Here is a 144,179-nt window from a genome sequence, read left to right as displayed (position 1 = left end):
AGATGTAAATATTGGGAACTGTCAATGGTCCTATCTCCTGCCACGTGGAGAGAAGATGTGGCCAGAAAGAATGAAGCTGACACCCGGTGAGAAGTTGAATTTCGGGGTAAGAGAATCTAGCCATTGTTCAAGTCCCCGGTTCTTCCATTGTTCAAGTCCCCAGTTCTACTTAACCCTTTGCCCAGCTTAACCCTTCCTACAACTTGGCTGTGTTGTCACTCACTTCCTAGAATTTTGACTGATACAGGGAGCAACTGTTATTCTTCAGATAATAGGCAAGGTGTCATGAGGAAAAGAGGGAGAGCTGAAAACAAATATTCTCCTCCCAATTTCATCTCTTACTTACTAATTTATGCCATCACTAATTCTCTGCTTTCGATCGTCCAACAGAAGTCCAAGAAAATCAAATACAATTGATAGTATTTTTTCCAAAAGATGATTTTTCCCACATATTTGGCTTTACCTTGTTGGGATTCTTCTTCAAAGAGTAAGTTTCATCCTGACTCAAGTTCTTATCTTCCCAGTGGAGCTTTTAAAGGAAGCTAATGGGTTTTGATATATGTCCAACTCAAGCTGCATAATATACTATTATATAGGCTGTTCCATCTGGGAAACACTTAGAGATAAAGGAAATAATCTGATTAGTGGCTTCATACAAATGGCTGCTCAGAAAATTAGTTTTTTAATGTAGAAAATAAGATCATATTTAATGCCTCTTTTCTGGCTTAGCCCTTTTTGATGTTCAAGGGACTCCTACTGAATATTGACATGTAACAAAACACTGAAGCGTATGTAATAAAAAATATTCAGACTATGCCAACAAGAATACATTTATTTTACTATCCTGCATCCAGAGTTATTCTTAAGGGTTGTTTTCAGGAACTTAAGAACCAAAAGAATCAGAGATAAGAATGAGGTGTCTTAGTACTGTCTGGGAAATGCTGAATTCATTCTATATCCATTTTATATACACTAGGTAGCACTGAACGGAGAAGGGCCAGATATACCTTCAACAGCAATGTTCTCAGTGACAGAATGTATGATGAACTAAACCACAATAAAACAAAACAAACAAAACAAAACAAAAAAAACGTAGCCTACATACAGAATCCCAAAAAGAACGACAAAAACAAAAACACAGATTTGTACCACCGTATACCCCGGTCATCCATAATAAAACACCCCTGGAATGAGAACCCTGCTGTCCTTGGTGTTACTTGGTTTTAAGAGCTTAAATTGTCTGGGCTTATACTTTTGGCTACCTTCAGAAAATATTTAAACAAAATGTTTCCCAACTTTCAGAAAACTTATTAAAATGTCAATTTGTTTCAGAATTAAAATAAAATCCCTAACACCAACCAAACTTGGCCTTTTTTAAAAAAGTCATTTCAAAAGTAGTTACTGCCATGATCCCTAGCCAGAAGAAATCAAGCAGATGCATCCATGAGTCATCTCAAAGCCCTCCACCCACCCAGAGGTCACTTGCATGTATCACCTCCCATGTATCACAATGGCTTCCTGCAGCGCCTCCTTATTTGAGGGGATCCTCTGACCACACAAGGGAGGAAAAGCACAGACTGGAGGTACCAGGAAGTGAATGCTCCAGAGCAACTCTTAACTAATGAGGGTGGGAGTTGGTGGATAATCTCAAATTCCTCATCACTCATGGTGACATTCGGAGGCTCATCCATCCTCAGGGTGAGACTGATCTTTTCTCCCGGCCGTGGCTCATTTCCCCCACTCCCTCCCCGTACCTTCCAGGGTCACCTCCCAAAGAAACTACTTGCACCCAAATCCTTGTCTCAGCATGTGCTTTGGAGAAAACCTAAACAAAGACCCCCTCCAAACAGGTCGTTTTTACCCTGCATGGCTTCCTTCCCTTGTTACCACCTCCTTCCTACTTCTAACCCCCAATTTATGTGAAGAGTTTATCTCCATAATTCACACACACACACACACACACACACACACACACACAAAGAAAACAGTTGATCTCTATTACATTGAGAAGAGAGAATCCGGAATGATGGACCATCCCCTTTGCTTTTAGCAGTGTACCCACACAAACACAGCCACATACACCTGGAAGTCAGGTAATAAAATAGCAAATAGGTGTAGGTTGTTCTCATAAATATAAAGACTGCCCAGGGCGCCTGGGTGGCTCAGTCGGTTAAGCGTCTGCCTTCGGCTCAGGTCATGATCCCGGGGTCCTGGGATGGAGCCCCGCATGGGCTCTCTGCTCACCTGGGAGTCTGCTTCTCCCTCTGCCTCTGCCCCTCCCTGCACCCCGCTCATGCTCATGCACGCTCTGGCTCGCTCTCTCTCGTAAAAATAAGTAAATAAAATCTTTAAAAAAAAAAACAAAAAGACTGTCCAGTTTTATCTATGAAGTTGAATTGCTGTTAAAGGCATTCCTAGACAGAGATGCTCAATTGCTCAATTAATTTATTCATGGATGAAAACACAGGAGGATGAATGGCTACCTTCCAGTTGCAGAACTGAGTACACAGGTCATGAAAGCAAGATAAATATTGGAAAGACCATTGTACTGAATGTGAGGATCCAAGAAGAGCCGAGCTCCAGCTCTGTCCCTGACACTGTACCGCACACAGCCTCCATCACACTACCTCCGTGCTCCCGCCTGAATCTAGAATGTCAGGCATGCCAGCATGAAGAGCTTTGGCCCACAAGCCAGGACAGCTGGACTGGAATCCAACTCACCAGGAGTTGACATTTGACATTTGGCAAATCACAGTGTCTACTGGAATAAATGCTGGGGTGATACTTGTGCTTTACAGATTATTATTAGAATGAAATGGAAACTTGGCCATGAAAATGTAGTTAATTAAGTTCTTTGCTCAGTGTAATTACCTCAGGGCTTTCAGCTATATTTGTTTTTCTTACAGGAAGAAAATAATCCAAATTCCTGGTCTGGGAACTTTTGAGTTTTTTTGACAGTAGAAACTTTTATTCAAAATGCATTCTTAGGTAGAAACCTAATTTATATTTCTTCATGTATTCCATCAACAAATATTTATTGTGTACCAGGCATGGTTTGAATTATTGGAGATACAGTAGTGAACACAATAGACATAAAACCTCAGACCTCATGGAACTTATAACTTAGAAGAAGTGCTCTGGGTCAAGGGTATGTAGGAGCTGGGAGAGGCAAGGAGGAACAGTCCCCAGGGTTCTTCACTGTGCTTAAGAATTATCTGAGACACTTGTATAACTGCAGGTCCCACGCCTCCGTTCCTCCAACAGCTGATTCTGTAAGTCTCAAGAAGGTAAATCAGAATTGTCAACAAGTACTGCAAAGTATTTGATATGCATGTGATATGGACAACACTGCAAAACACTGCCCCAGAGTTTCCTAGAGCACAGTCTACGAACCACATGCCTAAATGATTTCTCTAAGCCTTTCTCTCCTGATTCCCAGATGGTTGTCAAGAAACACATCTGAGGGGGTGCCTGGGTGGCGTCCAGCTCTTGATTTCAGCTCAGGTCATGCCCTCAGGGTTGCAAGATCGAGCCCCACACCAGGTTCCACACTTAGTGGGGAGTCTGCTTGAGATTCTCCCTCTCCCTCTGCCCCTCCCCCTGCTCGCACTTTCTCTCTCTAAATTAATTATTTAATTTAATCGTAAAAAAAAAACAAAAAACAAAAACCATATTTGATGGATGCCCCCATTGAACTAGAACCTGGGAAATTTATGAAGCTTAATTAGAAATATGCTTTGTGCCAAAGACACAGCTAAATAAAAACAAAGTACTAAACCTCATAACTTAGACCCTAAACATATTCATAACAGTAAACTGGACAAATGAATACTTTTTAATTGCTTCTACACCACGTTCCCAGAGCGCTTGGCACAGACTTCCACACACCCACCTACCCAAAGTCTCCTAAATATCTATTTCTGCCAGTGTTTCCTTCTTTGGAACCATTCCGCAAAGATGAGAACAGTGATTTATGTCGGTCTTTGTGTCCATGGTGCCACCACAGTGCTTGTCATATGGTAGACAATAAATATTTGTAAACCCTTGAATAAATGGGACAATGAATTGATGAACAAATGAAGTAACAAGTAAATAAGCCAGCTTCTCTTGCTTTAGTTTTCTCACCTGGCAGATGATCTCCTTCTACATAATGTCCAATTTCCCTTCCAAATCTCTAAATCTTAATATTGAAAGAAGAAAAAGCAGAAACAAAGAAAACCAGCCAAATATTAACTGCTGCTTCCAAAAATTTGCCCCACAAAATTACAGGTTGCTCTTTACTACATGGCTTCTAGGTCCTAGATTTGGCTACATTTCAAATCAAATCTGCAACAATGTATCCATCAAAAAGAAAACTTGGTGTCATGAAGTTGATAAGAGTCTGCTGGTCCTCCAATACCACAGTTATATGAACTTTCTACAGCACATCTTTCCACCGCAAAAACTTTTAACCTTTAAAGTAACTCCAAGAATTTGGTAATGATGATGACAATGATGGATGAAATGGCAAGTGCCCAACTGTTTACTTAGGTATCACTGCCCTCTGCTGGATAGAATTAGAAGTTTCCATGTGAACAGACAATTTTCCAGATTCTCTGGGTAGGAAGAAACTTTTCAAGTTACTTTTATTTGTTCAAACCCAGGGCTTAGACTAAGGTTCATTATTTGATTTTTCCTTTTGCCTAAAGCTTCACTATGGCTCCACACAGTATTATTACTGATCTCTGATCCTTTCTTTATTCAAAATTGTGATGTTTTGTTCACCATGAACTATTATGCATTAATTTTTATTTTTAAAATATTGCATTAAAATATTATCTTGATTATTGAGTCTTCTGTGTCCCCTTAAGTTTTGCATCTGAAATGAATGCCTCTCTCACCTCACCTCCGTCCCAACCCTGATCAAACTACCCCCTAACCACTTTCCCTGTGTTGGTTCTGTGGTTGAACATTTCAGGGATACCTTCCTTCACTAAACCAGGCTGCTTGACTCAGGTTCCAAAGGGGACATGTACCTACCCTTGCATAACTGCTGGATAAATATCACTTCCCAACCTGGACTCTGAGCTCTATGAAGGCAAGAATCATACCTGGCATTTGTTCTAAGCATGGGATTTTTCAGCCCCTAGCCCAGATCTGGCACATCATAAGCTTCCATAAACATAAGTTGAATGAAAGAATAAGCAACTAACCCCAAGGAAAGAAGGAAGAATTGTATAGCAGATTTTTCCATCCTTGGACAGATCTTCCCCTATTAGGAAGATCTTACTATGGAGCAAGGTAATAAGAAGAAGAGCATTCATTTACTGATGGCTTCCTGCATAGACTAGACTTTGGGCTACGTAATGTAGGATCTCACTTAATCCACACAACAACCTTATGAGGCATGTATCATCACCACCCCATTCCAGTAGAGGAGGCATCTAAAGCTTAGAGAAATAAGAAAGCCAGAAACATTGCTTCCAGTGGCTTTCACCTTGGTTCTAAAATTTTTCATCAATCACACTTTCACATATCACATAAAAATAATTCCAACCCCCACCAAAAAAGGGTTATGTATCTGTTACGTGGCACGCAGTACAGTAAGATCTTACATAGATAAAAAGGAAAAATAGAACACATTTCTTTCTAAACACATTTCTTAGTCTAAAAAAAATGAAGAGGATTGAAAAATAAGAGTAGGCAAATGATAATTTAAAAATATAAGACTCAGTAGGGTCAAAGTCATATGAGGACTAAACAGAAATTCAAATAAGAGAACGATTATAATCCAGTTGGCGGGATCAAGAATCCCTTCATAAGAGGTGGCAGCATGTCAAATATGCCTTGAAGGAAGGATAAAATATTAACAAGCAGAATCAAGGGGGAGGAGAGAGGGAGAAAAATTCAGAAAGAGGCAACTGTCCAAATGCAGTCACAGAAGCAAGAGCCTGTGTGTGTGTGTGTGTGTGTGTGTGCGCGCGCGCGTGCGTGTGTGTGTAAAAATGTACAAAGGAGTGTTCCAGTTTGCCTGCAATACAGGTCACATTTAGAAAACAAAATGATATAGAGCAGTGAGACAGAATGGAACATTCTATAGAGGGCTCCCTAGGCCAGCTCAAGGGATCCATATTTAAGTATTTCCTACTAGAAAGAAAGAAGGTTCTTTAGCAGAAACTTCCTCCACTACTGAAAGCTTGAATCCCCATCCTGCCCTAGAAGCCATCCATTCAGACAGCTGGTAGTTCTTCAGGCCAACAGCGATACTTCACCCACCCAAGTCATTCCTATGTTTAGGTTTGTTACCTGCTGCGGCCACAAAGGCAAGTGAAAGGGTCTGATGAGGTGCCTGGGTGGCTCAGGTGGTTAAGAGTCTGACTTCAGCTCAAGTCGTGATCTCAGGGTCCTGGGATTGAATCCCACATCAGGCTCCCAGCTCAGTGCTTCTCCCTCTCCCTCTGCTACTCTCCACCCCGCACCCCCCCCCCACCCGCTTGTGTGCTCTCTCGCTCTCTCTCTCAAATAAATAAATAAAATCTTAAAAAAAAAAAAAGAGTCTGGAAGCATTGAAGAGTCAGGGAGGGGTGGCCCTAGGTGGTCACTCAGCTGACCAAGGCAGTGGTAAAAGCAGCAAGATCCCCTTCCTCCCCAAGGCTCCACATGGGCCTGAGCTGGGACACCAGCTTAAGTGGTGGGCATGTACCTTGTTGGTGGCCTTGAGGGTGGGACCAGCCCAAGGGCTCTCCAAGGCCCACCATGTGGGAAGTGCTGGGAGCTGGGTGTATACCCGACCTAGGCTCTTCCGGCTGCAACAGAATGAATGAAAAAGTCCTCGAAAGGCCTTGATGTAGTTCCCTGTGTTAAATCATAGCTCAGAGAGAAACATGAATTACTCAGGGACAACCGAAAAGTATTTTTTTCCTAAAATCAACAAATACTTCAGAAATTATTAAAATAACTAGATAAATGATTTACACTAGAATTTATAGCTCTTGTTTTATGATATAAATTTTAGTTTAGGCAGAGAATAAGAAATATATTTCTCATATTCTTATTCATTTATTTATATATATAAGCATTGTAATTGTTAGCTGTTTTGAATATCATTCAGGTTTGCGGCCATTCATTTCCATGGAGACTGGGAGCTGTCAGGGAAGACCCAGGAGTGGTGAGAGAGGAGCCGAAGGTAGCAACCAAGGCCCAATTCACAAAGGGCCTTGCGAGCAGGATTCAGAGATCGGGGCTTTTGCACGAGAGTAACAGAGGGGTAGAGAAACCAAGTAAGAGAAGAGTGATATGATCAGATTTGCACCCTAGCAGCAGCGTAGAACCTAGAGGACACAGGGGTAGACAGGAAGCTGGGAGAGGAGTAAGGACTCCTGCTGTGGTAAATGGGGTGAGAGGTAATGGTGTTCAGAATTAAACTCATGACGGTAGGAGGTAGAAGAAGCAGGTGTTTCAAACACGATTTATTAGCAAGAATTGAAAGACCTTGATGATAGATGTGTCACAGACCAAATGTTTGTGTCCCCCTCAAAATTCCTATATTGAAAGACCTAACCTCCACTGCAGCTGGGTTTGGAGATGGAGCCTCTAAGTAATTAAGGCCAAATGAGGTGATAAGGATGGGGTCCTGATCTGATGGGATTAGTATCTTTATAAGAAGAGACTCCAGAGCACTCTCTCTCTCTCTCTCTCTCTCTCTCTCTCTCCACCATGTGAGGACACAGCGAGAAGGCAGATGTCTGCAAGCCAGGAGGAGAGTCTTCACCAGAAATGAAATTTGCCAACACCATGATCTTGGACTTCCCGCCCTAAAGAAATGTGAGGAAAAAAATTCCTATTGTTTTAAGTGGCACAGACAATGGTATTTGGTTGTAGCAGCCCAAGCAGGCTAACACAGATGGGGATCCAGGGAAGGGAAGGAATCCAACGTAACATCCAGGGCTCTCCTGGAGTACCAGTCCCTGGTAGAGAAGCACAGGAGAAACAGGCTTGTGGGGGAGGGTGCATTTGTTTCTAGGCATATGGAGTTTGAGAGACGATGGAGATCCTTGTGAAGATGTCCAGTAAGCAATCAGATACACGCATCTACAGCTCAGGAGAAAAAGCTATGTCAGAGATTATGTTTGGGAATCATCACCATATAAATGATCATTAAAGTCTTGAAAATAAATGATATTTCTTAGGAAAAGTATGAGAACACATGAAAAAAAAAAAAAGACTGAAGATGTAAGTCAGAAGAGGCCAATATTTAAAGAATGGGAAAAGGAAAAAGAAGAGCTCTTAAGAAAGATTAACAGCAATAAGGAAAAAAAATCCACGAAAGCATGGTAGACAAAGCAGAGGGGGTGGAATATCAAGAAGGAGGGCATGATGGGGCGCCTGGGTGGCTCAGCCGGTTAAGCGTCCAACCCTTGGTTTTGGCTCAGGTCATGATCTCATGGTTGTGGGATCAAGCTCCTCATTGGGCTCTGTGTTCAGTGCAGAGTCGGCTTCAGATTCCCTCTCCCTCTCATTCACTTTCTCTCTCTCAAATAAATAAAGAAAATCTAGGAGAAGGAGAAGAAAAAGGGCATGAGCCATAATGTCAGATGTCAGTGGGAGATTGAGTTACAAAAGGACCGAGCTGGAATTCACGGGTGAAGCAGCCAGGAGGATGCTGATGACCCAGAAAGGAGGACTTCCCATGGTAGAGTGGAGGGGGCGAGAGCCGGGGAGAAGAGAGTTAAAGGCTGCAGTAGCAGAACGAACTGGGAAAGAAGTGGAGGCAGAACAACACAAGAAATAAGGTCAATGCGTATTTGCAAATTTTTTACCCTGGAGTTGTAATTCTTTTAAATAGATGTAAATAGTAAGAATTCATTACGAAAAGGCATAAAGAGATACTTTATTTGTGCAATGCTATTTTTTAAATTAAGCTATTTGGCAGGTTAGAAATGAAGTCACATTTCAACCTCATGTGAAACTAGATTGGTATATTTTGTTCAGATTAGGTTTTAATAGAAACAAAGCCTTGTGAGCCTCTGAGCTTTCAAAATTGTTACTTTTATTTGTAAAATGGCTTGAGAGCAACTACAAACACATTCTGAAACCAGGCAAATTCCAGGAAAGTTATCTTTGTTTATTGCAATGTTGGTTGCCATTATTGCTATTTGAAGATAACATTCTGTACATTACTATAATCAAATGTTCAGTATTGACCCAGAACTTTACTAATCCATTGTTGAGATTAAAATCTCTGGATTATTGTAAGAGTCTAGGATGAAACTAGGCCTGTCCCTTTCCCTCATCTTCTCTCTCTTTCTGTCCCTCAATAATCACCCAAATGGGAAAAGCTCTAAATCAACAACTCACAAGAGCATAGCTAGTGTTATTTTAAGATGTCCCTGTTTACCTGTGAGGTTTTTTTTCACTGACTATAAATTGATTTCATTCATTTTTTTATTATGTTATGTTAATCACCATACATTACATCATTAGTTTGTGTTGTAGTGTTCCATGATTCACTGTTTGTGCATAACACCCAGTGCTCCATGCAGAACGTGCCCTCCTTAATACCCATCACCAGGCTAACCCATCCCCCCAACCCCCTCCCCTCTAGAACCCTCAGTTTGTTTCTCAGAGTCCATAGTATCTCATGGTTCGTCTCCCCCTCTGATTTCCGCCCCCTTCATTCTTCCCCTTCTGCTATCGTCTTCTCTTTTTTTTAACATATAATGTATTATTTGCTTCAGAGGCACAGATCTGTGATTCAACAGTCTTGCACACTTCACAGCACTCACCATAGCACATACCCTCCCCAATGTCTATCACCCAGCCACCCCATCCCTCCCACCACTCCAGCAACCCTTAGTTTGTTTCCTGAGATTAAGAATTCCTCATATCAGTGAGGTCGTATGATACATGTCTTACTCTGATTGACTTATTTAGCTCAGCATAATACCCTCCAGTTCCATCCACATCATTGAAAATGGCAAGATTTCATTCTTTTTGATGGCTGCATAATATTCCATTGTGTGTGTGTGTGTATGTGTGTGTGTGTGTGTGTGTGCGCGCGCGCGTGTATCACAACTTCTTTATCCATTCATCTGTCGATGGACATCTTGGCTCTTTCCACAGTTTGGCTATTGTGGACATTGCTGCTATAAACATCGGGGTGCACGTGCCCCTTCGGATCCCTACATTTGTATCTTTGGGGTAAATACCCAGGAGTGCAATTGCTGGATCGTATGGTAGCTTTATTTTCAACTGTTTGAGGAACCTCCATACTGTTTTCCAGAGTGGTTTTACCAGCTTGCATTCCCACCAACAGTATAGGAGGCTTCCCCTTTCTCTGCATCCCCGCCAACATCCGTTGTTTCCTGACTTGTTAATTTTAGCCATTCTGATTGGTGTGAGGTGATACCTCATTGAGGTTTTGATTTGGATTTCCCTGATGCCAAGCGATGTGGAGCACTTTTTCATGTGTCTGTTGGCCATTTGGATGTCTTCTTTGGAAAAATGTCTGTTCATGTCTTCTGCCCATTTCTTGATTGGATCATTTGTTCTTTGGGTATTGAGTTTAAGGAGTTCTTTATAGATTTTGGATACTAGCCCTTTATCTGATATGTCATTTGCAAATATCTTCTCCCATTCTGTTGGTTGTCTTTTGGTTTTGTGGACTGTTTCTTTTGCTGTGCAAAAGTTTTTTATCTTGATGAGGTCCCAATAGTTCATTTTTGCCCCTGCTTCCCTTACCTTTGGCGATGTTTCTAGAAAGAAGTTGCTGTGGTTGAGGTCAAAGAGGTTACTGCCTGTGTTCTCCTTTAGGATGTTGATGGACTCCTGTCTCACGTTTAGGTCTTTCAACCATTTGGAGTCTATTTTTGGGTGTGGTGTAAGGAAATGGTCCAGTTTCATTCTTCTGCATGTGGCTGTCCAATTTTCCCAACACTATTTGTTGAAGAGACTGTCTTTTTTCCAATGGACATTCTTTCCTGCTTTGTCAAAGATGAGTTGACCATGGAGTTGAGGGTCCATTTCTGGGCTCTCTATTCTGTTCCATTGATCTATGTGTTTGTTTCTGTGCCAGTACCATACTGTCTTGATGATGACAGCTTTGTAATAGAGCTGGAAGTCCGGAATTGTGATGCCGCCAGCTTTGCTTTTCTTTTTCAACATTCCTCTGGCTATTTGGGGTCTCTTCTGGTTCCATACAAATTTTAGGATTATTTGTTCCATTTCTTTGAAAAAAGTGGATGGTATTTTGATGGGGATTGCATTGAATGTGTAGATTGCTCTAGGTAGCATTGACATCTTCACAATATTTGTTCTTCCAGTCCATGAGCATGGAACATTTTTCCATTTCTTTGTGTCTTCCTCAATTTCTTTCATGAGTATTTTATAGTTTCCTGAGTACAGATCCTTTGCCTCTTTGGTTAGATTTATTCCTAGGTATCTTATGGTTTTGGGTGTGATTGTAAATGGGATCGACTCCTTAATTTCTCTTTCTTCTGTCTTATTGTTGGTGTATAGGAATGCCACTGATTTGTGTGCATTGATTTTATAGCCTGCCACTTGACTGAATTCCTGTATGAGTTCTAGCAGTTTTGGGGTGGAGTCTTTTGGGTTTTCCACATAAAGTGTCATATCATCTGCAAACAGTGAGAGTTTGACTTCCTCTTTGCTGATTCGGATGCCGTTGATTTCTTTTTGTTGTCTGATTGCTGTGGCTAGGACTTCTAGTACTATGTTGAATAGCAGTGGTGAGAGTGGACATCCCTGCTGCATTCCTGACCTTAGGGTGAAAGCTCTCACTTTTTCCCCATTGAGAATGATATTCGCTGTGGGTTTTTCATAGATGGCTTTTATGATATTGAGGTATGTACCCTCTATCCCTATGCTCTGAAGAGTTTTGATCAAGAAAGGATGCTGTACTTTGTCAAATGCTTTTTCTGCATCTATTGAGAGGATCATATGGTTCTTGTTCTTTCTTTTATTAATGTATTGTATCATATTGATTGATTTGTGGATGTTGAACCAACCTTGCAGCCCAGGGATAAATCCCACTTGGTCGTGGTGAATTACCTGTGAGTTTTAATTCCTCTGCAAGGTCCTTCCTGCTCTTAAACCCCCAAATGTATTGGAGGATCCTACCACTCTCCTCCCTCCAGATTCTAGAACTTGGCCCATCAAGGACCCATTACCTTCATGTTTTCCCTGATTGTCTTCTGCCCCACCAAAGTCAAGGCATACATTGACTTTCTGCAGCAGAAACTGGCTCTAACTGCTCATATAGTCTTCTAAACCGTGTGTTTTTGCTGGGTCTTAACTTCAAAAATACAAAAGTTAAAAATGGACTGCATGTCAGCCCATCCCCATGGCATGAAGGTAGGTCTCATAATGCATTGGAGGAATAAAATCTACAGGCAGTGGTAGGGGGCAGGGGGGCAGGGTGGGTAGTTTATATCTCAAAATGTTATCTTGCCACTTAAGCAAATAAAAGAAGACAGAAGGAAACAGGTACAAACCAGTTGGATAGAATAAGAAAAATTAAAGCACCCATAACCAATACCACAATCACTGGGAACAATTTTGGTATATATCTTGTCAACTAATTATCCATTTATGTGTGCATGTATATATTTATATGTGTATGTATATATTCCTACTATGTCTATGTTGGGCTACCTATAGGTTGCAACCCGCTTTGTTTAATTTAATCATTCACCTATCCCTTGTGTACATTATTTAGTTCTGGAGAACCTTGCTAAGTGAGAAAAACAGTAATTTTTAAATTTTCATTGACTTCAGTGGGAAAAATTATGATACATTTCATCCCAACCTATAATACCCAAACAATTTTCATTCACATTGCTAACTGAAAAATGAAAATAAGTTATATATATGCAACTAATGAATCATTGAACACTACATCAAAAACCAATGATGTACTATACCGTGGTTAACTGAACATAATAAAAAAATTAGTTATATAAGCAACGCAACAATATTTGAAGGGATATGAATATGGTTTGTACATTGATTAAAATATAATAAATATTTATTATTCTCACAAAATGAGGAAGAAAGGTGTTGATAGTGGGTGTCAGTGAGGGATAGTTGGGAAGGAGTCACTCTTTTAGAAGATAAATTCTCCAAGAACCATTTTCTTTACCAACTTTTTAAATTTGGGGGGGATTCGTGGTTATTATTTTGCACTGAAATTGGACTTAGAAATAAGTTATAATACTGAAAGCCACTTTTAGGGCAAAATAAAGGCTAAAGCTACTAGTCCTTAGTAATATATGGAAAGAGCATACAGAGATGCTATATCTTTTTTTTTATTAACACATAATGTATTATTTGTTTCAGGGGTACAGGTCTGTGATTCATCAGTCTTACGCAATTCACAGTGCTCACCATAGCACATCCCCTCCCCAGTGTCCATCACCCAGCCACCCCATCCCTCCCACCCCCCTCCATTCCAGCAACCCTCAGTTTGTTTCCTGAGATTAAGAGTCTCTTATGGTTTGTCTCCTTCTCTGGTTTCGTCTTGTTTCATTTTCCCTCCCTTCCCCTATGATCCTCTATCTTGGTTCCCAAATTCCTCATATCAGTGAGATCATATGATAATTGCAGAGACGCTGTATCTTTATCCCACTTGACTAGTGAACACACACAAAGCAATCACTTTGGAATCAACAAATATGGTGCCCACTTCACTGTTTCATATGGTATTATTTGATTAGAAACTCCTGTGTTGAGAAAATTGGTGAGTGCTCATTGGCCTAAAACCATAATGTTTAGTATGGCATATTTAGTATTGCTTGGATGAAAAATAATTACTTTCTTAAAAAGAATTTTCTGGAAAGTTTGGCATTTGGCAAAAAAAAAAATCATTCAATGAACAGTCATTACATGAAGTAACTCTACATATGAAAACATCATCTCATGGTAGTATATATGATTCTACAGCAATATTTTAAATGCCTGAATAAATTCCATTATGTAAATATACCAAACTTTATTGAAACAATTCCCAGTTATTGGAAATTTAATGATTTTTTCCAAATTCCATTATTATAAGCAATACTGTGGATGAACATTTCTGTGGGTAAGTCTCCTAGAAAGCTATTCATGTGCAAGAATTAGCTTTGATCTGGAGCTAGATTCCTAATTCTCATTCCCAAGTAATATATTTTTCTCTATGCCAAATTGGGGAAACTCAGATCTCAGCTAGAGATAGATTCTGCACAGACACAGAAATGAACACATAAAGATCCTCATAAACACACACAGAAAAGTTTACGTTGATTGCCCAATTTGAGTGAATACAAGTCTCACTCCAGAGTAATTGACTGACAGCTTGTTAAATAATATGCCTTTCAAGACACAGAGTCAAGAAAAAAAAAATGTAGTTCTTGTTCACTTACATTGTCCTAATGGCTTGGAATGGGAATCCCTTCCAAATAACCTAATTCTTGTAGACCAGAGCCTTTGTAAATTTTCCAACTTTCCTTACTGAGCCAATTTAGGGGAAAACTGTGTTGTGTTCAAAAACAAAACAAAAACAAACAAACAAACAAAAAAACCATGAGGCTTGGCTCTAATTCTTTGGTCTTTATCTTTGCCTTTTATTGATGTGTAAAGTAATTAATGTGGAAAAACTCCAGTGAACCCCATGGGCACAGTGCTCAGCACTAACCATGTTACATCGTTCACACACACACACACACACACACACACACACACACACATGCACGCACGCTCCCTGGGTAACAGAAGGAGAAATGAACCTGGTGACGAATGTAATTGAAGCCAGACTCCATGGTTTTTGAAAGGTATAACCTAGTATGGATAGAAAAGTAAAACGAATATGTTTTCATACACAGGGAAATAAATAGCCTCAAATCCATATTTCCAATTCAGATGTGACATTTTCCTGCTGAAGCACGGGTCTTGGCCAAGCAAAATATTGTGTCATAAACAAGTTTTCTGTAGATGCTACCGATCTATTTCAAATCCAACAAGTTCCCTTAGCTTTTCTCTCCAGTAGTTCATGTAAAAAAACACAGTATATAAATGTAATTTATCATCCTATTCAAGAATGGTAGAGTGAAGTTTATATAAATTCTGTCAACACAGTCCAGAATTGGTGAGGTGAACTGATTTTCCATCTACTCTCTCTGGAGCTGACTTCCTTGAAAAAAAGTTGTGTTTGGATATAAACTTCATAAGCAGCAAATCAATGAGCCTTTCACTTTTCCTTTATTCTCTTTACAAGATGACAGCCTAGGGCAGCAGAAGGCTCCCCAGACAAAGTGGAAATGCCAAAGAAGGGGCTACTGCTGCTTTACTGGACCATTGGTGTGCAATGACCACAAACCCAAAACCCTCACAGCAATCACCAGCAGCCCCCAGCAGTTGTTACTGTGGAAGCCAGAGGCAGAAAGTATACCTTTTCTGCCCACTTCTGAACTCTCATAAATGCCTCTTAATGACAGCACCTAAGAGGGAGCCAGTTGACAAAGGAAACTGGGAAATGTAGTTTGTGGACTCCTAGAAGCAGCAGTATGAACTAAGTATGGAAGAGCATGTGTTCAGCCACGAGGCAAGAGATAAATAACTGGCACGCTTCTAAAATGAAAGACAGAAGCAGAAAAACAAAACAGAATTAAGGAATTCAGAGGAAACACTGATAATACAGGGAACGTTAACCAAAACAACTTTTTAAGTAATAATTAACAGCTTCGAAAAAATAAGAGAAAGTATAACATTCATACAACAGAACAAGATGGTTTTAAAATAAGAGAACTTTAAAAAAAGGGAGAGTTCTTGAAAATTAAAATTGTCATAACCAAAAGAAAAAATAAAAGTTCAAAAGAAGACTGGGAATATTACATCAACAAACCTCCCATTAAGTGTTCCCCCAAAATACTGACAGAAAGTAGAGAAAAGACAAATAAATTAGAGCATCTATTGAGAAGTTTTGTCATCTAAGTAATAGAAATTCCAGGAAATGAGAACAAACAAACAAAAACTAGTGGAGGAGAAACTATTAAAAATATAATACAATTTCTTAGAACTGCAGAGAATAAAACTCTAATGTGAAAGGCCCACAAAGTACCTAAAAGGACCAAGGCATGTAGTTATAAAATTTTACTGTACCGGGGGGGAAAAAAGAAGAAGACACATGAAAGATTCAAGAATGTCGCCAGACATCTAAAGAGCAAAAATAAGAGTAGAGGGGGAGGGGAAGGGGATAGAAAATGTCATTAAAATTCTGAGGAAATAATCATTTCCAACTTAAAAGTTTTTCCCACCCACATTATCAAACAAAAGACACAATAAAGACATTTTTAGAATACAAGCTACTTCCCAATGTCTGTCCCAAGCATTGTTTCCCAGAAAGCTATTACGGTATAAATTCGAGGAAAAGGAGGAAGCAAGCCAAGATGTCACAAGATCTCAGAAACAAGGAGTTCAACACTGGAGAGGGGTGAGGGCAATTTGGAAGAGTGGTCCCTGGATGGTCCCTGGATGGCCACAGCCCGGAAATGAACCAGCCCAGATTGGAGCGGTAGGATGAAAAGCTCTTAGAAAGTTGTTTCCAGGTGGGGAGAAAAGTTAATAGCGTATCTGATAAGTGTGGCTGTACAGAAAGGACATTCACCATTCTGTCAGAAGGTTTGAGGAAGAAGTAATGACAGGCACACAGAAAATGAATTACATGAAAAAAATCAGAGCAATTATAAACTGAGGGGGACAAAAATTATAAAAGAAAGAAACTGTAATTATATTATATTACATTATGTGATAATGCTGTGAACAATAGTTATATAAGCAAAACAATGTAAATCGTCAATATTGATTTCAGAAAAATATGTGCTATCAGGAGGGTAGGAGCAGAAGCTTGGATAGGATCGGTGGGGACACTGGTGTTGAGGGCGTCCAAGAGAGATAAGACTTCAACTTCTCTAGGAGAAAATCAATAGAACGTGCTTAAAACTAAAACGCTAAGGAATATCATTAAAGCATGAGGAGCCACTTTACGTATAATAAAACAAATAACTTAAACTGTAACTTGCCTCAGGTTATACATACAGTACCGATGGTGCTAGGATTCCAATTCAGATCTGCCATGCAAAATCTGTGATTTAACTCCTTCTGCCTTGCTGGAAATGTCTTTTTTATGTCTCGGGTGCTTAAGCCATAAATCCTATTCCACAAAATGTGCATTTCTAACACCACAGAGTCCCACGCAGCATCATGTCAGAGGTATCACCCAGAACTTATGGCAGAGAAGAATTGTACCAAACCATTTGTCTCTACCATATGTTAACAACAAATAGCAGCACATCCTTTGACCTGGATCCTCTGAGAATGAACAATACCAAGATCTTTTTACAATTTTAGGAAATCATTTTTAAAATAGATTATTCTCATTCCTGACTTCTTAGAAATAAAGGAATAACCATTGCCAACTTTTTATTAATGATTCAGTGCCACTGCTTTTATGGTCTCACAGAAATGCCCTTTTTCGTATCACAGGCTACTTTGGAGAATTTTTTAAGGTAAATCGCAGGTCTGAAGTAGTTCTTTGTCAGCTATAAATTAGAATCACCGGGGGGGAGCATTTAAATGTCCCGATCCCTAGGTCCCTCTACAGACCAATTAAAAATCAGAATATCTGGGTATTTTGAAAGCATCCCAAGTGAATTTGTAACGTAAAGCCAGTGTTGAAAACCATAGGTTGAGAACCGCGATTCTCCAAAGTGTTGTTCCCAGACCAGGAGCACCACCATCCCCTGAGAACTTGTCAGAAATGCAAAATCTCGGCCCCAGCTCAGACCTACTGAATCCGATACTCTGTAAGCCGGCAGCCAGGAGCTGGCTGGGCTTTGACAAGCCCTCCAGGTGAGTGTGAGGCACACTTGAATTCGTTTCTAGGGCTGTCCTAGCGGATTATCAGAAACCAGGTGGCTTATTAAAAAAACAAAACAAAACAAAAACGGAAAATTCATTTCTCACCGTTCCGGAGGTGTGGGCAGGACGGTATTCCCTTAGAAAGCTCCTTTTCTTCCTCACCTTTTCCAGTTTCTGGCAGTTGCCGCATTCCTCATGGCTGCCCCTCTCCAGTCTCCACCCTTATCTTCACAATGTGTGTCTGTGTATGTGCCTCTGTTTCTCCTAAGGTCGCTTGTCCCTGGATATAGCGTCCACCTGGAGACCCTAACTAATGTTATTACACCTGCAAAAACAGCCTTTCAGCTCACATTCACAGGTTCTGGAGACAGCTCCTTGTGGGGGAAGGGAGGGCACCCTTCAACCCATTACGACACTCAAGTTTAGAAACACTGGTCGAGGGCACCTGGGTGGCTCAGTTGGTTAAGCCACTGCCTTTGGCTCAGGTCATGATCCCAGGGTCCTGGGATCGAGTCCTGCATCGGGGTCCCTGCTCGGTGGGGAGCCTGCTTCTCTCTCTGCCTCTGCCTGCCACTCCCCCCTGCTTGTGCTCTTTCTCTCTGTCAAATAAAGAAGAAAATCTTAAAAAACAAAACAAAACAAAACACTGGTCGAGGACAAATGAATGAGGAAATTCCACATCAAAAGATGCACTTTGGGGGGCGTCTGACTCTTGATTTCAGCGCAGGTGATGATCTCAGTGTCCTAAGGTCGAGCCCTGCGTGGGGCTCCGCACTGAGTGTGGACACTAAGATTCTCTCTTTCCCTCTCCCTCCTTCTCTCAAATAAATAAATAAAATTTTTTTAAAAGATGCACTTTTTTTATTTTCTCCTCTTCATAGTTGTGTTCTTTTGATTGTTATGTTTTTCTACTCCTTTTCCACTATCTAAACTTTTTCTCTCTGTCTGCATTCCCTGAGGGAGAATCTTTCCATTATTCCCTGACCCTTCTCCTTAGCCTTATTCACACTAGAAACTGCAATTCTGTTAGCAGAAAATTCAAGGTAGTCCTCAAATAAAGCTGCCTTCCCCAGATGAAATATCAGAAGTCATACTGCACATAAACTCATTTTAGAATTAATACTACAGATAACAAATGCTGCATATAAATTTTTAGGAATTCTGATTTTTTATCATTGCAACTAGTGCTGTCTGGTGGCCAATGTAGGAACTGATAGTAAAAAAAAAAACGAATCCTTTTTCTTGCTCACTGATTAAATAAAACATATTGAGTATCTAATGTGTGTCAGACACTGTAGATGTCTAAACGAGATACCTAGACTAGTAAACTGCACACCCTGTTCTGCAGTTGCTCAACTTCTCTCCACATTATTTCAGAAATGCTAGAATAACATACGAAGGAAATATTTATTTCACTACAGAGTCTACAAAAACTATTTCAAGTTCATCAGGGTAACTGTGCAGATTTCCTAGGGAAGCAAGATTTATCTTTCTGAAAGGATAAATCCAGAAATTTCATAATGCATGAAAATGAATGAAATTTACAACTGTAACTTAAATCAGAAACCCTGGGTATGATGTTGTGAATCGTACATATTAATATGGAAATTGTACTTTGAAATTCCTTCACTTATAATGGAATCATTATATATCTTTTTGCCTTTGAAAACTAGCAGTTAGTTCAAGATAACTAACCAAGTGTACACATTTCCCCCGTCTTCCTTCCCAAATCCCATTAAAATAATTAAAGAAATATAAACAGGAGAATAAAGCTGTAGAGAGTTGACTAGTGGAAAAGGTGGTGTCACCAGACCAAAAGAGTTCAATTTTGACAAAATGTAGTGAGTATGTGTGTAGAGAATGCATGTCAAGCATGCAAACTTGTGCTTAGTATTGGGCTTTCTAAAAGTCATGCTGGTCCTCAGGGAAGAAGAGGTCATAGCTGGAAAGGAATGAGGGGGATTCGGAAGCAGCAGGAAATTAGAGCAGACTGTGACCTGAAGAAATATAAGTTTCTAGAGATCTCTGGAGATACTGGGGAGAACACTGGATTTCCAACAGCATATGGGATGAAATGTTGGAGCAATTCTACTAGTTATTAAAGGATCAGGCAATCTCCAAAGTCTGGAGGACGTGAGGACCAATAACTTGCTGGGTTTCAAATAGCTAAAGTTTGCAAATTCTTTGTTTCTGTGTTAAATGAAGTACAGTGTTCTCGGTATCCCATAATAGCACCTCCATTTATTTGCCTTTAATACCCTTCATTTGGCTGAGAAAAGGGCAATTAAAGGTAGCCTGAGGGTGATAGGAACTGACCGCAGGGTGTGTTGGACTTGGAAATATTATTCCTCATTTGTATCTCACTGGGAGAAAAAAATCTGGATGCTGCATTTCACAGAATTTCCTCAGGGAACCTGTCCATGATTCATCGAATGTGTTGTTTACAATCTCAAGCTGAAGGAGGTTCAACCAAGGTCTAGCCCACACTCACCTGAATGATGAGAGTAGCACATCAAGGAGAGAAGACCACTCCAGTACCCTGCATCCCAAGCCGGATTACCTACCTGAAATAGACCCCAAACATCTATATTCCTTATTATGGGTTGAAATGCATCTTCCACAGATCAACCTGTTGAAGCCCCACCACCTCAGAATATGACGTATTTGGAGACAGAGCCTTTCAAGAGGTGATTAAGTTAAAACGGGGCCATTGGGGTGAGCCCTCAACCCCAACGGACTGGTCTCCTTATAAGAAGAGGAACTCCGGACACACAAAGAGACGCCTAGATGCACACACACCGCCCATGAGGGTACAGTAAGAAGATAGCTGTCTACAAGCCCAGGAGAAGTCAAGCCAGCTGACAACTTGACCTTGGGCCTCCAGCCTCCAGAACTATAAGGAAATGAGTTGCTGTTGCTTAAGCCGCCCAGTCTGTGGTGCTCTCTTAGGGCCGCCCTAGCAAGCTAATACATTCCTCGAGGTATAATGTCTGATTTTCCAGTTTCTGTTACCTGAGCTAGGATTCCTTGTATCTTTTCTTCTGCTACGTAAGTCCACCCACCAAAGATCACCAAAATACACCTGGGGGTGGGGGGGTGGAAATGTTCGGTTTCTTTGCTTTCTGTAGCAAGGGGAAACACGTGGCTTGAGAATTGTGATGTATCTCAAACGAGGACAGTTAAGGAAAGATATTTACAGGGTTTGGGGGTGGGGGACAGGGGTTCTTCATCAAGTGGTTTAAGACAGAAGAAAATGAGCAAGTCTGCACAGGGATGCGTCAGAATTTGTAAACTAGGTGAGTTCCTGGAACGACCAGTGGTTTTTATCTCTAGAAGATCCAAGTCCTTATACAGCTACTATTAGATCAAGTTGATGACTTCACTTGAACCCTGGGGTCTGAATGGGCTGGGGTTGAAGGATCCGCACTTAAATAGTTTGTGCATCGTGCTTTGGTACAGTTTGTTTCTTTTGCAAGTTAATGGTGTCGTTTTGCAAGGTGTGGTTTCTGTTTCATTTCTCACTGGTCAGAACCTCTTTGTGTTTACCTCAGTGATCTCAAGGTATGATCCAGAGAATTGATATGGTTAAGTGAGCACTTTATCAGTGAAAAGCGACTGCCTACTTTCTGGGTGACTCCAGAAGTCCTTATCTGTTTAGGAACAACCATGATCCTAATATGAAAAAGAAGCAACTTGTGTCTGAAAAACTAAAATTTCCACACACTCAATTAACACAAATTTACTTTTTCATGCTGAGATCCAAACAGTGAAATTATACTAACAATCTGGCTCAAACATTTAAAGTGGGTCTGTGGGGCCAAACAGTCCTCGATTCCATTCCTGTCTCCCCACCTTGTTAGTTGTAGGTTCTCAGGCAAATTATTTAACACCTCGGAGTCAATTTCATCACGAGTAAAATAGCATAAATAAAAGTACTTCCCTCAAAGGGTAAATGTGAGAATAAAATAAGTTAATACATGCAAGTCTGGTTATCTAGTGCTACATTAAAAAAAAAAAAAAAACAGCTCAAACTTAGTGGCTTAAAACGGCAATTTTATTTTGTGGGTCAGGAATTTGGTCAGGGTTTGGCCGGGCATTCATCTCCACAGGCATCAGCTGAGGTGCTTCCACTGAGGCTGGAAGATGCACTTCCAAGATGGCTGTCAGGTGGGAAGATCACCTAGGGCTGTTGGCCAAAAGTCTCGGTTCCTCTCCAGTGGGCCTCTCCACAGGGCTCCTTGGGCTCTCTGACAGTCTGGCTACTAGGTTCCAAGAGCTCATGTTCCAAGAGGCCTGAACAGAAGCTGGAAACCTTTTTTTTTAACCTAGTCTCAAATCCCAGAGTATCACTTCTATTTCATTCTACTGGTGAAGCATGTCGCAAAAATCAGCATTGATTTGAGGGGACGAGAATTAAACCCTCCCTACCTATCACTGGGTGGAGTGGTAAAGAATTTGTGGTCATCTTGAACCTACCACACACAAAGGGTTTTATACAGTAACCACCACATTCTGTGAACTACTGCAATCTTTAGAGTCATTACTGGACACAACACAGGGTACAAGATAGCTTTAGGATCCTAAAACCAGCACAGAAACACAAAGTAAATTTATATGTTGATTTTCTGATACAAATGTGGTCATTTTTATTAACCCTATATTGCTTCAGAGAATGTTTTCCCAGCCTTCTTCAATAATCACAGCCACTATAGGGTCGCTGGAGGGGAAGTGGCTGGGGGATGGGGTAACTGGGGGATGGGCATGAAGGAGGTCACGTGATGTGATGAGCACTGGGTGTTATAGGCAACTGATGAATCTCTAAATTCTACCCCTGAAACTAATAATACAGTATATGTTAACTGCATTGCTTTAAATAAAAATTTTTAAAAAATAATCATAGCCACTATAGATGCTCATCATAGTTTTTCAGAGATGTTGAACCGTTTTTCAAATAATCGTCTGTCTCCAGATTTCTCAAGAGGTGTGTTATAAGGCATTCTCTATCCCAGCTGTCTCTTGCAGTGGGGTCAGGTAGAAGGCAGGGAAGAGCTTCCCCAAATATTAAGTTAAAGACTTTCCTCTCATCCCAGGCCCTACCTGGCATACTCTCCTTCCACGGGATAAAGATACATAGCTGCTGATCTGAGGGCCTGAGAGGAGGGATAACCTACCAAATTACTTTCCAGTTCCATTTTTTGAAAGGGGAGAAGAGAAGATTCAGGGTGACAATAAAAATTGTCTTCAAATATCTGAAGGGCTGTTCTATAAGAAAAGCAAACTTAATCCTGAAGTAAAAGAGGTTTTTTTTTTTTTCATTTTTAAACTTGAGTCACAGTATGTGGAAGTCATAGGGCAGTAGACCTTGGTTTAATAAAAACAAACATTTTCTTTTCTGTTAGAATTGTCAACCAACGGAACAGGATGCCTCTGGAAGTAGCAGCCTTCCACTCCCTGGAGGACTGGTAGCAGGGTCTGGATGCCTATTTGGTGGGGATGTTACAGAGAGAATTCCTGCCACCGTTAGCTGTAAATAGCTTGTTCATATGCTATCAAGTACCCTCTAACTCTGGGATTATGTAAAGTCTGAAAAAATTCAGTGCCTGTTTTTCTGACTTCTTTTATACTCTACAGTTCTACAATCTGCATGCAAGAACCATATTCATATATAATCTAGTAACCATTCCTTCCCAGGTGGTCAACAGTTTGTCAGTTCAACAGACCCATCCAGCAGAAATTGGGAGAGAAGTAACTCTTGCAGCGTGTGCTACTGAGGAGTAATTAGTGAAAGAACCATCCCACAGAACCTCCATGTTTGTACCAAGGTGAAAAGTCTAAAGGTACCATACAAAGAAATGCAAAGGCAGATAAATAACAATTGGACACCAAAAAATGAGACATCTGTTGGTTTGGGGTCATAGGAAAGTTAATGCTCAAGCTACAATATTTTAAAGCAGAAAAACAAAGTAAATGAGTGGTAGGAACCTTGAACTTAGTAGCATTTATGCCATTCCTACAAAACTCTGCGTTGGGTGAGGCAGGATGAGGTAAGATATTGGCATGTGGATGGGAGTGCTTGGGCCATCAGGCTGGGAAAGAACTTTGGTAGCTAAGGGAAAGGTTACCACAAGAAAAAAGGTCACCATCTCCACACAGATCATTCTTACAGGAAGTGTCTTATCTTCACAAGAAAAATATTTAGAATCGTAGCTACAAGGTCACCAATTACCTCTCTGTAGTCAAAGCCAGTCGCCACCCTCTGTCCTAATTTTAATGTACCTTTCAGCAGCTTTTCACACAATTAACCATTCTTCTCACTTTCTTTAAACACTTTTCTCATGTGTGTGTTTAATGACTCCACATTCTTCCGGTTTCCTCCTCTCTCTCTACTCCTTCCAAGTTAGTTTCCTTTTCTGGCCCTTTTCCTTGACATCACGTCTAAAGGTTGCAGGTCCCCAAGCTCCAGTAATGGCAACCACTTTCTTTCCATATCATTAAATACCATCTATACCACCTATAGCCTTACACCACCAAATGTATGTCTTGTGACAAGAACCTCTCCTCAGAGTACCATCATATATCTATCCAATTGCCTACTCGACACCTCTACTTGTGTACTTCATATATCTTAACTTCAGCATGTGCTGAATGCAGTATTTGATTCTACCGCCGTCAGCACTGCTCCTTGTGCACCGTTGTCCCACCCCCAGAGTCTCCCCTACCTTATTAAATGATGAATCACCATATAACCAGTTATTCAGGCAGACACATAAGAATCATTCTCAACTCCTACTTCTCCATCATTCCATCATATCCAATCTTTATCAACAAGTTCTGTTGTTGAGTGCACACACAAAATACATCTAGAACCCATCCACGATCTACCTCTTCACTGCCAGAACCCTAAGGCAAACTACACTGGACATTGCAATGGTCTTCCTAACCATTCTCCCCACCGTCACTTTGGTAATTCTCAACCCACTCTCTACACAGCAACCACTGTAGCTCTTTAGGAAAATAATTTGCTTTTCTTATACCTGTATTTCCATTTTTCCTCCCCCAAAGAAGAAAAAGACTTAGAGAATTTTTATGCAACTATAACGACAGCTTGGGTTTCAATCCTTATTACTTCTAAGAGGTGATCTTTCCATTCTCATTAATCTTCTTTCCTACTGTTCTTTTCCCTTTCAGAAGTCGTTGAAATGCCTAAGGAATATATCTGTCATCTGCCAAGGGAGTCCACTTTTTGACATGTGTGCTAGACAAACTAGCTCCATTGTGGTCACAGTTCATGTGACTCTTCTGCTTAAAATTTTTCAATGACTTCCCTCTGGAGCGAAAAGAAAATCTAACTCTTTAGTGGAGTTTTTATAAGGCCCCCACATACTCTCCAAACCATCCATGATAAAGAGTCAGTTTTCTTTTTCTTTCTTTTTTTTTTTTTTTCATTTCCAATTCCTTGCTGGTGGATACTTTTATAAGATATAATAAAAATGAATTACTAGAAAAGATAAAACCAGGAAAAGAAAACATCAAAATAGAAGTCCAATTTTTTTTATTAGATTGAATAGATATAAAACCACTCTTTCAGTCGTTGGAAAGGTTTACAGGCTTAGTTTCAATTTCTATATTTATCCCATCATGGACCACTTGAAGGACTTGGTGCTGACCTACATGATCTGGCTCCTGCCTTGCTCTCCCAGCCCGACTTTCTGTATCTTAAACAGAACAAGCTCTTTCCAGCTTCAAGGCACATCCCTTTCCCTGGATCTGGAAGCTTCACCATCTGCCCTCCTCTGCCTGGAGTTCCTTCTCCTCCAGTCTCCTTTTAACTCCATCTTCTCAAATGGCTCTTTCAATCTACATAAGTGGTCCTGTTTTTCTCTAACAGGGCACCTCATCCATTCCTGCATACCACCTACCACTTACCGTAATTCACACTCTTTGTTTATTTGTTTACTGTTTGTCTCCTAAGTTAGGCCTCAGTTCAATAAAGGCAAGAACCACGTCACCTTTATTCACCACCAATACCTGGAGTACACTAGGCGCTCTATAAATACTTGTTGAGTGGTTGAAGGATTGAATAAATAAATGAGGGAGCTTTCTGATGGAGTCCACTAATAGCCATGCTCTGTATCCTTGAATATTCAGCATTTGGGCCAGGCCAACACAGTCAAAATGCAATACAAAAGTATATCATTACTCTACGGCTGTATTCTACTATTTATTTAAATTCAAAATTCCCTGAAGGGTAGTACTAAATCCAAAATTATACAATGACGGAATTGCCCATTATTAACTGATCTTAATGGTGCTTTGAGCAAAAGAAAAATCATTTGGAGTCTCTCTAATCCTTGTAAATAACTTCACAAATATTCTCTTACTCAGTGTAAACGTGTGGCATTTACACTCCATTTAGATAGTACCATCAACCCACAGGAGTCAACATTTTTTTTTAAGATTTTATTTATTTATTTATTTGTCAGAGAGAGAGAGCACAAACAGGGGGAGCGGCAGGCAGAGAGAGAAGCAGGCTGAGGAGGACCCTGGGATCATGACCTGAGCTGAAGGCAGATGCTTAACGGACACTTAACTGACTGAGCCAGCCAGGCGTCCCAGGGCTCAACATTTTAAAGTTAAGATTTAAATCAGCACAACTAGGGGAAGAGGGAAGACTGGCACTATGTTTTTTATTGTTGTTTCATGGCAGTTTTGTTTTATGACTTTATTTTGTCCTTTATTTGTAGGTTGTTGTACAATAATCTGAATGTGAAAGACAAGTCAATCAAAAACAAAATTCTCTAAGCATATAAGACTCCTCAAAACCTTTGTTGAAAAAAAGGCTTGACAAGCAGGTGGTGCCCTAGCCAACTACTCTGAAAAAAATGAAATGTAATTTAATTTCTCTACTGTTATCTTAAAGAAATCCAATTAATCGTTATGCATGCAGAGACTATTTTTTAAGATATAGCAATCCACATGAAATATTAAATAAGAGGGCACCTGGCTGGCTCAGTCATTAAGCGTCTGCCTTTGGCTCAGGTCATGATCTCAGGGTCCTGGGATCGAGCCCCTTGGTGGGAAGCCTGCTTCTCCCTCTCCCGTTCCCCCTGCTTGTGTTCCCTCTCTCGCTGTCTCTCTCTTTTTGTCAAATAAATAAAATCTTTAAAAATTAATTAATTAAGTAATTAATTTTAAAAAGAAATATTAAATAAGAGATTAGGAGATCCTTAATTTAGAGGGTAGGGGTTAGAGAGGAAGTGTGGAGATAAATTACATAAGCATCAAAGCCAAAGCTCAACATTGGGTGTGAGCCAAGAATCAGATTTCAGAATTTCCAACCAAATAACAAAGGATCTGGAGAACTAAGAGAAGGTCCCTCTTCAATACTTCCTTGAATGTCTAAATATCCTTCTCCCCGGCCAATGACTCCAGGCAGGAATGAGAGAGAGGAGAGGAGTGACCTCTAGATTCATCCACAGAGCCTAGTCTCAGACTTCCATTATCTAAGAGGCCACCACAAAAAAAGAAACTCCGTCCCCAAAACAAACACTAACCAACCTGTTGCTTTGCTTCAGGATGTATTGTGTCTTCCCTCCTTTAGGTTGTAAGCTCCTTTAGAAAAGAGACTTTGTGTCTCAGATTCACACTTATAACTCAGCTAGAACATTGCCTCAAATATAAGAGGAGGTCAATGAACATTGTTGAGTGAATGAATAAACCACTTAATGCTTGAGTGTTCAGCAAGTGATGGATACCGCTCTGTTCGTGTGGAACATGCACTGAATCCAATTTCATACCCAACTGTATACTAACTGCTAAGGAGATAACTATAAAAATTAACCACTAATCTAAGCAACAAAGACAACAAAACTACCTGAAGCAGGCAAGTGGGGCTAGGGGAATTGGATGAAGTGATCTAGAAGGTACAAACTTCCAACCAGAAGATAAAATAAGGGGTGGAAATGTAATATACAATATGATGACTAGAGTTAACCCTGTTGTATGGCATATTTACCATTTCTTTCCTGTTTTTAATATCTACATGAGATGACAGATATTAACTAAATTGATTGTGGTAATCATTAAACAATATAGGTGAGTCATGTCATTATGCTGTACCCTTTAAACTTACCCAGGGCTGTGTGTCAATTATATCTCAATAAAACTGGGGGCAGAAAGATTAACCACAGCTCCTACCATCTAGGAACATACAGTCAAACTAAAGAGTCAATCATTTGTGGCATCAGTAAAATAGTAGAGTTGGCAGCTCCAAGTTTTCATTTACCATAGAAACACTGAAAAGTAAGCAGAAACTATTAGAACCACCTTTGTCAGAACTTTGCCAACATATACTGAATCATGAAAAAAAAGACACTTCGAAACTTTAAGTAAATTTTGTGGTAATTTTACTTGCCCTTGCTTCATCTCCTCCCTGACATGGCTGCCATTTTGGTCCTGAAGCAGTGGCTGCCTGTGCCCACACCCTTTTCTCTAGTTCAGGAGGGAGCAGTGCAGACCTTATTCACGAATTGTGTATATCTGTTCTAAGCAGTCTGGGAACTACCTGACGGACTGATACCAGGCAATCGTCTGTTTTGCTTAATGAAGGAATGAAGCCAGAAAAGTGGTATTCATTGCTCAAAAACACTGCAAGCCAAACTAACAACTTTCCGACACCTGGGACAAAAGATTACAGTCTAAATATATAGCAGGCTGCTTAAAGCAAAATTTAGGGAAAGTTTTGGGGGGTAATTAGGACATTCAAAAGCAGCCATGCACACTGGAATTTAGAAAGCCACATGCGTGCCCAGGACAAGACACATGCAGAGAAAAAACCTGAGAAGACTGTAAACCTTCACCTTGGGCTGGGCCCTAAGTTAGGAGCCAACCTGGCCAAAGTGTTGAAGGAGGGCCCCAGCACAAAGCACCTTATCTCTCTTTCTCTCCCTCCCCCTCCCTCTGCCCTCCCCCCAACTCTTCTGCTCTCTCTCTCTCTCTCAAATAAATAAATCTTTAAAAAAAAAAACAAAGAAGGACATTATATATTAATAAAGGACTAATTCATCAAGAAAATATAACTATAAACATATACACAACAGACAACAGAAACCCAAGTATGCAAAGCAAACATTTATAGAACTGAAGGGAAAAAGGACAGTTCTACAATAACAGTTGGAGACTTCAATATACTTTCAATGGTGGATAGAACGTGTGGACAGAAGATCAGTAAGGCAATAAAGGACATGAACGATTCTATAAATCAACTAGATCTAACTGACATATATACGACTACCCAACAACAGCAGAATGAGTTCACATGGAACAGTGCACATGGAACAGTCTCCACAATAGAGTACACGTAAAGCCACAAAATGTCTCAGTGGATTTTAAAAGACAGAAATCATACAAAGTATCTTTCCTGATCATGGTATGGGGACGAAACTACACTAAGAAAGAATAACTGAAAATTTCACAAATATGTAGGACTTAAACAGCACATCCCGGGGGATTTTTTTAAAGATTTTATTTATTTATTTGAGAAAGAGAGTGAGCATGAAGTGGGGGGCAGAGGGAGAGGGAGAAGCAGGTTTGATCCCAGGACCTCAGAATCATGACCTGAGTCAAAGGCAGATGCTTAAACGACTGGGCCATCCAGTCGCCCCTAAACAGCACATTCTTAAACTATCAATGGACTAAAGAAGAAATCACAAAGGAAATTATAAGAAAATGCTTATAAACAAATGAAAACACAACATCCCAAAACTTATGGATGCAGTGAAGGCAATGCTCAGAGGGAAATTTATAGTTGTAACCAATTACATTAGAAGAGAAAAAATATCTCAAGTCAATAACCTAATTTTTGCCTTGAAGAACTAGAAACAGAAGAACATACTAAACCCAAAGCTAGCAGATGGAAGGACATAATAAAGATCTGAGTGGAGGAAAATAAAATAGAGAACAGAAAGATAACAGAATAAACAAAACCAAAAGTTAGTTCTCTGAAATAATCAACCAAATTCACAAAATTTTAGTTAGACTGACAAAGAAAAAAGATAAAGCCCAAATAACTAAAATTGCAATGAATGTGGGAACATTACTAATCAAAAACATTCAGAAAACTAGGAATAGAAGAAAACCGCTCTAACATCATGAAAAAGATTTATGGAAAACCCATAGCTAACTAACATCACACTGGATGATGCCAGACTGAAAGCTTTCATCCTAAGATAAGGAAAACAATAAAAGCATACTCACATCCATCACTGCTACTCAATATCATACTGCAAGTTCTAGAAAGAGCAATTAGAAAAGAAAAAGAGGGCGCCTGGGTGGCTCAGATGGTTAAGCATCTGCTTTCAGCTCAGGTTATGATCCCGGGGTCCTGGGATCGAGTCCCACATCGGGCTCCCTGCTCGGCGGGGAGCCTGCTTCTCTCTGCCTCTGCATCTCTCTCTCTCTCTCTCCCTCTCATGAATAAATAAATAAATCTTTAAAAAAAAAAGAAAAAGAAATAAAAGTAATCTAAATTAGAAAGAAATAAAACTCTCCCTACTCACAGATGACATGATCCTAATTACAGAGAATTTCAATCCGTAAGAAAGTTGCTAAAGCTAATAAATTCAGCAAAATTGCAGGATACAAGATCAACATAAAAAAAATCAGTTGTGTTTCTACACATTTGCAATGAACAGTCCAAAAAAGAAATTAAGCAAGCAATTCCATTTACAATAGCATCGAAAAGACTAAAATACTCAGGGGTTGAAATAAATTTAAGCAAGGAGGTGAAAGGCTTGTACACGAAAAATTACAAAACATTGTTGAAAAAAATTAAAGACCTTAAATAAATGGGAAGACATCCCAGGTTCATGGGTAGGGAGACTTAAAATTGAGATATCAATACTATCCAAAGCAAACTACAGATTAATGTAATCCCTACCAGAAACCCTGTGGCCTTTTTTGCAGAAGTGGAAAAGCCAATCTTTAAATTCATATGGAATTTCAAATAGCCAAAACCATCTTGAAAAAGAATAACAAGGTCAGAGAACTCACATGTCCCAATTTCAAAACTTACTACAGAGGTATAGTAATCAAAACAGGGTGGTACTTACAAAAAGGTAGACTACAGAACAATGGAGTAACATTGAGAGTCCAGAAATAAACTCAAGGATGTATGGCCAATTCATTTCTCACAAGGGTGTCAAGTTCATTCAATGGGGAAAGCAGGCTCTTCAACAAATGGTGCTGGGACAACTGGTTTCCCACATGCAAAAGAACCAAGTACATCACACCATATACAAAATGTTAACTTAATATGGATCGATGATCTAAACAGAAGAGCAAACATTATAAAATTCTTAAAAGAAAATATAAGGGTAAATCTTCATGACCTTGGATTTAGCGATAGAGCCTTAGACATGACACAAGCAACATAGGAAAAATAGATAAATTTGACTTCATCAGTATTAAGAACTTTTTTGCATCAAAGGACATTATCCAGAAAGTGAAAAGACAACCTACAGAATGGGAGAAAGTGTTTGTAAATCACATAAATGTAAGGCTTAAATAACCAGAATATATAAAGAATTCCTAGAACTCAATTTTAAAAAGACAAGCAACCCAATTTTTAAATGGGAAAATACTTAAATAGACCTTTCTACAACAAAGATATACAAATGGCCAAGAAGCACGTGAAAATATGTTCAATATCCTTCATCACTAGAGAAATGCAAATGAAAACTACAATGTGATAACACTTCAAACATACTAGAATATCTACAAAAAATGGAAAATGACAAGTCTTGGCAAGGATGTGGAGAAATTGGAACCCTTATACTCTACTGATGGGAATGTGAAATGGTACAGCTACCGTAGAAAACAGTTTGGTGGTTCCTTAACAAAACAGAATTACCATATGATCCAGCAATTCTGCTCTTAGGTATAATACCAAAAAGAATTTATAAGAGGGACTCAAATCCATGTATGACAACATTCATTGCAGCACTATTCACAACAGTGAAAAGGTGGCAATAACTCAAGTGTCCATCCATCAACAGATGAATGGAAAAACAAAATATGGTATGTACATCCATCTAATGGAGTATTATTCATCCATAAAATGAATGAAGGTCTTGTACATGCTACAACATGGATGGATCTTTTTTTTTTTAAGACTTTATGTATTTATTTGACAGAGAGAGACACAGTGAGAGAGGGAACACAAGCAGGGGGAGTGGGAGAGGGAGAACCCGGCTTCCCGCGGAGCAGGGAGCCCGATGCGGGGCTCGGTCCCAGGACCCTGAGACGATGACCCCAGCCGAAGGCAGACGCTTAACGACTGAGCCACCCAGGCGCCCCAACATGGATGGATCTTGAAAACAGTATGCTAAGAGAAAAGCCAGACAGAGGATAACGATTATATGATTTCACTTATGTGAAATATTAGATTAGTCAAATTCATAGAGATAGAAAGTAGGTTAGAGGTTACCAACAGCTAGGAGAAGAGGGAAATACGGGGTTATTGTCTGATGGTTACAGAGTTTCTATTTGAGGTAATGAAAATGTTTTGGGAACAGATAGTGATGATGGTTGCACAACAGTGTAAATGTAATTAATACCACTGAGTTGTACATGAAAAAACAGTTAAAATAGTAAATTCTGTGTTCGTATATTTTACCACAGTAAGAAACCCATATATAAATAAATAAAAACACGTGTACACCAACAAAAGAATGTGACCAGACATATATCCTGGGAAGATTTACCTTTTAGTAGGGGACTATATTCATTTAACTAACATTTCTTGGTTACAGACTCCGTGCTAATAATTTGGTCAACAAACATTATGACGAGGTCCTTGATCCCAAGGAATTTGCAATCCCCTGGAAGAGGCAGACACGCCCAATGCCCACTCTGATGAATTTCAGTGATGGATGTACACTTGGGGAGCTAGACAGTGCACAAAAGGAGCCGCTAACCCAGATCGGGATGAGTAAAGAAATCAGACTAAAAGGGGTCAGAGTATTCTGGCAAGAACAGCAGCTTTTGCAAAGCCAGCTGGTGAGACAGACATGGGGCCTTAGGGAGGAACAATTCGTAGTTGAGCAAGGTAGAGGTGGAGTTGGGGATGCAGTGGTGGACACTAAGGGGTAGCAAAGGATGAGGTTAAAGAGATAAGCAAAATCAGACTTAACCATGCGGAGAAATCCTCATCTTATGTTATGGAAAAGCCACTGAAAGATTTTAAGCAAGGTAGTAATACAATTATGGGCAGCTCCATGAAGAATGATTTATGGGTGATAAAACTAAACAGAAGAATTCAGGCACTCCTATGAACTTGAAAGAAAAACTTTCACAAGACACCAAACCTATCAAGAATGTCCTAAAATCAGAAAATGTTTGATAAATCCTTTGTTGATAAGGCTTTGGGTAAACAGGCATTCTCAGATGTTGCTGATGTAGAGTGATCAAAGTATCAGGGTAATTTGACAATATTTATGAAAATGCATATACATACTCAGCAGTTCGTCTGGGAATTCATCCTAGAGACAGACACGTGTAAAATGGCACACATTGAAAGTTTATTTACTGTTTATAATCATAAAAGATTTGAAGTAATTTAAATATCCATCAGTTGCAATCTGATCAAATAGGTTATGGTGCAGCCACACACTGAAATACTATTTGACAATAAAAAATATGGGATAGCTGTCAGGTACATACAGAGAATAATTACCAAGATAAAATTTTTAAAAGATTTTATCTATTTATTTGAGAGAGAGAGAGCGCGCAAGAGAGCAGAGCACAAGCAGTGGAGAGGGAGAAGCAAGCTGCCCATCGAGCAGGGAGCCCAGTGCAGGGCTCGATCTCAGGATGCTTGGGATCATGACCTGAGCTGAAGGCAGATGCTTAACTGACTGAGCCACCCAGGCGCCCCGATGATGTCTTTTTAGATACAACACCGAAGACCTGACCCATGAAAGAAAGAAATCCTAAACTGAATTTCATTAAAATTAAAAACTTCTGCTCTGTGAAAGACAATGGCAAGAGAATAAGACAACCATAGACTGGGAGAAAATATTTGCAAAAATCATTATCTGATAAATAAATGTTACCCAAAATACACAAAGAACTCTTAAGTCAATAAGAAAACAAATAACTGGATTTTAAAATGGACAAAAGATCATGACAGACACCTCACCAAAGAAGATACATAGATGTCAAAGAAGCATGAGAAAAGATGCTCCCCATCAGATGTCATCAGGGAAATGCAAATTACAACAAGATACCACTACACACCTATTTGGAATGGCCAAATCCAACACATGGACAACAAATGCAGTGGAAATACTCTGTATGATACTCTAATGAGGGGGTACCTGGCACTATACATTTGTCCAAACCCATAGAAAGTACACACCACCAGTGAACCCTACTGTGAACTATGGACTTCGGGTGATTGTGATGTGTCAATATAGGTCCATCGGCTGTAACAAATGTACCCCCTGGTGGGAGATGTTGATGATGAGGGAGGATGTGGGGATAAGTAGTTTATAAGAAACCTCTGAACCTTCTTATTTTGGTGTGAATCTAAATCTGCTCTAAAAAAAATTAAGTCTTTAAAAAAAAAAGTGGACTTCGGACTGAAAATTCTATAGAGCACTTGGGAATCTTTGAGTTCAAGGTAAAACATTTAATGTCATTATTCCTTATTTATCACAAAGTTATATTCCTTAATTTGGAAGCCTGGATCTCTGTGACTAGCCTTTCTCCCCAAAAGCCCCAAAGTAACTTCAGATAGAAAAAACTTCCTAATCATGAAAATTTGGGACTAAGACCAGATGATTTATAAAATTTTTCCAGCTCTAGACTTTTCTCCCCCCCGTGATTGGGTGAATTACGAATAGGTACATCTTCTGGGCACACAAATTTCTAGATCACCAAGTAAAATATTATGTCCTACATCCTCTTTTATACTTCAGTTTGACCCATACCAGATAGTTGAAAATCAAATTTTAAAGATAACATGTTAAAGCTCAGAGAAGAAGGCAGGAACTTAACATTTACTGAATGAATAATATGACAAGCATTTTCTGCACGTTATCTCTTAAAATCTGCACAATCATCCTGTGTGGTAATCAAAAGTACTCTCATTTCAGAGATGAGGAAACAGACACTCAGAGAAGTTGGGTGACTCTCCTGAAGTGATTCAGCAAGTTTGTAGCTAATCTGTGACTCAAATTCAGCTTTCCCTGAAAGTGAATGCACCTTCCCTTTGCCATACTTTGTTTTGTTTTGTTTTTTTAAGATTTTATTTATTTATTTGAGAGAGAGAGAATGAGAGATAGCGCAAGAGGGAAGAGGGTCAGAGGGAGAAGCAGACTCCCTGCTGAGCAGGGAGCCCGATGCGGAACTCGATCCCGGGACTCCAGGATCATGACCTGAGCCGAAGGCAGTCGCCCAACCAACCGAGCCACCCAGGCGCCCAACTTTGTAAAACATACTGTCTTCTGTTAGTAAAGGGGGAAGTCAGAATATTTTGCACTGTTTTTACTTTTTCTGAGAACGTCTTGCTCTATTTGAAATTACCAAGAATGTTGACAGTGTAAGTTCTTTAAAAATCTATATTTAAAGTTTGGTATTTCTGAATCACTGGGAATGATTCAGTCAATGATATGAACTGATATTTTGGACTTCTCGCAAGCATTTAAAAAATAGTAAATTCTATATAAATCACAAAATAAATCTTTATGCAAGTTCATGTGTTTCCTTGATTCATAGTGTCAAGCATCTGTCTGGGAAGCACTTATTTCAGAATTCAAACAGTATTGATTGATTATACTTCAGTGACACCCACAGCTAATCCTACCTTTTCCTGAAATCTGAAAGAACATGTCTATTCTAGAATTACTCATCCTGTATAATAAACATATATAATTTGTATATATATTCTTCATGTATATACAGAACATATAGTACTCAGTAAGAAATATACATATAGTCTTCCTCTTTTCCTGGCACATCGTTCCTAAAATCCTTGGACTCTCCTAAGTGGTAAGTGTCTTTTTGTATACTAATGCTATGACTAATCACTGTGGGCTTCTGGAGAGCCTCAGGATGAAGGCTGGTTGACAGAAGAAACAACCATGTGATTCAGAGAGGGTTGGAACTTTCAGCCCCACCCACTACCTACAGGGAAGGGACAGACTGGAGGTTGAATTAATCACCTATGGCCAATGATTTAATCAATCATGCCTGTGTAATGAAGCCTCCGTAAAAACCCTCACCAAAGGGGTTTGGAGAATTTCTGGGTCGGTGATACCAACCCAGAAGGTGCTGGGAGGGTGGTGCACTCATGGCATCAAGCTCCACACCCTTACCCTGATACCTTGCCCTATGTGTCTCTTCCATCTGGTGGTAAAACGAGTAAACTTATTCCTGAGTTCTGTGAGCCATTCTCACACCTTATCAAACTTGAACAGGGGTTCATAGGCACATCCGATTTATAAACAGCCAGTGAGAAGCACAGGTGACAACCTGGCCTTGTGACTGGCCTCTGAAGGGGGGTGGGGAGACAACAGTCTTGAAGGACTGAGCCTTTAATCTGTGGGGTCTGGCACTAACCGCAGGTAGACTGTGTCAGAATTGAATTGAATGGAAATACAGGACACCCAGCTGGTGTCCAGAGACATGGTGAAGGCTTTTTGTGAAAACTCCACACATCGCTGTCAGATGCGTGGACAGTAGAGAAAGAAAGTTTTTTTAAGCCTCTAATGAGGCCTATCACAAGTTCTGCTCATCTATAAGACCAAGTGGTTGAACCTATACCGATCATGTATTCACCAGCTTATGCAAAAAGCACTTGGGAGGGTGGCTGGGCATGAAGAAGGAAGCCGACGGCCAGGAGACTGGCCATTGGAAATGTTGCAGCAACAGGGGTGCTCGCTGCTGCTGAGGCAGGGAGGCGCGGCGGCCGAGCCTGCGACACCGATCGTGGGGCCACAGTGTCTTCCCGGTGATGAAGAAACAGCTGCCGGGTGAAGGGTTCGTGCTGCATTTGGTGGAGCGAGACCTCTTTGACCAAGTCTCTATCGGCTCAGCGGGAGGGCGAGGGCGGGTCCCCCAGGTGGTTCCTGCCCCCAGCGGTGCTTCGCGCCCGTGGGCGTTCCCCTCCCGGTGCCTGCCAAGCGGTGGCCCTCGCTCCGCCCGCTGTCCGACTGCAGAAAATCACGGATTTACAATTACAGCTCGGTTATCATCCAGGCTGCAGCAGAGATCCCGTGCACCTGGGTCCTAGCTGTGTTCCTAGAAATGCAGCTTCTACAGTAAATGCCCAGGGAAGGAAAAACAAACATAGACACCTGAAAGACAGGCAGGGAGGTCCTGGGCAAAGGGAAAGGTCCACGCAGAGGTGGGAGGTTAGAATCCAGGCGCCTACACCTTCCCTGCCGCCTCACCCCCGGGGCAAAAACAGAAATGAAGGGAAATCTGATTTGCTGTTAGAAAAAAAAAAAAAGTAATTTAAAAATGGACTTACTAAACCTGTACATAAATGTTTATCGCTTTTCATAATTGCCTAAAACTGGAAACAACCCAAATGCTCAGCAACAATCTGTGTTCCATTCATAGCATGCAGTATTAGCAACAAACCTGGATAATCTCAAAGGCACCAGGCTGAGTGAAAGAAGTATGTCCCAAAACATCCCATGCTTTATGATTCCATTTATATGAAATTCTGGAAAAGACAAAACTAGAGGGATGAAGAACAGATCAACAGTTGGATAGCACAATTATTTGGGGTGCCAGACCTGCTCTGTATCCTGATTAGAGTGACGGTTATAAAACTCTACACATGTGCTAAAATATAGAACTTTACATAGAAGAGGGGGGTCCATTTTATGCATAACTTTTTTTTTAAGCACTATCCCAGCATCCTGGGATCATGACCTGAGCCAAAGGCATTATGCTCTCTGAAGCAAAAGCAATGGTGGACCGTTATCATCAAAGAGCCCAACGTGGTAAGGAGGCATGGATAGAAGCCCAAAGTATGGCACAAAAATATTTGCTATATGATAAGTGAAAAATAAAAACAGCAAACGTTATAAGCAATGAAAGGGGTAAGAAATCTCCAGCTTAACTTGGAGGGGAGAGGAGGCTGGGGCAACTGGGGGATGGGCATTAAGGAGGGCATGTGAAGGAAGGAGCACTGGGTGTTCTAGGCAACTGATGAATCACTGACCTCTACCTCTGAAACTAATATACTATATGTTAATTAATTTAATGTAAATTAAGTTAAATTTTTTAAAAAGTGCTTCTGATCAGAGATGGCACTGGATCTGTTTCAAGAGGAAAGCAGCTGGTCATTCAGAGATATCATCATGTCAGCAGTGTGCAGGAGGAATGGAACAGAAGTGCCTGAGAACAGAAAGTGTGTCTTGCTAGAAGATAAGGAATCTGGGGAGAGCCTTAGTTGGGGTGCTGGCCGTCTAGTACAGCAAGCCTTTGCAGGCAGTGGGACCCACCCCTGCAGTTTGCCCTGGAGACCATGTGGAAGATTAGCCTGGTCCACTTCTTCATTTTATTCCCACCAATTAAGTTTTTGGGCCTCGTTTACAAATATGGGATGTTAAGTTCATCTTTGTTGCTACAACTTTGGCTCTTCCTCATTGTAATTATGCTGTTTATCTGCAGTTTATGCTGAAATCTGTAGGGACGTCCCTTCTTGGCTTATGTTATTTTCCAGCAACCTCTGCATAGATGGTGCCCCCCAAAAAGGGAACACAAATGCCCACCTTGAGAATCCAGGCAGTCGTAGCAAAAATGGAAGGGAAAGCACAGTTTGGAGAGACATGGTTTTGGAGTTAGGATTAATTAATAAGACTGGGTTGCAAATTGGATAGAAGGGATGAAGGAGCTGGGAAGAAAAAACAGACTTGGAAGCAAAGTTCTCAAGGAAATGTAAGTTTGTTGATTGCTTTATTCTTGTCCAACAACTGAATTTAAAAAAAAAAAAAACTTCACTTACTTATTTGAGAGAGAGAGAGAGCATGAGCAGGGAGAGGGAGAAGCAGGCTCCCCACTGAACAGGGAGCCCGATGTGGGACTCGATCCCAGCATCCTGGGATCATGACCTGAGCCAAAGGCAGACGCTTAACCAACTGAGCCACTCAGGCGCCCCTAACAACTGCATTTAAATATTAGTTTGCTTTAATAAATATTTGTAAATGAAACCAATTTTCTTTATTTAAGAAATACATGCAGGGCAATTAAATAATATTTGAGAATAGGCCATTCTAACTTCAAATAAAAACTTAAAGGTATTTCAAGCCACAGCATGATGTAATCCAATTTTTGACAGATGAAATAATAGACAATCTCTCAAATCACAATTAAGAACTCCTTACTGGGGGGCACCTGGGTGGCTCAGTTGGTTAAGCGTCTGCTTTGCACTCAGGTCATGATCCCGGGGTCCTGGGATTGAGTCCCACGTAAGGCTCAGGCTCCCTGCTCAGCAGGGAGTCTGCTTCTCCCTCTCCCTCTGCCTACTTGTGCACTCGCTCTCTCTCTCTGTCAAATAAATAAATGAAATCTTTCAAAAGAAAAAACTCCTTACTGGTATGGAGATGAGGAAAGAATTATCATGGATTTTACAAAATAAGAGAATGAGAAAACAATTTATGATTGAAGAATTCTTTAAAAATGAGAATCGGTGGTTTTTCTCACAGTAAAAAAATTATGCTGAAAGAGATAAAAATGACATACAGAGAATAAAGTTTGCTCTACAGCTTGTAGTAAAAAGGAAAATCTGATAGTACTAAATGTATAATATTGCTATAGTTTTAGTATTAAACGACAACTGTATGCAACAGAAATGACCCACTGATTTAAACACAAGGAGATTTTTCCTCTTGGTATGAATATATGCGAAATCATTATTAACACTGCAATAAAAAATATATGCAAACCATTCCAATAAGCAAGGCACATCAATGAAAACTGAGGATACCAGCCTTGTATTTTTATTCATTTGAAGTTATTACCAAGTTTACAGGGCTCTCTGTTCAAAGGAAAACACAATGACCACAAGCCTTGACTGAAACACTGTCTACTTACCATGGTTTCATTTCTTAGGATTCATCTGTGGGTCAAAATGACGAGGCTGTTAGACAAGTACTTAGTCAAAGCATTCAACATATTTAGTTATTATTCTTCAGTTCAAAGAGAAAGCACCTTCAGCATAAAAAAATGTTAACAGGTATTTGCTAAATATCCAGCAATAGTCCTTGCTGACAGAGGCGCCTGGGTGGCTCAGTCTGTTGAGCGTCTGTCTTCGGCTCAGGTCATGATCCCAGGGTTTTGGGGTCCAGCCCTGCATCCAGCTCCCAGCTCAGCGGGGAGCCTGCTTCTCCCTCTTCCTCTGCCACTCCCCCTGCTTGTGCTCTCTCTCCAATTCATAAATAAAATCTTAAAAAAAAAAAAATAGTCCTTGCTGACAGATGAGACAGAAAGCAGAGTGAACATGGACAGCCTGTGACTACACATACTCCACAAAATGGAGTCATTTTATTATTGTAGTGACTCAGACACCATAAAAATTAGGACACAAGAATTTCAACTCCTTTTCATCTAGGACGGCCAATAGAGGCCAGCCACAAAACAGGGATAATAAATTCAATCATTTCAAATTCAATTTTGGCTAGCATTTCAACTTTTCCCATTAACCTTTTAGCGGGAGATAAAAGTGTAAGAAAAAAAAATTAGTTGATGCAATCAGACCCTTCCCATTTCCTCTGTTGTGTAGCTAAAATGCAGTTGAAGGGGGGAAAAAAAAGGAAGGGTGGCGAGAGAGAGGTGAATATAGAGGAAAATCCACTAAAGAAAGCATGTCTACAGTGGGAAAACAATCTCTCACAAAACAACACAATCTAGAAAGAAAAGACCCATGGCAATGATCTCAAATCCTATGTGTTTCATTTCCCATCACTGATGAGTTCTGCTTTTACTTTGCTATGTTTCTCATAGAAAGTCAACAGGGAAAGGGGCGCCTGGGTGGCTCAGTTGGTTAAGTGTCTGACTTTGGTTCAGGTCATGATCCCAGGGTCCTGGGATCGAGCCCCACTTTGGCCCCACTCAGTGGGGAGCCTGCTTGTCCCTCTCCCTCTGACCCTCCCCCGCCCACTCGTGCTTGTGCGTGTGCACACTCTCTCTCAAATAAATAAAATCTTAAAAAAAAAAAAAAGGAAGAAAGCAAGCCACTTCTGGACCTTGGGCTCTATCTATTTAAAAAGGAGACAGGCCAGACACTGGACTGAATTAAGTCACATCTAAGGACTGTTCAAGGACAAAATTTAAGAACAATTCTTTTTTTTTTTTAAAGATTTTATTTATTTATTTGACAGATATTTATTTGACAGAGAGAGACACAGCAAGAGAGGGAACACAAGCAGGGGGAATGGGAGAGGGAGAAGCAGACCCCCCACCGATGTGGGGCTCGATCCCAGGACCCTGGGATCATGACCTGAGCCGAAGGCAGGCGCTTAACGACCAAGCCACCCAGGCGCCCCAAGAACAATTCTTATATTAGCAGTCGCAGTGTTCTTGCTGAAATGTCCTAGTGGGGAATAAATGCTCAATAGTTAGAGGTAGTAGCAGAGCTAGTAGCAGCAGGAGTAATTAATGAATTCACATAACAGTTCAGAAAAAAATACATTGCTAACTAAGGAAAAATGGAGCAAGAGAGAGATAAAGCACAATTTCCAATTTTAAGAGAAGAATGGCATTCACAAGTTTCATACAGTTATCTGTAAGTGATGACCCAAAGGTTAAAAACATAATGAAAAGCGTCTGACTCATAGAAGGGCAATACCCACGGCTCTGACAGAGGCAAATGTGAAGATACAGTGAAAACCTCCCACTGTTACCACATCCCGCTCACAAACTCTGCGGGGGCAAAGTGGAGGAACCCCAAGTATTCTTTCCTAGGGAGGTCTGCTCTCAACCCCAGGTCTGAGATTAAGGGCGGGGTTCTTCACGCGTCCTGCTGCAGACAGGGGGTATCACGTGCTCAAAAGCTGACACGGCAACCACAGTGGCTTATGCTGTAAACTGAGGTCCTCAGAAAAGGTGCCCCTGATCGAGGTCCTCTTAAAAATGGATGCAGCAGGGCGCCTGAGCGTTTGCCTTCTGTTCAGGTCATGATCCCGGCATCCTGGGATCGAGTCCATATCGGGGTCCCTGCTCCTCAGGGAGGCTGCTTCTCCCTCTGCCTCTCTCTCTCATGAATAAACTTAAAAAACAAAAAAATCTTTAAAAAAAAGAAGTCTTAAAAAAAATGGATGCAGCAAGGACACTTTGAATTCACACAAGCCAACATCATCTGATCCTCATGACTGGTGCATCAGGGGGACAAAGTGCCCTGACCAGTCACAGGGCTCAGAAATGGCAGGGTAACGGCTGCAGGATGGGTCTTCCCTGAGCCACGATGTCACGGTGATGCAAGCCCTCTACCTAAGAGCTCTTCAGAGCTGTGGATTTCTCTGAAGCTATTTCTCGTCAATGAATGACCTTCACACCGACCTGTGTCCAAACAGGCCTCACGTCCACATCTTACACTTAGTCTTCACTTATAAGAAGGCATTTTCATGGGGCCCCAAGAGTTCCCCTTCTGGAATGGGAAATGAAATATCCAATCTAGTTCTTCCTCTATAGCCTTCTTGGTCAAAGTGAGGGAGAACTGTATGACACTTCCAATGTCTTAGATTCTTGTCAGTGTCATTAACACTGTCATTAAAGTCATTAACAGTGTCATTAAAGCTTAGACCTTGTTGGGGAAATGTATGAAGTTACAAAGCTGATCCATTTGAAAAGATGGATTGTTTCTATTTTGAAGGCATGTCAGGGCAATTTGAAATCTTTCCAATTTGCAATCATCACATACCAAGTATTAGACCCGTGGTCTTTAGGGCCCATCAGACCTTTCCAGAGCAACAACATAAAACTGAAACGGTGGCCAACATTCTCCCCACTTGACCTGTGAATTATTTTAATAATAGTAATAACAACAACGTCTTTTTCAGTTATATACCTCTTCCCTGTAACTCTCGATAAGTAAATTTATTTTTTTAATTTTTTAAAAAGGTTTTATTTATTTGACAGAGAGGGAACACAAGCAGGGGGAGTGGGAGAGGGAGAAGCACCCTCCCCGCTGAGCAGGGAGCCCGATGTGGGACTCGATCCCAGGACCCGGGGATCATGACCCGAGCCCAAAGCAGACCCTTAACCTACTGAGCCACCCAGGCGCCCCAATAAGTGAATTTATATTGAAAAATGCTCTACCACATGCAAACATACCTAAATGACTGGAAGGAAGTATCATTGTCCTCTATTCATTTTTAATGCATTTTAGGAAATCTCACAATGATGGCTATGTCTTTGAAAAAACATGTTTGACCCATCCTTCATACACACACATTTATTTAATGAAAACGTCCTCCTTCAGGCTTATGGGTATAGGCAACGCTTAAGAAGCAATCACTTTGGGCGCCTGGGTGGCTCAGTTGGTTAAGCGACTGCCTTCGGCTCAGGTCATGATCCTGGAGTCCCGGGATCGAGTCCCACATCGGGCTCCCTGCTCGGCAGGGAGTCTGCTTCTCCCTCTGACCCTCTTCCCTCTCATGCTCTCTATCTCTCGTTCTCTCTCTCTCAAATAGATAAATAAAATCTTTAAAAAAAAAAAAAAAAAAAGAGGCAATCACTTTGCCAGGCACTATCTTAAGTCATGTACGGAGATCACTTAATTTAATCCTCTTAACTTCAACCAACAGATACTATTACTCACCCATGTTACAGCTTATGAATCTGAATGTTTTAGGTTATCTGTCCAAGGTCACTCAGCAATAAGCAGCAAAGCCAGACCAATCCAGAGAGTTCCGCCCCAAAGCCTGCACTCTTAGCCACTTCTTGAAGCATTAGGCTTTTATATCAGGACCATGTGTAACTAAGAGAGGATCACCATTTCTCCTTTGCTGCTCGCCCTCTTTCCTCTTTGGCTCTTCTCCCACTTTCCTTCCTGCTCCTTCTCAGGCTTTTGAACTTGTACTTCTGGATTTCTTCCGTTTTTCCTTTTCAGCCACAGCCAGGAACCTGACCTCACCCCAGCCCCTAGCTGGCAAGAGTAGAGTGTAGGTGGAAGGCTGAGCCTGATGGGAGCCCCAAGCAGATGGCCACGGGCAGGAGACAACAGTAGAGCTCCCTGGGGAGTGGGAGGTAACCGACACATCCATGCGAGCTCCCAGACTTCGGTAAGACAATATTCTCTGACCCTTGCCAGGCACACAGTTCTTTTTATGATTACATGGAACTATGTCAGGAGCTCTTGGACCATCTGAGGGAAATGCTGAAGTTAGCAGTACAAACTCTGAACAAGGTGATTGGCTGCTAGTTGAGCTTTCCTTCTTTTGCACTTATTTATAGTTATTGCATAGATAGGAAAATTTGGAAACTTGTTCATTAAATCGTATTTCTTCAGGGTTACCAGGAACCAAAAAGTTTTACCAAAATTTTTCAGGGGGGCAGGGATGTGGAGGGAGAAATCCTTTATTTAAAAAAGGAAAGAAAAAAGCTCTTAGGGTTGGTTTACATAATACATTTAAGTAAATTAGCAGATATGCTGACTTTATTAGATGCTACACCCAGGGCTTGAGTTGGAAAGGAGCTGGTTTGTTTCTGCATATTTTTCTGGCTGAACATGAATGGCATCGTCTGCCAGATGCGGTAGGCTGCAGGTGCATTAGCTCAGGAGTTGGCCAGACCTGCACTTCCATCTTTAAGCAGTGTCACCTTGAGCTAGTTACTTAACTTCTTCAAACCTCAGCCTTTCTGTAAAAAGATAGGGGCATTAATGTTCACCGCCCAGGGTTGCTGTAAAGATCAAATGACATCACGTCTATGAAACTGCCTGGCATAGGAACTGGCAGGGTAGGCATTTAAAAAATGGTAGTTTTATTTAATTTTATGTCATTTTAAGGGACGGGCAGATGTAAAGGCTTGTTATTAAGAAATAAGGGGAAAGCAACCATAAATTTGTGGTCTGCAATTTTTCTTGCACTTGAGAAAACTTCACCAAAGCTGTATTTGTTAAATAGTTAAAATAGGGAGAATAGAATCTTTTGCAATACTTCTCCCCCACCCCATACCCCCTCGCAAAACCTCAACTTTCAGTAGAGACTTCAAAGTTTGGCTATACAATGTATGGCTGTCTGTGCATTCCTGCTACAAACATATTTACAACATAAAATTCGGGAGAACAAGCAAAAAATCAAACCAACAGGGAAATGCTGATTTGTTAGGCTCCATACAACTGATCAGAGAAGAAATCATCCTTTACAGAGATGAGAAGCACAGGGCTCACACTAAGAAGAAATACCAGTAAATCAGAAATTCTACACAATAAAGAACGCTTATGAAGGAAGCTTACATGGAAAAACTGGATTTTCCTCTACCTAAAATTATCTGAGATTTCGTTTTGAGCATTATTTCCAATTTGGTTTTTTAAGATTAAGAAAAAAGAGGGTCACTACCGCTTTGTTCAACACTTCCCTTTGGGTGACAACATGGCCACGCTATTGAAAAAAATAAAACAATTGGGGGGGGCTCACCAGAGAAATACAGAAATTGACAAATGGAATGCACAGCAGCTCAAATAATTTGCCACAGACCAGTCCCAGAAAGGAAACTAAAATGGGAAACTGATAAAAGCTGGTCTTTGCATGAGGCTACTGGGGCCTAAAGCTGGTCTATCTCACCACCCCATGGGCTCAGAGCCATTTTCTATCTAACGCACACAATGGACCGGGAAGGAGTTCAGGCCACAGGGACTGTCCGAAAGCTCAGGTTACAGCAAAACCTCCGAAGCCATTTCCAGAACATAATCAAAGCTCTCCTCTGCACAGAATCAAGAGGGGTGACACGTTCTTAGAACTGATTTTTGTTGCTGAGTTCAGCATTCAACGTCTCTGAAAAAGATCATATCGGCCACCAAATTTTGTTTCACCAGCAACTCATGCATATACCTAAGTCCACCCTCCACTCCCAAAACTTCTGGTTGGCCAACTTTCTAGAATCTTCACAAGCTCAATAATGTTAAAAGCAATGTCGGGGAAGCCACTCACTCTTCTTTTCCTCAAGGACATAAATAAAATGCCCACATCGAGCACAAGGCATTTTCATAAAAATTATCTGTATTCATGCAAACTGTATTATCTCTGCCCATGTGAAAAAGTTAAAAGTGTTTTGTTGGCACCTATTCTAATCACCCCAGGCCCAAAGTACGCAAGAACAAAAGGCAGAGATTTCCAAAAGCTTTTTGTTAAGGCACAAACCCCATATTTTATTTTATTTTATCATTTCATTTTAAAGATTTTATTTTTAAGCAATCTTGACACCCAATGTGGGGCTCAAACTTACAACCCCAAGTACAAGAGTCACACTTTTCCAACTGAGCCAGCCAGGAACCCCACACAAACCCCATTTTAAAAAATGAATCCTCCGGGCGCCTGTGTGGCTCAGTCAGTTGGGCATCCAACTCTTGATTTCAACTCAGGTTATGATCTCAGGGTCATGAGATCGAGCCCTGTGTGGGGCTCTGCGCTGAGCGTGGAGCCTGCTTAAGATTCTCTCTCTACCTGTGCTCCTCCCTGCCCACAGCTCATGCTCTCCCCCTCTAAAAAAAAAATTAGGGGCGCCTGGGTGGCTCAGTCATTAAGCATCTGCCTTTGGCTCAGGTCATGATCCCGGGGTCCTGGGATTGAGCCCCGCATCAGGCTCCCTGCTCCGCGGGAAGCCTGCTTCTCCCTCTCCCACGCCCCCGGCTTGTGTTCCCTCTCTCGCTGTGTCTCTCTGTCAAATAAATAAATAAAATCTTTAAAATAAAATAAATTAAAAAATAAAGAATGAATCCTTAAAGGTTCTGTGGTTCGAACAGATACAGTTTCAACAAGGATTTCATATCTTCAAGGTTATGCTTATGAAGAAATACAAATGCTTAACTCAAGTTTCATAAACGTATTTATTTTGAGGATATAGATTTCAGATTTTGTGCTCATCCTCTGCTGTCGCTACTTATACAGACTTCTTTCTATTAAAATTCGGTTGGGGTAGCAGAAAGCCCTCGAACAGGCTTCTCAGGATCCCCTTCCTCAAGGCACCCACAGAGGAAAAAAAAGCAGTCACAGACAGAAAACTCTTACAGTGGCAGTTATTCATTTCCTGAGCTAACCCACTTCCTTCTTCAAACATTTCCTTCTCTGCACCAGTGTGTTTTTTGAAATTAGCATCGAAGTCTCCTTACAAAATATGGTTCTGAGCCGAGGGCCTGGAATCTGGGCAAATGCCAACAGCAATGACAAAATTAGAACTGGAATCTCGAATCATGGGTCACTTCAGTATTACAGAAGGCTCCCTGCAATATTAACTGATGTTTTAGCAAAAGAATTTGAATTGTTACAAGCTACAGCTATGCTCTAGGAAAACAAATGCTATCAAAGTGAAAAGCTGAACACAAAAAAAATTTCATGGCTCCTGGCTACTCCACTATAGAAAACGATGACATCTTCCATGATAAGGAAATCGTTTTTTTAAATCTTTCAGACCACAAGCAGACTGGAATGGGTTGCTGGATTTCTTCACACTATGTATAACCTTAGAGATAAAACTGAAAGTCTAATGATTACTGAAGTTATATATTTCATTATAAATGCATCTTCTCAATGATTATTGTCTTGACTTTAATCAAAGCAAATATATAAAGTTGGATAGAAATGTGGCTATTACGATTCCTTTGTGCTAAGAAGTATGAAATACAACTTAAAAAAATAAAAAAAATAAAAAAAATAAAATCAGCCTTTACCTAAATATAAATATAAAGAGCCTTATCTACCAGCAAATAGTGATACCAAAGAAACAGACAAAAGGAACACAGTCTCTTAAAATGTTTATTTTTGTCAGAATAGCTGACGATTTTCTGTTAAGTCTTTTGGTTCATTATTGTAACAAGCATTTCCCCCTTGAAAAATCCATTCAAAATATTTCAATCCTTGAGGTAAAGAACGAAACAAAACAAAAAAAAAATTGATTTTTTTTAAGGAAAAAAACTTTTTTAATTCCTTTAACTTGATAAATAGAAATAATCTCTTCTTGTTCTACTCTAGTGAACAAAAATGTACTTTATACAGCAAAGTATCCAGTCACTTATCGGCAAACTGAAGGTGAAAACCTACCCATTTACACATTCTACTCAAACACAGTGCAATACTCCCATGTTCATAAAGACTTAAAAAAAAAGACAAAAACCAGTTACCAACACTCTTCTGGCAAAGACAAAGGTTTTGGAATGGCAAAAACAACAGACGTTTTAGATCTCGAAGCTCCAGAAGGGAATTAATCGGAGTCTTCATCATCAAGATACTCCTCAGCATTGCTTAATGTTCGAACAGCATCTAAACGGAAGGAGGGGGGAGAGGGAGAGCAAAAGAGAGAAATTACAAATTGCTCAGATTTTGTCTTCACTTTCAGAGCTCCTGATAGCTCAACAAACTGTAATCTTTCCTCAGACCCTGGGATGGTACTTCCCCCAAGGATCTTTTTCAACTTTTGCTTTCCTGCCTCACTGCTCAATATTTGTTGCCATAGAGGCTGACAAATACAGCTGTCTGCACGTTCTCTAGACATGCAAAAAAAATAATAAAATAAACTAAAGCACGTGGTGCTAAGGTACCATTAATCTATCTTGCACAAAATGCAACCAGCCCCATGCACCATGACCAGCATGGAACACACGGGAAGCCCCTCCACTCTGAGCACTGTACTTCCAATCTCCTCTCCCAGTGTCAAATACATGCATGTGGCTTTGGTCAGTCGACAGCCTGCATGGCCTTACCTGAAGGCAATGAAATAAAGTGTGAAACAGAAGGAACCGAACCCCACCATATGTTAAATCAGGCTTGAACAGGGTTCAAAAAGAAGGCATCTGATCTTTACCTGTGCACCTATTCAACTGTCTAGTTAAATGCCTATAAGCAACAGGTTACGTGAAGCATCATTTTAGGAGGGAAACTGAAATCCAAGTTATAAGCACAGTTAGAGCTCAATAAATGTATATTACCATGGTCTCTAAATACTATATCCCCGTGCTCACTGGAGATATGACTGATTCCAAGTCCGGGGCAGAAAATGTAAAAGATGTACCTGGAACCGCTTGTCATACCATAAAACAAGGATGCTATCAGAGAGAGCGTCATTTTAGAAAGATTCACGATCCAATCTGAAGAGGCCTCCACTAGCCAAAGAGGGACTATGAATAAGGATGCTAGGGGCGCCTGGGTGGCTCAGTCTGTTAAGCGTCTGCCTTCGGCTCAGGTCATGATCTCAGGGTCCTGGGATCAAGCCCTGGGTCAGGCTCCCTGCTCAGTGGGGAGCCTGCTTCTCCCTCTCCCTCTGCAGCTTCCCATGCTTGTGTTCATGCTCTCTCTCTCTCTCTCTCTGTCAAATAAATAAATAAAATATTTTTTAAAAAAATCGTACTAAATATAATGGATTGAAACACAGCACATATTTCAACACACACCAAAGAGAATTCACCAGTCTTCTTTGGAGAATAATAGGGAACCTGTACCTTATTCTGAAAACTCATTAACAAAGGACAAAAATCAAGCCTTTATTCTGCCCCTACCACACAAACTATTACCTCTGAGTAATCAAACCACGGATGAAAGGAATTTTTTTGTTTTTTACAGAATGTTCCTAGCTAATAACTGAGAAAGGAGTGACAGAATTCAAATATCACCATTTTGCAACTGTTCGTGAAATAGTGGATCTAGACAATGATTATCAATGAATGCTAAAGTCACAGGACAAGTGACAAACAGATATTCTGTGCCTCTGATGAAACAACACAACTTTCTTCATGAAGTATTTTTCCCTCTACCCCTCAGACAGACAGATAAAATGTAAAATCTAATCAAAGCTCTAGATCTAACACCAACTGACAAAAATACAGAGGAAAGAGGAACATGACAAACAGCACCATGGGGATGCACATATGCAATGTCTAGACTGGGAAATTCAGGAAAACTGACCCAGCTTCTTTAATAAGTAAATCGCCAGGCTAGCAAGAGAGAGGGAGAGGAAGCAATGATTTAAGAGACATATCTAGCAACCAGAGCCTGACCTTATTCAGACCCTGACTTAAACTATCAACAAATAAGTAAACAGATAAATAGGTAAACAAAGCATAAAGAAACATGTATGAGAAAAAAGGGCATTTGGACAATGACAAGATTTATTTGATGATATGAAGGCATTATTAATTTTACGTATGCTGATGATACTACAGTTTTTTCAGTCATTATCTTTACAAATTTAGAATTATTGAGAAAAAGGAAGGGGCAGGGAGAGTCGGTACAAGGGAGATAGAAATGGATTTATCTTCTACAAGAAGGAAAGATGAAAGAACAAGTGGATATGAGCAGAACAGAGGCAAACTTCCATGACTTCACAGCAGCTTCCAAACTCCTAGGAGTCTCCAGGTTGTATTTGTGTCCAGCCTCCCTATGAGAAGTTCCGGAGGCCTGGGCGGAATATATTTTGTCCTATCCCACACACACCCGTGAACTTCAGGACTGGCTGTAAACTTAGGAAAAGCAGCTTTTTGAGCTAAAGACAAAAAGACAATAGCAAAGCTCTTTCCTACTCTACTCTGTTACTACCATCCTATGTTTTGCCATTTGAGATATTCTTTGTCCTTCCATGGCTACTTCTGCCCCTCATTTCAACCTCGTTTCTCCTGTTAGCAGAAGATGACTCGCTACGGTGCAACCTTTGCTGAAAGGAAATCAAGAGACAGGAATGAGCCAGGCAAACAAATCCCTTCTCCTTTCTTCCTTTCAGGAATGCTCCCAGGCCCAGTTTCTCTGGAAACTTCTCACATGGCCAAGTGCTGAGGTGCTATAGCTCTTCACAGCTCATCCTGGGCCGTGGCCATTATAATAATGTATCTCCTAGCGGTGCATCCCCTTCTCCCCTACCTCACTTCCACTTCTCCTCAGTGTCACTGACCTGGATTTGCACATTCAAATCAACCACCAGCACTTCAGACAAACAATAAATAAATGGTAGAAAGACAGACACAGTAATCTGGATACATCTCACAGAGTATTAAGTGAAAAGAAGTTAGACACAAAAAAGTACATACTGTTTGATTCCATTTATATCAAGTTCAAGCACAGGCAAAACCAGCCTATGGTGAGAGCAGGGGAGGATATGGAGGGGGCTTCTGGGGTATGGAAAATGTTTTCTACCTTGATCTGGGTTGTGGCAGGTGGGAGCACAGTTAAAAAACACACACACACACACATCAAGATGTAAACTTAGGATTTATATGTATAATTAATATAAATTATACCCCAATTTGTAAAAACTGGAAAAAGAATTTAAAGGGTGGAACCCTTGGAGGGGGGGGCTGAACCCTGGCCCTAAACTCATATCCCAAAGTTATCCTTCAAGGTAACTACAAAATGTGACTTGTTTTTTCCTCTATAAAAAATCCAAGATGTGCTTTTAAAAGTGGGCAACAACATCAGAATATACTTTTTCCAGGGCAGAATTTGTGCTGATAATTAGCTATATGGCCCAATATTCAACTGATTCCAACTAGGATCACAATACAAACTGAAATATTACTGGACGACTGCAGAATGAAGCAAGAAAAAAGAGAGGAAAAAGGTAACATGAAAACCGAAATATGAAAATTCATTTCTTGCCTCTGTGTGCCAAGCCCCCAGGTAATTAATGATTACCTCATTAACGAGTCCATTACCTAATCAATACAAATTTAGGAAAGTAGACTAAAGACACTGAGCATGAAAAGAGGAAAAGAGACCTACCTCCCAGCTCTATTCTACAAAGACTGTAGAAAGGTGAGGGGAAAAAGAACAGTTTGCCACCTGCCTCCCCCAGCTCCCACTGCTCATGTGGAGGCTTCTGGGTACAGCTCTCTGGGGTCTGAGGCAAGTGTGCTATTTTCCTTGTCTACCATGATCAAGCTTATAGTATACATGAGTCTCTGATAACCTTCAGCTCATAAGAAGTCTTACTCCACGGTGAGGACATTCGAAGGGATCCATACAGCAACAGGAAGTGAGTGGCAGAAAAAGGAAGTTAGGCCATAGTCCGACTTCCGGAACCAACCAAGGCAGCAGGAAGGTGGAGATACATGCCAAGTAAAAGTATCTCTCCCTCACAGCTACATATATGGCTTCTCAATCAAAATGTAGGATTGCTAGGGAGCACCACTCAGCTGGTAAATATTTTCTCATGCACTCAGCAGACCCTCAATCCATCTATGCACGAGTAATTACTTGGGAGAAACACCAGCCTGCCAGGGAGCATTCATGGCTTAAATAATTAAGGAACCCAAGGTGCTTAATGGTTTAATGGTTTACACTGTATCTGAACTGAAGTTAAAAGAAATAAAAATCTGGAACAAAGACCTATCTGGAGTAAAGAATAAAAGGAACAGCAGATTCGTGAGGAGGGCTGTGATGGACAAAGAGGATAATTGTGGGCGGCTCCCTTGGTGAGTCATAACGAGAGAGGGACTGTTTGCTATCTTTGATTGACAAAAGTAGGAAACCAGGGGACTGACTTTATTTTGTTGCTTCTGCTGGAACTGGGCTACAGGACAAAATAACATTGCCTCTTCTCATAAAACAAAAGGTACTTAGCTAAAGAAGAGAAAAGCTTTCCAAGGGTTCAAAAATTAATGGGAATGGGAGTCAAATGATGAAAACAGTAATCAGTACCTTATTACACAAGCTCACAACTCTGAGAGTGATATTAACCTCAGCTTAAAATGGAAACAAATGCACTCAGCCTCAATACTGGAAATGTCTCAAAAAGTTGTTTTGGTGATTCTCCACCAGCATGGATCAGTCTAAACTTTAGACTCTAAAGCAATACTAAGAAGGGTTGGAATGATGAGCAGCAATGCTAAATAAAGACTTGTGGAAAGTGAGCTCTCCGTTATACTAGTTTCCATTCTAGAAAATGGTGGAAAAGATGTATCAATCATTGGCTTCTCCTTCAAAGTGGCATTAGAGTGCCAAACATAAGGTAACAATAGAATAAGCTTTGGGGGGAGAGGGGAGATTGACTGTGCCCTCCAACCAAATCATCTCCTACCTCTCTTTTTTCTACCTCTGGGTTCCTCGTGGGCCCGGAGGCTGATGGCGGATGAAGGAGAGAGAAAGGACAGGGGAATGGGAAGGGTTAAAGCACACCCTCCCAGCATTTCTTTCAAAGGAAATCACTCATTCAGGTTATGCACTGAGAGGTCCAACAAACAGCCAGTCTCTGAATAGTACTCATGAAGGATGCAAATGCGTTTAACACCTTTTCTTCGACACCTTTTCAAAACAACCACACAAACTTTTCATTTTTTTCTTTCAAACCTATTCTCCCACACCAACAGATATTTTTATCTTTAAGGATGTATACCTAAACTTTACCTTTAAAAACCACCCCAGAGTCTAAGTGAACATCAAATTGTTTACCAAGGCTAGAATAATTCTGATTATAGTTTACTGATACTCTCATTTAAAATAGAAATAAAATATAACCCTGGAGCTCTTGAGTGCTTAATTGAAAAATATATTTAGAGAGAACCACTGGTAAACACCTATCTGAAACGAGGATACGGAGACCATGGCTCTCTGATAAAGGGCTCTACTGGAAAGCAAAGTGATTACGACTTAATTGTAAGGAACAAAGGAAACATACAATAAATACTAAAAGCTCAATGTCTCTTCGACTTGTTTGCGTAAAGGTATTTCTTCTATGGCGAACGTTCCAAAGTAGACCAAGGAAATAAAATATAACTTCAGAACCACCACATGAAGAGTTTTCCCAGTCCTAAGATGATAAACCTTGGTCAAGATGGTGCCAGAGGAGAAAGAAGAATTAAAGCCAAATACCTGTGCCCTGTTTCTTTTTCAGGAGAGATGCGCAGGCGGCATTCGTAGCCATGTCCAGGGCCAGCTTCTTCTCATTGTTTCTTAAGTCTGTTCTCGCACCTTTCCCCCCAATACAAGAAAAGCACATCAGGTGTTTCTGAAGAATCTAGAGTAGCAGACAATCTTCCTTCCACCAAAACTCATCACTTTGGGCCAAACTAACTAGGGAATCACTCTGGCCCTGAAGTCAGCTTTTTCAGAGCAGTAAAAGCCCATTTGACATCTTTAATCAGGGAGCTTGCTGCTGTACCCCTAATAATTAGGCACCATTAAAATATAGCCTTTCGGGCGCCTGGGTGGCTCAGTTGGTTAAGCGACTGCCTTCGGCTCAGGTCATGATCCTGGAGTCCCGGGATCAAGTCCCGCATCGGGCTCCCTGCTCAGCAGGGAGTCTGCTTCTCCCTCTGACTCTCTTCCCTCTCGTGCTCTCTCTCTATCTCATTCTCTCTCTCAAATAAATAAATAAAATCTATAAAAAAAAATTTTTTAAATAAAAAAAATTAAAAAAATAAATAAATAAAATATAGCCTTTCCTTTCAAGTCCTCAGAATACTGCATGTGAGTTTTCAGTGGGGAGTTGACTCTCCCGGAGGTGAATCCTGAGTGAGTTAGACTCCAATGTGTCTTGGCACAAGTGTTTGGAGATTCAATGTAATATACCCGTTGCTTCTTGAGAAAATACCACGTGGCTTCTGCCTGAGGGGATTAATATTCTCTATCTGTAAGTATACTCCTGTGCAAATTAGCAGAAGAGTAACACAATAAAACCTAGAGGCAATCCATTGTGCCCACAGCCTATCTTCAACTTGCTTTTTTTCCTTGTCTTCACGAGGTAAAAATTGTATCAGAATTCATGAGTCCATTTTCACTGTTAAAGATTCAAAACTATAGAAGTATGCTAAACAGAAGCATACGTCCCTTTTCATCCCCCAACTCACCCCTTCCCTTCCCCTTCCTCTAGCTTGTCCACAGGAAACCATTCCCAGCAAGTAGGCATCAATCCTCAGCTCCCTTAGGTGCATGAATGCATTCACAGACATATATGTATATATACACAAAATCATACCACATATATTGGTCTGTAAATTGATTTTTTTAACCTAACAATACATAATGGTATTCCTTAATACCATTCCTTATTAATACACTTCCTCATAACGCGACCTATTTAAACATTTGTAAGTATTCAATTTTGTGGACACTGCAAAATTTATTTAATCACCCCCCTATTGAAGGGCACTTAGGCTGTTCCTTCATCACAAACAATATTGCTGTAAACCTCCTCGAACATTTTTCTGATGTGTGGTTTTCTAGAAGTGACGCTGGAATGTGAGGATATGTCCATTTTTAATTCTGCTAGCTGTTGTCAGATTACTTTCCAAGAAGGCTTTACCAATTTACACTTTCTGCCACAGTATAGGAGAGTGCCATTTTCTTTGTAACCACATCCTCTTCCATAAACAAAAAATAAATGTAATGAAACGCAAAGGCACAAAAATATTTGAGTTAAGAAAGGTTGGCGGGTTTAATTAGGAATATGCCAATTGTGTATAAAAATCTCCCTCGTGAGCAGGTTTAGATCTACCCATAGCGAAGGGTCTATAGGAACCGCATTCTCTCCTTGAGCTACAGGTAAAAAAAGAGTCCTGAGGGTTAAGAGTTCTGTGACTAATCATATCTTACATTAAATTACACTTTAGAACTCATGTACATGATTTCTGTCAGGACAGGAAATGTCCAGGGCCAGCAATGCAAGAGAAGAAACAACCATTTCCTGTGTCCCTCTCCACCAGCGCTACCCAAGAGAAATACAATGGGAGCCATATATGTCATTTCAGATTTCCTAGTGGCCACGTTTTCAAAAAGAGGAATTCCTTTTCATAATACGTTTTCTTTAACCCAGTATATCCAAAATGTGACAGGTCTATCATAGAACCAACATAAGAATTGTTGTGATGCTTTACATCTTCTTCCACTAAGTCTTTGACGTTCGATGTGCATTTTACACTTGCAGGACATCTCAGTTCGGACTAGGCTCATTTCACCAGCTCACTGGCCCCTGCGGTACGGCGCAGTTCTCGGCATAACCTTTAGGGGGCACTACAGTGGTCCTCATGCTGTCTTTTTTATACCCGAGGTTTATGTCATCAACACACTTTAAATTAGTAACATTTCCCCTCATATATCCCACAACATTGCTCTGAGGATCCCTAATGACAGTGCATCCATATGACACCTTGGGACTCAAGCAACTTGTATTATAGCCTTTGGAGCAGGGTACAGTATGGGGGGATATGCCTGGCCTTCTGTAAGGCTTAATTAATATCTGCAGGACAAGTGGATGGATGGATGGTCAGTCCACAATTTCACTGTCCCCTCTGACTTGTACAGACACAGGGAATCGAGGTATCTTCTCTTTCTTCATACATCTAGCACCTGCTCAGCTCAAAGCAGGAGATTATACCTACAGCTTGCTTTCTTATCTATCAAGAATCTCCTGTGCGAAAAGGGGCTCAGCAACTTTACCCATACAGCTTTCTGAGATAGGATCTTCTCCGCACAGGCATGCGTGCGTGCGCACGCGCGCACACACACACACACACACACACACACACACACACGCACGCACGTACGCCTTTCTTCTAAGGCCCTTTAATCCTGCAGAAATACACAATAAACAAGTTCTAAAAGTAATAGATGTAATCTTAAAGCTTACCAAACTTTCAATTTAAAACTAACAACTTCACACAAATCACAATACTGTAATTTCAGCTTACTGTAACAACCCTGTGATACAGAGTGAAAGTTAAAATCCCACTTTCAAAACACAGAGCCTATTATTCTTCCTACTATTTCAAATAATGTAATTGAATGTAGCCTATTTTTCCAGGGTACGTGAAGGCTGGATAAACTGGGCACACACTTTACCTTTTTCCAGAAGCAACTGGACAATATCAGCATAACCCTTCCAGGCAGCAGCATGCAAAGCTGTGTCTCCCAACTTGTTCTACGGTGATTTAAAAAGAGAAAGCAGCATTTTAAAAATAGAGAGTGGACTGAAAATACACACGAATTCAGGTTTACTCTGGGTAACCTTACAATGAGGACAAGTCATGAAATCGTATAAAATTCCAAAGAGAGAAAGGAGACTCACGAGACGACAGAAGAGTCATCTGGGGCATGGGGATGGGACGCAGGAGCAGAGACCGACCTGGCAGAGCACCAGCAGAGCTGCAGATGCCTGCAGGAGACGCCAGGAGGAAGCAAACAGATCTGTGCCTGCAGAAACCTCACATGAATTAAGCAAATCGGAGATGCCTGGAGACACTGGAGTGGGCACGAGGCATGGGAGTGAAAACAAGAGGACTGGGTGAAAGTGTTTATGGAAGTAATTAGATCACCTTCCTCTCTCCTTGCTACCAGGTGACCCCATGCAGATGGCAGAATTACTCTGTCGAGAAATTAACCAGACCATTTCCAAGCTCGTGGAACTTAGAGGTACAAGGGAAGGTGGCAATGAGGCCAGGAGCTAAAAGCAGTGCGTGAGCTTGAAAACCAACAAGCTGAGAAGTAAGCTGCCTTTACCTACCCCACTGCCCCAGTGTGCACGGTCTAGCATCTACCCCCTGGGCAGGAGGCTGGAGGACAGTTCTCTGGTGAAGCTGAGCAGGCCCACATGTGGAGGAGGGAGAGGGTATTCACACTGACATCTGGATATCACCCAGCGAAACAGCTTAGGACCTTACTTCACCCTATGGAGAAGCCCCATAAGCATGCAGAACATCTATCACACTTCAACATGAATGGACAAAGATACTAAGTACTTGGAAATACTAGGTACTAGGAAAGCCTCCATTATTTGAGAAAGGATAAAAACAAAATTAATGGATCTCAGGGGGCGAAAGACACAGTACAGTTAATGGCAGAAAATGTTTTAAAAAGCTGTAATTAATAGATCTGAGATATAACATGAAAGAGCATAATGGAACAAGAGAAGATGCTACTTAAAAGTAATAATCAGAGTAAAAGTAAGAGCTTATAGTGGACAGAATTCTAAGATGGTGCCCAAGATTCCTGCCCCCTAGGATCAACCCCCTGAAGAATTCTTCCACCTTGAGTGTGGGTGAGACTAAGGAATATAATGGGATATCACTCCCATAATTAGGTTTCTAATCAGTTGATGTTGAGTTCATCAAAAGGGAGATTATACCAGGTGGGCCTGGCCTAATCAGGTGGGCCCTTTCCCAAAGGTACAGCTTCAGAGACACAATCTCCTACTGGCCTTAAAGAAAAAAGCAAACAGCCATGTTGGGAAATGTCTATGGAGAGGGGTGATCTCTGAAAGCTGCCGGCCAGAGTCCTATGGGTGCAAGAAACTCAATCCTCCTGGCAAACCTGAGTGAGCCTGGAACAGGATCCGAGCCCCAGATGAGAAGCCAGTCCAGCTAATCCCTTGATTCCAGCCCATGAGACTCAGCAGAGAACCCAGCTGTGCTGCACCCAGAATTCTGGTCTATCTACAGAAAGTATAGGACAAATGGTGTCATTTGAAGCCACCGCGTTTGTGGTTTTTTACTACACTGCAATAGAAAACTTACACAGGACATTAAGGAATTAAAAAGGTAACCAACATAAAGGTAAGAAAATCTCTGAGAAAAACTAAAATAACTGGAGCTTCAGTGTTAAGAGGTCCTACCTCACTATGAACGGGCATTCCAGAACCCAAGAACAAAGAGAATGGTCAGTAAAAACTGGAAAAGAAACAACAGACAACATTTTTCCAGGCTGAAAAGAGTCCGCCATCGTTACTGGGAAGAGACCCACTCTAAAGCACATTGTGGTGAAATTTCAGAACACCACGGTCAGCGTGACAATTCTGAGCGAGAGAAAAAGCAGATCACATGTAAAAGAACGGGAATCAAAATGGCACCAAACCTCTCAAAAGCAATCCTAAAAACTGAATACCCTAGAGTCCTGCCTGCAAAATTCTAAGGGAAATCATTTTCAGCCTCGAATTTTGTCAGCCACATCATCAATCCCTTGGTCCCCTTTCTTAGGAATCTGTTTGAAGATTCTCCCCTCAACAACAGGAGGGCAGACACAGGATGGAGACAAGTGCAGACGCACCACAGAAGGGAGGGGAAGGTAGGGCTTCCCAGGAAGAGAGCAAAGAGCAGCAGAGGTGAAGCTGCTCAGATCAGAGAATGAGGGTGAGGACTTCGGGAAGTACCAGTACCATTCTGGGGCGGGGGTGGGGGGAAGCACTTACCTTCTACATTTTGGAAAAGTACGTCAAGAGAACGTGAAACAGTGTGGAAGTCTCCAGCGAGATAAAAAACCAAAAGCTAGCGGGTGGCTCAGTTGGTTAAGTGACTGCCTTCGGCTCAGGTCATGACCCCGGAGTCCCGGGATCGAGTCCCGCATCGGGCTCCCTGCTCAGCGAGGAGTCTGCTTCTCCCTCTGACCCTACCCCCTCTCATGTACTCTCTCTCATTCTCGCTCTCTCAAACAAATCTTTAAAAAAAAAAAAAAAAAGCTAGCTAAATAAAAGTCAGTAAGTCCAGAAACAAAAATGACACAAACGGTGAGCAATATTTAAATAGCCATAATACTCGTAAGCATTGGAGAGTACCATAACCGGAAACTCTGATAGGCTACGTGGGGGAGGACCAGAGGAGCAAAGGTTCGGAGCTGGCAGATCAGAGTGGGGGCAGTAGTAAGCTGGAACCTTCAGAAAGGACACCGGAACATTTATGAAGATGATGACTTAGGATACAGCTCTGTAGGCATCTTCCTTAGTAACATGAAGGCGAAAGGAAAGAGCTAAGAGCCGAAAGGAGTGAGAAGGAAGGAGTATGGTAGGCATTTTGGGCTTTATGCAATTTGGATTTCAGTACAATAGAAATTTTTTAACTATTTGTAGTGTTTTGATTAAAAATTTTATGAAAGATACCAAATGGGAAAAGGTCAGTTCAAGGCACAAAGACAGGACTTTGCACACTGCACCTCGAGAACAAGACAGGTGTGTTATGACCACCAACTTCCACATAAACGATCTTACCTGTTGGTTCAGTTCAATGTTTGGTTGAGTAAACAGCATTTCCACTATGTCTGAAATTCAAAGAGGAAAGATATTTTTTTAAGAAAAAAAAGGAAACGGCTGACAAGGCTAGGCATAATAGTTTTAAAAGAGAGGGTTCTTTAGAAGAATCTTCAGGAACATCCTTATAACAAAATTTTTTAAATTTATGTAAGTACAAGACTTAAGAACCTAAAAAGTAGAATTATCTAGGGAAAAGTTGCTTTCAAATAATCTGGCTTTTGCATTTTGACACGGGGCAACCACTGTAGAACTCTCTACATTTGCTATGCCACTTTATATTCATTTAACTAATCTGTGTTTATGAGCTAATATAAGATCGGCTTCCTTTTGGGGAACGGCCAGAAACTTTCCTTTGGCTCTGCTATTTAATCTGCTGGGTGCTTTGTTTCTGATTGTGGTGTCTGTTTTGTGTGTATGTTGTAGGGAGAGGTAAATGGGTGTGGCTGATGTTTTGTCAGGCTGAAACTGCCCTAGAAATTCCACTTGTTGTATTATTGATTATAAGTGGATTATAACTGAGAAAGGTTACCAACGATTACTAACTTAAGCAAATGCCGTCTTTCTCCTACATTGAACAGCGTACATTCAACTTAAAATGTACCTCACGAAAGCGTATCTTGGGAAAAGCTAAGCTGGAGGAGTCACTCCTGCCCCTTTCTTCTGTAAGATTATATTGTGGGGTTTGTTTTTACATGACTATTGTTTTCCTGTCACCTTTCTGAGCCCAGGAGAAGAAAGGAAGTTTCCAGTCTTCAAAGTGAGAGAGGTCCATGAAGGGAGCATTCTGCCTACTGCTTCACAAGGCTTTTGGCCCATGTTCTAAAGGACTTGAAAAGAATCATCTGTTTTTTCATTTCTGTAAATCCATCACCTCTCTGTGGAGCACCGTTTCAGGAACATGGACTCTAAGGACAACACACAGAAGACAGTACCTTTATGCCCCCCGTGGCAGGCCCAGTAGAGGGCGGTGCTTCCAGCTTTGTCCAAACCATTAACACCGACTCGGTTGTCCAAACACTCTCTCAACCAGCTCAGGTTGCCTGAAAAAATTTCACATTTATAAAAACACGAGAAAAAGGGTTTGGTGTTTTGTTTTGTTTTGTTTTGTCTGCTTTGGAATCCACTGCATCCTCCATAAATTCCCATCTAGAATGGATTCGTCAGCAAGTCTGAAATGAAGACCTGCCCAGTAATGCATTCATTATGGTACATTTTCGCTTCCACTATATTAATGAAAAGTATTAACAACAACTTGGGGGTGGAGGAGGGTAGGAAAGGCTTAAACAGCACAAATTATTTGTCACCACTCTGGGAAGTCCAGAGTCAAGGTGCTGGCAGATTCGGTGTCCAGTAAGAGCCTGCTTCCTGGTTCATGGACACTGTCTTTCCACCCCTTGGACAGAAAGAGCAGGGGAGCTCCCCAGGGTCTCGACCAGTACTGGTTCCATTCACGAGGGCAGAGCCCACCAAAGGCCCTACCTCTAAACACCACTGCACTGGGGTTAGGTTTCAACATCTGAATCTTGAGGGATGCAAACATTCAGTCTATGGTACATACAGACTGGCCACACATACATGCTGATCAGTGTCGATGTAAGTGACAAAATACGAGTAAGCTCTGTGGGGCTGTACAACATCAACTTTTAATGTTCGGTTAATGGGAAGAGTTGCCTAAATGAGTCTACTTATGGTTGTCTGACTCCGTAAAAAATACATACATGTAATTTTTTCCTTTGTGAAATCCTAGAACTTGGGGGGCGAAACAGTCAAACCTAAGAACAAGGAGATACTATTCATTTTCATATTAAAATGTACTTTCAGTTCTGATAAGAAAATACGGAAATAAACACAAAATAACCTGCTCAGAGCTGCTGCTCTCATAGTAAATTTAACTATTAATTTAAAATCCTCTGGCGAATGCCCCAAATATCTAATTTGCAAATCACTTTGTTCTTTAGTTTCAGGTTTTTATTTAAATTCCAGTTATCAGGGCGCCTGGGTGGCTCGGTCATTAAGCGTCTGCCTTCGGCTCAGGTCATGATCCCAGGGTCCTGGGATCGAGCCCCACATTGGGCTCCCTGCTCCGCGGGAAGCCTGCTTCTCCCTCTCCCTCTCCCCCTGCTTGTGTTCCCTCTCTCGCTGTGTCTCTCTGTCAAATAAATAAATACAATCTTAAAATAAATAAATAAATTCCAGTTATCAAACATATAGTGTAATATTAGTCTCAGGTACTAATGATAAATGTCAGCTTAGTAGGTCTACCTATGCACCATTCTAAGCCAATATTTCCTTTTGGACATTCACATTTCAGAAAGATCTGGAATAGAATGAAAGAGAGCTCCTTGAGGCCTTATAAAAACTCCCCACGTCCACAGCAGGGCTTCTCAACAGTGGCCCTATCAACGGTGGGACTGGAGAATTCTTTGTTGTGGGGCTGACCTGTGCCCTGTAGCTATGTCCCCAGCATCTACTACCCAAAAGGTGTCAGGAGCATTCCCAAGTCCGCAGTCAGGCATTGCCAAATATCCCAGGGTTTGACGGGGACACTACTGATGTATGGGATAAAGTCCCAGGTCCGAGGTCCACCCCTGTTGCTCCTCCCTCCCTCCCCAGCTTCACCCTCACCCCACACACCTGCACTATAACAACACTCTCCCACATGTGAGGCCCACAAGAAGCCTCCACCCTCCTGCCCTCTAGTTACTCATCGTGGCCTCTATAACCTGTTTGACTTAAACATACTTCAATTGTTGATTTTCTGACACCACCTTGTAACAATGGTACACACATCTCTCCCCTTGCCAGACATCCAGCTCTGGGAGCCACAGAAATGCCTCTCCACCTGCCACTGGGCACAAGGTAAGTAAAGTACTCAAAAGTGTCTGGTGGCTGACATTTAAAAATGTAAAATCATAGGGGTGCCTGGCGGCTCAGTTGGTAGAGCATGCAATGCTTGATCTTGGGGCTGTGAGTTCGAACCCCACATTGGAGTACAGAGCTTACTTAAGGAAATAAAAAAAAAACATTTTAATCATATTTTCTCTCTCAAGGGTGATAGAAGGCATAACAGAGATTGCCTCTGGGGGAAGGTAGGGATTTAACTGGAACGGGAACTTTCTGGGATGACAGAAGTGTTCTAGATCTTGATCTGGACGTCGGTAACATAGGTGTATACACCTGTCAAAAGTCATCAAACTATATAATTAAGATGTGTGTTTTACTCCTGGGTATCTCAATCAAAAACAATCACACCTACCTCTCTTTGCGGCTTCATGCAATGGATTGTCAATGGATTCTGCCTGCTCGGCCACTAGATTGAAAATAAAAAGAGCAAAGCCAGTGTTGAGAGTGCCACCCCAGTGACTCACTGAAGCCACTTCGCAGTCCCCGGGCTTCCCGAGTGCCAGGGCCTTCCACCACACGGCAGCCCTTTTAGTGTGGATTTAAAAAATAAAAAAAATAAAAAACAGCAGAAAATCAAACTGATGCTTCCTGCTTTAAAAGAAGCTAAATTATTTGCTAAATGAAACCAAGCTAAGCAATAAGGCAACACCACAGCAATTAACTGGAGTATAAACAAAAGCCACACGCAGTAATTAACTGGAAGTATAAGCAAAAGCAAAGAGATCCGTGGCCTGCATACCAGTATACTCAAGTATGTCATAAACTGAGTCACAAAAATGCGAAGGAAAACATTCGATGTTCATTTTTACATTCTGTAAAAACACCCTACTTTGAAGACGGCCGAAAATAATTCTGTTTCCCTTGTGTGTGTGCATGTGGGGGGCACGCACAAGGGGGAAACGGTTTGCTTCCCGTATTTACAGAGGGCAAGCAGCATCCCTACCTGCCTCTGAGGAAGGTGTGTTCTCCTCTGTCCCAGAGTCAGCAGGAATGACCACATGAAGACTGCGGTTCAAAACAGACGTCAGACCCAACCCCTCCCGCCATAAAGAGCTGTAACTGGACACTCCCTTGGCTACTGGAGATGCAAAGCAACAGGGGAACATTTTACATGCTCACTGTCTGTGACTGGCTAGAAATGGAGTGCAAAGGTTAGAGGAACACAGAAATGTTTTTAACCCAGAATGGCATCACCTTCAGACCAGGGCAAGCAGGGCCCCTGCCTGGGGCCCCAGACCTCCGCTCTCACTTCCCCTCCCTTCCCCTCCCCCTCTTTGCTCTCCTAGGAACTTTGCAGCAGTCCCTTCCTTGCGAATTTCTAAGTCCTGTGCAAGTGCTTGGAACTGGTGCCTGACGCCAGCCCCACTGGTCTAGGGATTCATCTAATGCTGACGTCAAAAGGAATTTTTGGAAGTGACTGAAATCAAACCTCTCATTACACCGCAGTCTCAAGGACAGCGGTTAAGTGCCTTCACTAAAGTCCCTTGTGATTGAGAAGTGGAAGAAAAAGGATTAAAACACTGTTTACCAATCCTGTGCTCTTTTTACTCTACTTTGCTGTTCTCTACAGAAGTACTTGAGTCTGTCTGTCCCTCTTCCAACCAGAAGTGGCTTCATGGCAGGGGCCACCTCTCACTACTCAAGCTCCTCAAACGGCCTGGATACCCATTTAACGAATATAACTGCCCCACACGTGAATTAACAAGGCAAGATCACTTCATCACCAAAGAAAGGGCTAGGCTGAGAAACCATCTGAGATTTGGTTTAACAGCAAAAGAAAAGGAAAAAAAAAAACATCCTAAGAGTTGGATAAAGGAATGCCATAAGCATTTCTTTGGAAACCTGGGGTTCTATCAAGCATGTTACAATGCATTTTCTTAAGCCAAAGAATCAAGTTCAAGTACCTCCAGTGCCCATTCCCCTTTTATTACGGAGAGATTCACGGAGTACAAAATATCCTATACTGGCAATGACTCCATTGATTTCTCAGCCCTGGCAGCAAGCAGAAAGGCTTCAGGAACCAGAAAATTGAAAGTCCACACAGTAGAAACAAAGTAATAACCACCACAGCCATGCTTACCATAGTTGCTTGGGATGAGTCCAGTCCTGCCTTTGGAGGTACCTTTCCACCAATTCGTATCACTCTAGTGAAAGAAGAGTTAGATTAAGTGGCACCAAATCCAGTTTACGTTCAATCACTTTTAAAACCATCTGGCTCGGGGTGCCTGGGTGGCTCAGTCGGTTAAGTGTCTGCCTGCCTTCTGTTCGGGTCCTGGTCCCAGGGTCCTGGGATCGAGTCCCACATCGGGCTCCCTGCTCAGCGAGGAGCCTGCTTCTCCCTCTCCCTTTGCCCCTGCCCTGCTCATTCTCTCTCTCTCTCTCTAATACATAAATAAAATCTTAAAAAAAAAAAAAAAGAACAAACAAACCCATCTGGCTCAGGGACTTCACCTGCTCTACAGACTGTCCATCAGCCCTGGATACAACCATCAAGTTTCCTCACCCCCTGGTTATGGATGTCCGTTCCCCCTATCATTAAAGTACAAATATACCCACACTGGCCTGCCACACACACAATACACTTCATCACAGAGCCTCAACAACCACACACATCAGAGATCCTATGAAAGGGAAGAAAACAATCCATAGAATTTTAAACTATCCATAGAATTTTTTTGTCCAGAGTCTAATTTCTCTTAGCTTGAAGATTTCTTTTTTCTTTTTAAAGATTTTCTTTTATTTGTCAGAGAGAGAGAACACAAACAGGGGAAGTGGCAGGCAGAGGGAGAAGCAGCTTCCTGCTGAGCAAGGAGCCCAATGCGTGACTTGGTCCCAGGACCCTGGGATCATGACTTGAGTTGAAGGCAGACACTCAACCGACTGAGCCACCCTGGCATCCTGGAGATTTTTTTTTCCCTAAAGACCTCTTTATTTTAGCTTCATTTTTGGGAAAACCTTATTTTAGAAAAATTCAAACCTATAAAAAGAAAAAAACAGGATAATGAACCTACATAAACTCATCTCCCACCTGCATAAGTTATTTTCTCCTGGCCAACTGTTTCATGTATCTAATCCACAACCTCCTATCCCTTCAGATTATCTTCAAATGAACTGTAGACACTGTATTAGCTCACCTGTACATATTTCAGTATGTATTTCTGAAAGATAAGGATTTTTTTCCAAGGACATAAAACCATTATCATAACTTAAAATTTATTTCAATAATTCCTTAATATCATCAAACATCTAGATCACTATTAAAATTTTCCAGTTGTCCCACAATTTAGAATCCAAATAAGGGCCATACAATATGACTGACTGATTTGCCTCTTTGGTCTCTTTTAGTGTATAGGTTTCCCTCCATTTTTTTTTTCATTCCTTCATAACACACTTGTTGCTTAGTGTATTTGTTGAAGAAACCAGTTTATTTGTTCTGCTGAGTTTCAAACAGGCTGGATTTTGCCTGTTGCATCTGTGTTACCAAAAATGTGTTCCTCTGTTCTCCCTATTGCCTATAAATTGGTTGTTAGCTCTAGAGGCTTAATTAGATTCAGATTCAGTTTTCTGGGCAAGACTATTGTAGTATTGATTTCTTCCATCAGGAGACACATAATGTCTGGCGGTCCCTCCATTATTTCCTGGGGGCTGCAAAATGGTGACATTCTATCATTCCTTTTTCACTTAAACAATGAGAATATCTCTCTAAAGAGAAGTTCTCCCTCGTCAACTCTCAGGTTACCCAGAGATGAAGTTCATAGAGAAAAGGCAGAATCAAGGCTCATTATTTTCCTTAACTGAAGCTGTCAGAATTAAAAACGTTAGTTCCCTAGCATCCGCTCAGGGTGAAGAATGATGTTTGGGTTTTTTGTATTACTGGCAGCTCATGGATTTAAACATAGAAAATGTGCTTCAATCCTTGGGGAGTGTTGCCCTGACTGTTCAAATTGTCCTATCTTTGACTAGCGGCAGCCTCTTCAGCTTCAGTCCTGTGTTTCTACTGTGACCCTCATTGTCTCTGGAGGCTTCCTTGCTTTCTAATAACATGGTGTTCTCAGATTATCTTGTACCTTTGCTGCCCCCAACCTGGTAACATGTATTTCTCAACAGAGTCTTGTTCCTTTGAGTGCAAAATAACATACTATTATGGGGTCGGTCATTTCTTTTTTCTAGGCCTTTTCAAAGGACAGAGCAGGACATGTTTTTATTTTATTGTAGATAAAATACAACATACTTGCAATACAGATGCAGAGCTATGGGGTTTTTATTTAACCTTTAACCTTGACCTTACATCTGTGTATCTTTTCTTGCAGGCTAAAAATCCGAGTTGTCAGTATCACTGACCTAATGACTCATTTGCTCTCAACCATAACACACATGCAACAATCTCAGCATAGCAATACCAATGCTTCTGCTACGAGATGATAATTAAAACCAGGTTACAGTTATTTTTCTTGCCAGTCCTTTTTGCCCTTCATGTATATTCTACTGGAGATGTTCGGTCTAACTGCTGAGTTTTAAGGTCACTCGGAACAGTTCCTTTCTGTGTGGTTATGCCAATTACCTGGGATACAATTAACTTCATTTGATTCATTCTGCTTTTAAATTTCAGGGATTGCTTTTTTACCATTTAATTTTATAACTATGCAAAAGTTTGCATGACTCCAAAGTCAGATCTCTAAAACAAGGTGTGATTTTTTAAAAAGTCCTTATTCCATGTTCCCTCTACCCTATTTCCCTTCCCTCACATAGAAGAAACTATTTTTTAAAATTTTATTCGATGAATCCTCCATTGACTTTTTGTTTTAAACTGAAGAAAACAGTTATACATATAACCTCTCTTAGGTAAATAAGGCATACTGTTCACGCTTTTTTTTACCTTGCATTTTTTCACTTAAGTTACTCCATAATAGCATTTAGAGATATTCCTCATTCCTTTTTATAAATGCATAATACTCTATTTGTGGATATACCGAAACTTACTCAACTATCTTCTTATAGGTGAACATAAGGGTTACTTCTAATTTTACGCTATTATTACAAATTGTGCTAAAATGAACACACTGGGCATACGTATTTCTATACAGATAAACATTTAAATATTGTACATTACAGCTACACAAAATAGCCTTATGTTTCATATGTAGGATTACAAAATATTAGCTGAGCTTACCATGTCAGTAATGTAGATAATATCACCTTCCTCAAAGTACAATTCATCTGGCTGAAAGAAAAAACATATACAGTTTGACTTCATGTGATTTTTCATGAATTAGAATATAATGATGATGCTAATAATTATATGAATTTCAAATCCTAAAGTACCTTACAGACAGTGTGGTTTTTAGATACTTACATCTGCACACAGACCACATAATGAAACATTACTGACAAACTAACATATGTTTAGAAAGCTGAATTTTTCCCATGATGAACTTCAAAGAGTTGCATACATAACATATAAGAACATCTTATATTCTTCCACAATGAAAGCAAGGCATTTCTCTATCAAAATAGAACATTAATAAAACTACTTTCTTGTAAAAATTCTAAAAGGTGATATACATTTTTTCGTAAAAGGATAAATGTCTAGAATTTAAAACCACGAAAAACAGCCAGGAGCTTGGCTCTTGTCTAAAGGATTAGGCTTCAGTCCTTAAATACTTTCATGTCAACATCTACTACCTGCTTATTTTGAGAAAACAACTATCCTACCTTTTCATGTTCACAGAGAATGAACACTTCATATATAAGAATAGTTACTACATAACTCAACCATTAATAAGGCTAAAGAGCAGGAAAATGGGTAGCAGTAACTCAGAACGTCCACACCATAAGCAGCTCTCAGGGGTTAGCTGATGATACAGATAATATGCGCTCCAGGTTGTACCAGCCAAATGTCCTGCAAACTCTCTGAAGATAGCCGGGTGCTTTAATTAAGCATCTTTTTTCTATCACTACATTAATGCTTACCAGCATGATTTTGTAGGTATATAGGACCATGCCTATTAGGAGCAAGTTTCAGATCCTGGGAAATATTCACATTGTCATGTTCAGTGAAGAATGTGAAGCACAGAATTTCACACAGGATAAGATCACAATTATGCATGAAACATACAGAAACATTTTTCCAAATTTTCTATCATGAGCATGTATTACTTTCATAATTTTGGCTGGAAAAATGTTTTTTAAACAGGCTTTGATATTTCTGATTTTAGTTGCTGTTCTGTACAAACAAAACTCAAGCTAGTGAAACAAATTATCTCATCCATTCATTTCTCCATTTATCTCCTCTCTCAGTTACAGACCAGGGAGGTAAATGTGATTGTGCACTACTAACTTATTTAGTTTCAAAGCTGATCTGTATTATTATTATAACTATTTCCTCCTGAATATAAACGAAGACTGTATCAGCTATACCATGCTTTAAGCAACCACATACATAAATAGTTAGGTGCATTATGCATTCAAATATAAAAACTACCAAATGATAATTAACGATACTTAAAAATGACTGAGTTCCTTTATTTTTTAAAAGATTTTATTTATTTATTTATTTGAGAGAGAGAGAGAGAGAGAGAGAATGAGCGGGGAGAGGCACAGAGACAGAGGGAGAAGCAGACTCCCCGCCGAGCAGGGAGCCCCATGTGGGACTCATCCCAGGACCCTGGGATCGTGACCTGAGCCGAAGGCAGACACTTAAACCGACTGAACCACCCAGGCGCCCTGACTGAGTTCCTTTAAAAGGTACTTCCTGAAGCATTTGTTGCATTTACGACTGATTTACCGAGTCTAGACTTAGCACACAGCACAAGCTATGCAAAATTAGTTGAGCCTATGGAGACTCGATGATACAGATTTTATGATTACTAGAAATCGTAAAATTTTTAGGGCAAAAACTGTAAAGCCCTCTAAGTTCTTCCCTAATCTTTTTCTATCATGTTCTGATGATCTGTGATCAATAGACTACCAATATGTGATGGCTATAGAAAGTGATTAGGTAAACAAACTATTTCTCTTAGTATTTCCCTGCTGCAAACTGGACCGCTCCCAGAGAGGCCAGAAAGGGGACGCACTGCCCACCCAGCACCCCAGCTAGACACAGTGGCCATCCCCGTAACAGGAAGGTTGGCCTTCACTGGCAACTTCAACACCATTTGACCGTCTCTCCTTGAGATGGCAATAAGGGTTAAGAGGAGAGAATGAAGTAGAACGTAAGGAAGTAAGGAAAACAGAATATATGTGAAAGCTTAGCATTTTTCTTGAAGGGACTCTGAGTTTCCCGGAGTTTCAAAAGAGTGCAATGTCTTGAAGAGATCTCTCTGGTCTTGGAGCCATCCAAAGAGCATTCTTACCCTGTACCTCTCCAAGAACCAAACCTGCCCACTTATGTCTAACAAGGGGCTTTCGTGGAAGTTAAAGATCATCCCTACCTATGGTGTTGGCCACCTTTTAAAATCACAAGTCAAGTTTGCCTAAATTTCCACGTGTAGAAAGTTCATTCACCCTTGAACCAAAAAGGCATGTTTTGAAATGGTATTGAACAAACAGCTTCAAAAAAGCACACAAACAAAAATCCCTGTGATGAGTCCTTCTCATTTAGGAAGAAAAAAAAGGATAGAGCCTGGAACAATGGAAAGTAAGTGCTTCATGGATATAGGGTTTTCTTTTAGGAGGATGAAAATGTTTTGGAACTGGATAGAGGTGGGGTTTGTACAACACTGTGAATATACTAAATGCCACTGGACTGTTCCCTTCAAAATGGTTAATTTTATGTTATGTGAATTTTTACCTCAATTTTTAAAATAAGGGCAATAAAAAATAAAATTAAAATTAAAGTAAATTTAGAGGCAATAAAAAGTCAAGAACAGTTACAATTCTTATTGTCTTTTAAGTAATTCTTGTGCTTTGCGGTTTGGTAAAATGCATCATTTGGAAAATGTCACTCAGTACAGTCATTTCGATACTTCTCAGTGCGGCTTTAGTTTTTAAAATAATGGCTATTGTTCAAACACTGGTGAATGCCACAAGCCACCTATTAGGTGAGACTTGTTTTTCAGCTGAGGGAAGGACAACAGGCAGTCGATTTCAGTCAGGGGGAAAAAAAGCTCTCGCTATTTTTCCACCCTGAGGAAGGAGAGTGGACAGTTTATTCTCTTTTTAATCAATAGCTCCCAGATAGACAGTGCTACTCCCCATAAAATATCTTCTTCCAAAGGAACCAGGGACAGTGCTTACTAACCTAGACGAGGTCTACCGAATTCTTCACACTATAGGTAGCAATACAGACAATAAGGTCGTTTTCATGATTTTAAAACTTAAATAGATTTTTACCTAAAATATTCACACTTTCCCTTAAGAAACTGCTTGCAGGGCACTTAAGGTAAATGATTTGATGAGGGTCTACTTTTAAATTCCTGGCATCGCATTCACGGAACAGAAATGGGAAAACAGTGACACAATCAAGGAAGCACTTTATTTCTAGTTTCTTCTTTGGTTTTCAACCACATTCCTCTTTGCCCCTCTCCTTGAAGAACCACAAGGTATCAGGACAAGCAAATTGTTGGCCACTGCAATGTTAGAGCGATGAGTAGAAACTTGGTAATATATATTCTCATTCCTGTTTCATTTATTCTTGGTAACATATAATTCCCAAGGCATTCATTTTGTTGGTTTATGAAAATATGTATTTTATAAAAAATTTCAGAGAGACCATAACATCCTTATGAAACTTCTCAGATGTGTCAACCTGGAACCCCAAGAATTAACGAAAAGATTTTTACAAATCAAATTTTCCATGGATGTTTTTATTTACCACTTTATAGGACTACTAGGTGCCAGGCACTAGTCTGGACACTTACAAATATTAACAAATTTAATCCTCACCAGCAACATGAGGTGGGTGTTACTCTTGTCATCACACTGCAGATGAGAAGCTTGTCCAAGGCCATACAGCAGGTGTGTAGTAGACACTAGACTTGAACCACAACAGTCAGAGTCTGGAACATTCACCAGCACCTATGCTTTCTCTCTTGCGGAAGGGTCATGCATAGCCATTACGAGTCATCAGGGTATCATGACCAGGTTAAAAGGTGGTGGCCACGGAAAGTATCTGCTGTTCGCCCCTACTCCCCATCCCTACATGAGGCAGAAAAACAAAACCAACAGCCAACCCCTTACACTTGCAAAGCATGCTTAGCCTCGTTCAATCCTCAGGACGACCCATGAGGGGCCGGGCTGAAACACGGGTATCGTCTCCATTTCATAACCAGGCTCAGAGGGGTGTTGAAGAACTTGCCACAAACCACACAGTGAGTAAGTGGCAGGGCTGGGCTCCTACTTCAGCTTTTGGGATTCCATTCTAGGGATCCTGCCTCTCTGCAGAGTGCGATAAACCTAGTCATGTCAGAAGATGTGACATGACAGAGCGGGGTCCTGCTGCTTTCCATTTAGAAATCGACACGCCGCCAGCACACAGAGAATGCTGTTCCCTCTGTTCCAGTGTGTCTTGACGCTGGTCTATCCAGTCCAGCCGGATCTCTGTATAAGACTTTATTGGACTGGGGGTTGGGCAAGAATTAAGAACCAAACAGGCATGAGTGGCGCCAGGACTCCCCTGCCTTCGAGCAAGATAGAAGAGAAATGGGTTGGCAGGAAGAACCAGGAGCGACAAACTGCCCAGTGCTCCAGCTGCCCCGTGGATCACCGAGACTGAAGCTGGGCACTGCTGTCCCTGTCCCCTGAGGACAGAAGAGTAGCTCAAAGCTAGACCCAGGCCTCCCTGGGGTGCTGCACTTGTCAGCAAGTGTCCCGCAGAGGCCAGCTCAGCCCTTGCATCCTGCCTGGTCCCAATGGCTTTGAGGAGGCCAGGTCAGTTCAGGACGTCCCAGAGTGCATCCATCCCGCTAGGGGTGGTTGCTGGGGGAGATGACAGAGACAGACAAACGGAGCTTCCCGCATCATCCAACAGAAATCCTTATTCAGAAAAAGAATGTAAAACTAAACTAGCTCTGGGATGAGAATCAAAAGACTGAATCACTGGGCTAGCACAGGCACTTAAGCAGAGAGGAGGGCCAGGAGCTAGAGGCTACTTGCCCAGCCAGCCACCCCACCTTTAACATCTGGATTGAGGGGAGGTGGAAGGGGCAGAGTGTGGGAGCAGCAGGTGCGTGATACTCATTACTGAGCACCCAGTACATCCTGGATGAATTAGCAGCACTGCTCCACAGCCGAGGATCCCTGGGAGCAGGGACCTTAAAAAATAACATTTTAAATACCGACTCTTCAAAAACACTAATGAATTAAGTATCTATTTTTTTGGACATTCAATAATAATGACGATTTTTTTTTTAAAGATTTTATTTATTTATTTGAGAGACAGAAACAGAATGCGAGCAAGAGCGGGGGGGGGGGGAGAGCAGAAGGAGAGGGAGAAGCAGGCTTCCTGCAGAGCAGGGAGCCCCATGCGGGGACTCCATCCCAGGACCCTGGGATCGTGACCTGAGCCAAAGGCAGACGCTTAATGACTGAGCCACCCAGGCGCCCCTGTAACGATGATTTTTTTAAAGAGCAGTAGTGAAATTCCATCCTGGGGCAGAACTGGAGGTGAATTAAAATAATCAATATGTCAACCCACCAAAACTATTTGCTAAATGTCTATAAATACAGCAACCACTACCCCTCCTAACAGTAATAGCAGCTTCACACAATTAATCTCACCTAATTTGCACTAAAACCCTATGAGATTATTATTCTCACTCGAAAGAGGAGCTGAGGCGCAGAGGTTTGGGAATTCCCGAATTTCCCAGGTCACATAGACGCTACAGCAGCAGAATGGGTCCTAAAACCTAAGGCCAGCTCTGAACAACCCTGTGTTCTGCCCCCCCCAACACAGTTGTGGGAAGCAGGACAGAAATGCCAAGTGTACAAGGCTTAGCTGGGTTAATCAGAAAGTCTTTATGGAAAAGGAAGTATGTTATTAGAGCCTAGAGGGGGTGGAAAGGGTTCAGAGACGGGTTCTACTGTGCATCAAATCGGGACTGGAATGGACTAAGAAAGGAAAGGGGCAGAGGGACTGCAGGGCTAGAAACAGGCTGGACCACAGGTGACTCTATCCCCTTCAATAAAGAGGTGAAGCAGATGATGGGAGCAAAGCTACACTGTAGGAAAATCAATCAGGCAGAAGAATGCAGATGGAATGGAGAAGCTGGAGTCCATGGGCCAGAAGCAAGAAAAAGCACTCGAGAACCAGAGGAGGAGGAGGTCAGTGAGGAAGGACAAAGGTGAGGACCAACAGGCTACTTGGCGGGGGCGGGGGGGGGTGTCAGGAGTCATGTCTGGTCTCAAACTGAGTCCCTTCAGGTCCCTTCCTAGAGTGAGGGAGGCTGCAGAGAATGATCTATTATTCACGGACCAGCCCAGGAGGGCAGCTGAGGAGCACCCCCCACCCCCCACTTCTATCAACCTCGGGTGGCTTGCAACCTAGGAAACCACTGATTAGGACAATCAGACGCATGAAATGACAGCCTTCCTGTGAGCAGGGGACAAACACAAAGACAACAACTTCTGGGGCTCATACTTCCTGACCTTTTTGTGTCCCACCCACCACCCGATTCATCTGTTGAAGTCCTAACCCTTAGTACCTCAGAATGCTGAGTGTATTTGGAGACAGATTCTTTAAAGAGGTAATTAAATTAAAATTAGGTCATCCGAGCGAGCCCTAGTCCATATATGACTGGTGTCCTTTTAAGAAGAGCAGACTGGGAAACTGACAAGCACAGAGGAAAAACGACGCACATGGGGACACAGCAACACAATCATCTAGGAGAGAGAGGCTTCGGAAGGAACGAACCCTGGCCACACCTCCACGTGACTCCTTGCCTCCAAAATTCTAAGAAAATTTTCTGTCGGTTAAGCCACGTAGTCTTGCAGGACCTTGTTCCAGCCGCCGGAGCAAGCTGACACGTGGCCCATTCACTCCCCACTCCTCCGACACAGGGGGGATGCTGCTGAAACGTCCTGGTAAGAAGAATAAAAACTCGAGACCGACCTCTACCCACCCAACCCCTCTTGTTCCAGGAACACTGTGAGGATAAAGTCTTGGGAGAACTCATCGGAACCCGAGCACACCCCCTATTAGCTGCATTTCCTGCTGCCGTTTACTGGCGCCCACCGCATGCAAGGCTTCAAATATCCATCTCGTTCCCCACTGACAGCCAAATTCTGCAGGATGGCTGACAAGGACACAGACAGCCACACGAATTTGGAATTTGAAGGCCGGCCACAGCCTGACGGTAGTGAGTCAACGCTCGGCGCCATCCGGTTCTGTGCTACCCTCTGAGATGCTCGGCCCTGGGGACGACAGGGGCCACGGCAAACCCAGGCAAAGCCAGTGGCAAGCTGCTGTCCCCAGCACAAAGGCTCCCATCTCTAGTGAGTAAGATGGGAACGTCAAGAGAGCAGGTTTCTTTGCTCGGTCTCTCTCCTCTGCCTCCTGTCTGGGTGCTCTGCTCCCACTCTTGCTCTGCTGGGCGGTTTCCCTCAGGGAGAGTGGTTCTTCTAAAATGTATCGAATCAACCCTGGGCTCAACACCCTCCATTTTACCCCACGAGGCCCTACGTGATCTGCCCTCCCTCTCCACCCACGCTCTCTGAACCCATCTCCTACCTCCTTCTCCTTTATTCACGACTTTCTAAGCTGCTGTCTTCCCTGCTGTTTCTAGAACCCACCAAAGACGCTCCTCACTGTTCCCTCGGCGCTCTCCCTTCCCTCAGGTCTCTACGCTAATGTCACCTTTACAGAAAGCCTCATCCCCGGACACCCTGCTGAAAATAACTCTTTTCTCCACGAACCTTTTGGCCCCATACCCTCCTTATTTTTCTTCATAGCACCAATCAGGCCCTGATAGTCATGTTCATTTGTCTGCTTACTGTCTGTCTCCCTCCACTGGGATGGGAGCTCCATGAGGCCACCCTTTCTGTTGACATGGCACCCCATCCCCAAGGCCTGGGCCGGGGTCTGGCACAAAGTACATGCTCACTAAACCAAGGATGGATGGGTGGATTGATGGATGGACACCAGAAACAGCAGAGACATAAAAAATCGCTCTAGATTGTTGGTAAAAGGTGCCATTATGAGGTGGCCTGAGATAGAGGGTCAACAGGAAGAACAAGGAAGGTCGGCGTGAGACCCACAGGAGAGATGACTAAGACAAGGTCACATGCTTCACGTGTGTGGGTCACTTGGTGATTTTTAAAAGTGGGTGATGTCACCCTAGCGGAAAAAGCAGCACGGGGTGGACAACATGACCTCAAGGTGGGGAACACTTTCAGAGCAACCCGAGGGACTTCGCTCTCACACCTCTGGACTACATGTAAGTGACTGACCATCCATTCCTGTGAATCATTTACAGCTATCAGAGAAAAGGCAGGCCATTTAGGCCAGAGGAAGTACCTAAATGAAATCACCTTAGGTTTTTATGCCAGTTTTGAGGTTAAAAACTGAATACTTACAGTTCTAGGTTCAAACGTGTAAAGAGCTCGGAACACTTTAACTTGCCCTAAAAGAGAGGGAATAAAGAGCACATGATCAATTCTTTCATTTTAAGTTTACTCTAAATAGTATCATCCATTAGATTCTTCAGAATCCCCTAGTTAAAAGCCCATGTGAGGAATTTATTTTGGCATTCAGTGCTTTTTTTCCGCAGAGAAGGTATTTTATAAATGTTTATTAAATGAAGGCATGAACCAACACCCCATCTCTGGAGATGATTCTGTTTCCCCTTCTCAAACAACAGGAGCTACAAAAGTATCTGGACTCCGGTTCTGTCCTATACAGAGCCCTCCCATCCCTAAGTTCTAAGTTTAAAAATCGAAAGGTAAGCATTTAACATAAAGAGATATTTAATGGGACAGTCAACAGCGGTTTAATATCCTTAAATCGATGATTTAGAATTTTGTATTTTTCAAAAGAAAATACCATGGAGAAACACAGTATCTGTTGGAGAAATATGTGATTGCATTGAGTCCCAAAACAGAGTGCAGTAATTCAGCAAAGAGGAGGTCATGAAAGCTGTCCTCCGTTCTCCCAAAGAATCTCTCTCTTTATATGCCCCTTTCCTGCATTTCCATAACACCCTGTATTAGAATAAGTGATCTGCTGACCTGTGTCATTTGAGAGCAGGAACCCTGACTTGTTCCATTTCCCGGCATCCACCATACAGTATACAGTAAGAACTTCATAAATGCTTACTAAATGAATATGTAAGTAAAAGAACAAATTCAAACTGTAGGAAGGAGCCTACAGATATATAAAAAAAAAAGAAATCTTTTTATGAAATAGATATTTAGAAGGAATATCAACTAGAAGGACTACCTGTTTAAAATGAGGTAACAGCATGCCAAGAATCTTTAAAAAGAGGCGCCTGGTACAAGAGCATCACTCAGAACAGTGGTCTCCAAGGTGCGACGCGGGAAGACTACTCTGGAAATTACTTACTTTTTTTAACTTATTCTTTTTCATTTCTATTTTAATTTGTTCCATATATTATGTTTTATAATATAACAACAGAATAGGATATATATGCAATTTGCAGTACACATACATTTATTGGGAGTGAATACTCAAAACCTTTTGCTGGTATAAAGTTAAGCATTATGAGGACAGGTACTTATGTTTTGTGAGTGAGATATCCAAGTCCCGAGCACAGTGCCTGGCACATAGGAGGCACTCAATAATCATTTGTTGAATGGATCAATAAAGGAATAGAAACATGTCCTTGAAAAAAAAAAAACAAAACTGAAAACCAGCGGTTTAGAACAGCCCTGTCCAATATAACTCCACACGATGCTGGGAAAGTTCTTCCTCTGTGCCAGTCACATAGAGCTACCAGGCCCTTGAAATGTGGCGAGCGACTGCAAACTGATTTTTAAACATTATGTGATTTTAATTAAGTTAAATTACCACATGTGGCTGGTGGCTACACAGGGAACAAAGTAGGTTTAGAATATGAGAAAACGGGAAATGACTACAATGTCCACTGAGAGGGATTATGCAAATCAACTCTGATTCATCCTAAGAATGCTGCAGACAGATCTGCAGACACTGATGTAGAGAAGACCCTGCAAAATATTCAGTGAAAAAAAAGCAGCTTACAGAGCAGTATGCCAAGTACCATTCCGTTCATGTTGACAATACACATCCCTCGAATAACAGCACCAACTATGGGGAACCTTCACCTTCTACTTTACAAATACTGTTCATATGCATTACATTCAGCATGTATTACTTTTATAATCAATAAAAATAGTAGAGACACTTTCATGGCAGACGGCGGGGCTTGGGGGAGGTGGGGTTGGCAATCACTCTTTCTCCTAAATGCCCCCTATACAGTCGATCCCCTGCTCAGATCCCTGTGACTTACTTAGCATGTTTGCAAAAAAACATTATTTTTGCAATCTGAGTTCTAGTGCCACTTCTTCCCTGCTCTTCTAGTGGGGGAGGCTAATAGGCAGAAGCAAATGTGAAACCTTTTTTCTTCTGCAGTATGTTTTTTACACACACTCGCAGTCCTGAGAAAGGAAACACCAAACGGAAGAAGAGCTGCCAGGAGAAATATCTGCTGACCTGACTGTCTCTCGGAGAGGGGAGATCAGTTATCTTGATTACTTCAAACTTTCCAGAGAGAAGTTACACAAGGAAGCAGTCCACCAGCGACCAAAACCAATAATGACAGAACTTTCCTGTCCCTTTTGAGGGAACGGCGGCAGTGAGATGGGCTATGGCTGATTGTGGAAACCAGATCCAGTGGGAATTTAATGAGCTTAGATAAAATCCAATACAAATTAAAGAACATGAACAAACATACTTGGGGCACCTGGGTGGCTCAATCAGTGAAGCGTCTGCCTTCGGCTCAGGTCATGATCCCGGGGTCCCGGGATCGAGCCCCACATCGGGCTCCCTGCACAGTGGGGAGCCTGCTTCTGCCCCTCCCTGCCCTTCCCCCTGCTCCTTCTCTCTCTCTCTCTCAAATAAATGAATAAATAATGTTTAAAAAATAAATAAATACTTGGGAGTGTGACTAAGCCACTGAGTTTTTTAACTATATCTTTTGTGACTGACCAACTTAAAATGTTCGTAACTCGAAGAGGAAGATTTCTTTGCATTTTGATTTATACTACACATTGACTGTCAGGCCACTCTTTCAGGCTATTACGCGAGGGAACATTCTCTCTCTGTGCGAAGCTGTAGAAAACACTTTCACCTCCACGATCCTATTTATTGGCTAATATTGGGACATTAGCCTCGGGAGGCTCCCTTTTAATCCAGAGATTATAAAAGTTCTGGGCCTCAATTTATTCAATTCTCAAACCTGAGTCCAACAGAAATGAAAGAATTCCAAAGAAACAGCCAGAGGATAGGAAAGAACTGCATAAAGATGAAAAACAGATGACTTTCCTGATTACAGCCTACCAACCCTGGATAGTCTCTCAAGAGAATAACAATTAATAGAAGGTAATTCACCGAGCATCTTTACATCATATTTAATTTAACTGCTCTGTAGGTGCACGGGTTCACACAGAGCAGTAAAGGGAAGAAATCAGGGTACGCTGGGTTTCTATCGTATTGTCCTCGCAGACGTCTAAAAAAATATTAGTAAACATCATCATGAATCATCAAGAGCAGGCACTGATCAATTGCAAATATATTTAAAGAAGGCAGATTCACAAACATAAAATTGTGGTGCTCTTGGGTGGGCAGGGAGGCTAAATTAGATGTCTTCTCTGGACCCCCTCTGCCTTGACCATTTTCTCATGGCAATCTGGTGACACGTGACAAACAGAGAACGTGGAACTGAGAAGACTGCGTGCATTACCTGAAATCACCCTGGAATTCACCCTGAATGAAGACTGGAAAGGGGCCCAATCTTTTGTCCCATGCTTTCAGGGAATCTTCTGTGAATAGTATTCAGGATTTCAGGCCTCCTGCCGTCAGCAAGATAAGCAGATTCCATTCCCCACCTCCCCTACCCCCCAGCAGCAGCTGGGCCCTGCTGGCTTTTCACTTTGCGGGCTCTTCACCTTGCCAGGCACACCCTTCCCTTTTCTCTGCAAGCCCACCCTGCCCCCACAGAGAAGGGCCGAGAGCGCTAGTCATCAGCCAAACACCCTTGGCCTCTGGAGTGAAGGCCAACCCCAGATGACAGTAAAGGAACCCTAGTCCACAGCAAAGGAACCCTAGTCCACAGCAGTCGAGGCAGATAGCGGGAAGGGGGTCTGGGACAGGGTCCTGTGCAGGCAAAGGGGAAGAGACTCTTCCGTGTCTGAGGTCTGCCAACAGAGTATGCACAGATGCGGCTCTGTGGCCCTGATACTGCACTTAGAACGGCCTGGAGCGTACAGTCTCTAGTCTAGAGTATTCTGTTGGTGAAAGCGTAGAGAAGCTTGTAGAGCGAGCCACGGTGACAGCTCACTCTAATGGCTGGACATACCATAAACAGCAAAAGGGATGACTATTCAAAATATCCAAACTTAGTTATACCTGCAACAGATTGACCACTCCACTTCCATTCTGCTTAAAAACACTGGAAGGCCCAAGGCATTTTAGAGGGACTTCATTTAAAACGGCCATGACAGGGGCGCCTGGGTGGCTCGGTCAGTTAAACAGCTGCCTTCGGCTCAGGTCATGATCTCAGGGTCCTGGGATCGAGTCCTGCATCGGGCTCCGTGCTCAGCGGGGGTCTGCTTTTCCCTCTCCCTCTGCCTCTGCCCCCCACTCGTGCTTGCTCTCTCTCTCTTTCAAATAAATAAAAAATCTTTAAAAAAATTAAAAATTAAAAAAAAATAAAATGGCTGTGACAACTACTACATACCCACTATGCTAGTTAAAACAAAAAATACTGGCAATGCTAAGTGTTCAGAAGGATATAGAACAACTGGAATTCTCAGACGGTGTCAGTGGGTGTGTAAACTGCTAGGACGGCTAGAGAAAATTCTTTGCAAGTGACATTCATTCATTTTTTTGTAAGTCTTCACATGCCTTTGACATCTTAAATTCCATTTCTGGGAAAAGAACTTAACTAGGAAACCCTCGTCTCATCCTTTGTGGATCCAAAACGCTACAAAAATGACCCCTCCCGGACAATGTCACTATCCCCAGAGGACAGGGAGTCCCAACATTTTTTAACTGCCCATCATGAAAATAATTTAGTGGCTTTCAAAAATATAAAACAGAACAGAAATGACCAGGGTATGGTGCACATGGCAGAAATGATTATGGTGGGCGCCTGGGTGACTCAGTTGGTTGAGCGACTGCCTTTGGCTCAGGTCACGATCCTGGAGTCCCGGGATCTAGTCCCGCATCGGGCTCCCGGCTCAGCAGGGAGTCTGCTTCTCCCTCTGACCCTCCCCCCTCTCATGTGCTCTCTCTCTCATTCTCTCTCTCTCAAATAAATAAAATCTTTTTAAATAAATAAAAATAAAAAAATAAATGATTATGGTTTTGTGAAATTTTTATTTCGTGGGGGACTAGACAGATGGATGGAGAGATTCATGTTTATTCTAGCAATTTTACCAAATACACCTTTTGGCATACTGCCAAATGGCCAAATATGAAAATCAATATTTGCCAAAGCCAAATGCTGCTTTACAGAGGGCACTGTTGGAAAACAAGAAAAAATCTGAAATGTTATTTAAAAAATTCATTATGATTACAATTTTATTATTAAAAATTCTGGCAGACCCATTTTAAATGTTTGACAGAAAGGGCAGGAACCATAATTCCTCAGCATGACCAACTGTAGCCTGACGAGACTTTTGCAAAACTAAATAAATGCTCTAAAAATTAGGTCTGTGTAAAAGCAAGATCTTTTGGTGCCAGCATCGCTGTTGCCTGTGAGGATTCGGCCAGGGAGTTAGCAAGCCTTCCTTCCCCCCTGACAGAAACAGAGTGAGGTCAAGACTTCCCTCCTCTTCACCTCCTGGGCCTGAAGACTTGCTTAATGCTGATGGTGCAATTTCACCGAAGCCTATCCCACAAAGAAGACAACGGTTTCCCCCAAAATATTAGCAACTATCCTCTCTCAACGTTAATGCTTTATCTATACCTATAATTTTTAATATCTATATCATCATTTTTAGACATATAGAATTCACTGCCTCACAATCATCAATTTTTGCAATATTTTATTTTCCAATAAAAAATATACATTGAACTTTCAGTTGACTGAATCTCCATATACAAAGCATAAAAGGGGATAAAAAAAGTACAAACGGGGACACAGGAACAGTTACATTTAGAGTATTTACCTGTTTTTCAAAGTGAATGTTATGGTAATAAATCCGAATGGTATGCCCTGTTTGCATTACTGTTGCCAGCTCATGGTTAGACAGGAGGGTTAGCTATGCAATCTACAATCCTTGTTCAAGTACAAATCTAGGTGTGCCAGAATCAACAATGAAGTAAGGCATTCCACCATTTGACCAGTCAGCCGAAGCTGACCGGCAGATTTAGGAAGAAATTTGAGGCTAAGGTGAACTTCATGGTCTAGTGTGTGTGTGTGTGTGTGTGTGTGTGTGTGTGTACTTCTGTATGTATCAGACGATTAAATATGTAACTTCCTGAAGATTTAGGAAGAAATTTGAGGCTAAGGTGAACTTCATGGTCTAGTGTGTGTGTGTGTGTGTGTGTGTGTACTTCTGTATGTATCAGACGATTAAATATGTAACTTCCTGAAGATCAAAGTCAAAAAAAAGTTTGAAATTTGAGGCTAAGGTGAACTTCATGGTCTAGTGTGTGTGTGTGTGTGTGTGTGTGTACTTCTGTATGTATCAGACGATTAAATATGTAACTTCCTGAAGATCAAAGTCAAAAAAAAGTTTGAAATTTGAGGCTAAGGTGAACTTCATGGTCTAGTGTGTGTGTGTGTGTGTGTGTGTGTACTTCTGTATGTATGTATCAGACGATTAAATAAAATATGTAACTTCCTGAAGATCAAAGTCAAAAAAAAGTTTGAAAGTGACCCCCTCTACACTATCTGATCAAATTAGGGATTCATACAGGACTCTCTATAAAGAGTGAGTGCTATTCCCTCTGCTTTGTGGGTTTCAAGATTCAGCTATCATATAAAAACTAATATTCTCCCAACTGCCCCAGAGAGTTCAAACCAATATAGGAGTTTTTGAAAAGAAAGAAGAGGAAGAGAATTATTTGAACAAGGGAGCATCATGGAAAAACAAGAATTTACCATATACACCCGAGTTCTCATATTTGTCTAAGAGAATGCAGGGAATATCACTTCTTCATTTATACCCTGTGGGTATGAAAAACCTGTCACCTACCTTCAAATATTCTCAGGGCAAATAAAAATATTAATGTTATTTCTACTAAACATATTTAAATTATTCTATTAAACATGCACGATGAAACAGGATGTTTTCTGCTCAAAAACAAAACACAGGGAGTCTATGTGATAGCATCCAAGAGTCAAGGCCATCATTTTGACTGTGCGGTAAGAGGAAACAGCTGTGCTCTGCTGGGCCAACACAGGCTCCCCTGGGCTTTGTGGATTCCAACGCCCATAAATGAGGTGGTTAGCTCACAAGAGGCTTCTGGGTGAAGATCTCTATTCATGTCATTCCACAAAAGCGCATTGCTCTTGAAGATAAAACACAGAGGCTTTCATCCTTGTAGAGAAAACCATCTTGTGAGCACAGCAATGTCTAAGAGTTTCCAGTGTAAAAGAATAAGTCTTGGGGCGCCTGGGTGGCTCAGTCCTTAAGCACCTGCCCTCGGCTCAGGTCATGATCCCACGGTCCTGGGATCGAGTCCCGCATCAGGCTCCCTGCTCCGCAGGAAGCCTGCTTCCCCCTCTCCCACTCCCCCTGCTTGTGTTCCCTCTCTCGCTGTGTCTCTGTCAAATAAATAAAATCTTAAAAAAAAAAAAAAGAATAAGTCTCCTCACTCTTACTTATATTCTTGGATTAACGAAATCAAATCCAATGAATCCTATTTGCATATATACCTATAAAGGATATAACTAATAAAAAAATATGAACATAATATTTTCATCCTTTACACCAACACCATCTCTTCCTTGCCGCCTCCCCTCATCCAATCCAAAAAAAAAAAAAAAACAAACAACAACAAACTGAAGAATTTGAAACATGTCTTGATTTCAGCTGCAGGATTGGCAGACTCGTTAAAAACAGTAGCCAGTGTGTCTTCTGACAAGAGGGTTCTGTTTATTAACACTGTGCCTTTCTTATCCATTTTTTCCTTTGCTTATACTTGTCAGTGCCTTTCAGCAAACCTGGTGACTTTTACGTCTTCAGGAGCCATAACTGTTGGTTATTTTTATTTCCTCTCCATGGTCTAACATAAAAGTCCCAGAGAGCAAAATTTTCAAATGACACGCTCATTGTCAACTATGTCTTGACTGGCTAAACATTAGAGAGGGAGCAATGGCCCCTAAAGACCCTTTACTCCCAGACAAACTGCTTCAAAAGTCACTCTGAGGAGACCCGCGGGAAAGAATGTTAGAAAAATCTTTATTTCAGTCCTTGGAATTTAACTAAAAAAGGCAACACTGCTCACGCCACTTCCTGCAAAAGGCAAGATGAACCCGAGGGCCAACCCATGACAGCAACAACTGGTTACTGTATGACCCAGGAACTAAGTCGGTTTTGCATTTTTTTAACGGTTGGGATCAAGCGGGAGGATCGAAGAATATTAATATTTCAAGACACGTGAAAATGATCTGAAATTTAAATTGCAGTGTCCATAAATAAAGTTTGATTGGAACGGACCCGTATTTGCACACCGTCTATGACTGCTTTCACTCTATGATGGCAGAGTTGAATAGTTGCAACAGAAACCATCTGTGACCCACAAAGCCTAAAATATTTCCTAATTGGACCTTTATCGAAGAAAGTCTGCTTCCCCCATCCTCTGGTCCCTTTTCCTGTCGGTAACAAGTCAGACCACAGGAGCATCATAGCATGTAGCATCCAAATCTGCCTCTCACAGACTCCACAAGCAGTGTGGTTTCACATCCCTATGTGAAATGATTGGTTATCTATACACCCAAGGTTGAAACAGAAGATCCTGACACTAAAATCTTTCATCCAAAATGGTATTACCCATCTAAACTCATGTTTATGGGACACCTACCATGTGCCAGGCACCATAAAAGTGCTGATTTACCCCAACTCATTTAATCCTCAAAGTGTAATCCTGGGCCGTAAATACTTTATGTATTTCGCCCATTTTACAGCTGAGAAAACTGAGGTTAGAGAAGGCAAGTAGCTACTCCAGGTCTACACAGAGGGGCAGAGATAGGGTTTAAACCCAGGCCACCTGACTCCAGAGCTCATGCTCTGAACTCTGGATGTAGCTCAGAAAGATGTGAGCTTTCAATGCCCGCATGCTGGGACTAAGCTAGACGAAACAAATCAATGTACATAAAGCACTGAGTGCTGTTCCTGAGGCATTTTCTGTGCCCACAAGTGTTGGCTGTTATTAATTACTACAAATCTGTAGTTACTTTGGGGGGTTATTCCTTGCGTCTTTATTCTCAATAAGAAGACAGCTATTTACCCAAATCCCATTCCTGTGTATCTGAGAATTTAACGTTTACAACACCCCAGCAGAGAAATTTTCATGCTTTGGTTAAGCAAACAAAGCATAAAATGTAATATTATACCTCTTAGGGACTATTCAAGGATTCAATGTGAGTTTTAGATTGTAATTTTTGAACCCTATAGCTATTGTCTTTAATCTGCTCAAGTCACCATAACAAAATGCCACAGACTGGGTGGTCTAAACAACAAGACATTAATTTCTCACGGTTCTGGAGGCTGAGAAGTCCAACATCAAGGTATTACCCAATTTGGTTTCTGATGAGAACCCTCTTCCTGACACGCAGATGGCGGGCTGCCCACCGTGTGCTCACACAGCCTTTCCTGTGTGCAAGGGGCTCGATCTCACGACCCTAAGATCATGACCTGAGACAAAACCAAGAGTCGGAGGCTTAACCGACTGAGCCTCCCGGGCGCCCCCAGCAGCATTTGTTTTTTAGTATGAGTCCTATTTGTGTCCTTGATCTCAGCCCACCCACCCCCCCACACACACACACATATCGCTGGAGAGACAAGCAAACGCAATGCTAACTGTGGTTAGAGGAGAATACAGGTGGCCGGAAACGTATATCCCACTGACAGTGGGGAGACTCGGAGGTCAGTGCAGTCTGTATCAGAGGTGACATCCACTTTGTTTCTGGAAGGATAAGAAGAGTTGCCAATGAAAGAAGGTCTGGGTAGACCCAGAATATGGACCCAGAGGGCTGGAGACCAGGACGGACGGTGGAGGAAACATCGAGGAGATCCACGTACCTTAGACCTGGTGGGAGAAACGCCGACGGGGGACATGAGCACAGACAGGGCAGAGGTTTCTCAAATGTTTCTGAGACCCACATTGAGAAATATATTGTACATCAGAGCTCAGGAAACACACACACCATGAAAAAAATGTTTCACAAAAAAATACTTATCCTTACTTTTGAGTGATTCTCTCTAAAATTCTCTGTTCTTGCTCTATTCCCTTTCCTTCTTTCTTATTAAGATGCTAGTCATGACAGGGGCCCCTGGGTGGTGGTTCAGTCGGTTAAACATCTGACTCTTGGATTTGGCTCAGGTTATGATCTCAGGGTTGTGAGATCGAGTCCCCACGAAGGGCTCTGCGTTCATCGGAGAGTCAGCTTGAGATTCTCTCCCTCTCCCTCTGTCCCCCCACCCCGTGCTCATTCTTGTGCTCTCTCTCTCTCTCTCTCTCCAAAATAAATAAATCTAAAAAAAAAAAAAATGCTAGTCGTGACAAACTCTACAGACTTCATGACCTACCACTGGGTCACCACTCACAGTCTGAAAAAACACGAGGCCAGAGCATTTAATATATGTGTGTAACCACTGTCCAGAGACCAAATGGAAATTTATTCAGATTTAGGTATCTGGTACTCTTGGCAATAATGAAACACTCTCAGAATACAAAATATTAAAAATGGCCTTGGAAATTATTTTTAATTCAAGAGAATTTTTTTTTATTTGAGCAAATAATAAATGGACAAGCTTAAAACTTCAGACTTCGTGAACGCCCAATTCATCGGAAAACTACAGTTGTACTTAGAGGAGATAAAAAGTTGCCCCAAAAAAAGGCCTTGGTCTTAGCCCTCTAATAAAGACTCATGCTAGCAAGACAACAGGATGATAAAAATGTCTCCTTTATTTAAAACAGAACCCCTTTAAAACCTGATAGAGGGACAAAGATATACACTGTATCTAAGAACAAAAAAAGAAAATCTCTAGAGATATAGACCCAAGCTTAAACAAGGTGCTTACTTGAAGCTTACCTGATAGACATACAGGGGCTAGAGCTGTAGCTGAGGGCATTTTTCGATTTCTAGTCAACACGAGAACTCTCGTATAACAATACAAACTCTGGATGAATGAGAAATATTATCAAACACAGCAGGAAAAACTTAGTAGAGAGCAATGAACAAGCAATAACCTTGAAACTGAGCTCCTCTCCAGGAAACAAAAGGATTCAAATTTTCTTCGGCGGCAGCACATACAAAGAAACTCTGCCAAAACCCATATCCAAAATTACAACAGAACCAAAACCAGGGAGTGGGTTCACAGAGGCCATCTATAGGAAACCAACAAGAGGTCTACAACCCTTACTTCTTCCAACATCATCTACTTACTAAGACAACAGCCTTTAAACTGGAAATTATTTCCCTAATTTCATCTTCTCTCAAGACACACAACGGTGCCCCTTCACAAGGTTCGCTAAGTGCTCCTGAGGGTTCAGTTCCAGATCATGAAAGTGGTGAGCCTCACTTGGTGGCCCCGGAAACGTTGGCCAGGACACCCTGGTGGGAGATCTGCCCACACGCCATCCCAGGGCCACAAACAGCACCTTGCTGAAGGCTTGGCCCAGGCAAGGGGACACCCCAGGTGATCCGTGCCTCCTCCCAACTTGCCTGGTCCCCAAAGTCCAGAATGTTTATGGAAAGGAGGGTCTAGATAGAGGTCTGGAGGTCTGGGAAGACCCAAAGAGTCCAAGTGACTCCCAGAAACGGCCAGGGGAGAATGTTAAACCCAAAGAAATGTTCAGGTATTTTTCCAAACCAGAATCAGCCCTTGGGGAGGAGGAAGAAGGATTTCCCCTAGAGAGTGGCAAGGCAGGACAAATGAAAAGCTGTGGTTTTCTGGGGTTGCAATTAAAACAGGGTAATTACAGGGCCATTCTTATGAAAATCTCCCTTCCTCTCAAGGCCTGGGCGGGAGCAGATGATAGCACTCCCCAGGGTCATATACTTAAGACTCAGCGACTAACCTCAGCAGCTCTACGACCCACAGCACCTTTCACACCCACTCCTGGGGCTGCAACGTGCTCCCGGATCTTGTGTGTGTTGTTAACTCTTTTTCATTAATGGATGTCCAGAAGATCATTTATCATTTTATGAACATGGGGTCATCAGTCGGGGGAAAGCAGGGGACTGAGACACTGGAATTTATCCTAAAATGTCAAGGAACACCCTTGCCCCTTCCCAAACCCTTGAGCCTGAAGAAACACTTGCTGTTTACAATGTGGATGGGATGACAGTGAAAATCACCTCTGTCCACAGGGACAGAAGAGGGAAAAACCAAGCTCTCCAGGATAGTGGCTTCCCACCAATATGCAGCAGCTGTGTAAATTGCAGGCTTTCATAATAATTACTAGGAATTTGCTCTCCTTCGGTACCCACTGCCCAGCTACAGAAGTAAGTAACCTGCCTTTGCTCATCATCTGTTCTAACAAATTGCAGTTCTTTACCTACGGTCTTAAGACATTTGGTAGAAAATTAACACTCAATTTTTAATTACAAACAGGTGTTTTTCTTTTTGAGTTCTAAAATTATAGCAATAACATTCATTCCCATCAGTACAATGCTACATTCATAAATTTGTCATCATATCCCTATGAGTATACAAAGGTTATTTTCTTTAAAAAAAAAAAAAAAAAGAGGGGCACCTGGGTGGCGCAGTTGGTTAAGCATCCAACTCTTGGTTTCAGGTCAGGGTCGTGACATCAAACCCCACTTGGGGCTCCATGCTGAGCATGGAGGCTGCCTGAGATTTGTCTCTCCCTCTCCCTCTGCCCCTCCTGCTCATGTGTGTGAACTCGCCCTCTCTCTCTCAAATAAATTAAAAAAAAAAAAAAAAGCTTCTGGTTTCTGTGTGAGCCCTATATAACTTACAAAGTGATGGGTGGGCTGAGAACCACTCTCTTAGAGAAAGAATTGTCCCTCTTTCAGAAAGAAGCTCTGAAACCCTCCTTCCTGGAATGAAATATAAGAATTTCTACAAAGCAAGCTCTGAACTTGAATCCATGGCTTAAAACGGTCAACTCCAAAACAGACAGGAAAAAGTAAGATGGGAGAATAATATTTTGCAGAGACTTAATTTCAAAAACCTAGCAGAATATATATATTCTTAGAGCTCAAATCTACAGACTTGATGTTACTGAGTTATAGTTAACTTTATATGTTTTCCAAACATTTAAAAATCCTCAATGTCTCAGGGCGCCTGGGTGGCTCAGTCGTTAAGCGTCTGCCTTCGGCTCAGGTCATGATCCCAGGGTCCTGGGATCGAGCCCCACATCGGGCTCCCTGCTCCACAGGAAGCCTGCTTCTCCCTCTCCCACTCCCCTGCTTGTGTTCCTTCTCTCGCTGTCTCTCTCTCTCTCTGTCAATTAAATGAATAAAATCTTTAAAAAAAAAAAAAAAAAGGCCTCAACATCTCAACAGCCATTCATTGAGTGACCACATTTTTTTTTCAAGGGTCCAACTGGAGTCTCATGGGACACATTTCTGCAGGGCCACCTGAGGTTATCTTCCTCTAGGGGAAACTGTGAAAAAAACAACACACAAACAAAAACAAACTCCACTGTCCTGTGTAGTTAGAGTCTAAGTGAAATCAGATCAGGTGGGGCACCTGGATGGCTCAGTGGGTTATGCGTCTGACTCTTGATTTCGGCTCAGGTCATGATCTCAGGGGTCATGATCTCGGAGTCGTGAGATGGAGCCCCGCAATAGGTTCCACACTCAGTGGAGAGTCTGCTTGAGATTCTCTTCCTCTGACTCTGTCCCGCCCCCTGCTCATGCTCTCTCTCTCTCTCAACCTCTCTCAAATAAATAAATAAATAAATAAAAAGAAAAAGAGTAGACACAGACCCACACTAACCTTTGGGTCACAGTAAGTCAGAAAGGCACAGGTGTATTAGCAAAGGTCCCCGTGATATGGAGCATGTACCCAAGAAGGGAAAAAGCAGGCCAATGACAAGGACTCAGGATGGACTAAGGAGCAGATTTCCCAGTGCCAGTAAACAAAAAGAGTGCTAGACCAGATGTCAAGACTCAGGAGAGACCTCGTACCGAGCAAAAATCAGAAAATGGGCAGGAGCCCATTGTGGAGAACAGAGCTCCTACCAAGCCAGTGTCAAGTGCTGGGCACCCTTCAGAGCCCCACAACTTAGGTATACAGAATTGGTCCTCAAGAGTAGGAAGGCATTAGGCAACGACTAGTCCCCCTTATTGAGGGGACAAGCTCCCTGAAAGAGGAAGTGAGCAAGCTCCCTAAGCAGCGACTCCCACTTCATGGTTCAGCTTAAAGGAGGCCCAGGTCCCAGTGGGCAGCTGCTGCTTAGTCCGGTTTAGAACCTGAGTGCAGAGGAATCAAAGAGAATGACTTATTCCCTAACAGAAAAATAAGGCGGAGGACAATGTCGAGTTTGATGCACCACTCAGAGAATGAACTCTGGAGGGGCAGGTTTGTTTCAATGTTCCACTACCAGCTTCCTTACCTAAAAAAAAAAACCCAGCAAGAATACCTTCTGCTCCCAGCATTACTATCGACAAACTTGCCTTGACTCATCAAAACAACAAGCCCAAATGCAGCCGCAGAATCCTGCCAACCTGTGTAGGCAACATTTTAGAGATCGTCTTACGACTCTGGTTTTTTTCAAGCAAGGAAATCTAAGACTCTCTGGAACCTTCCAAATCTGGAGTCTGAGACCCCGGCGAACTGTGGCAAAAGGCCAGAGGGGCTTCTCTCAGCCTGGCCACCCCTACCCACGCTGGGGGAGCTGGGACTTGGAGGTGGGTCCTCCCCAAGTAATGGATTGGGTCAGGAGGTTCCGGGAAGACACAGCCACTCCAGAATACTCTCCAGGCGGAAGTCATTTCTCTGTCTCATGCAAGTGAGTTGATTTAAGTCTCTCCTCCTCCATGAGGGAATCCCTCAATAGAATCCACAAAGTTTCCCAGAACCAAGCAAAACCCCTGGAGTGGAGGGATGCCAGAAAGACCTGCCTTCAGATCCTTGTAAGGGGCCTGAGACAGACCCTCCAGCAGGAGAATACACCAGTTCGTCCCTAGGCCTTCCTTAATTTAAATTCAAATCACCTCAGGCTCCCTGGAAATCAGGAGCAAGAGACTAGGAAAGGACTCGTGTTCAGTGCATTCTTTGGTCCCAAGAATATTAAATCAAAGTAGTTTATCAAATTCTAAGGGATGCTAATGAGTTTTAAAATCCCACACTAACCAAAATGCACAAATACAAAACTCCCCCCCCCGACTCCTACCCCAAGAGCAAGATGAGGAATTTGCCTTTGTGACCTTCTAAAAATTCTACAGATGCCCAAACATAAAGTGGGAAATGACAAGCGAGAATCCATTAAGAGGAAGTGGCTACAGCAGTCCCACCAGTGACTGAAGTGACTTTAAGCTGTGACCCTCTTTAACACACGGCTGCCCCCAAGACCACAGTCATTGTTAACGTCCTGACAAACGGGTACGCAGATGCGAACACAGAGGACCGACATGCCGGCACTCAAAGTCTCACTTTCTGTGTGCAAAGTACGGTTTTCCACAAGCTATTACGCTAGGCAAATGGCCTTCTCTTTAATTCGGAAGAAATTTCTCCAGGTCACAGCTTCCATGTGTGCCCACCACGTTTCCCTGGCTTCTCTGAGGCAAATGAAGATAAGAGGACATCAAGTTATCTCATTTTGCCCCAAGTGACCTCATTTTGCCCGAGTTAAATGACAGCCCCCCCTCCCCCCCCCATTGCCTACCAAACTGACACAGCATTCCAGATTCTGTTTAAATTCCCCCTCTTAGGTGACACCCTCCCAGCTTCCTCAAACTGCCTGCTTGGACTGCCCAGCCTTTTGATTCCTATCTGCTATCACATGCACTACGAAGTTTCTGTTTAAGGCACGCTCAAACATTTTTTGGTAGGAAGGCCAACTGTAAAACCCTTTTTGGAGAGCATTTTGGAAATGTCTATGAAAACGACAATGCACGTACCCTCTGATATAACAATCCCACTACCAGGACTTTCTCTTGTGAATTTACTCCCACCCAAGCAAGCAACAAGGCTGTTGTAACTATCTCAATATGGAAATAATCTAAATGTGCATTAATGTGGGTTTGAATTAATAGATACAAAGGACTATCACACCTATTCAAAAGAATAGGGGGAGCTCTCTCAGTACTGTTATCTGTAATTTTCCCCCAAACTCCTTCAATATACTTGATTATTTTTTGCAGCTTTTTTGAAGTTTTTTTTTAAGACTTTATTTACTTTGGGGAGAGAGAGAGAAAGAGGGAGAGAGCTGAAGCAGGGGGGAGGGGCAGAGGGAGAAGCAGACTCCCCTCTGAGCAAGGAGCCCAATCCCAAAACCGATCCCAGGACCCCCGAGATCATAACCTGAGCCAAAGGCAGACGCTTAACCAACTGAACCCACCCAGGCGCCCAGCTTTTTTGAAGTATTGACAAACTGACAGAAAACCTTAATGTGTCGGCTCTCAGCAGCCCACTGAAAGTTTATTTCTCCATCTCTCTCCTTCCCTCCCTCTGTCCCTCTCTCTCTCTCTCTCATGGATTCTGTCTTCCCCTGAGCATTAAGTAATTGAGTACAACTTTGGCAACGGTTTTCACTGGACATGAGGTAAAGGGGATCAGAATATGCCACCCCACAGTATGCTACATGGTGTAAGAATTATTTTGAGCTGAAGGCAACTGAGAAAAAGCAGACACAGAAGAACTCTCTGCCCTCCCCCCACTTGCCTAAAAGTAGGGCATAAATTCCCCTTGTGAAGGAGTTCTGCTCCCATACAAGAAAGAGAACAACTCTTAACTTCAGATAGAGATGCCACCCAAATGTGTCTGCATAAAGAAACCTTACTAAAATAACCCTTATCTTCGACTAGTTTCCCCATATATTTACCTTCCCACAATTTACTGCCCCTAGAAAACAAAACCTCTCTTTCCTTTGTCTAGTCACTTCTCCACAATGTATCACCCTTTGTTAAAATGACCCTTAAGGTTCCAAATCTACCCCTTCTTTGGATCTTCACCTCTTTTCTGCATAGCCCCTGTGCAGGTAAACCTGAAAACATCGATTAAATTTGTATGCCTTTTCTTCCTGTTAATCTGATTTTGTGTCAGCTTAATTTGCAGGACCCAGATATAGAACATAAGAGGGTAGAGGAAAGGTTTTTTTTTCCCCCTCCCTCACACAGGTGTGTCAGAAAAGCTCACGGCACTAGTCACACTGGAGTCAAGCTGTGTGGATGTCGAAACACAAGAGGGAGGGGACCCCACTATTTCTAGAACTAGTACTGATGGATACTGCCTCCAGCCTATGCTGTTTTATAGTGAAGCTATAAGATGTACCCAACCATGGCCTACCCCACCTTCTTCCAGACAAAGATTTTGTTATGTAGCAAGACTCTGTATTTATTTGCCAAGAATAAAAAGTTTAGTTGCCACAAAGTTACAAGAAAACAAAAGGTTATTCTACTCTCAAAAAGTGTCTAATAGTCTAATAAGACGCACTGAACGAGGGGAGTTATTCAACTCAACTACCAATAATACAACTGCATTAATAAAGGTGACTGCCCAACAAAAGCCAGTCCAATCTAATGGAATCTTCATTGATTTCTCCGCCCAAAAAGCGTAACTTCCACTTAAAGCTTGTGTTCCCTTCCCAGGTCAAACCAACCACTTCCTAGCTCTGAGACCTTAAGTGGTTTACTTAACCTCACTATGGCTTACTTCACCCATAAAATGGGGATATTAGGACCCACCTCATAAGGAAGTTAGAGTAATTAAATGAGATGGAGAATATAAAGTGCTTCACACAGTACCTGACACAGCCAAATAAATGTTAATTATTCCTATTATAATCATCATCATCTTCATCATTCTGGAATTTTCAAAATGCTTCCCAAACTTTATTCTGCCACCAGGAATAAATGGAGCATGAAGTTTATGAAGGACACTATCCATATGCATATTTCCAGCCAACCCCATAGTCTCACCTTTGACTAATTCATTTATTCAGAGGGAAAAAAATACATAAAAGCTCAGATAATTTTAGATGAACCCTTTTTTCCTCTCGACAATGTTATATAAGCAGCATATGGGTGACATCTTTGAAGTTTATGATGTTTTTACTGTAAATACAAAAGAACCCAAAATACTGACATTTACTTCTTCAAAGTCCCATGAATTTATTTTCCTAAGACATATAAAATATTTATGCTGCTTTACTTCCACCACCAAAATCAATAAGCCACATCAGGCTTCCAACTACAGTGGAGGGTTATCAAACCGGCTTAGAATGAGATGATTCTAGTCCAAATCTCACTCAATATCCTTTGGCCCATCTTCACAGAATAAGGTCTCAGAATAAAGTCTCCTCCTAAAAAAAGTTTTTGTGAGAACACAAGGTGTCATCTACGCTCTGACAAGCTCGGCAAGTTCACCGTAATTGAACTGCAAGGCTTGGGAGGGTGGCTGACAAGAACCAGAGAGGCCGCATCGGTCCCAAAGAAGTAGGAGGGTCCCATGAAGAATGAGCTGAAGACCATGAAACATGACACTTTTTAGCAGACTGAGCACCTTGGTGGCACATCTAACAATGAGAGGGGAGTTTCAATGACAGACCTAGAGTGGCCAAAAGTGACCCTATAAAAAGACATCAGTAAGCAAGGAAAGGTCAAAATGTGACAAGTGATTTTTCAAGCAGAGCGCAGGCAACAGTAAGAAAAAGCCAATCAACAGCAAAACACTTAAAATTGAAACTGAGACACCAGTCTGAGGATAACTGTTTGTATTTTTTTTTTAATGAAATGGATTTGACGAAGAAAAATAACACCTGAGAGAAAACAGTGATTATCAGTAGCTAGGTAGGGATGATATTTATATTTTTATATATTTTTTCTGTATGTATTTTCTAAATTTCCTCTAATAAAAAATATACTACGAGGTTTGGAGAAGAAAGGAAGAAAGAAGGAAAATATATTACTTTTATTTTTAATTACGAAGTTTTTCCTAACAAAATGGATAAGATCAGCAACCAACTACAGATACGGGTCAATTTAAGATATTATCTATAGATACCTAAATCTCCCCCATCAGACGCGATACTTTCACGGATGAGACCTTATTTTATCGTGCCTGGGAACCCCAATGTCGACTACAAGGCCTAAAATATTAGCTGCATATATTAAGAAATGTTTAGCAAATGATTTTTGGATGTGGCTACAAACCCAAAGTCTGGTATAACCTCAGGAAGGTGCAAAAGCGAACAGTCTTTTTATGGGATATATGCCAATCATCCCAATAGACACACTACCCACATTATAGCTTAATGTCCCTTGCTACTCAAATTAAGTCCTTTGTCCTCCCTCACCTAGCTCCCCTCCCTTCAGCACTCCCATGGAATTGAACCATGCTGTTTTGCCGGGGTCTTGCTCTGCAAGAAGCTATAGGGACACCACTATAATGTCCCTCTTGTGTCTCTTACAGAGATGTGCAGTCCACTCCAACACTGTGAGAGAACCCATGGGAAGTTTATTTCAGATCTCAGGGCCATTAAAATAACTCTTCTCTGAGAAAGTAACACATTTTATTTTTAGGAAGAGTAGGAATCTTATAATTGATCTTTTTTACCTTTATGCTGGAAGCCGAGACCCAAATCTATAGCCACCCTTTAGAAACTTTGGCGGACCTTAGGACACGTGTGTCCTTTCCTCTGGGTTCCTCTTATTCTTCCCTCCCTCTTTACGGCTCTTTCCCTTCCTTCCCTTTCCTTCCTTCCTTCCTTAACTGTCATCTGGGATGAGGCCCGGTATAAACAAACCAAGAAACCAAAAATTAAACACCACCCCTTACCCCCAATTCCAAGCTGCTTCAGACATTTTTCACCCAGGAATCCTGCCTGCAGGACAAGAAAGTAAAGCTCACTCCCCTCACTGCTACCAACCAGGGGGTGACCTTTATGTGCATCTGTGACGGGAAGATCTGACTGCAGACAAGAGGCACTTACCTTTCCACTTCCACCCCCCAGCTCTAAATACACAAGACCACGCATGTGAATGGTGCACGGTGATGTAAGGCAGAACAACATTATGAGTAGGAACGCAGATCCTTAAATCAGACTACCTGGGTGCTACTCCTACCTGCTCCTCCCTACCTTTCTGTGCCTTGCCTCAATTTCCCAGCCTGTGCAATGGGAACAATAATGGTACTGACTTCACAGGGTTGTTGTGAGGAGCAAATGAGTTAACACGTGTAAAGTGATTACATCAGTGCCCAGCGCACAGTAAATGTGGACCAGTACTATAATAGGACAGTTTTGTTTTCAATTAAGCCACGCTACCCAATGTTTCAAGTCGGATTGAAAGTAATATTTCTCATTGTAAATTCATAAACTAACAAACCGATTTCTATGGTGACCTTGAGTTTGGATCTCATTTATAAATCAGTGTGGAGTCAAAGCTGTCCCTAAAATGGCAGATATTTTCAACCCTTTGCTTTCTGATTTGCTGAAGAGCAGGAGAAAGCAGCGGTGTCCAACCACGAAAATGGTTTCTGGGAGCGTATCCCCAACTAGTAACAGTATGATCCTTCAACCAAATGGTATATACACGAGTACTCATGTACACACTTGCACACCACAGTCAATGTCCCTCCAGCTGTAGCACAGACATCGCTTAAAGTCTCGAGAGATGAAAAACCTCTTGGATAACTAACTTCTCAGGACATTCTTTAAAATAAAGTACTTTGTTTAGCCAGCAAAGAACAACTCTGTTTTGTTGGATGCTTGAGGTCTGATTTACATCGGAATTTAGAAAGCTGCTACCTCCTACACGTGCACTTAAAATGCAAACTCTTCATCAGATTCCACTTATAAAGAAGGACAGAACCCAATACTAGCCACACCCCATCTTTGCTCAGAGCAAAACCAACGTCCCGGCAACTTCCTTCACAACCAGCCCACCAAAAAAATCTAAGTCCTCAGTGAATGACTGTCATATATATGCACATAATTTTCATATAAAATGATCTGAAACCGCCACTGTATGATGGCAAAGAAAGAAAACTAGATAATCATGAAAGGTGTAGTGCCTGCAACCAAGGTTACTTGGAAATTTGACGTAAATGGATACATTTCAGCTCGTGCTATACTTGTTACAGGAGATTGGAAGAAAACGCCCCAGAGTGTATCAAAGCCATATATCTTCCACTTCCTACGTTTCCCGTAATTACTCACCAATGAATGCACGAGTTTGTTATAGTACTGAATTGAAATACGTCAGTCCCTTTTACATTCTCGTGTCTCCCAATCACAGAAAATATGCTAAGAATAGAATAAAAAATGAACAGACTATCGGCCAAGAACAGCGCTTTGAGGGATTTAGTAATCCAGTTTAACATGGCAAAATCACTGGGGAAGCGGGGGCAAAGGACCTGTACTGAATGATAAAGTGACACTCCCGAAGAGCAACAGCCGAGATTACTCTGCCGCAGCCTAGATTTTTCTCGCCGCGAGCTCGCGTACCGTTTTCCCAAATGCTTTTCCCAAGATCCCGAGGGAAATTTCAAACGCGGCTCCTCTCCAAAGTCCCATAGGAGACTCGCTCACCCACCCCACCCTGCAAACAGCGCACTTCCCGTTTGCTCTGGCCGGTCAAGAACTCGAACTTGACAATGACACACACGGGAAAGAAAAAAAAAAGAGGAAGTGGCCAAAAGACCATTTCAAAGCATGTATCTATTTTCCCCCCTAAGGGGATCAATGTCCCTGTCTTCCAGTCAAGCTTCAATGGGACGTAGCTATCACATCCACTAGAAAGTTGCAGCGAATGACAATATTGCAAAATCGAGGGCGACTCCCCTTTAAAATAAAAAATCCTCGAAATCCTCTTGCTATCCAAAACGATCCCTCCCTGCAGCGAACCAACAAAGCGACCCATCCCGGCGGGTCGGCTCCCGAAAGCGAAGCTCCAGGCCGGGTACGTGCGTGGTCTGCCCTGCCAAGTGGCAGAGGAAGCGCAGGGCACCAAGGCAGCCAGGGGAACCCTGTGAGTGCCTCCCTTACCTGGTTTGACCGGTTTGGGTGGCGGCTTCGACATCGCGCTTCCTGGAGCGGCTGAGCCTCAAGACCACGCACGAAAAGCCGACCGAACGCCCCGCCAGCCGGCACTCCGGGGACCCAAAAGTTTCTTTTTGTCCGGTTCGCAGCGGTGTGTCTTCAAGGACCTGCGCCCACCCTTGGCCGTCGGACGAGCGGACGCAGGCAGACCCGCTCGGCGCAATGCCCCGCCCCGCCGCGCGGCCGCCTGAGCCTCCCGAGCGCGCGGCCGGGCGACGAGGAAGTGGCCGCCGTCTCGCCGAGCGCTAATTGGCTGCCGGGCTGGCCGCTTCAGAGCGGCGGGAGCGCGGGCGGCGCGCACGGCGGCGCGCGCGGCGGCGGCGGCTGAACCAGCCGGAGCCGAGGAAGGGCGCCGCAGGCTCGCGCCGGGGCGGACCCGGCCGCGCGCGCCCCCGACGAGAAAGGGCCGGACCCCGCGAGGGCGCGCGCGCGGGGCCACGGTCGCCGGAGTCCCGCCCCGCCTCGCCTCGCCCCGCCCCGGCCCACTCCGCGTCCCGCCCGGGTGGGACGGATCCCTAGGTTGGCGTCCTCTACCTGGGCCGCCTCCGACCCGGTGGGGGCGCGGAGGGAGGGGCTGTGAGCCTCTAGGCCAGCGAGCTTCGGGGGTCAGCGACAGGCGCCCTTTCGGCCCGCGCTTCTGCCGCTTTGCTTGGGAGGGCTCGAACTGGCGCCCGGTGAGTACCTGCGTGATCCGGCCGCGCTGCGCAGCGTCGCGGAGGCCTGGAGGTGCTCCCGATGTGTGGCTGCGCTGGAGCCTGAACCGGGTTGCGTCTTGCAAGCCTTGCGGGGACTCGTACCACTCTAAGCGGGCCGATAGATGGCCTGCCATGGAGTGTGTGTACGGGGCGGCGTGGTGCTTTTAACGCCCCGTAATGATCCTTAAAATGGGAGACTCCCTCCAAGAGATGGTACGGGCTGTGGAGAGAAGTCACCAGGGTTGGGGTCAGGTCTTGATCCGTACGGGAGGAGGCAAGCTTTTATTCCACCCGTATTAGGGTGGACTAACTCAACGACCCGCCTGCCCCCTGTTAATTGAACGAACGGCCTGCTAACTGAGGACGGCTTTTACCATTTTAAATGGTTGAAAAGATACCAGAAGATTTTTGTGGCACGTGGAAATGCTAAGAAATTCCTATTTCGGTGTCCATAAAGTTTCGCTCGAGCACAGCCGCGCTCGCTTGCTTATGTATTGCCTGTGGCCGCTTTTCTCTTCACAGCAGAGCTGAGCTGCTGCCCTCGAAGCCTGAAACGTTGACTATCTGGCATTTCACAGCGAAATGCCGACCCCCTGACGTAGCCGATTGATTCTCCAAAGGCGAGGTGAGGGCGGGAGCAAACAAGAAATGCAGCGTGCATTCAGTTCGAAATAGCACCGTGTTATAGACCAATTGTATGCTTGAGGGAAGAAACGTTGAAAAAACACTTTACATGAGAGTCTATCTAAAATGAAGCTTGAAAGTTTTTGTTAGGGGTCAGTGAAAGATAAAAGTGATTCCACGGGAAAGGGGCATGGGTTGAGGTATTCAGAAATTCTAACCGTGGGAGATTTCTGTTTACTAAAAGGGAGCAACGTTTAAACAATAGTAGGAAAGGACTTCCCTGGTGTGTGGAAGAAGATAATCAGAATATCTGTTGAATAAAGCAAATGAGTGAGAAGTCCTGAAACATTTCACTGGTGTAAAAATACCAGACTGCTCTTTAGGTGCATTGAAAAGCACAATTCGTTAGCATGCTCTCGTCCGTTTGTATTAGAGAAGCTGCTGTCTTCCTTATAATCTGATTTCTGCACATACCACCGCTGACCATTTTAGTTTAGAGTCCAAAATGTACCCTGTTTAGTAGTGGTATCCATATAATAAGCACATACAAGTCATGAAAAAAGGACTCGACAACCTATCTCACTTAGGGAAAAAAAGAAAATGTTCATTTTTGGGTTTGCCCTTGACGAATTTAGTTAGTTCTCTTCCCCCTATGCAAATAACTCTGCTGTTGAGGAACGCTTGGCACTTATTGGGAGAATAAAGTACATAAATATCCCACAAGCTTGGTGGTGGAATATATTCCAAGTCATCAGATGCCCCGGACTGATGAGACTACAAAGTCCAAACGGTTGTCTCTCTGGAGACATCCAGTGATTGAGTTTGTAGTTGGTCAAGCTTGTCTCTGCCTCATGGAGTCTGCTGCATGTATTTGGAGTCTGGCAACTCTTGGTTGCAGGTTTTTAAGTGTGGTTTTAAAATAGTCCTCTAAGAGGGCAACAGGAGGTGTAATAGCACAAAGTGGTGTGGAGGTAGACAATTCCAGTCCCGAATTTGGAGTTCATCTGGTGCTGCCCTGTGCAAACAACGAGGTTTTTGAAATAAATGACTTTGGGGATTGCTAGGCCCACCCTCACCCCAGCACCTGTCTTGCTTCAGCTTCTCCCAATTCCCCAACCCTCTCACCACATTGCCACCCGTTTAGGGCTAATAGACTGTGCCCGACATTTATCCAAACACTGTCTTGCGTAATAGCTCTGTTAGCTAACTAATAGAGAACTGAGGATTCCTGTTTCAGTAAAAACTTGCATTTGACTGGGAATTCCCTCCTGAACCCAAGCAATTTTATAAGTAGGTTCTTGACTCTCTCTCACTCTTCATTTTGGAATTGCTAGTTTCCACCCAAATAACCTCTTCAAGCGTCTTTTTTCCAGTGCCACAACCACACTCGTTATTTGCATGCTATGTAATTGATACAATATCCTCCCTGTGTGCACAGATGTGGCATGGAGCAGGGGGACCCGTAGTCCTTGCCATTCAGTGTGCTCAACCATTACTAATACATCAATAAAAATGGCATCCATTATACATGAGAGCCTCACAATTAAGCCAACACATGTGCAGCATCCTTTCTTTGCTCTTGGTAATAAAGTGCTTTTTAACAGGCTGGAAAGAAGAAAGAAATTAACTTGCTAGGACTCAGGTCAGGGATAGGAACTGGGAGGGCCTCTGGGGGTCTCCAGCTCAGGAGCTACTCACCCCAGCGGCCCCTGATCGCCCAACCAGAGCAGTCTGGAATAAAGAGCAGCTTTAGGTCAGGCAACCCTCAGGAACCACTATTCTGAGGTTCCCTCCAGCCAAGCCTCACCTTTTCACATACAGAGGTGAAAATGGCTCATTAGAATATCCATAGGCCTGCTTTACTGAACTTCTGGGGGCCCTGTGTGAAACTGCCCTCCACCCCCCCACCCCACCCCCAGATCCGGAGTCAGCAAACAATGGCCTGTGGCTAAAACCTGGCCCTCAGCCTGAACATTTGCAGTCACTTCTCTGATTGAGAACACTAACTCTGAAATCCAGTAAGAGGAGTATTATCCCAGTAAGAAAAGAATTCCATTCTTCTCATTAGTAGACCGCTATTACAACAACAACAAAATTGTACTCAATTGTAATGTTTCGACTTTCCTCAAGAACGTTGTGGAAATTTTGTTTTCTCTCTTGTTACATAAGTACCTACGTAATAACTTTCAGTTTGCCTCTGGGCCCACAAAACCTCAAATATTTACTACCTGGCCGTTTTCGGAAAAAGTTTGTCTACGCTGACCCTGGACTTAGGTTTTTGAGTGAGGAAATAGTACCCTTAAAGGGAATTAACTTCCTTTTGCCTCTGGCTGGCAGTGATGTTCTCCCCCATTTCAGCAGGAGAGAGAGGCAAGCTCTGTGGGGTTCCCTGGCATTGGAGAAATAAGTGGATCATCTCCAGGTGATTGAATCTTGAAACTCTTTTGAGTTTCAGAGTTATGAGACTCTGGAGTGTGTGTTCTCTGAGACTTTGGCCTGTTGGATTTAGCCATGGAGTCTCGCAGAGAGAAGCTGGTACCTTAAGCCCTTCTACTGAGTGTGGCTAATCCAGGAGTAGGAGATGACCCCGAGATCATGGTCATCTTTCCCCCTCAGCTGGCTCTTAGGACTCTTTCTTTTAGTCTTTTTGTCTTTTTGTCTTTCTCTGGACATCTCAGTGATAAGCATTCGATTTGTTTTGTTCTGTTTTTTTAATTTTAGGAAATTTTAGGAAGACGTGATTTTCAAAGCTAATTATGAAAACATTTGTCATTGGAATCAGTGGGTGAGTAATGTTGCTACAAACGGCTGGTGGAGATACTGAGGATGGCCAAAGGGTGTTTTCCTGTGGATGTGGTGGAGGATGGAGGGGGTCAGAATTCCTGAGTCCTGAGGAAGAGAGCAGGCCACTGGCAAATAAAAAACGGGGGAGGGAGTGCTAGCTGCATAAATGGCAACAGGAGATGGGAGAGTCTCCTCTAAACAGAGAAACAGGGTGTGTCAGTAAGCAAAATCTGCCTGCCTTACCATGTCTTTTCCGGAGTTGACACCGGACACCTTTTATCCTTATTACCCTGACTGCCCCGGCGTAATTAGGAGCTGGGTGCCCCTCTCCCTCTCAAAAGTGTCCGAAATTACAGGGTCGCCCTCGCCATGGTACCAGAGGTATGCATGCGAGTAAGACACCAACAACAGCTCCAAAGGACTGTTTGTTTTGCTACTTTGTTGTGTTCCTCTTTCTTCTGAGTACATTCACACTAGGCCTGGTCCAATGAATGAAATATTTGAGACTGTTAAAATTAAAGGTTTGTGACTTGGGGGAGATCACTGTATTGTTGTATTATGTTACTATAGCGAGTAATCAGAGGTAAAAGGGAATGAATCCAGTGTCAGAACTCTGCCTCGTCTTCCTCCCATCTAACCAGAACCAAAGTTCTGTTTTTCTCTGCATTGCTTCTCTTGGACATGCTTTCCCTTCTGCACTCGCTGCCACCCTCCTAAATCAGGCCCTCATTCCCTAATTCCAGCCTCCCCCTCTTAACCTTTCCTAGGTACCTCTCCACCAGTTGAATCTTCTTCAGAAATGTTTAATTATTGGGCGCCTGGGTGGCTCAGTTGGTTAAGCAGCTGCCTTTGGCTCAGGTCATGATCCTGGAGTCCTGGGATCGAGTCCCACATGGGGCTCCCTGCTCGGCGAGGAGCCTGCTTCTCCCTCTGACCCTCACCCCTCTCATGTACTCTCTCGCTCTCTCAAATAAATAAATAAATCTTTAAAAAAAAAAGAGAGCGAAATGTTTAATTATTCTCTCACCTAGTGAACAATATGCAGTGGGTTACCAGATCTAGAACAAAATCTGAATATCCAGGTATATGAAGACCATCCGTAAATAGTAAAAGAAATGTACTAGCTTCAGGGCCATGTAGGCTGCAGGGAAGGTTTGATACAGGAGCTCAGTGGTATCACCAAACACTCCATGTTTTTCCATCTCTTCTTTGTGTCTTCCTCCATTTGGATTCATCCTAGAGTTGGCTGCGCTTTTTGGGTACAAGGGGATACCAGCGGGTCCTGGGCCCTGCTCTGGAACTGACAGTGGGGTCAGTCCAAACCAGACCTCAGAAACAAGGGTAGAGTGGAGGCAGCTACCACGTCTACTCTAGCATCCAAACCAACTTTCATTCTGCGTATGTAGGAATAACATTCCCTTCTTCTCCATGTTCCAAGTGTAGAAACCTGCCTCCTACTTTCTTGCCACTGTGCATGAGGTGCTAACCACACTTCCCCAAGAAAGCCCCCTCTTCACTGACTCTTCCTCAGCGAGGGCCAGGATTTCATTTTAGTGCTGCTTCTGGGAAACACCTACCACACTCAGCCACAGTGACCTCTGTTCCTGCCTTTCTTCCTTCCTCCAGACTCAGTGTTGTATCTTCCTTGTAAACGTACCCCTTCCTAGACTATGAAGTGATCATTCGGTTAAGAAGTCAAGGAATAGCAGGGGTTCCAAAGGATTCCAGGGTCATTCAAGATCCTCCTAAAAAATGGAATGCATGTGTGAAGATGTTCATTTTTCTGGGAAAGGGGCATATAATCTTTATCAGATTCTCACAGTATTCTGTGATGTTAAAATATGTAAGTTTCATGGGCTTTGAGAAAAAAAAAAAAAAGATCCATGGGCTTTGGAGTTAGACTTTGTATCCCGTCCTCATTACTTGCTAGTTGTTACCTTGGGCAAGTTTTATGAGTATATAGTCTTTCAATCCTTAGTTTCCTCAACTGTAAAATGGTAATATTAATATCTACCTGCTACAGAATGGATTTGCCTCTTCCGTGCCTGCAGACAGCCTTTTTAACGTCTCCTCAAGCCCCCGTCCTATTCCAAATACACTCACCCTGCCTGTCTCTTGGCACATAAAAAAGCAAACGGACCAGGACTTGTGCATTTATTCCGGGTGTTGTGAACAAAGAAGGAAGCGGCCCCAAGTAGTTACTCATTTTCCTTCCCCATATCCTAAGATAAAGCATGCACCTGTCATGCAAAGATAAACCTTTGCCCTGAGGTTGGAGGGCACATGAGGGTGGTCGCGAGCTTGGTGGTGCATGGTGCTTATGAACATGCTGAAAGAGAAGAGTTAGTCTTAAGGTGTCCTGAGCAGGATTCCAAGTATAGATCGTAGGCTTGAACTTGCGCCATTCTGACTTGTTAAATTCTCGTTAAACCCCTCTCCCGTCCCCCTGCTCTGTACTACCTTCTGTCTGGTCTCTCTCCTCCAAGTCTATGACACTCGAGTGCTTGCTTCTCATTGTCTCCAGCTAAGTCAGTGAGACGGTTGGTGTGACTGTATCATCTGCAAGAGGTAAGTCTAGAAAATGACACATTTTCTGGCCAGGTTGCTCAAAAAGTTAGCCCTGTTTACTCTCTTTTAAACCAAAGTTCAGTGTCTGAACTATGGAAACTCAGTACGGATTACAGGCGTTCTTGTTAAAAGGGAGAAATTTTATACCAGTATTTTCTCAAGACAAAGGGTAATAACCCACCCACTTCCCTGTGTTTTCTTAAAAAAAAAAAAAAAGATTTATTTATTTGAGGGGGTGGGGAAGAGAGAGAGAGAGAGCTTGAGCAGGGGGAGGGGCAAAAGGAGAGGGAGAGGGAGGAAGCCAACTCCCCACTGAGTTGACATGCCTGCTGGCTCCCAGGACCCAGAGATCAGGACCTGAGCCAAAATCAAGAGTCAGAAGCTAAACTGACTGAGTCACCCAGACGCTTACATCTTTTCAAGGAGATCGCCCATATCCTATCCAATTGTGTATTCTAAGTTTAAATGAAAAAAACTTGGGCGCCTGGGTGGCTCAGTTGGTTGGGCGACTGCCTTCGGCTCAGGTCATGATCCTGGAGTCCAGGGATCGAGTCCCGCATCGGGCTCCCTGCTCAGCGGGGAGTCTGCTTCACCCTCTGACCCTCCCCCCTCTCATGTGTTCCCTCTCTCTCTCATTCTCTCTCAAATAAATAAAATCTTTAAAAAAAAAAAAAAAACTTTACGGGGCGCCTTGGTGAATCAGTTAAGTGGCTACCTTCAGCTCAGGTCACGGTCCCAGGGTCCTGGGATGGAGCCCCGCATCGGGCTCCCTACTCAGCGGGAAGCCTGCTTCTCCCTCTCCCACTCCCCCTGCTTGTATTCTTTCTCTCACTGTGTCTCCCTCTGTCAAATAAATAAATAAAATCTTTTAAAAAATAAATGAAAAAAAGTTTTGAATCAAGTTCCTTGTACTTTGTAGGCATAAGGTATTTAGGTAATAACTGAATTACAGCCAGTAAACAATTTTGATGGATGAATATTAGTTTCTTTTCTAGATTATAAATACATTGCAGTGTATCATCTGGGATTAAGTACAGGTTCCTGCATATAAATGTGCAGTTAAGTTTTTTTGTGCCGTGAACATTCAGTGGTATGATGAAGTCTTGATTTAGAGTAATGGTTTTATTTTATTTTTTTTAAGATTATATTTATTTATTTGACAGAGAGAGACAGCAAGAGCAGGAACACAAGCAGGGGGAGTGGGAGAGGGAGAAGCAGGCTTCCCGCTGAGCAGGGAGCCCAATGTGGGGCTCGATCCCAGGACCCTGGGATCATGACCTGAGTTGAAGGCAGACGCTTAACCGACTGAGCCACCCAGGCGCCCCTAGAGTAATGGTTTTAAATGCATAAAATAAAATACAGGAATATAAAGGAAACCAGTTATGTTGAAATATAGTTATAAAATTATTTTAAAAAACAGATTGTTGCTTTGTGATATATACATGGTTAACTTATTAAATAACACTGTCCAGGGGTGGGACTAAAAACTGCCATCAATTTGAAATAATAATGAATATCGATCATGCTCCAAGATATCTGCTCCCCTTGCACCATGATATGAAAATATCTATGATTTCTAGTGGTGACAAAGCCATGGGTACTGTTAATACTACTGATGTTTTTTACTTATAATGAAAGGAAAAGTTAAAATTCTGCTAGAATGTAATAAAAATAAAGATGTAATTTCTTTCCCATTCAAGTTGGCAAAGTCCACAGATGTGTCCCCAGGCCCTCTGAGGCAGCAGCCCTAGGTTAAAAAAAGCTCTGAGTGAATGACTGACTGCAGAACCACCTCTCAGATGCTATGTGTGGTGCTAGACGCTGGTAAACTAGGTACACAGGGGATCCCCGTTCTCCCCGATGTCACAAGCCAGCCAGGAGGGACAAGTAACTGACTCCATTTGATAAGCTTCAGGGGGCCTCCCATTTGGCCCAAAGTGGAGCAAGATTAAGGAGAAAGGGAGCACCACAGCGGAGATGTGAATGCGTAGTACGTGGCTTGTCATAAGCCAGTCCTCCATTTTTCGCCACCGCACACTGAAACAAAATCACAGTGACCACGTGCAGTTGTAGGGACTTGCACTAAAACGTGCTACTCATATGCTCAGTGTTGCACACAAGCCCTGGGAATGGTTCAGTATAGACGAAACATTCTTTTGCTTCCCACACAGTAGCTAGAATTTTAAGACTTAGTATTACCCAGCTTACTTGCCGGGTACTTAGTGACCTTTCTCCTCCATCCTTTCCAGTTTATTTCTCCTCATCTATTACAGTAGATCTACTTACTTACTAACATATCTATGAAAGAAATAATTTCTTCTTAGGTATTACATATTGTTTTAAATATCTTTTTTCTAAGATCACTTTAAAATGTTTTAGGGACGCCTGGATGGCTCAGTTGGTTAAGCGTCTGCCTTCAGCTCTGGTCATGATCCCAGGGTCCTGGGATCGAGTCCCGTGGCAGGCTCCCTGCCTCCTCCCTCTGGCCTGGGGCTCCCCCTGCTTATGCATGCGTGTGCGCATGTGCGCACGTGCGCACTCTCTGCCTCTGACAAAATCTTTTTTAAAAATAAAAAAATAAAGGGCGCCTGAGTGGCTCAGATGGTTGAGCGTCTGCTTTCGGCTCAGGTCATGATCCCGGGATCCTGGGATCGAGTCCCACATCGGGCTCCCTGCTCCTTGGGAGCCTGCTTCTCCCTCTGCTTCTCTCTCTCTCTCTCTCTCTCTGTCTCTCATGAATAAATAAATAAAATCTTTAAAAAAATAAATAAATAAAAATAAAAAAATAAAAATAAATAAAATGTTTTACATTAAATGTGCCTCCCTTCTTGGTATGCTCATTTTTTTTTCTTTTCCTTTTTCTGTTCAGTGTGACAAATGGCGGGAAGACAACACTGGCTAAGAATTTGCAGAAACACCTCCCAAACTGCAGTGTCATATCTCAGGATGATTTCTTTAAGGTATCTATAAAAACATCTTAGATAATTCATTTAACACAACAAAGTTCTAGTAGCAAAGTTAATGAAATTACATCCAGAAAGCCTTTGCTGAGTGATAGAGTTTTTGTAGAAGGTAGGCTCCATGCAGTTATGTCCCTTATCCACTAGATGGCATTACTTATTGGTACGGCTCTGATTTTATTTACTCTCCTCATCCAAAGCGTTTAGTAAAAGTTTATCACCTCTTCATTCTATAGTTGTATTATTTCTGCACTGCACAGTTTTGATGGGTGCTTTGTTCTTTTTACCAGCCAGAGTCTGAGATAGAGACAGATACAAATGGATTTCTGCAGTATGACGGTAAGTAGATGAGTTTGTGACACATTCGCTAATGTTCATTTTCTTTTTCAAACCCGAATACCTTTTTTGTTTATGAAGACAGTCTCAAAAATGTGCTTAAATACATCGCTGTACTTTACACATACTTTTGTAAAGGTTTCTGCTTTATGTCCAACTATTTAAATAAATGAAACCTTTTCCCCAGTTTTATATTTAAGACTGAAAACATTGGAACAATAGATTTTTCTTCTAAAGCTAAAGCAAGGTAGGTTTGCTGGTACTCCACTCATCCCTGCCTGGGGCACACATAACTAAGCATACTTCCCTCACCCCCTTCCTGCAATCTCGCCTGAAGCACTCTGTGCTCATCCTCTGGGCTTTACCTTCGCAGTCACCAAGGTGCACTGGACAGCTTGTTTCTTCTTTCCATGGCTCATAAAGGTTAGTATTCTTGAGATGGATTCACCTTGCTCCCTTGCCCAATCTAACACTGAAGCCAAAGGATTATAAAGTCCATCAGAAAATAATTCATTTTCTTATAGAGAATATCATGCTAATAAACTATATTTAATGGTCTTATCAACTTTTATGATGAACAAGATGATCACTAAGTGCTTATGCAAACTGGCAACAGAAACAGCTCTCTTAAAAAGCCATGAACTGCGTTCTTTATTTTTAACTTTGACGACCTTAGAGGAAAAATGTTGTGTAATCAGTTCTTACAGACACTTGATAGTTTTAAGAGAAGCAAAATCCTTGACTCACTGCCTGTTCTTGTGTCTTGAGCTCCAGCCAGAATATTTTTTTTCTTTTCATCCCCTCCTCTAACGGTTAGTGAGGAAGATTCTTAGAAAGTAAGCGTTAAACAAGGAAAAATCATTTTCAACAATTGACAAAGAGTTATTCCTAGTTCAAATGAGTTCTTGTAAAGTGATAAGAAAAACACTAATATTCCAATTGAAAAATGTCCAAGGATATAAATAAGCTATTCATAGAAGCAAAAAGTTATTTGATTAATAAATATGCAATAAAAAGTCAACCTCAGAAGTAGTCAAAGAGTTGTAAATTACTTTTTTTTCTCACCGAGTAAACAGATTTTTAAAGCAATGATTATCTAATCATGGCACAGTTATCTAATTATCTAATGATGACTCAATAAAGCAAGAACTCTTTTAGATGGGAATATTAATTGACATAACCCTTCTGGAAGAGAGATTGAGCATATGTCCCAAACACCTTAAAATATTCATGCCGTAGGTCAAGTGTCCAACTTCCAGGAATCTATCTAAGGAAAAAATCTGAAATTTTTAGGTAAGTGTACAAATTTAAAGTAAATCAAGGTAATGCCGAGATCTTTACAACCACCAAAAGAAAAGTTTAAAGATGTATAGCTATCAAGTCTATAAGTAGATGGAATCATTAAAATGTAGTTGATAAAGTAAGTCAGAAGTAAAAAATAGAGAACTTAAAGAAGTCAAAAGATGATAGAAAAATAGAAAATGAGAGTAAAATGGTAGCTATATTACGTTAAACGAACTAAAATACTCCAAAGATTGTCAAGGTTGTTTTTAAGGAAGGAAGGGAAGGAAGGGAGGAAGGAAGAGAAAAAGAAAGAAAGGCCCAAGTATAAGCACCTCACAAGAGATATATTTAAATATTAGGACAAAGAAGAGTAGACAAGGCTAGAAAAAGATCTGCCATGTGAACACCTACTGAAAAAATCTGGTATAACTACTAATATCAGACAAAGTAAACACAAAGAGTATCCCTAGAGATAATGTTACTAGAGATAGAGATAAATGGGTCAATTCAACAGGAAGATAATCTAAAATTTGCGCCTAATAACAACCTCACAATACATTAAGCAAAAACTGACAAAACTAAATAGGGAAATACACAAATCTGTCATTATTGTGGGAGATTATTAGTACAAGCTCTTCAATAACTAATGGAAAAAGCAGACAAAACTTATAAGGGTATAACAGATTTGAACAACACAATTAACAAACTTAACCAAACTAACATATATAGAACATGTGGCCAATCGGCAGAATACACATTTTTGTTTTCTTAATACAGGAACATTAACTAAAATGGAAAGCATATGCAAGGGCATGGAGCAAGTCCTAGTACATTTCAGTAGATTGAAGTAATACAGAGATACCCTCCAATTACAGAGAACTGAATTAGAAATCAGTAACAAAAGAGTAAGTAGAAAATTCCTAAGTGTTTGGATATTAATCAGTATCCTTTTTTTTCCAGAAAAATTTAAACATATACAAAAGTAGACAGAAAAGTATAATGAACTCTCACGAATTGATCATCCAGCTTTTTTTTTTTTTAAAGATTTTATTTATTTGAGAGAAAGAATGAGAGAGAGAGAGCACGAGAGGGGGGAGGGTCAGAGGGAGAAGCAGATTCCCTGCCGAGCAGGGAGCCTGATGCAGGACTCGATCCCAGGACTCCAGGATCATGACCTGAGCCAAAGGCAGTCGCTAAACCAACTGAGCCACCCAGGCGCCTGATCACCCAGCTTTTAAAATGATGTCTTGACCAATTTATATTTCATCTATGCCATCACCCACTTTCTCCTTATGTATTTTTTAAAGTAAATTCCATATGTCATTACGTTTCATCTGAAGCAAAGCACTTCTGTATATCCTGTGGGTTAAAGAATAAATCCCAGTGAAAATTAGAAGATACTTTAAACTGAACAATAATGAAAATATATTAAAACTAATGGTATTTCTGGTTCCAGATAAGTTGGATTGGCCCCATTCCTTGCTCTTTTTCCCTCTTAGAATTGAAAACCTTGGGTGGAGCACAACAAACAAAGGAATACTCAAAGATAAAAAAAGAAGAGAACAGACTGGCTAGGGCCTTTGGGACTTGAGGAATGATGTGGCTGTGATTCTCTGGGTTTTCTTCTTACCTGTCATATAGCCAGGAAGGGGTGTCTAAGCGGTGTGCAACATGGTATCAAAAATAGGTACCAACAAAAAAGCCCCAAGAAACCTGTACCCTGTAGTCAAAGGACCAGGAAAAGAGTGGCACACTGAATAGAAAATCATTTTGATAATATCCACCTTACTGTAGCCAAACACAAAAAGAAAAACCATCCTCCCTTCATGGTGTCAGCAGGGCCAGGTGGTGAGCAAGACTTCTGGACCCATGTGGCACCAGCAAGGCAGGGGACCCCACAGGGGTCCCATTAGTAAAACCAAACAGGGAACTGAATTTCCACACCCATCTAGCAGCAGCGACAGAATGAGGCAGTGTGAGGGGGTGCTAGTTGACTCTCCACTTTCCTCACCCAGAGAACATCAGCTACTGTCAGCAGAATTCAACTGAGACTGAACTTGTAGCAATGAAGCCATAGCAACATTCCACTTGCCTCCTCCTTCTCCCATGGCAAACTCCCCCTCCTTGTTGGTAAGATTCAGCAGGAGGGGGGTGACCATCCACCCCCTCTTGGAGCTGTATACTATACCTAAGCAGGGTAACTGCCTATAAAAAAGATTAAATGGGATCCAGAGCCTCACAACGTGATACCCAAACTTCCTAGGACAAGACTAAAAGTCATTGTCATATCGAGAACTAGGTAACTCTCAACTTGAGTGAGAAAAGACAATCAACAGACACTCCGTGATAAGAGAGATGTTGGAATTATCTGACAAAGATTGTAAAACTGACAAAAATTGTAAAAAAAAAGCATTCATAAAAAGGCTTCAATGAGTGATTGTGAACATTGTTGAATCTAGTAAAAAGTTAGAAAACCTCAGTAAAATAGAAGATGTAAAAAAAAACCAAATAGAAATTTTTTAATTGACAACATACAGTAACTGAAATTTTAAAGCTCACCAGAGGGACTCAGCAGCAGGATAAATATGACAGAGGAAAGAATCTATGAATTTGAGGACAGAACAATAGAAATTACTCTCTCTGAACAACAGAAAATAGACTGAAAAGAAGTTAACAGAAATATGGGGCAATAACAAAAGCTCTAACGTTCATATCATTGGAGTCTCAGAAGGACAGGAGAAAAAGTGTGGTGCTAAAATAGAAGTAAATGGGGATGCCTGGGTGGCTCAGTCAGTTAAGCATCTGACTTCAGCTGGGGTCATGATCCCAGGGTTCAGGGATGGAGCCCCGCATCGGGCTCCTTGCCCGGTGGGGAGCCTGCTTCTCCCTCTCTCTTTGCTGCTCCCCGTGCTTGTGCACTCTCTCTCTCAAATAAATAAATAAAATATTTAAAAAAATAAACAAAAATAAAAAAGAAATAACTGTGTAAAACATTGCAAACTTGGCATAAGACATATACCTGCAAATTCAAGAATCTGATCCCCAAACAGATTAAACAAGACTGACCAAGAAAAAAAGAGAAGGCACAAATTACAAATATCAAAAACAAAACTAATACCACTACAGATCCTACAGGCATTAAAAAGATAAGAGCATGTCATGAACAACAACTAAATTAGAAAACTTTAATGAAATTGACAATTTCCTAGAAAAATGCAACTTACCAAAACTCACACGAGAACAGAGAAAAATCCTAATGGTCTGATGTCTACTGAGTAAGTTCATCCATAATTTAGAAACCTTCCATTAAAAAGCCTTTTTAAGTCCAGATGGCTCAATACAGTAGTTCTGGAGTAGGGCTCAGAAATTGTAATGCTGGTAAATTCCCAGGTGATAGTAAATGCTGCTGGTCTAGGTCCTACACTTTGAGAATCAGTGTTTTGGAATAATTTTCTAGAATTATAATTGTAAGCTCAAAAAGTATGAATATTTTAGAGTTTAAAAAGAACATAGTCATGTCCTTTATGAAATTTTTAATGATTTTTCTCTTATTTACTTGTAAGAGCCCTTTATATATTAGAGATACTAGCTCTTGGGGCATCTGGGTGGCTTAGTTCCTTAAGCGTCTGACTCTTGATTTTAGCTCAGGTCACGATCTGCAGTCTTGGGATCGAGCCCCATGTAGGGCTCCATGCTCAGTGCTGAGTTGGCTTTAGATTCTCTCTCCCTACCCCTCTGCCCTTTCTGCTAGCACTCTGTCGTTCTCTCTCTCAAATAAATAAAATCTTTAAAAAAAAAAAAAAGATAATGTATTTTAGCTCTTGACATGCAATATTTTCCCCAATGTGTCATTTATTTTTGAAACTAATTTATAGATATTTTGTCTTTTTTTTAATTAAAGTTCATAGTTTATTCAGATTTCCTTAGTTTTATTTTTTTATTTTATTTTTTTAATGTAGTGTTCCATGATTCATTGTTTGTGTATAACACCCAGTGCTCCATTTAGGACGTGCCCTCTTTAATACCCATCACCAGGCTAACCCATCCCCTGACCCTCTCCCCTCTAGAACCCTCAGTTTGTTTCTCAGAGTCCATTGTCTCGCAGGGTTCGTCTCCCCATCTGATTCCCCCCCTTCATTTTTCCCTTCCTGCTATCTTCTTCTTCTTTTTTTTTTTTTAAATATAATGTATTATTTGTTTCAGAGGTACAGGTCTGTGATTCATCAGTCTTACACAATTCACAATGCTCACCATAGCACATACCCTCCCCAATGTCTATCACACAGCCACCCCATCCCTCCCACCCCCCACCACTCCAGCAACCCTTAGTTTCTTTCCTGAGATTAAGAATTCCTCATATCAGTGAGGTCAGATGATACATGACTTTCTCTGATTGACTTATTTCGCTCAGCATAATACCCTCCAGTTCCATCCACGTCATTGCAAATGGCAAGATTTCATTCCTTTTGATGGCTGCATAGTATTCCGTTCTATATATATACCACTTCTTCTTTATCCATTCATCTGTCGTTGGACATCTTGGCTCTTTCCATAGTTTGGCTATTGTGGACATTGCTGCTATAAACATCGGGGAGCACATACCCCTTCGGATCTCTATGTTTGTATCTTTGGGGTAAATACCCAGTAGTGCAGTTGCTGGGTCATAGGGTAGCTCTATTTTCAACTTTTTGAGGAACCTCCATACTGTATTCCAGAGTGGCTGCACCAACTTGCATTCCCACCAACAGTGTAGGTGGGTTCCCCTTTCTCCACATCCTCACCAACATCTGTCATTTCCTGACTTGTTAATTTTAGCCATTCTGACTGGTGTGAGGTGCTATCTCCTTGAGGTTTTGATTTGGATTTCCCTGATGCCAAGTGATGTTGAGTACTTTTTCATGTGTCTGTTGGCCATTTGGATGTCTTCTTTGGAAAAATGTCTGTTCATGTCTTCTGCCCATTTCTTGATTGGATTATTTGTTCTTTGGGTGTTGAGTTTGATAAGTTCTTTATAGATTTTTGGATACTAGCCCTTTATCTGATATGTCATTTGCAAATATTTTCTCCCATTCTGTCGGTTGTCTTTTGGTTTTGTGGACTGTTTCTTTTGCTGTGCAAAAGCTTTTTATCTTGATGAAATCCCAGTAGTTCATTTTTGCCCTTGCTTCCCTTGCCTTTGGCGATGTTTCCAGGAAGAAGTTCCTGCAGCTGAGATCAAAGAGGTTGCTGCCTGTGTTCTCCTTTAGGATTTTGATGGACTCCTGTCTCACATTGAGGTCTTTCAACCATTTGGAGTCTATTTTTGTGTGTGGTGTAAGGAAATGGTCCAGTTTCATTCTTCTGCATGGGGCTGTCCAATTTTCCCAACACCATTTGTTGAAGAGAAGAGACTGTCTTTTTTCCATTGGACATTCTTCCTGCTTTGTCGAAGATGAGTTGACCATAGAGTTGAGGGTCCATTTCTGGGCTCTCTATTCTGTTCCATTGATCTATGTGTTTGTTTTTGTGCCAGTACCATACTGTCTTGATGATGACAGCTTTGTAATAGAGCTGGAAGTCCGGAATTGTGATGCCATCAGCTTTGCTTTTCTATTTCAACATTCCTCTGGCTATTCGGGGTCCTTTCTGGTTCCATACAAATTTTAGGATTATTTGTCCCATTTCTTTGAAAAAAGTGGATGGTATTTTGATGGGGATTGCATTGAATGTGTAGATTGCTCTAGGTAGCATTGACATCTTCACAATATTTGTTCTTCCAGTCCATGAGCATGGAACATTTTTCCATTTCTTTGTGTCTTCCTCAATTTCTTTCATGAGTATTTTATAGTTTCCTGAGTACAGATTCTTTGCGTCTTTGGTTAGATTTATTCCTAGGTATCTTATGGTTTTGGGTGCGATTGTAAATGGGATTGACTCCTTAATTTCTCTTTCTTCTGTCTTATTGTTGGTGTATAGGAATGCCACTGATTTCTGTGCATTGATTTTATAGCCTGCCACTTTACTGAATTCCTGTATGAGTTCTAGCAGTTTTGGGGTGGAGTCTTTTGGGTTTTCCACATAAAGTATCATATCATCTGCAAAGAGTGAGAGTTTGACTTCTTCTTTGCCGATTCAGATGCCTTTGATTTCTTTTTGTTGTCTGATTGCTAAGGCTAGGACTTCTAGTACTATGTTGAATAGCAGTGGTGATAGTGGACATCCCTGCCGTGTTCCTGACCTTAGGGGAAAAGCTCTCATTTTTTCCCCATTGAGAATGATATTCCCTGTGGGTTTTTCATAGATGGCTTTTGTGATATTCAGGTATGTACTCTATCCCTATACACTGAAGAGTTTTGATCAAGAAAGGATGCTGTACTTTGATAAATGCTTTTTCTGCATCTATTGAGAGGGTCATACAGTTCTTATTCTTTCCTCTTTTAATGTATTGTATTTGCAGATGTTGAACCAACCTTGCAGCCCAGGGAAAATCCCACTTGGTCGTGGTGAATAATCCTTTTGATGTACTGTTGGATCCTATTGGCTAGTATTTTGGTGAGAATTTTTGCATCCATGTTCATCAAGGATATTGGTCTGTAATTCTCCTTTTTGATGGGGTCTTTGTCTGGTTTGGGGATCAAGGTAATGGTGGCCTCATAAAACGAGTTTGGAAGTCTTCCTTCCATTTCTATTTTTTTGGAACAGTTTCAGGAGAATAGGTATGAATTCTTCTTTAAATGTTTGGTAGAATTCCCCTGGGAAGCCATCTGGCCCTGGGCTTTTGTTTGTTGGGAGATTTTTGATGACTGCTTCAATTTCCTTAGTGGTTATAGGTCTCTTCAGGTTTTCTATTTCTTCCTGGTTCAGTTTTAGTAGTTGATACATCTCTAGGAATGCATCCATTTCTTCCAGGTTCTCTAATTTGCTGGCATATAATTGCTCATAATATGTTCTTATAATTGTATTTCTTTGGTGTTGGTTGTGATCTCTCCTCTTTCATTCATGATTTTGTTGATTTGGGTCATTTCTCTTTTCTTTTTGATAAGTCTGGCCAGGGGTTTATCTATCAATCTTTTTAATTATTTCAAAGAACCAGCTCCTAGTTTTGTTGATCTGTACTACTGTTCTTTTGGTTTCTATTTCATTGATTTCTGCTCTGATCTTTATTACTTCTCTTCTCCTGCTGGGTTTAGGCTTTATTTGCTGCTCTTTCTCCAGCTCCTTTAGGTGTAGGGTTAGGTTGTGTATTTGAGACCTTTCTTGTTTCTTGAGAAAGGCTTGTATTGCTATATATTTTCCTCTTAGGACTGCCTTTGCTGTATCCCAAAGATTTTGAACAGTTGTTTTTCATTTTCCTTTGTTTCCATGAATTTTTTTAATTCTTCTTTAATTTTTTCTTCAATGGAACAGAATAGAGAGCCCAGAAAAAGCATTTGACAAAGTATAGCATCCTTTCTTGATCAAAACTCTTCTTTCTTTAATTTCCTGGTTGACCCATTCATTCTTTAGTAGGATGCTCTTTAGCTTCCATGTATTTTGAGTTCTTTCTGACTTTCCTCTCGTGATTGACTTCTGGTTTCAAAGCATTGTGCTCTTAAAATATGCAGGGAATGATCCCAATCTTTTGTTACCAGTTGAGACCTGATTTGTGACCTAGGATGTGATCTATTCTGGAGAATAGGCACATGGGCACTAGAGAAGAATGTGTATTCTATTGCTTTGGGATGGAATGTTCTGAATATATCTGTGAAGTCCATTTGGTCCAGTGTGTCATTTAAAGTCTTTATTTCCTTGTTGATCTTTTGCTTAGATGATCTGTCCATTTCAGTGGGGGGTGTTAAAGTCCCCCACTATTATTTATTGTATTGTTGTCGATGTGTTTCTTTGTTTTTGTTATTAGTTGGCTTATATAATTGGCTGCTCCCATGTTAGGGGCATAGATATTTACAATTGTTAGATCTTCTTGTTGGATAGACCCTTTAAGAATGATATAGTGCCCTTCCTCATCTCTTATTATAGTCTTTGGTTTAAAATCTGATTTGTCTGTTATAAAGATTGCCACCCCAGCTTTCTTTTGGTGTCCATTAGCATGGTAAATGGTTTTCCACCCCCTCATTTTCAACTGGGGGTGTCTTTGGGTCTAAAATGAGTCTCTTGCAGACAGCATATCGATGGATCTAGTTTTTTAATCCAATCTGATAGCCTGTGTCTTTTGATTGGGGCATTTAGTCCATTTACATTCAGGGTAACTGTTGAAAAATATGAATTTAGTGCCATTGTATTGCCTGTAAGGTGACTGTTACTGTATGTTGTCTGTGTTCCTTTATGGTCTATGTCACTTTTAGGCTCTCTCTTTGCTTAGAGGACCCTTTCAATATTTCTTGTAGGGCTGGTTTCATGTTTGCAAATTCCTTTAGTTTTTGTTTGTCCTGGAAGCTTTTTATCTCTCCTATTTTCAACGACATCCTAGCTGGATATAGTATTCTTGGCTGCATATTTTTCTCACTTAGTGCTCTAAAGATGTCATGCCAGTCCTTTCTGGCCTGCCAGGTCTCTGTGGATAGGTCTGTTGCCAATCTAATGTTTCTACCATTGTAAGTTACAGATCTCTTCTCCCGAGCTGCTTTCAGGATTTTGTCTTTGTCTCTGAGACTCGTAAGTTTTACTATTAGATGTTGGGGTGTTGACCTATTTTTATTGATTTTGAGGGGGGTTCTCTGTGCCTCCTGGATTTTGATGCCTGTTTCCTTCCCCAAATTAGGGAAGTTCTCTGCTATAATTTGCTCCAATATACCTTTCGCCCCTCTCTCTCTTTCTTCTGGGATCCCAATTCTAATATTGTTTCATCTTATCATATCACTTATCTCTCAAATTCTGCCCTCATGATCCAGTAGTTGTTTATCTCTCTTTTTCTCAGCTTCTTTATTTTCCATCATTTGGTCTTCTATATCGCTGATCCTCTCTTCTGCCTCATTTATCCTAGCAGTTAGAGCCTCCATTTTTTATTATACCTCATTAATAGCCTTTTTGATTTCGACTTGGTTAGATTTTAGTTCTTTTATTTCTCCAGAAAGGGTTTCTCTAATATCTTCCATGCTTTTTTCAAGCCCAGCTAGTATCTTTATTTTTTTTTTAAGATTTTATTTATTTATTTGACAGAGAGAGACACAGTGAGAGTGGGAACACAAGCAGGGGGAGCAGGGGAAAGAGAAGCAGACTTCCCGCCAAGCAGGGAGCCCGATGTAGGGCTCGATCCCAGGACCTTGGGACCATGACCTGAGCTGAAGGTGGACGCTTAACGACTGAGCCACCCAGGCGCCCCCAGCTAGTATCTTTAAAATCATCATTCTGAGCTCTAGTTCCAACATCTTCCTAATGTCCATATTGATTAGGTCCCTGGCAGTCCGTACTGCCTCTTGTTCTTTTTTTTGACATGATTTTTTCCATCTTGTCATTTTGTCCAGAGGAGAATAGATGAATGAGAGAACGAAATGCTAACAGGGTAACAACATCCCAGAGAATATACTCTAAACATATCAGAAAAGACCTGAAACCGGGGGAAAAGAAAGGGAAAGAAAGAAAAAAGAAAAAGATCAAAACAAAAAAAAAACAGAATATGATCAAATATGATCAGGCTGGTACATAGATCAGTGCCACACACTAGATTTTGGATGTATTTTGGTCTGTTAGAAGAAAGTGCGTCCCAAAATTTTAAAGAAAGAAAAACTCATATATGTACAAAAGTAAGGGTAAATACAATGAAGGGTTGGAATATGACTGTAAAGATGAAAATTATAAAAGATTTTATGAAAGGAATTGATAAGAAGACACTAGAGATTTATGGTATATTTTGGTCTGTTAGAAGAAACTGTATCCCAAAATTTTAAAGAGAGAACAACTATATATATATATATATATATATATATATATATATATATATATACACCAAAAATAAGGTTAACTACTATGAAGGGATAGAATATGACTCTTCCAGAAAGTGGTCGTTTTTCTTTCAGAGAGTTGCTGCTATTCTTTTCTTCAATCTCCTGTTGAGTCTGTAGGTGTTCAGAATGGTTTGATCCCTATCTAGCTGAATTCCTGGGACCAGACGAAATTTAGGTTTCCTACTCCTCTGCCATCTTGCTCCTGCCACCAGATTTCCTTAGTTTTAACATTTTTTTTCTGTTCCATAATCCCATGTAGGATATCCCATTACATTTATGTAATCATATCTCTTTTTTTATTATGTTTTGTTAATCACCATACATTACATCATTAGTTTTTGATGTAGGGTTCCATGATTCATTGTTTGTGCATAACACCCAGTGCTCCACACAGTCCGTGCCCTCTTTAATACCCATCACCAGGCTAACCCATCCCCCCAACCCCCTCCCCTCTAGAACCCTCAGTTTGTTTCTCAGAGTCCGTAGTCTGTCATGGTTCGTCTCCTCCTCTGATTTCCCCCCCTTCATTCTTCCCTTCCTACTATCTTCTTTTTTTTTTTTTAAATATAATGTATTATTTGTTTCAGAGGTACAGATATTTTGTCACCCAAAAATGTTAACCTTTTGTATAGTCGGGAGGGATAGACACTATAAATAAAGCAATATTAGCTATGAGTTTATGATTGTCAAAGCTGGTAATGGGGACATGAGAATTCACTGTACTCTCTACTTTTATGTATATTTGAAATTTTCCTTATTAGAAATGTTTCAAACATGCCAATTTGTCAATAATAGAGTTTAAGTTTGTCTAAAATATTTATTATTAAGTATTCTGAAGAGTAAATAAAATACCATTTTCTATGTATTTATAGAGCCCTGGATATACTCCTCATAAAAAGCCACATCATAGACCTTTTGTTGTATCGATTTCATATTTTTGTATGTTTGTTTGAAGTGCTTGAAGCGCTTAACATGGAAAAAATGATGTCCACCATTTCCTGCTGGATGGAAAGCCCAAGACATTCACTGGCATCAACAGACTCTGGAAGCACCGAGGAAATTCCCATATTAATCATCGAAGGCTTCCTTCTCTTTAATTATAAGTAAGCATCCTCAACCTCGTATTGACCCTGAATGAATGGGGGGGAACCTCGTGAACTCAAGACGCCGTTATTTTAGGCCCCTCGACACTCTGTGGAACCGAAGGTACTTTCTGACGATCCCTTATGAAGAATGTAAGAGGAGGAGGAGGTGAGTTTTGAAACCGCCTTTGCAGATTCTAACTCAAAAGACAAAATTAACACGGGTATGGAAAGCACAGCAGAAGGAGTAGGGTCCATAGTGTTTGTAACAACACAGTATGGTGACAGGCGGTAGCTACGCTCAGGGTGCGCAGAGCCTAACATAAGGAGAAGTTGAATCCCTATATTGTTCGATCGAAAGCAGTGTAACCTCAGGGCGCCTGGGTGGCTCAGTCATTAAGCGTCTGCCTTCGGCTCAGGTCATGATCCCCAGGTCCTGGGATCGAGCCCCGCATTGGGCTCCCTGCTCCACAGGAAGCCTGCTTCTCCCTCTCCCACTCCCCCTGCTTGTGTTCCCTCTCTCGCTGTGTCTCTCTGTGTCAAATAAATAAATAAAATCTTAAAAAAGAAACTAATGTAACCTTGTGTGTCAACCATATTTCAATTAAAAATAAATTTTTTAAGTAAAATATATGTGGATTATGATTCTAAATTCAAGAGCTTTTACTCTGTTCAGACACAAAGAACACCAATTAATTGAAAGCTTAAGCCAACATATCAGGTCCTCTGTCATTATTAACATTGATATTTCTCTCTTAATTCTCTTCTAAAGCACTGAAGGAGGGGGAGATAATTATGAATGATAGTGAATTACAAAAGTAATTTGCATCAGAAAACTAAATCTGTTTTGTTCTCTCTGTAACTAGTGTTGAATCTAAAATGTATACTCTGAATTCTGTTTAGATTCAGTCTCAGTGATTTTTCCCATTATCCTGACCATTATTATTTTACTTTTATCAATTGTGTGTTTCTGTGCACATAAAGTTTCCTATGTGTTTTGGTAGTACAAGGGTCTACGAGCCTCCAGACGTCCCAGGGTACTTTGATGGCCACGTGTGGCCCATGTATCTAAAGCACAGACAAGAAATGGAGAATATCACGTGGGAAATTGGTAAGTACCTTTTCTCCCCCCACAGAAGGCCTTTATTTGTCGTTGCTTCAAGTCCACAAGAGAAAGGATTTTTTAAAAGGAGGTATTTTTCTTATGGATTACATTATAAAGGAAGCCTTTAAGCCAGAATACTCTGGGCCGTTCCACAATTGACTGTCCTGGTTTCTGTTTCTCTCTGTAAGGCTCTTATCAAAGCCTGTGAACTTCTAGATGGTCATTCACGAAACAGGTATTAATCGAATGCCTTCCTGACAAGGCACTGCCCTGTTGATACTGAGGAAAATAAGACAAACCCAGCCCCTACTCTTAGGAGCCGGCATTCTATCAGGGAAACAGGCCTTAAAGACACTAGCTGCCTGAGCATGTCCTTTCTAGCTATGCTGAGTGCTGTGACACCACGTTCCAGGGGGACTACCCGAGGCCCAGCAATCAGGGAAGGCTTCCTCAAGGAAGCCACTTAAACCCCACTCTGAGGGGTTTAACTGGACAAAGGGAGGTAGGTTGGGGGGCACAGAAGATCACTCCAGACAGTACACAAAAAGGCCAGGGACAGGAAGGAATGAATAGCACCCGAAAAAAAGTTGGTGTATTTTTGGTAGAGAAAACCAAGAGAGAGAGGGGATGTTGGAGACACAAAGGAAGATCTAAACTCTACAAGGCCATAGGCCAGTTAAGGACTTGGGTCATTATCCTCAGAGAATTGGGAAGCCCTCTACAGAGAGGTTTCAAACAAGGACATGGTAAATACCAAGTTCCTGTTTCAGTGAGATTGCCCTGGCTATGTGAGCATGGATGTATTACGTGCTTAATAGAACAGAATGACATAAGAGATATGGAGGGTGCCCCTCTCTCCCTCTCCATCTTAATTGCCAATCTAGGGGTGCTTGGCCGGTTCAGTCGGTGGAGCATGCAACTCTTGATCTCAGCGTTGTGAATTCAAGACCCACATTGGGTGGAGAGATTGCTTAAAAATGAAACTTTAAAAAAAAATGCCCATCTAACCATGCCCCCACTTTGTTTAAATGCCTGCAAAGAGTCTCCAGCTTTTGGTGGGACATCTGGGTGGCTCAATCGGTTAAGCGGCTGCCTTCAGCTCAAGTCATGATCCCAGGGTTGTAGGATCCCACATCGGGCTCCTTGCTCAGTGGGGAGTCTGCTTCTCCCTCTGCCTGCCACTCCCCCTGCTTGTGCTCTCTCTCTGACAAATAAATAAATAAAATCCTTAAAAAAAAAAAAAAAAGTCTCCAACTTTTTGGGATAAAATGCAAACAGGCTCCTAAAGACTAAGGCATAGACAGCCTTGCTCTAAAATCTCATCTCTCCAGTGTTCCTACCTCCCACATTCTAGCCCTTCCAAACTGTTCATCCTTTTCTTAACAAGCAAACTTATCTCTTACCTCCAGTTTTCTGATTAAAGCTTTCTTTTCTTCCTTTAACCTACTTAACTTCCACCTTTTCTCTAAAATTACCTATGCCATTTTGGGTAAGAATACATATCTCCCAGGCCTGGAGAATGCTGAGTCAGTACACGTGGCAGAGACCAAACCCCTGCATGGTTCTTTCTGCCCACGGGTCCTGACCCTGTGCTTTAATAAAAATCACCTTTTTGCACCAAAAAGAAAAAAGCTTCACGAGAGATCCTGATGCATAAGTAAGTTGGAGAACCACCCCCTTAAATGATTCTTCTGGGGAGGCACCACCTCAGTGCTGCTAAAGGGTCACATACACAGTGCCATTTAACTCTTTTTCAAAAAATAATTTCCACGTCTGTTAATATGCATTTCTCCCTATTAAACCAATTTTTCTTTATTTATTTTTCCTGACTCTAATCTCTTTCTGTCTTTAATGGCTATTAATTTCTTTTTAAGTGTTTAAGATCCTGTGTTCATTTAAATCTATTGGTATTCTTTTTTTTTTTTTTTTTTTTTTGAGCGGGGAGGGGCAGAATGAGAGAGACAGAATCTCAAGCAGGCTCCACGCCCAGTGCAGAATCCGACGCGGAGCTCGATTTCACTACCCTGAGATCGTGACCTGAGCCAAAATCCAGAGTTGGATGCTTAACTGACTGACACACCCGGGCGCCCCTAAACTTACTAGTATTCTTAAGAGATGTCAGATGCCAGAGTAAGAATCCTCTACTAATAGGCCCATTGGCATTTGAACCGCTCTCCTTTCCCCTTTTCAGTTTACCTAGATGGAACAAAATCAGAAGAGGATCTCTTTTCACAAGTGTATGAAGATCTCATACAAGAACTAGCAAAGCAAAAGTGTAAGTGTTGTGGATGGTGAAGGAACAGCCAAGAAAAGAGTTCATTACATACCCAAGAATGGCTTATCTGAATGCTCAGGAGTGATTGTATCCATTCGTTCCTTGCTCTGAAGATAATTCAGAGTCAGAGACTCCGAATGGGTTTGAGGCCCTGATTATTTTGTGTATGAGGTTTTTTGTTGTTGTTGTTTTTAAGGCTGAAAATATCCACCCATTGTTACAGCCCTTCATGATGTTTTATGTTACAGAGTTTAAATTTTTTCGTAGATGGCTATTATTTCAGTGGGACTGACATTATCCTTTGGGCAGAGTGAAGTTAAAGGGCTGATGATCTTGTTTGTTTTTTGTTTGTTTGTTTGTTTTAAAGATTTATCAGAGAGAGAGAGAGAGAGCCAGCACAAGCAGGGGGAGTGGCAGGCAGAGGGAGAGGCAGGCTCCCCGCTGAGTAAGGAGCCCGATGCAGGACTTGATCCCAAGACCCCAGGATCGTGACCTGAGCCAAAGGCAAATGCTCAACTGACTGAGCCACCCAGGCGCCCCCTGATGATCTCATTTTAATATGTCTAGAGCGCTCCTTCCCCTTTAGTCCTCTTAAAGATTTCCCATGAATTTTTTTTCCCAGATACCTCAAAAATAAACACAATGTTAAAAAATATTTATTGAGTATTTCTTTAAGGTTCTCATCTTAGATGCCACATTTTGCAAGAACCAGAAACCCTCCTCGATCTGGTTAAGCAGGAAGAAAGTACAGGGGTAGCTGTGGCTTCAGGATCAGCTGGATTAAGGAGCTCAAATGTAGCCTTCAAGGCTCTGCTATAATTCCACGTTGCTGTTTGGGTTTCTTTTGGAGTCAGACTCACTCCACCAACAGATAGGATGGCTGTTGGCAGCACCATCCTCACAGGTACAACATCCCCAGTAGAAAAAGACAGTTTATCCTTCTCTAGATTTCCCATTGGTTGATAAATGTCGAAGCTGGGTGTTGAGTTCCAAGGAGCTCATATATGATTCTCACCACTTTAGCATATGTTTAAAATTCCTTTTTTTAAAAAAGTTTTGTAAAAAGCAGTTTTGCATTTTGGCCCAGCTGAAAAGTCCCAGGGAAGATTTGGATTGGTCCTGCTTGGGTCACATGGCTTGTACTAACCTAATCGCTTTGACTCTGGACATGGCACACTCTGATTGGCTAGGACTGGATCATGGACTCATCTTGTCGTAGAATGCCTCTCCTAAGGCCTCCTGTTTAGCGGGAGAAATATCCCCCCAAAAGGAGAGCAAAGCAGGAGGTAGAAACCAGAAGGAGGATGAAAAAGCTTGCTGGGAGAACAGAACTATAGATCCAGGTGCTGTTGTATTTGAACTATTGGAACTAAAAGGGTCTTCACGGTTAACACATGCAAAATGCAATTATTCACTCGTTGAAGAGAAGGCAGTGTGAGTCACTCCTGCAGGGGAGAATATTACCTGCTTTTGAGAAGCAGCTACCCTAGGCCAGATGTCATCATCTCTTAATAAGAATCAGATTTCCTTTGTTCTCAGTAAGTTCCTGTCTTATGGGGGATCTGAGCCCAGCCAGCCCATTGAGCCTACACACTCCTAATTTCGGCATCAGCCCTTCATGTAGACATGATTCCATTTGAAGAAATCTCATGACCATTTTAAAGTTTCTTATAAGTGAAACTTAGAGTCCTTGGCATATATGATGTGAAGGGCTATAAAAAGTGTAGAGTGAAGGGAGGAGTTCAGCACCTGAGCCAGAGCCACTGGTTCGAGAGTGATTGGCCCCCTTTCTGGCCCTAATGAGATACTTCAGGGTGTTTTAGCTGCTGGACACCTATACCTTTCCATCCCCTTGGTAATGGCCAGTGCTTAAGTCCATTTTTTTAGTGACTAAGTGATACTCTGGAGTTTGGCCTTGTGATCCATCTCCTGATAAAGATGAAAGGAGCCTTCACCAAGTAGTCAAACAGCAAGCTCGTTCCATATCAAATATCAGCCTTTGCCGTCTGTTCCGAGGCCCAAGAACAGCAGGTATGTTTTGATGGACACGGAAAGCCCACGAAAGAGTACATGTCCACATGTGTGGCAACGCTGTTTCCTTGCTTACGTCCTAGGGGCTGGAAAGGAGTATCCACCTATGCCTTTTAAGGCTATCTTGCTTGTGTTCTAGATACCAGATAAAGTTAAGTAGAAAAAAAAATAATAACAAATGTTAGAAGAGACATAAAATCCAAAGCAGATCAGCTTTTCTTACCTCTTAAGATCTGTATCAGTTTTTTTTTCCCCAGTTGCATAAATAAGTTAGGGTGTTATTTATAGTAACCTACCACCTTTCCCAGTTCTTGCAACCATGGTGCCCTGGCAGGGCTGCCTGGAGGGCTCCTTTGCATGGCCTGGTTTAACCCACAGTCGGAGGCTGAGCTAGCAAGGAGGCCTTTCCTAGGTTTCAGTGGACTACTCTGCAGGCTCCTCATAACCTCTCATACTCCTGCTGAACTAACCTTCCATTCTAAGCCCATAAAATCATAATTGTGATAAAGTAATAATAATGAGAGGGACACAGAGATCGAATTTAATGATTAATGAAACAAATGACCCAAGAGAGTAAGAACATAAAGTTATATGTTTAATTTAATCCTTATTTAAATTCAGTGTTTGAGGCAAAATTTAATCATTACCTATCCTCACAATGACAAGGCCGTCTAGCCCCCGGAACTTTCAGACTCCTTTGGAGAATGTTTATTTTCACGGTGGTAGTTTCCTCCGTGGCACGCTGGTTACGCTTTCAAGGGAGCCTGACTCTGTCACATATACTAGATAGGAACTGGCAAGGCTTGACAGGAGATTGGTTCCCACATGTGGAAAGGAAAAGGGGGAAAAAATGTCTATTTCCATCTCAGTAAAAAAGCATATTCATTATAAAAAAAAGAAAATAATCACTTGAATTCCCACCAATCAGCAATGTTAACATCTTAATGAGCACACATCCAACATTTTTGCCGTTCACGTCAGCCTCTTACGTGGTTACATCGTTAATCGCAATGCTCATTTCTTTTTTTTAATATTTTTACATTAGTTTTGAATATTTAAAGGAGCTTTATAGAATTTATTATATAATGAAACTGAGTAAAACTAAATAGCTCTTCCAGTTAAAGGAGTCAAGGCTGAGTTCTAGTTTGCTCCTTTCAAGTGAGTTATAAGACTTGGCATTGATACCTCAGGGCAGAAGAAAGATGTCACATGTCTCGTTTCAAATCAAAGGAATAAGAAATTGCAAAATAAAATTTAATAAAAGGTGTGTATTTTTCTTTTGGCATGTTTCTTTTTTTTTTTTAAAGATTTTATTTATTTGACGGAGAGAGAGACAGCAAGAGAGAGAAGGGGGAGTGGGAGAGGGAGAAGCAGGCCTCCCGTGGAGCAGGGAGCCCAAGGCAGGACTCAATCCCAGGACCCTGGGATCATGACCTGAGCTGAAGGCAGACGCTTAATGACTGAGCTACCCAGGCGCCCCTCTTTTGGCATTTTCTACATCGAATTTAAAATATAATGTCCAATTAAAAGTAATAGTATAATTATCTAATATAATAGCCCAAATTATCATAAGATTAATGACCCAATTCGCAATTGCTGAGTATTTAGTACCTTTACAAGTGTTTCACATTGGCAAATAACATGCTATAAAAATATCTACACATATCACTTGTTTTCTTCTTCTGGAATTATATTAAAATTTTCTAGAAGTAGCACTTGCTTGGTCAAAGTATAATCATATTTATATGTATATATTTCAGAAATTAATACTACACTAAAAATTGTGTTTCTCCAACACAAACTCTGTAATATGAATACAATGGGTTTATCACTGAGTTTCAAACCAAATCACCAAGTATTCAGCTAGGCTTCCTTGGTTTAAGAAAAAAAGAGTAAAAGTACCCATGCACTTTCCCCAAAATCAAAGGAAATGCTCCAAAACAATAATTCTACTACAAGCAGCCACCCTTTGTGATATTCTTCTAATTTTCAAACTATTTCATTCCTTGAAGCCAATGATTATTATACCAATTGCAAATGATATTAGATATCTGATATCTTAATTTAGGCTTAAATTTAGTCTAAGGATTAAAAGAAGGAGAGTTGGCCTCTATTTAGTTCTTGATGGAAAACCAGCATTTCTGGCTCCAGAATCCCTGTAATCTTAATAGTAGATTAAGATTTACTGTTGATAGTTGAAATTAGAGCTACCATTGAATCCAGCAATTGCACTACTGGGTATTTACCCCAAAGATACAAATGTAGGGACCCGAAGGGGTACGTGCACCCCAATGTTTATAGCAGCAATGTCCACAATAGCCAAACTGTGGAAAGAGCCAAGATGTCCATCGACAGATGAATGGATAAAGAAGAGGTGGTATATATACACAATGGAATATTATGCAGCCATCAAAAGGAATGAGATCTTGCCATTTGCAACGACGTGGATGGAACTGGAGGGTGTTATGCTTAGTGAAATAAGTCAATCAGAGAAAGACATGTATCATATGACCTCACTGATATGAGGAATTCTTAATCTCAGGAACAAACTGAGGGTTGCTGGAGTGGTCGGGGGTGGGAGGGATGGGGTGGCTGGGTGATAGACATTGGGGAGGGTATGTGCTACAGTGAGCGCTGTGAATTGTGCAAGACTGTTGAATCACAGATCTGTACTTCTGAAACAAATAACGCAACATATCTTAAGGAAAAAGAAAAAGAAGAAGATAGCAGGAGAGGAAGAATGAAGGGGAGTAAGTCAGAGGGGAAGACGAACCAGGAGAGATGATGGACTCTGAAGAACAAACTGAGGGTTCTAGAGGGGAGGAGGGTAGGGGGATGGGTTAGCCTGGTGATGGGTATTAAAGAGGGCACATTCTGCATGGAGCACTGGGTGTTATGAACAAACAATGAATCATGGAACACTACACCAAAACAAATGATGTAATATATGGTGATTAACATAACAATAAAAAATTTAAAAAAAAGATTTACTGTTGATAGTGTGAAGATTTAACACAATGAGAGTTGGAATTCTCTATTAATTTCTTTCTATTTATATTTGTTTCCAAGGTTTGCAAGTAACAACATAAAGATGGACTGCACTGAATCCTTCCTGGGATGAACTAGGAAACTCAAAGGAATATATTTAAGAGCCTTAGCCAAGATACAATAAGTACTTTGGTATGATAACATCTGTTGGTTCGTTTGTTTGTGTTATCACACATGGTTTCCCCGACATGTGGAACAGTAAATCGTTATCCACGCCACCGGACAGGAATTTACCTTAATGAGTTGTTCTTGCTCCAAGGAGTGCAGAGAGAGAGCATAGCTCACAATGAGTCAGGTCCTCTGGACCAGTGGTTGTCAAACTTCTCTGAGTGGGACCCAGAGTACCAAATAAGATTTACATCACAATCCAGTATATATGTAACCTATTGTGCTTGTATGTGTCTGTGTGTGTGTGTGCAGGTATATATGTATGTGATGTGTGTATATATATGCCTACCAAGTATCACAAAGCACTTAACCTTAGATTCAATGCGTGCTGATATTTTTCTATTTTTATAATATTCATTACCATCTAATACCAATGCCCATTTCCTGCAAATAAAGGCTTTAGCGGTCACATTGAATAAATCAACAATTTACTAGAGTGTCTTTTTTGTGTGTGGGTTTTTTTTTTTTAAGATTTTATTTATTTATTTGACAGAGAGAGAGAGAGAGTGAGAGCAGGAACACAAGCAGGGGGAGAGGGAGAAGCAGGCTTCCCACCGAGCAGGGAGCCCGAGGCGGGACTTAATCCCAGGACCCTAGGATCATGACCTGAGCCGAAAACCGACTGAGCCACCCAGGCGCCCCTTTGTGTGTGTTTTGTTACTGTTTCTTACTATGGGTAAAACCACTGGATCATTGTGTCACTTGTGTTGATACTTTGTTATAATAGGGAGTATTTTATGTGTTTTATTGTTTCTGTCAAACCAATGGCCTAAAGTCACAGAAATCAGTTATGGTTACTTAAATGATAAGTAGTACCTTTCATTGAAAGGAACAGACAGGAGATCTGAAATGTATAATTTTTTGAGGCCTCTTTCAATGCTGGAATTTAAATTATCTGCTGTACTGATCAACCTCTTGTTTTTGTAACAAATAGATTGCTCCCAATCCTCTCAATCTGTACAAATATATATTGTTACCTTAACTTTAACTGGTCTTTACAGACTCATTTGAGCAGCTGTCATTATTTCTGTAGCTCTAACTAGCTTGTACTCAGGGGGAATTAGGGAGGGGTTTTGGATCACACACACTTACACAACAAGCAAACAGCAACAAAAAAAACAAACCCTGAGCCCAAATGGCAGTTCTCCCATCTAACGGCTCTATGACTCTGATCAAATTGTGGGAAGTCTTTATTTTAAACTATTGGAAGTCTCTATTTCATATCAACAGTACTTAGTGTGGGTGTAGCGTAGAGTAAGGATTAAGTTCAGACTCCTTAATACGGCCTCCAAGGCACTCCCTGAACTAGCTTCTGTGTGCCTCTCTATTCCCATTGCCCATTGCCCATCACTCAACCCATTGCTGTTCAGTGCCGTGACCTCCTCTCCTCAAACGTACCGGGATCCTTCCTGCCTCGTGATGGGCACACATGCTGCGCCGGATGCTCAGAGCAAACTTGCACACCCCTCCCCTCCAATCAGCCTGCCCCCCTGCCCCTCCTTCAGAGTGCCTTGACGTCCTACCTCAAGGAGAACTTCCCTCTGTAGATGCTCGCAAAGCTCCCCTACTTGTCCTCCAGAGCACTAATCACAATTGGAATTATACTACCATCACTCATTTAGAATCGCTCATTTAGCGACAGTCTCTCCAGCTACAGAGAAGCTCCATGAACGCAGGTCTTGCCACTGTGACTGAGTTAAACACGCATCCCTGCGAACCAGCACAGTGTCTAGCACATGATGAACACCCCAAAAAATATTGGGTTCAAAAGCAAATTCCTATTACATCAAGAATGAATTCACATGCAACCAATATATTTTTTGAGTAGTAGCTTAAGCTCATCGGGGTTTTTGTTTGTTTTTTTACATAAGAAGAAAGTTCAAGGCAGGCAGTCCAGAGTTTGCACATGGTGTTGTCAGATTTAGGGGAAAAAACACAATTAGAGGACACACAGTTAAATTTGAATTTCAGATAAACTATAGTTATTTATAAATAACTTTAGTGTAAATAAGTCCCAAATACTACATATATAAGACTGTTGTTTTTCTGAAACTCAAATTTCATTGGGTGTCCTGTATTTTGTACAGCACCTCTGTTTTTGCACAACTCAAAAATGTCAGAAAAAAAGCCAGGGTTGTCCATCCTTGGCTTGTGGTCCTATCACCAGGAGGTCACAGGAAGGCCTTGAAAGTTCCCAATGTCGTGTCAGCTATCAAAGCAGGAAGATGGGGGGGTCACAGATAGCCCATGCCTTCCAAAATCCCCCAATAGTGTCCCCAGCAGACTCAGATGTCTCTGGAGCCAGGACTGGCTCACATGGCCACTTCTCACTGCAAGGGAGGCGAGACAGAGACTGTCATGACAGATTTGAACCAATTATGATTCATTGTCTGGGGATGTTGCCATAAGAACAAAATCAAGCCTCTTTTAGCAAGGAAGGAGGAGGGAACAAGTGAGCAACCCAAAGTGCCTACCACAACCTTTAATCTGCCTACCCTTCCTGGCCATGATTTTATCAAGCTTGGATTGCTCTAATTCGAAATTACTGTTCTCAAAACAGTAGGAACTTTTTTTTTTAGAATAAAAGTCTAGGGATACCTGGGTGGCTCAGTCCATTGAGCGCCTGCTTGTGGCTCAGGTCATGATCCCAGGGTCCTGGGATGGAGGGAGCCTGCTTCTCCCTCTGCCTGCAGCTCGCCCTGCTTGTGCTCTCTGTCTCTGACAAATAGATTAAAAAATCTTAAAAACAAAAAGAATAAAATCTAGACGTATTTTTTAAACATCATTTCCAAGAATTCCTGAAATACCCTCTTCTCCCCAACCCTCACCCCACCCCCACCCCCGAGGGATGTCCCTGCTGATTGAGGATCATTACACTTGACTTTTCTCCCCATTTCAGCATGGGAAACTAGGTCAGAGAAAGACTCTTTACCTTGAAGGGGAGATGAAAAGGCTTAAACGACATTAAAAATAGAAATAGTCAAATCCCTTTGAGAGGAAATAAGCATCTTTTTGCTTACTACTCTCAGTGAGAAATAAATCAGGAATTCAAAATGAAGACTACCTCATTTCTCATTTCTGGCAGTGCATTTTCACACCGCAGTTCGTCTTGCCCACACAGTTGATGAGACATTATATCTATTTCAAAAGGCAGATGCTCTTTATATATTGAAAGGAGCAAACCTGTTGACATCTCCACTCTGTGCATAAGTAGCTTCAATCCTTTTAGGTGAATTTGTTGTAGGAAGACTTCATCGTACTTAATATCAAACAGAGGAAGGAATCACAAAGGAACTTTATACGGACTGTCACAGTAGAAGGTGAGACTCAAACCCAAGTTAACCTTTTAAGGCCATGCGCCTGGTAGTGCACAGAATCACAAAATGTTGGAGCAGGATCAGCTGGTCCAACCTTCTGTATTTCAGTAGGGAAATTAAAACCGGAGCTGGTGACCTGCCCAACCCCATGCAGCTAGTTAGTGGCGGGATGAGAGCCAGGTCACCATCCCCACACCGCTCAAATAGGCACACACACACACACACACACACATTTTTTAATTTCAAAGCAAGAAAGGGCAGAAAAGTCGTCTGCCAGACTACATCATCTGTCCTCTCTCCTTTGAAGACTGCAAATTGAGGAGCTTGGGAAGACAGGGGCTGAGGCAGGGAAACATGAAACTTTCTGCTCTGGGCTGTTGGAGCCTAGTCAAGGAGACAACCCTGCTCACAAGCAGTGGGAAGCTGATGTGTGCTCCATGCCGCTATCTGGCTGGGCTGACCTTAGGCTTGGGGCCCTAGCTGCTCTTCCAACAGTCCATCTGTGGTGGAGAGTTAGGGAAGAGCAAGGATATGGAAAAAGTAGAACAGGCAGGGCGCCTGGGTGGCTCAGTTGGTTAAGCGACTGCCTTCGGCTCAGGTCATGATCCTGGAGTCCTGGGATCGAGTCCCACATCGGGCTCCCTGCTCAGTGGGGAGGCTGCTTCTCCCTCTGACCCTCTCCCCTCTCATGCTCTCTCTCACTTTCTCTCTCTCTCAAATAAATAAAATCTTAAAAAAAAAATAGAACAGGCATTGCACTCCTTTTTTTGCAAACCCACAGAAATAGATAGAAATGGCAATAGCAGGTTCAGGGATCTAATCAAGGGAGTGTGACCTGCAGATAAGAGAACATCAACTTTCTTACCAAAGTGAGCATATCTGATAAGTGCATTCCCACGAGTCCAGAAACACGTCGTCAAGGCGAAAGTGGATATATAATAATATGCTCCCTGCACGCTTCCAGATCCCAAAGAGTTAGGTCACGTTCTTCAAGATTAAAAATTGAAACTAGGGGCACCTGGGTGGCTCAGATGGTTAAGCGTCTGCCTTCGGCTTAGGTCATGATCTCAGGGTCCTGGGATCGAGTCCCACATTGGGCTCCTTGCTTAGCAAGGAGCCTGCTTGTCCCTCTGGCTGCCACTCCCCCTGCTTGTACTCTCCCTCTCTCTCTCTCTCTCTGGCAAATAAATAAAATCTTTAAAAAAATCGAAACTAAAGCTCAGATAAAGAAATCTGTATTGACTCTTCCCTCCAAGCCTACACAAGATCCCAGAACTTATTGTTATCCCAGTGGTTTTCAAACCTTAGCATGTACCAGAATCACTTGGATAGCTTGTTAAAACAGACGGCTGGTCCCCAACCCGAGAGTTTCTGACCCAGTAAGCCTGGGATAAGACCCTAGAATTTGCATTTCCAACAAGTTCCCATGTGATGCCGACAGTGCTGACCCAGGGACCACTTTCAGAACGACTGCTCTACAGAGGACCAACAGCAGCTTGCAGACGCAGGACAGGCCCTGCGGGCTGTTACTTGGACACTACCAGCCTGAAAGAATCAGTATTAGCCCCTAAAGATATTGCCAAATCACGCTCGCGCTAGTTATGGGTTTTATCACTCCAAATTCTTCCTTTTTGCCTCCTCTGTAAAAATTAATCTGGGCCCTTTACATTGTTTTTCCCTTCCCGGGGGGAATGATGTTAGGCTTTGTCAACAGAAGGTGCTGGAGAGACATGGCAGAAGAAAAGGGTTTTGCTTTTGGTTCTTGTGGGTTGGCAACTGTAGCCGAATACCTCCGGGGAGGCACCTCCCCACTGAGCCGCTTTTCCATGGCCCCCTAAAGGGAGGGTGGTTCCCAAAGTTCTAGAAGATGGATTTCTAGCAAGTTTTGTCAGCATGACAACAGAGCTACTTTCCAGCCATTCCTGAGCCTTGGCAGTGCTGTCTCCAGTGAGGTTTGGCTCTCATTAGTGACCACATAAATATGAGGTTTTGAGAGGCAAAGTAACTACCCAAAGTTCCACGGCTCACGCTTGTTGGAACCAGGTTTTGGAACCCAAGCAGGGAGCTCTTAACCACCATACTGTACTGTCCTATAAGGCGTGTCCTAGAACGCTGTGACGCAGCTTGCTGTCGCCATTGCACTTGGCCTGCAATCACACCTGCAGGCTCTTGGTTGCCCACTTTATATACCACGAAAAGGCTTCATAGTTCGAAATCCAAGAACCAATCAACACAATAGTCAGCCGGCTGAGGAGTGCCTGGGATCTTCCGCTACGCAATTCAAAACACCGTGTTCAGCACACTCCTTGAACTTACCTGCATGCGTGAGTTGCTGCCCTCTCTGGGCAAAAGACACACCCAGTGGGAACTCCGGTGGGACTTGCTCATCCTAATTTTCACTTTTTGTCCCTCTTCCTGTTTTACAAACTGGGGAGGCACAAAGGCATCAGAGATGGATGGCATCAGCGCTTGAAGCTATTTTGTTTAGATCTATGCTGATCTTCATGACTTCTCTATCTGGTCCAATCATACTAATAAACAGTATATAGATGCTTATTGGATTTTTCTGATTAAACAGTTATTTGCCTGACTTTTAAAGTTCTTAGGAAATAACCTAGCTTTAAGAAAAATACATTCAATAATAAAAATAGCTATCATCTTGGGGTGCCGGGGTGGCTCAGTCAGTTGAGCGGCAACTCTTGGTTTCAGCTCAGGTCATGATCTCAGGGTTGTGGGAGCTCAGGCTCTGAGCTCAGTGTGGAGTCTGCTTGTCCCTTTTCCTCTGCTCCATCCTCCCACCCCGCCCCCACGCTCAGGCACTTGCTCTTGCTCTCTATCTCTAAAATGAATAAATAAAATCTTAAAAAAAAAAAATAGCAGTCACCTGTAGGGTGCTTACCATATACTCGACTGAGGACCTATTGCCTAGCTAGTCTACAGAAATAGAAGATTTATTTGATGGGAGAGTTGACATATATATTAGATAACCAAAGGTATTATTATTGCTTTTATTTATCTTTTTATTTACTTACTTATTGAGAGGGGGAGAGAGAAGGGGAGGAGGGGCAGAGGGAGAGAGAGAGAGAGAATCTTAAGCAGGCTCCACCCCCAGTGCAGAGCCCGCCATGGGGCTCGATCTCACGACCCTGAGATCATAACCTGAGCCGCAGTCAAGAGAGATGCTTAACCACCTCTGCCACCCAGCGTCCCCTGTTATTGCTTTTAGTAAACCACAAACAGCATGGAAAAGTAATCTTTACTTGCAGCTGGAAACCTTGACTCAAATCACATTTAGGCATATTTGTAAATTATAAGAGCATTTAGAAAGTTTGAGGTCATTAGTAAAAGGGTTGATGTGTACAGCCTGAAAGTCAGTTATGTCTCCCAAACACGTTGAGGAGCACAAAATGCTTCCCATGCCTGTCCTAGCACATCCATGAATTTTAGGCCAAGCTTAAGAAGTATTACCCCACTTGACAACAAAGGAAAATGAGGTGCCAAGTTCCTTGAGGCCACCAAAGGAGTCTGCATTGGAGCCAGATTTTTTTTTTTTTGAAGATTTTATTTATTTATTTGACAGAGAGAGATAGTGAGAGCAGGAACACAAGCCGGGGGAGTGGGAGAGGGAGAAGCAGGCTTCCCACGGAGCAGGGAGCCCGGAGCAGGGAGCCCGATGCGGGGCTCGATCCCAGGACCCTGGGATCATGACCTGAGCCAAAGGCAGACGTTTAATGACTGAGCCACCCAGGCGCCCCCGGAGCCAGATTTTTAATAAAAGTCAAACAAAGTTAGACAATCCCAGAGAAATGGATTTATTTCTGTATAAATTGTGAACTTGATTTCTTTTCCAATCCCATATACTTTCTTCTGTCCTCTCTTTTTTTTTCTTTCTTTCCAACAGGCTTGTAATGAAGTGCTCACCAGAGCAAAAAGCAACTCATGCTGAGGGCACAGTAAGTGTCACCACGGTGACAGGGTCCTCTGGCTTTTGGGGAGTTCCATGCCGCCAGAGATGAAGACAAGTCAAGGATGCAGCTCACGGCAAAAGTGGCAGCCATGGCTGGTCATGCTGAACCGTGAAGCAGCCAAATGGAAAGTATGTGGGACTGTGAGTAGGAAAACCTAGGTTTTCATTCCAACTCTGATGCTTGGCCATGGGCATGCCATTTAACTTCTCTGAGCCCAAGGAATCGAAGCCTCTCTCAAAACTGAAATTCTTAAAACTGACCTTGTGGTATTTGGTGAAAAGGGTTAATGAATATAAAGCACCCAGTCAAATGCCTGGCACTTGGTGGGTGTTCACTATTATTAGCTCCATCTTTCAGCCCCAACCCTCTTGACTCCATCCTATAAACCTAAGATTGTTCTTAAGATCAAATAAGGTGTTAGAAAATTGTGTGATAGAATCTAAAGGGCTTTGCAAATGTTAAAATGTTATTATGACAGATGAAAACCCACACTTAGAGGCAAGTCACACATAACCCTTGTGTTGTTTTTTTTTAATTATTATTCTTTCCCCTTCAAGACCTCATTCGATACCCATTTTAATCCTTTTGCCCTATAAAAAATGAATGGAACATATGGTATGTTTGCTCTGGGCCTGAAACTCTATATAAGGGTCTTCAGCCTTTGTAACAACAGATGATCTGACCTACGAGTACCATCCCCCTTCTCCTCCTCAAAGAAACCTTAATCCCAGCCATAATATTGGATCAAGCTGTTTCTGCCTTGCTCTCTTAGATTACTTGATCTAGGGAAAACCAGCCAACATATGGTGAGAATATTCAAGCAGCCCTGTGCAAAAGCCCATGTGGCAAAGAGTAGGACCGCCTGCCAATAGCCAGCACCAGCTTGCCACCCATGTAACTGAGCCACCCTGGAAATGGGTCTTCCAACACCAGTCAGGCCTTTAGGTGACTAAAGCCTGACCGACACCTTGATTTCAACTTGGTGAGGGACTCTGAGGCAGAACCACCAGCTAAGCCACTCCTAAAATCCCCATCCACTGTAACTGTACAAGGTCACTGTGTTTTAAGCTGCTACATTTGGGGTAATTGGGTGATTTGTTATGCAGCATAGATCATAATATACAACCCACTCCAAATCGTCAGCTGAGGCTGATTTGTTTTGCATTTCTGCCACTTCCAACCAAAGGCATTTTGAATAATCGATCTGAATCACTCGGGTTGGGTCCTGGGCATCTGCATTTTTTTAAAGCTGTATGATGTGAAGTTAAAAACCTCTGTTTTATTGGGAAGTATCAGCTAAAATGCATTCTTTCCTGTATGATGCACTGTAAGAGTTAGGACTAGCTTTTAGGCCATTGGAGACTCAGGGGCACATCCCCATCTTTAGGAAAATCTGGTTTTCTTCTCCCCTCTATCTCTAACATAGAAATGAGCAAGAAAGATTCATCTTCACTACTTTCCTCTTGAATTTCCCTTTTGGCTTCACTTTTTTGACTTCAGAACAAAGCCAGTTTATATGAAACACTCCTTGGCCATGGGAAAATTTGCAATGGCTCCCATCACATTCTGTTGCAAACCCTCCTTTGCCCCTGACTCGGATGCACTGACTCTTCCATGCAGTGTTCCACAAATATTTGTCAAGTACATATGAAAATTCTGTTTTACCTGGAGAAAATGAGAATCATGATGAGATGCTGACACTTCTGTCTCACTCAAACATACACACCAAAGATCCTGAATTTCCAAACCCAAAACTTGAAAACAGGAGTAAAAGCGTGGCTGAGCATCTCCTCATTCTTTCTGTATCTTTTTTTCCACAGACATTCAAACAGCCTCTTATAGCAGACACATGCCAGCAAATTATTATTTTTTAAATCTTAAGGAATCTGAATTACAGGGGCGCCTGGGTGGCTCAGTTGGTTGAGTGACTGCCTTCGGCTCGGGTCATGATCCTGGAGTCCTGGAATCGAGTCCCACATCGGGCTCCCCGCTCAGCAGGGAGTCTGCTTCTCCCTCTGACCCTTCTTTCTCTCCCTCTCTCATTCTGTCTCTCAAATAAATAAATAAAATCTAAAAAAAAAAAAAAGAAATCTGAATTACAAAGACTTTGGCCACCAACTGAGAGTGGCATCGACCATCGCCCTGTTACCCTGATATCCTAGTAATTATCCTCAGTTCCTCTTTTCACTTCACTTAAGGAAACAGCTCCCAAATCCTATTAGCTTCACTTCAGAAATTCCATCTTCAGACGTTCATCCCCACCCCTATAGCCATAGCCTTTGTTCAGGCTACCTTCGCCCATCATCTCTTAGCCAGGGCCTTGACCACAAGCTCCCTCCACTCCAACTCATTCTGCACCCAGCTGCCAGAGTCATCCTTCCAAATTGTAAGTTGTATCATGCCACGCCCTTGATGAAAAACTCCGTGATGTCACGTACGGAAGGGTACATTCCCTTCTCCGGTATTCTTGCCAGAGTTGCAGAGCTGCAATCTCATCGTGAGAAAACACTAAATAAGCCCAGCTGAGGGACATTCTATGAAACAAATGGTTAGTATTCACCACAGTGTCAAGATTATGACAGAAAAAGACTAAGGAGCTGTCCCAGACTGGTGAAGGCAAAGGAGACCTGACGACTAAATGTAATGCCAGATCCCGGATTGGCTTCTGGAACACTAAATAGACATGAGTAGAAAAACTGGTGAAGTGCAAATAAATACCTGTAGTTAATGCTGTTATACCAACTTCTTTGTTTTGACCATTATGCAAGATGTTGAAATTAGAGAAAGCTGAATGAAAACTATATGAAATTGGTCTACCCTACTCTTACAACCTTTCTAAAGTCTGAAATTAGGGATGCCTGGGTGCTTCAGTTGGTTAAGCATCTGCTTTCGGCTCAGGTCATGACCCCAGGATCCTGGGATCAAGTCCCGCCTCGGGCTCCTTGCTCAGCAGGGAGTCTGCTTCTCCCTCTCCCTCAGCCGCTCCCCCCTGCTTGTGCTCTCTCTCTCTATGACAAATAGATAAATACAATCTTTCTTTAAAAATGGAGTCTACTCTTTTTCGTGGCGCCTCGGAGGCGGTAGGCTGCTTCAGGATGAAGCTGAACATCTCTTTCCCAGCTACTGGCTGCCAGAAACTCATTGAAGTGGACGATGAACGCAAACTTCGTACCTTTTATGAGAAGCGTATGGCCACAGAAGTTGCTGCTGATGCTCTGGGTGAAGAATGGAAGGGTTATGTGGTCCGAATCAGTGGTGGCAATGACAAACAGGGCTTCCCCATGAAGCAGGGTGTCTTGACCCATGGTCGTGTCCGCCTGCTGCTGAGTAAGGGGCATTCCTGCTATAGACCAAGGCGGACTGGAGAGAGAAAGCGCAAATCCGTTCGGGGTTGCATTGTGGATGCCAATCTCAGCGTTCTCAACTTGGTCATTGTAAAAAAAGGGGAGAAGGATATTCCTGGACTCACTGATACTACTGTGCCTCGTCGCCTGGGGCCCAAAAGAGCCAGCAGAATCCGCAAACTTTTCAATCTCTCTAAAGAAGATGATGTCCGCCAGTATGTTGTGAGAAAGCCCCTAAACAAAGGGAAGAAACCTAGAACCAAAGTGCCTAAGATTCAGCGTCTTGTTACTCCACGAGTCCTCCAGCACAAACGGCGGCGTATTGCTTTGAAGAAGCAGCGCACTAAGAAAAATAAGGAAGAGGCTGCAGAATATGCTAAACTTTTGGCCAAGAGAATGAAGGAGGCCAAAGAAAAACGCCAGGAACAGATTGCCAAGAGACGGAGGCTGTCCTCTCTGAGAGCCTCTACCTCTAAGTCTGAGTCCAGTCAAAAATGAGATTTTCTATGAGTGACAAATAAATACGATCAGACATCAAATCCCCCCCCCAAAAAATAAAATAAATAAAATAAAAATGGAGTCTAAAATCATTTCAAAAGGTGGGTGGAAAGGAGACAGGGCTGCCAGGAGAGTGCCATTGCGTCAAATTCCAATCAACTATATAGGCTTAGTGAAGTGAGAGATGCGGTCGGCGGGCAGTGGGCGGGGTGGGGGGGGGGCGTATCAATGCATGCCTGGCAGGTACCATGGGATGAGATGTGAACTTATAAGATCACTCACCAGCTCTCCAAATACACATATAGTCAGAGCTTCCCACAGGGCTAAATGTGGTTGGACTCTTTAGAAAATACAATCCCTCGTGCAAGCCAGTTACTTCATCTGGTGCTCAGCTGAAGAAACAGTTCCTGTACTAGGAGAAAGTGATTGCACTGCTTTATGGAATGTGGCAGAAAATACCTCCCAGCTTCCATCTGCCCCTTCTTCTTCAGCAATACACCTCCTGGTCTTCCAGCTGGAACATTGAACCTGGCTAAAAGAAATTGAAGAGTTTCTCTATTTGTTTGGAAAAGAGTATACCGTGGTAATGAAAACCGGAGCTTTGGGGTTCATCAAATAGAGCAGAATCAAACTTAGCTGTGTGATTGTCCATCTTGAGGCTTAGTCACATTGTCTGTGAAACAGAGTGATAATGATAAACTTACCTTATAAAATTGCTGTGACTATTAAATTTTTTAACTCATGGGGCGCCTGGGTGGCTCAGTTGGTTGGGCGACTGCCTTCGGCTCAGGTCATGATCCTGGAGTCCCGGGATCGAGTCCCGCATCGGGCTCCCTGCTCGGCAGGGAGTCTGCTTCTCCCTCTGACCCTCCCCCCTCTCATGTGCTTGCTGTCTCTCTCATTCTCTCTGTCTCAAATAAATAAATAAAATCTTTAAATAAATAAATTTTTTAACCCATGCAAATGCTTTTCATTGAGCATAGTAATCTGGCACAGGATATGTGCTCCGTTAAATATTAGCTATTATTTAAAGGCAAAAAGAAAAAAACACTGAAATCTGTAGCAGTAGAAGGTTCGTGATGAGACGTTCACCTATAACTCTGATTGCACACCCCATTAACCCAGTACTCAATAGTTTTGAAATTGTGAACTTGTACTCAGCTTTCTTTTCCCGAGCTAGACTTCACTCCTTGGGGGATTCTCACAGTCTCTGTATTCTATCATCCAAATCATTGAATCTCTCCAGTTTCCTAAACTGGAGGAGAATCCATCCTCCGTTCTAGTGAGCAGAGAAGGGAACCTGGAAAGGAAGGTGAATCTCATTGCCTGAGTGCTACTGTCAGGCCTCTTCCTAATCATGAGATAGCTTTACCTGATGCACTTGTCATCTTTCCTTCCTTCTTCTTTTCCTTATGTCTACATATAATTGGTACCCCTATTAAATAGCCCTAATTACTAAGATTAGATAGATATGCTTTTACTTTTAAACAGCTGGGAATTATAAATAAGAATTTCAGAATTCATATGTATTCATAGGAAATCATGAATATACATATATATGTATCACATCTTTTTGAAAATTATTTATTTATTTATTTGCGAGAGCGAGAATGAGAGAGAGAGAGAGAGAGAGCACATGAGAGGGGGGAGGGTCAGAGGGAGAAGCAGAGTGCTCGCTGAGCGGGGAGCCCGATGTGGGACTCGATCCTGAGACTCCAGGATCATGACCTGAGCTGCAGGCAGTCGCTCAACCAACTGAGCCACCCAGGCGCCCTGTATCACGTCTTTTTAATCTATTCATCCACTGGAGAACACTTAGGTTGTTTTCTTGTCTTAGCTATTATGAATAATACTGCAATGAACATGGGAGTGTAGATATCTCTTCAATAACTTGTTTTCATTTCCTCTGAGGGAAAAAAAGACTTTCAGTTGAATTAGAGCACCATTGTAATAGTTGCCTTTAAAAAAAAAAAAATCCAAAGTTGGGCGCCTGAGTGGCTCAGTCGTTAAGCGTCTGCCTTCAGCTCAGGTCATGATCCCAGGGTCCTGGGATCGAGCCCCGCATCGGGCTCCCTTTCCGTGGGAAGCCTGCTTCTCCCTCTCCCACTCCCCCTGCTTGTGTTCCCTCTCTCGCTGTGTCTGTCTCTGTCAAATAAATAAATAAAGTCTTTAAAAAAATCCAAAGTACACGTACAGTCTAAGAATATGTGTTTTCAACCTGAAAGTGAGAAATGAGGACATTATTACTGACAAGCAGGGCTGGCTTACATAAACTAAGCGTGAATTAGGGTATCCGCAAGTAAATTTCTTTCTTTCTTTTTTTTAAAGATTTTATTTATTTATTTATTTATTTATTTGAGAGAGAGAGAATGAGAGAGAGAGAGAGCACATGAGAGGGGGAAGGGTCAGAGGGAGAAGCAGACTCCCTGCTGAGCAGGGAGCCTGATGCGGGACTTGATCGCAGGACTCCAGGATCATGACCTGAGCCGAAAGCAGTCGCTTAACCAACTGAGCCACCCAGGTGCCCTCAGCAAGTAAACTTCTAATGAGAGCAAACTGTAAAATGATATTTGTGATTGTAGACAAACATCACGGCATCGTCATGTGACACATCATGACTGTTGGACTTCTTATGCTTATTCTATCGTTTTCTATTTTAATGTGGAATCGCGCGTGATGGTGGAGGTGGGGTACCATGGTTTCCCAGTACTTAGGATCTCTAGCAATTTTTATCCAGCCTGCTGATGGAAATCACAGGATAAGAGAGAAGACTGTGGGGCGGGGGCATTGGGAAGAGGAAAAATCCACTCTCTTTATAAATTTCTCTTAGTGATATCTTTGTAGCTTTAGCTACAACCATCGTCATCTTCTTTGATTCTTCTCTATTCATCCCCTATATTCAACTCTGCCTTTTTTTTCCTTTGAAATTATGATCTGAATTTACCTTCCTCTCTTTCCTTCACTATTACTGTCTAGCATAAATCTTTATCGAGTCATTTCAGGATTACTTGAACAATCTCCTCATCTGGTCTTCCTGACAGTGGTTTATCCCCTGGCTCTTGTCCGATTAATCCTCCCATAATACTACTTTCATTGTATCACTCTACTGCTTCAGAATCTAAAATGAATCTCTGTTGCTGAGTGACTCATCCAAACTCTTCTGTCTGACTTTGAAAGCGTCTAACAATTTTATACCACCTGAATTATTGCAATTTATTGCCCTCTGTTTCTTTATGTGGATTATCATCAGACTGGTCTTTGCCTTTCCTTCCACTTTACTCATGCTGTTTTTTCCCCCAGGACACCAAAAGATTTGTATACATTCCCATCCAGAAATAACTTTGCCTTTTGGGGACATCACCTAGAATTTCCTTTGAGAAACATCAAACCCATCAAGTCCACAGTTTTGGAAGTGGCTGACGCCACAGCCAGTTCTGGGGTGGACATGTGACCCTGGCTAATCAGAAAACCACAACCCCTTGGTCACAGCAGCTGATTCAATGTAGAACACATGACCCAAGCTGTCCAGTGAGACCCGGGCCCAGATCTTTTGTTGGAACCTTTCAAAAAGAGTAGTACTTAGCAAAGTACAGTACAGTACAAGAAACAGCCACTAACAGATTCCTGAGGATATAGTTTGAGCTTCTAGATCTACTTATGCCTGATCTTTTC

At 41.9% G+C, this 144,179-nt stretch overlaps 2 protein-coding genes, 1 non-coding gene and 1 pseudogene across 9 annotated transcripts; 3 read left to right on the top strand and 1 right to left on the bottom strand.

Annotated features, from left to right (window-relative positions):
- Window positions 1-47,858: 47,858 nt before the first annotated feature.
- Window positions 47,859-98,699, bottom strand: OSTF1 (osteoclast stimulating factor 1). The gene is made up of 10 exons (XM_028095491.2): window positions 98,447-98,699; window positions 76,468-76,514; window positions 68,129-68,179; window positions 65,039-65,102; window positions 63,311-63,364; window positions 60,987-61,094; window positions 60,013-60,062; window positions 56,880-56,958; window positions 53,913-54,011; window positions 47,859-48,380 (listed from the first exon to the last, which is right to left on the bottom strand). Exons 1-10 carry the CDS (start codon window positions 98,478-98,480, stop codon window positions 48,322-48,324), a joined length of 645 nt encoding a protein of 214 aa, XP_027951292.1. The 5' UTR covers window positions 98,481-98,699; the 3' UTR covers window positions 47,859-48,321.
- Window positions 98,700-98,983: 284 nt separating this feature from the next.
- Window positions 98,984-136,976, top strand: NMRK1 (nicotinamide riboside kinase 1). Of its 7 annotated transcripts, XR_003607787.2 has the most exons (11): window positions 98,984-99,174; window positions 99,718-99,820; window positions 102,541-102,604; window positions 108,041-108,131; window positions 108,422-108,470; window positions 120,627-120,774; window positions 120,851-120,922; window positions 121,758-121,864; window positions 124,050-124,133; window positions 129,234-129,344; window positions 136,599-136,976. XR_003607787.2 is itself a non-coding variant. In XM_028095496.2 (10 exons), the coding sequence occupies exons 3-10, from the start codon at window positions 102,576-102,578 to the stop codon at window positions 129,251-129,253; spliced, it is 600 nt and encodes a 199-aa protein (XP_027951297.1). In that variant the 5' UTR covers window positions 98,984-99,174; window positions 99,718-99,820; window positions 102,541-102,575; the 3' UTR covers window positions 129,254-130,368. The 7 variants fall into 7 exon arrangements, 6 of the variants coding, with proteins under 6 accessions (XP_027951297.1, XP_087875157.1, XP_087875156.1 ...); XM_028095496.2 differs by lacking the exon at window positions 136,599-136,976 and having other exon boundaries at window positions 129,234-130,368; XM_088019031.1 differs by lacking the exons at window positions 129,234-129,344; window positions 136,599-136,976 and adding an exon at window positions 124,501-126,060 and having other exon boundaries at window positions 99,721-99,820.
- On the top strand, window positions 126,880-126,993 carry LOC114202332 (small nucleolar RNA SNORA12). Its single transcript, XR_003607788.1, has one exon. It is a non-coding gene; the product is annotated as a small nucleolar RNA SNORA12 (small nucleolar RNA).
- Window positions 136,977-139,707: 2,731 nt separating the features above from the next.
- On the top strand, window positions 139,708-140,521 carry LOC114202325 (small ribosomal subunit protein eS6 pseudogene; annotated as a pseudogene).
- Window positions 140,522-144,179: the final 3,658 nt, after the last annotated feature.

Source organism: Eumetopias jubatus, unplaced genomic scaffold (genome assembly GCF_037043125.1).
Source record: "Eumetopias jubatus isolate StellerSeaLion01/CBP00866 unplaced genomic scaffold, mEumJub1_p1.0 scaffold_15, whole genome shotgun sequence".
Lineage (NCBI taxonomy): Eukaryota > Metazoa > Chordata > Mammalia > Carnivora > Otariidae > Eumetopias > Eumetopias jubatus.
Note: the sequence above shows the minus strand (reverse complement) of the source record. Positions and strands in the feature narration are given on the sequence as shown.

Bases quoted from the DNA above. Each gene is read 5' to 3' on its own strand.
- OSTF1 (XM_028095491.2), bottom strand. From the start codon at position 98,480: ATGTCGAAGCCGCCACCCAAACCGGTCAAACCAG. The intron at 76,515-98,446 runs GTAAGGGAGGCA...CCTCTCTTTTAG, and splicing joins ACCCAAACCGGTCAAACCAG to GGCAAGTTAAAGTGTTCCGA. The intron at 54,012-56,879 runs GTAAAGTGTGTG...TTGGGGGGAAAG, and splicing joins CCAGTTGCTTCTGGAAAAAG to GTGCGAGAACAGACTTAAGA.
- NMRK1 (XM_088019032.1), top strand. From the start codon at position 102,576: ATGAAAACATTTGTCATTGGAATCAGTGG. The intron at 120,775-120,850 runs GTAAGCATCCTC...CCGTTATTTTAG, and splicing joins TTCCTTCTCTTTAATTATAA to GCCCCTCGACACTCTGTGGA. The intron at 121,865-124,049 runs GTAAGTACCTTT...TCCCCTTTTCAG, and splicing joins GAATATCACGTGGGAAATTG to TTTACCTAGATGGAACAAAA.